We start from the raw sequence: 113,417 nt of genomic DNA, 5'->3' as shown, positions 1-113,417 counted from the left end.
TTCGTGCATACAGAAGTGATCTAATCATGTTTTACCATGACTTCGCGGCTTATGAACTGAATATATTGTCCACTACGCGCATCCTGTGGTAGTAAATGGCACCTGTGGGTGCCATTACTACCTTCGTTTACTAAGGCCTTCATGAGCTTTTACTACCACTGCCAGTTTTACGTATGCTTCTTTTCCCCAACAGGAAATATCGTCCGGATAGCCTCGCTGTATTTGCTTTAATGTTTTGCTTTCTCTATTAGGTGCTACTAGAGCGTCGTTATTATTATCTCAGGGAAAAATTTTGACGCCCTAGTACTATACATGCCTCCTTGTTAGTAATCGACCCTACCTCGTTTCCAAGAGCCGAGAATATGCGCTCCTATCCTTTGCATCTGCATTGCACTCCTATCTGAACGCGGCGCCATGAGTGGGAAGCGTATCCGCGACACTTTTCTCAACCGCAAAACGCCGTGGCCGGTGAGTCACCGCAGGCGGTAGGAACACACGTAGAAGAAAAGGTAGCGTCACTTACTAACCAAACGCTATAGTAACGGCTTGTTGCAAAAGGCACTAGTTTCTTTAGTAACCATAGGTAGTACGGCGCTGTTAGTAGCATTTATTATCCCAAAACTTTGGTGCATATACGATTAACACAGGTATTAAGATTTTAACAAGATCTCAGTAATTGTACGTAGGAATGGCACCGGTATGGCATTGTACCCAAATAAGCTAGTACTGGTCCCTGTTTGGGTTACATGTGGCTCTTACACAGCCCACAAATAAGTAGGTCGCTTCTGTCGTAAAAGCATAAACGCCTACAAGGAAAAATAAGAGAGAATCGCATTGCCACGCTATTGAGTTATACACGGGGCGGTCGCATTTATGGTTTGACGGAATTTTTAAATGTCGTCGATGGCAGACAGCATAATTATTGTCCTTGAGTTGTACTATTTGAAGAGGCGGACATTATTAGCACGAAAAATCTAAACACGTTTTACCAACTAACAAAAATTCACTCATTTATAGGGGCCCTGAAACGATTTTGACGATATTGTACAAACGTGTCGAGTCGTTAGAGTAGGTCCTTATCATCATTAGTTGACGCATCTAAGTGCTCCGCCTAAGGCGTGTAAGGGCCCTATAACGTAAAACTATTCCAATAAATTTCTATTCCAATCTCCTGACGTCAAATTTGCGTAACCACCAACGCAAGCACCGGGCGGTCACCCGCTGGGTTGTCTGAACAGACCAATCAAACGCTCTGCTCGTTCATAGGAGGTCACTTTTGTTTGCTTGAAAAACAAATAACATTCCCTACACTGAGCGGCTTGTCGTTTCTAATTGGCTGAAAAGAGACGAGGAGAACGCTCAAGTGGAGAGGGATTCGATGAGGCCGAGCCACTGCACTGAAAGTCGATAACCGGATGAAGAAGGTGGTGCCGGCGTCTACGATTGGTCGGCTTTCCCTTACTTAGCTTGCGGTGGCTTGTCGAAAATTGCGACGGCACGCAACGGAAGCTAAAGAATGCCGCTAAAACGGACCCTCAGCAAAGAAGAGTTGGAAGAATGAGGGGGTAAACGTTCCGAAAGTACTCGAAAACGTTACACGGCCACGCCAGAAGTTTTATTATGCGCAAATACGCCCATGCTCTCCGGCAGGTGCGAATAGACAGCGTCTGAGTGATCGGCGGCAGCCATCTTCTGTTCCTTTCGGAACGGGGCAGCCTGCGGCTATTCCGAAAAAAATTCAGTTTTGTTCGGCATATTAATGCATCTTTATCGCGTACACGTCACTTTGACGCGGTGAGTTCTTGTGGTTTTGTGACGTCGCGTGACAGGCAGGTGAAGTGGGTGCAGCCCGAAAACTTTTTACCAATAGCTGAGGGCTAATGGCGAAAAGGGGTCGAATCAGAAATAACTGTTTTTCTTTTTCCTGTCAAATCATGCATAATCAGTGTGCACACATCATATCAGATGGGGAGGTATCGCGGTTTTCGTGACGTCGCGTGACAGACAGGTGAAGTGGGGGTGGTCGAAAAAAGTTTTTGACCAATCGTGGAGGGCTGATAGCAGAATTGGAATAGAAAAGTTTGGAATAGTTTTACGTTATAGCACCCTAATTTTATTTTATTATTATCATATCCAGGGCCCAATAGGTATTACAGAGGGGGTGGGTATATGTTTTACAAACAAAAAAACATTCAAGCCTATAAGGACAAGGATAAAACACAGTAAGAGCAGCAAAGTAAAAATAAGAGAAAACCACAAAATTCGACTCATTTTAAAAGATTATTTGTTACAACGGTCTTGAATGATTATGCATCGCCTAAGGTGGCGACAGAAGAGGGAAGGTGGTTCCACTGCGAACAGGTTCTCAGCATAAAAGAATGCAGGAACATGTCAGTGCGACAAAGAGGAACAGCAACCTTATTGCTGTGATCGACACGGGAGGATAAGTACACTGGCTGCGAAATGAGTTGCTGATTCAATGAACGGTGATGGAAAACTTTGTGGAATAAACAAAGGCGCGAGATGTTGCGCCGAGCTTGAAGGTTAGGAAGGTAAAGTGACGATTTCATCTGCGATACACTAGCGGTACGTGAATAGTTCGACATAGCAAAACGGGCTGATCGATTCTGGAGGGATTCTATGGATCGAATGAGAGTGGGGTGAGCCGGATCCCAAACTGCACACGCGTATTCGAGTTTCGGACGAACGAAAGTTTTGCAAAGCATTAATTTTAGGCGCTGTGGAGCTTGGAAAAAATTGCGTCGGAAATAACAGAGAGTGCGATTTGCTTTACCTATGAGGTAGTCAATGTGAGTATGCCATGACAAGTCACCAGATATGTAGACACCGAGATACTTGTAGGCAGACACGCGCCCCAGTCCGATGCCATTAATTCTGTATTCTGAAGACATTGAGGCATTAGTGCATCGCGAAAATGTCATGTACTTGCAGTTACTGATGTTAAGGGTCATTAACCATTTATTGCACCATTCAGATACCTTGTTTAGGTCAGATTGAAGGGCAAGTGTACACTTAGGGTTATTTATTTCGCGATGGATAACGCAGTCGTCTGCAAATAGCTTTATACTAGAGTTAATGTTATCTGGAAGATCATTTATATAGATCAGGAATAGTAGCGGACCTAAAACGGAACCTTGAGGGACGCCAGATTCAACAGAACAACGAGAGGATGCGTGATTGTTTGCGATAACATATTGGGTTCGGTTAGATAAAAAGCATTCGATCCATTTGAGGATGTTCGCGTCAATTTTCAAAGTGCTGATTTTTAGTAGTGGATCAGGTACCTTGTACCTCATCACAAAAGTCAAGAAAAACACCATGATGAAAGGAGCCTCGGTCTAGAGCTGCTGCCATGGGATTAATAAATAACAGAAGCTGTGTTTTACAGAAATAGTTTTTCCGGAATTCATGTTGGCAGGAGGTAAAAAGTCATTTGATTCAAGATATGAGACTAGATTAGACTAAATTACCTGTTCTAAAAGGTTGCACTCCTAAAATTTATTATAAGGTTTTAAAAATGTGCGTCGCTGCCGATTGCAGCACATCGCTCGGCTGAACTTTAAGCCGCCCCTCCCATTCCCATTTGACGTCATTTACCCCAATTACGTTAGTAGAGCGAGCTATCCGATTGGCAGCCCAGGGCACGTCATCAATAATTTTTCGAAATTTATGGTTAACAAATGCTGTTCGTAATAGTTGGATTTTTAGTTAATTTGTTTCTATAAAAAGAAAGTAACAGAAAGAGAATGCAAAAGAACAATTTCTGACTACACTTAAGCACTTTCGGCACACAGCAAGCGTCGTCGGCTTGTGTTACAACCTGATACATTTTGACGAGAGCTCCGCGATCAGAGTCAGTCTCAGCCTTTTCACGAGCACCATGATTCGACTTGATTCGACTTTGTTGCGTTGTGCGCTGCAAACGTAGCGATTGGCAGTATGTCAAGCGGCGACATCGTGTTCCTCTGCAAGGCAGCAGACGAGCGGACTGGTTGCAGCGCATCGCACTGCCGCTATCCGACCGGCGCTAGGATATGCGCGTTCGCGGCCGTCACTTTACACCGGAGAATTACTACCGCAATAGCCTTTCGCGAGTTCGGTATTCGGGTAAACGCAAGCGCAAGGGCACAGGGCCTGGCCGTTTGACCGTGTCGTTCCACGGGATGAGCAGAAGCGCAAATGTGTGTGGCCTGCACGGTGCAGCCACCTGATGGCACAGAGCTCAACCGCACAAGTAGCAGTAACGAAATGTATTCTTCTTTCCTGCTGGCGTAAATTTTTCGCAGGTGTGTAATCATCAACACGTTGTTTTTGAAATTGTTTAAAGTGTTTTACACTTGCTTAGATCAACTTTAGAGTTTTGTTTGGCCGGGTCAGCTCTACCCCAACAGGTGGCTGGACCGTGCAGACCGATGAGGCCGCTCACGTACGTCTACGCTAAAGTTCCTTCATCAGCTTGAATTTTTGCCTCCAGGCATGCGTCGAAACGCCCAGCTCGCCTGTGGTTACCGGAATACCAGACACGTTCGGCGCTGAGACAAAATGCTCGCAACGCACGCCGCTTCGATAGCTCTCGCTTCGGGTCGACTGTCAAGCAGCCGCCGGAGAGGTTGGAGAGGCTTCGCTCGCTCGCTCCTAGAGAACCGGAAGTCGACGACACGACGTACCATCATGACGCAAAGCCAGTGAAGACGGAGCTTAGCCCCGATCACTCGGCGAACGAGTTGAGGAGAAAATGCATGGCCATGGAGGAGGGTAACTTGTGATCATCCGTAGCTCTCTTAACATGAGACGCTTCACACAAGTTGTGGTGCGAATGATTAACTTTAGCTGTACCCTAGGCATCTACAAAATTTGTCCGGACCGTTTCAGGGGCCCTTTAATTAATTTACGGCACAGAATGCAATTTACGATCGTAGCCGGTTAGTTTGCAAGACCTATCCACTTGAAGTTAATTTCCAAGAGGACGCCAGTTTCGATATATCTCTCGAAGTGTGGGACAAAATACATGGGCATTCCAGTTACCTTAGTTCTTCAAGACATGAAAAAGCGTTTTGTTAGAAAAGTGGAACGGTACGTTTCGGCGGCGACTTTGATGGCGCCTATCTCTACGCTGGTGCCATTCTGGAAATTAATTCCAAGTGGATACGCCTAGCAAACTCAGCGGCTACAATTTGTAAATTTATATATGTGCCGTAAAGTAATTAATTAAGAATTTCATTACTGAAATTTCCTTAAGTAGTTGAACGTGTGTTTCGATTTCTCGTGCTAGTAATGTCAGCCTCTTCGAACAATACAGCTCAAGGCCACTGTAAAAAAATTACGTAATACTTAAAAATGAGCACCCGTACACTACGTGACATATGTTTGACAAGGACCTCATGGTTATAGTATATAGTATAGTGTACTGGTATAGTATACCGGGTGTCCCAGCCAACGTTAGCCAAGCCATTTAAAGAAAGAATCGCTTTTAAAAAGAATGGTGCAAGATACAATCTTTACATCTACGGTGTTCGGTCGTCAGACCTCTGACGACCGAACAACGTAGGTCTTATGTATAATCGTGTCTTGCACTGTGTTTTTATACATCTTTTATTTATTTTAATGGCTTCGCTAACGTTAGCTGGGACACACGGTATAGCCGTACAAGTTAAGAGTACAGGTTGTACCAGTGAACACCAATGTGTTTGGATAACTACACAAAGTTAGCATAGATTCGTTTAACTTACCGTCTGTACATGCGTACTCTACGAGGGAACACGTATAAGAATCCAACTTATCTAAAGAAACTATAGTCATATGCAAATCTAATGTAAATGTCGCATTATGATTGTTACTACACAGCCTAATAAATCGCGGCTAAGAGGTGCTAGTTGCAAATACTGACTTGACCGTCGTGCGCCTGTGGATATCTTACGTTAGTAATTAGGTAGTAAAAGGCTAGGAACCGTCTGTGAAACGTAGTGACTGCGTCACTTAACTAAGTCTGACTTCTAAAAAAATAGTAAACAGCTAGTGAAAATGCAGTAATGACTGCGAAAGTTACTGGACTCGTTACTACCTATCTACTACCTTTTCGCCAAGTGTGTAGGTATCTGTGCACAAAATACGATGCCACTTTAATAAAAACATTCCTTGAATTTTATGCCGAAAGGACAATGCCGGCATGTAACTGCGGTACGTGACATATTTCAAAGTATTGCCTTTTGTCTGTCTGTCACATTAAGGAATTATTTACTATTGAGTTCCTAAAGAACGTTTCCCGTGAATAGAGTGATTCTGTGCTGTTCTAAAAATAGGCACTATAGATGAACATTAATTTAAGGTGAATTAATAAATAGATTATGAATTTTTACGTGCCAAAATCACGATCTGAAGCACGCCGTTCTGGGTCACCCTGGAATAATTTGGATCACCTATAGGGTTCTTTAACTTGCGCCTAAATGTAAGTACGCAGGTGTTTTCGCATTTCGCCCGAATCGACTCGCGGCCTCCGTGGCCGGGATGCGATACCGCGACCTCGTACTTAACAGCCCAACGCCATAGCCACTAAGCAACTACGGCGGTTAAAAAGGTGAATGAATAAATTACAGTTCTGCCATAACAAAACGACCACTCGTATCGTTGGCGTGCAGATTATTCAGTAGTCGATGGTTTCTGCATATTGTTTAGTGTGAATATCTACTTGATTCCGCATGAGCATGTAATTCTCTGTCTGGAAAGTCTAGCAAGTATCATGACGCGCCGCTACTTGAGAGAGGGCACGCTGATAGCCCTTACTGTGACCTCAGCAAAGCTTTTGAGGTACTGAGCCACGCACTCCTTGTTATCAAGCTTACGCACTTCGATGTTGAATCTTCAGTTGTCAATATCTTGCGTAGTTATGTTCTTTATAGATGATCTTCTTTTATCTTCTCTATGCATAGCCCGCGCAAGACGGGCTGTGCGGCGACGATGGCTACGATATGGCGCCAGAGTAGCGCGCGCCTTCTGTACGAAAACAAAGCACGCTACTCACAGCGTTCTCTTCCTAATATAAACTGTGTACCTATATAATCATATTACAAAACATTGACACGCGAAATGAAAACGTGTATAGAGATGCGCTCAAATATCGCATTATGGAGTATCGTATTCGTCGGTTAACGAATTTTTGTCCTTTTCGAGAACTAATAACAAAGCGTGATGCGTGTCAGCGGCATGCTCAATTCTAGTCGGTAGAGCGAGGAATCATTCCCATCTAATTATTGAAATAGTTGCACAGACGGGTCTCTCGGCAAGTTTTCTTCCTTTTATTTTTCTTTCGTTTTGCGTGTTTGTAGGAGGGTGTGTCGCAGAGTGTCTTCCAAGGCAGTCCACGCTCGAATATTTAGCAAACTGGTTGTTGGACCAACTGAGCATTTTTACCCGTGATAATAACCCTGCTGCATGGCTAAAGAAAGGCCAAAATAGAACGGCAAGGAGCATTTCAAGATATCATGTGGCGGACATTCAACGTGTCACCTCATTTACAGAACAAGCTGGGCTCGTGAGAAAGCACTGACGGGAGTGCGGCAATATCCCTATGCGATGTATATATAGTTCCCATGATCAGCTCACTCTGGACGTCAGGGTATCAGTGCGCACATGTAGAAAACGCAGCTTCGATTGTCGTCTGCAATAATGGAGTGCTTCTTCAGACTGTTTTCCGTGCGCACGACCGCATGCTTGTGCTTGTAAAGGTATGAGTAGGTAGGACTACCACGGTCATGTATGGGCACTTGGGCCCACAAACAATTTGCGAAATATACAGACGCCCCGTACGGGCACTGAGCACAGTCTTGTTCTAGCAACTGGTTGCTCATGTTGTTCAAAGCTGGTGCACATCATTTGTTAGCGAGAACTCTGTACTCACCTTTTACAGAACTGTTCAACAGTTTGAACGACGCACGTTTCGCCGTCCAAACTGTTCCAACACTTCTGTGAGAGTGGAGCGCAAAGTTATTGCTAATATATTTTACTAGTTGTTTAAGTCATTGCAAATGTGTGGAAAATGGATATTGAAGCTAAAATACTTTGGACCCCAGACTACCAGAATGAAGCATTGTTCCCATTCAATATGGCTTCACTTTACCGTAGTCAGACCCTGCACACCCCACTACTAGATCTGCATGGGTTGGGTGGTGGTAAAGGCTATTGCATGGCAACAATGCATTCGTTCTCGGCGTTCATGTGTCGGGTGTGGGAGCAGCACTGTGACATCAGGAATGTTTTTTAGTAATTTTCGGAAAGCCATCGCGCTCCCCTCCTTCCCTGGTTGTGTGACACGCGGTAGACACATACTGAGCACTTCTTTTATTTCGTAAACGAAGGAGTGATGACCTGAACCAAGGAGAGTGAAAAGCAGCATGAATAGAGCGAGTCGGCACGTATTTATGAATACGTGGCAATATCTTATTTTTGAAAATTGCCCAGTTCACATCGACACTCCTACGTAACGATTCCGATATTGACAGTTTTCAGTGAAAATTTCAGGTAGAGCAATAATGGCGCCATAACTTGCTCTGGCCTAATTACAAATTATTTTTCTTGAAGACATTCGTTGCTTCGACTGAAGGGAACAATTATAGTGTATCACATGGTGGTCACTTAACCCTTCTGAATAATGAACAGAAGGCACTAAGTCAGGATTATTAGGCATAAAATCCAAAGTACCTGTTACGATTTGTCTCACCCATTATGGGCTAGATAAGATGACTACTCGCTGTGGCTGTTGCCCCTTCTTGAATACCTCAAATAATATACATCTTAAAAGTCATAAAAATACACAGGACGACAGCAGTAGAGGAGAAGCTGACACAACATTGTTTCTTACAGCAATGTAAACTAATCTCTGACATAATAGACAAATTTTCTTTTTTTATTAGATGAAAAATACAACACCCTTTTCAGTGCAGGAGCCGGGGGACGAGGGGGAACACTGGCAGGTGACACCAAAAAACAAAATCCTTATTCCCTCTCCCCAAAGCCCATTATATACCTGGCGCTTTCCGTGGATTGTAGCACCACCTTATGACCATTTGCTGCAAGGCATGCATGTGGTCACCTCTACATCCCTCGTTTCCACATTTTTTGGGGCAGGTCCCTAGAATGCAAAACGATACAGAGTTCGGCAAGTTGGTACTGTAACATATTCTTGGGTTGTAGAGCGAAGTGACACAGACAGAGACTAGAAGCAGACAGGACGAGCGCTCGTCCTGTCTGCTTCTAGTCTCTGTCTATGTCACTTCGCGCTGCAATCCAAGAATAGGTCCCTAGAAGCTCAACCGTCGCTGTGGACTTTCATTATGCGACTACCGAAAGTCTGTGTCAACATTTCCTGCAGCGCTACTTTTGGCTGCGTTAAATCTTCTCGAGGTGCAGGCTGCATGATCTCGGGAGGGGCAGGTGGATAAGCTGCCAGTTGAGCTGGGGTCGCTCGCAATGAATAAAGTAGCAGGTGTCCACGATTACGCTGAAGGATGCCTCTGGAGGTGGGAACAAGTAGGACCGTGGACGCCGAGCCTGTGAGAGTACTTCGCCATTGCAGCATGTATCGGTGATCCATACGTAGCCTCTGGGACTCAGGAGGGCCAGTAGACTTGAAGCATGATGGCGATTGTAGGTCATCGCTTGTAGGCCATACCTTGTTCCACGAGTCATTTTCCCTGAAACTCGCGTGGCATGGTAATGATGGCACTAGTTCACTCGGCAGTCTCGGGAGACTGTAATTCCCTTCCTATCGGGACTTGAGCCGTTGAAATGTCGTTGGGACTGGGCGAGGTAGGGATCAGTGCCATTGAAGAGCACGTCCTTCACCGTGCACACCACGCTCTCTGCTTCACCATTGCTGGAGGAGTACCTCCTGCTGCTGGTCTCGTGACAGTAGCCGCATGACCGCGCAAACTCTGCGAATTGGTTTGATGCAAATTGCGGTCGGCGTTCGGTCTGGAAAATGTCTGCTATGCCAAAATGCGCAATGCAGCTCTTGATCGCAGAGATGACTGTTGGTGCGGTGGTGGACCCTAAAGAGACTACTTCGGGAAACCTGGAATAATAATCAGCAATCAGGATGTAATCGCGCCCAAAGTTGAAACAGATAGATGCCAATGTGCTGCCACGGCCTGTCGGGCATAACCGTTGGCAACATATGCTCAGAAAACTGAACTCGAGTCTCGGCGCATATGGCACACGGGGTCAACATGAGCTCAACATGCATGTTACAGCTGGGCCACCAAACAGACTATACCTGGCCCATTCTTGGCTGCTGTGCATGCATTCCCCGATGTCCTTCGTGTAAGCGGGCGAAACTGTCCTGGCGTAAAGCTGAAGAAATGACAAGTCGTCAGTCCAGCCAAATGATGCTGTCGTATATGCTCAATCTGTCCCTATCCTTCCGAAATTGAGCGATCTTCAGAGGCACCTTGTTTTTGTCTGGCCATCTTTTCATGCAGTACGTCATGACCACAGAGCTGACTCCATTTTGGGCTTGGTGTATGCAGACACCTTCTAGCCGTCTTGGTACAAGAGGCGGCCATTACTTGAACACTTCACTGACAAACAACTCCAGAGTGTCTACCCTAACCGTCACAAAGGCCTGACATAGGCAAGAGCTCGAGCCCTCGCCCCAGTCTTTGGCGAAGGCACATAGGACGCACCAGCCCTATACACCGACGTGGCCCGGTACCCATAGGCGGGCCCTGTGCATAGTCGTACAAGATAACACTCACTGTGGAGGCTTCGGCCTCGGTCATCCGTGCGGACAGTGGCGCGGTGCAGGAGGCCTCTGTCATCCTGGCCGTGATACACGCTTCAACCATACGGGAACCAGACCTATCAATCACAGCTGTCACTGATTCGAAAACCGCCAGCAGGACTTTGGCAAATTATTTGGCGACACCTTACACATACATCCTTACATCATTACAACCCACAGCGTTACACAGGGTGCGTATCGCCTGGACACTCATACACGCCTTTCTTCATTGTAAAGAATGAATGATTGAAGCTTGATTTCCCATTGAACAAAGCTGGAGAGTGAGGAAAAAGCCGCAAGGCGACAGCTTGAGAATGCGCTAAAGCAGTAGACCGAGAGCTCGCTAACTGGGCGCCATTGGAGGAGCAATCCAAACCAGATGACGCACCTACAGAATCACTGAACTGCACTTAAACGCTAACACATTACATACTTAGCAGGAGACACTTCTCACCACTATACCATTTCCATAAAAGAGAAGATTCCATCGCGTGGCGATAATTACAAACAAATTCATTCCCTTGTCTCTTTACCTTCACCTCCTCCACTCCACATAATATCCCTCTTACTATGGCCAGGGACGGTAGCGGCCAAGGAAGCTATGGAGCAGCTCTGGGAGCAAAGAATTTGGCGCATTGGAGCAGGTTTCGTGCAGGAATCGTTTCTTTTGAAGCAGAATATATGCGTTTTGGAGCATACTAGGTAAGGCTGAACATTAGTGAAGTACAGACAAATCAAGTAAAGATGTTCTGTATTTGACTTTGCAGAACACTATTAGGTTACGGTGAATCATTTCTGTGGAAGCACTCAAGGTGGAGAAACGTTCACTGAAGGAAAAAAAATGTCATACTCACGGCAAAGGAAACCCAGCTTCCTTCCTCGGAAATCACTATTAAAGGGACACTAAAGTGAAAAATGATTTCTTCTGCATCAGTAAATTACCGTTCTACAACACCAAAACCACCACTCTTACAACGATAAGACGTTCGGTAAGCCAGAAAAAGCGCAAGAACGAAATACGGGTGGCGACGCCTACTTAAGTTCCCGCACCTGGGGGCCACTGTGACGTCTTGGATTTTGATGGCATCTTCTAGGGCCTATTAATTATATATATATCGGTACAGATTGGGTACATTGGGTTCTAAAGGAACCGAATATTAAACATGGCAAGTTTCGGGAACCTTTATTTCGCCAACGCGGCCGAAATGCGAAAACATACTTTGGAATCCCTGACGTCACGCTGACGTACCGGCGCTGGGGTTTCGGCGCGAAATTCAAATACTGATACTTGGACCTTCATTTTCTGATCTAATAATTAAACAATTTTTAAATGAATACCTGCAGGGTTCTCACACAATGCTTCATTACTCTAAGCTGATTAGTGTGCCTTTAAGTTACATGCCGGACATGGCAACTGAATGTGGCCAAAAAAAAAAACGAAGGGATTTACGCGAACAGTCCCCACTGCACGTCGCTAGGCTTTTGTTAATACAAGCAACTAATATTTAAGCTTAATTAGCTAACATTTATTACCTCACTCAATGGACGAAGATATTCGATAAGGCAAATCCTAGGTTGGCTTTATATCCAATTATCGCTTACGTTTCGACATCTTCCATAGATTTTTCACTGAGATCTTGCCGATTAAGTAAGTTCATAAAGTTAGCTAATCAGTATTTCTTGTTCATTGTACGCGAATACATCTGACTGTGACAACCATGAACGATACCCATCAACATACAGTGAACGCTGTTCGCGTAATATCCTCAGTTATTCTTTTTTTTTTTCAATTCTTGGTGACACTTTATTGCCATAGAAGATTACCACAGAATAAATGCGAATGTATTTTGTTGGTCATTGCATGTTTCACAGTATTCCACATGGCTTGTCGAGAAGAAAATGAAACTGTGACATTTATGAAGGAAATAAATGAAAAAAAAAGTGTTTAGTGGTTTTCCTACCAGCTTCACCGACCAATAGTTTGCACAAGCTCGAATATTAGAGCTCCCTTAGAGTAATTTTAAAATGCTGACCGTTGTTTTGAATAACAAACTTCCGGAATGGGTCTGTGCAAGTCGCGTCCTGAACACGATTGCCACTAACGCAATTTCTGTCGTTCGAGTATTCTTCGACCTTTTACGACCGTCATTTGGCCATAGACTTGAACCTGTTTTATATCTTCGGTTTTGCAGAATATAGAGTACCCTGAGTGAAAATTTGAGTGACGAGTACAGTTGACGTTGCATATTTTGGTGAAGAAGTTTCGAAAAAGCAAGCAGCTCGTTTGTCAGCATGCCGCACTATGATGCTGTGGTGCAGGGGCGAAATGTATTTTAGCGTTACACGCATGGTGTTAGCCTTAATCGGTGCAGATTTACCAACAGGGAGCGCAAACAATCCCTATGTAACGACAGATCACATGACCTATTCCCTCAGCTAAAACTGCGGCGTTCTTTCCCGAATGCCCCATTTAAAGAGAGCCAGTTCAAATCATCTTTAGTTGGTCCTAATATTACGCAAACGTGTAAGACATATTTAAAGCGTTCGTAATGCGTTGTATCCAAAGGAGTTTCGTTTTCCTGCGGCCAAGTTACAAGGCGCCTCCAAACACACCCACACTTCAATGACGCCGACGTTGTAACGGATTGATTTAGCTCGGCTTGTGGGGCTAAATGCTAGGCAACACACGGCTGTACGGTTTGTCACTGAACACGAACATCCCGCAAAATTTCCCGACTTCATTCGAAGTTAATGTTTACGTGCACGCAAATTCGCGCAGCTCAGTGTTCTGCGCAAGCTGGAACAACTGGCGCAGCACTTCCATCCCTGTGTGGCCTACATTGTATCACTGCACATGAGAATGCCCGCACCCTCTGGGCTACCATCACATTCCTTTATCCTCACCTTTCTCCCGAGATACTGCACTGACCAGCTCAGACCGGCCGGAGCAGCGAAGGTTTATACAGCGGGCACGCGGTGCGGCGCGAGATGACACGCCTTCCTCGTATAAAGTGGAAGTGCCCCATGGCCCTTCCACTTTATACGAGGAAGTCGTGTCATCCCAAAAGGAATAAACCTTTGTCTCTCTCTCTCTCTCTCTGTGCCTCCTCGCGCACTATTCAGGAACACTGATGGGACGGCAGGCGCATGTGGCTAAGTCGTTTTTCAACGTCGCTCCTCATTCTTTTCTTCTTACCTGCGTTCTCCCCTTACCTTTTACTCCAATGTGAAGTAGCTGGCCTGAGACATGATACTCCGGCCAAGCTCTTCGCTTTACCTCTCATTAAGAATTCGCCTCTGTTTCTCTTTCCATACAAATGTACCGGTGACTCAACAAATAATAAAAGTCATCAAGCGCTTAATTCATGTGAAATCGAGGTTTTCATCCCCCTTCTCCCCTACTTTTGGTGAGTCTGCTATTTCAGTGTCTCAGTAAAATGAAAGGACATTGGAGCCATATTCAACTCGGCCAATCTCTAAAGTGCTGCAATAAAAACTGGGCCCATACTGGAGACAGTATAGCCTGCAGTCGTATAAGTTGCGTTGCGTGGTCACGCGGTGCTCTCAATTGGTGTGCTGATGTGGTAGAGTCACCCACTTCATAGATGTGCAACACGTTGTCCATGTTTCGCCATTTAGTGCACTGCATTATATCGAATGACCTGCTATTGCTGTATCAGCAGTGTTCAACGAAATTGTACAACCGATTTCCAAGAAGGAAACATTGACAATCACTATGAGTGGTTGCTATTGGAATTTTTATTTCTTTCGTACGGGTATTTCGTTAAAAAAAATTCACACAATTCTTTTGTTTTTTCTCAGTTGTGTTTTATTCTGCCAGCCACCTTGCGCTAGTTTCCGGCCAACTGCAGTCTTGGTTTTCAGAACCTGGTGGCTCTTCAACACGGCGGCCTATACCCAGGCGGCTACCAGAAAAGTAATCAGAGAGGAAAAGAAAAGCAGACAAATGTTATTTAGCTAATAAGAAAACAGATTGAATGAACGCTTGCGACGAACAAGACAGAGCGATAAATTGTACTGAAGCCGTTCACGATGATAGATGTAAGCGAATAACTGAGCCTTTCTACAAATCAATTTGTCTTCCATAATAAATGATGCGCTTGAGGACTAATTTAGGTATTTAGGTAGCGTTTGTTACTTCATTGCGTAATTCCGTGGAAGACAGAACGTTTAGCCAGAAGATCTGCAGCAGCCGATTCATTTTATCTGTGTGGTCTACAGCGGACGGCCTGGGCGGAGAAAGTGACTGCCATCTTCCTCTCCCGCACATGTCACATGGGAAGAGGGTGGCGAGAGAAGAGGTGCTACACACACAGTTTCACCATAGCGTCTACACGACGCCACAGTGCTATCTATGATGGGACAGCACGTACAGCGACTAACGCACCCCTTTGAGCAGTGCTCCGTAAGCAATTGTCCAAAATAGCGCCTCTCTGTTTCCACAATATACATGTATATATCTCGCACCCCTCAAGTCGGCTGCGCAAGAGCACACACATTTTGCATAGCCGGTGATAGACCATCCACCACCGGACACGAAAATGGGCGACAGCTAGGGGCAAAGAAAGCCATTCAAGCGCATAATTCACTTCTTGGTGCGATTATCAATCTTCGACTACTTCACGCAATTTTGCTATGCGACCCTTTTGGTATGTAACCGTCTTCACAGACCGCTTCTCTAAAAAGAAAAAAAAAACTCCTTTGCTAGGCGGCATCGGACCCACGTCTCACGGGTACCTGAAGCATAGCAGCCCCCGTTTAACGAATTCCACCGCGAATTCACTGGATAGGTACTGCTCTTCATTGACCCAATTTCTCGCCATCTTGGGTCACTGGATGTGTGCCACTGGATATGTGGACAGCTCACGGCGTGGTACCGTTTTACAACGACAACTGTGTACCCGCAGCTTTGAAACGAAAATATTCATGAAGCGTGGCGGGCTGCCTTGTGACTAAGCTAAACACAGCGACCATAAATGCAGCGGGTCCTCACCGTGAGCGTCACGTACGGGTCTTGCAAAGTGATTGCAACGCGTTTAATTAGGTCGTCGTGCCGCCATCGTCGTATTTTTTTCGAGCGTTAGGACTAATGAAAATTTTCAATCGCACTTCCACCATTACGAGGAACGATTTGCCATTTCTGTTGTCCACCCCGCTGCATGATCTATCTGTACTCGGTTACCTGCTCCCTGATTCTTCCAAATTACAGCTTAAAGATTAATATGGAAAGCCGGATAACAAGGGTGACCATTATGGCCATCACAGCAATGAGACCTACCTGGGTTGGTGACGTCCTCAATAATGCAGGCGGCGGACGCGCTGCAGCTCTTCGGGATCTTTGATGCCCTGGACCACATCTCGGTGGCGATCTCATAGCGCCTGACCATCTGTGAAGATGTCAAGTCTGATAGGGGATAAAGAAGTGCGGTGCAACAGATATTTGGCGAGGAAGCAAAAAAGGCTTAGCATTTATTTGTACATTCGACATCGCTAATGAGGTGCATTCGACAATACGTGGACCATCGCCTCGTAGCGCACAGTCAGAACTACGGTGCGCGTCAAAGCACAGGCAGTGTAACGCCGCAAACCCTCTAGTGCGTGATGCCATGTTGAAACGAAGGTCCAGGGACAAACTGTCGTGCACAACACGTACATTGACAACGAACTCGGTCTTCCCGCGACATCAGTTAGGTCAGTTCGCTGTGTCCGCCTGTCCTCGCGGATCAACTGGCAGGTTTATCGTAGTGTTCGTGCTCCTCGAACGGTGTTCTACCGACACGCGGTGGCGATGTGTCGGTCTGACACAGTACGCCGGGAAGCTGCTGTTTTGCCTCAGAAACGGGCGCTTCTCAACGCTGGTCTGATGGGAAGCTCCGCCAGTGGCGTTGCGGGCGTCGCCCATTGACAGTGCTCGATGCGATACCGGCGAAAAAAACATTGCGAGTTTGTCAGCTTGACGTCTGCTGTGCGTTCCACCAGTGTATGCACCACGGTATGTTGGTGGGTCTGTGGATTGTGGAGCGTACGTTGCGCGCCCGTGTTTCCTCTGCGAAAATGATCGAGGAGCGCCAAACGCACAGCGCTCTCACCCGTGGACATTTTTTTTTAAACCTCCACGCGGGACGCGCACTCGGTTCTGTGCACGGCGGCTTCAATGGTGCCAGAGAAAACGCGCTTCCAGTTGCGATAATATTGCCATCGCGAAAATACATGCTTTTCTAGCCCTGTATAGCATCTGCACTCGCGACAATGACGTAACGATCTATAGTCCAGTATTCTGTAGCCATCTTCGTTTTCGTAACCATTCTGAACGCGAACTCCCGTTCAACAAATCCGAACACCGCGCACCACCATCACCGAGATTTTAGCGTGTCCTCTTGCGCCAATTATTAAGTACATGACACGTTAGGAACAGACCTATGGGGCGTCTTTAGCGCCTGGCAGTTAGTCGGTGCGGATAGCCTTGCGCGCGCTGCAGGCGACTACGGGCAGTGGCGCCTGCGCACGCATCTCGGAAGCAACGGAAAGCGAGAGGCGCCCGCAGTATAGCGCCCCCCAGCAGTCATCCGCAGCGGGGCTCTCAGCGTAGCCGCCCTTTCATCATTCCCCTAGCAAAGACAGCTCTTCGCTCTATTGAATGTCGGCCAATTAAGTGTGGTCGACATGGCATCGTCGCCGGTGTCCCACCGCCAGTATCGTCGTCATACCATTCGTTGTCACTATAGATTAATGTGCAGCGCATTGCAGGAGTTAAACACAAATGCTGATCTGGGGCAGTCGGAAAAATGAGTGCGTTCGCAGTAAATGATTTGAACTCGCTCAACCAGTTCTTCGGGGGGAAACAGGGCAGCACTCTGCCAAGTGAAACAAAATAGAACAGCCTGACTCGCAAGTGGCGCAAATGACGCTTCTTGTCGCCATGCCAAAGTCCATGCATAACACGCGCCTTATAAATGAGCGACGCCTTAAAATGGCAGTCAGTGCAGGCTTCTCTGCATAGTGCATCTTAATGCGAAAAATCTAACTTTGGCGAAAGCGGAAGATAATTCTCGACAAGTGAGGTCGGTGCTATATTCTAGAAATGCCATTATTTAGCAATCGCATATTAAACTTCTTCAATGTACTTCCGTCAACCCATCACACCATGTGTATGGCGTTGCGTCATGCTCCACGGTGCACATTTCTACATCTTTGCATCGCAGCTGCCCATGACATCTTTAGAATACCGCAGCAAATTATCGCGTTACCGACTTTTTCATCAAGTATACTAGCCGCCTGATTTATGTAAGCATCCAATGCTTCCCCGCAACACATTTTCCACAGACTAGAACGCAGTTATCAAGTCGGTGTTCCATCATTGTCAGGCTAATTTCTCTTCCAACTCTTACCTACCATGCACGTCAAACGAATGCAATCGCCTCCACGAATCAGTTGCACCTATTCTAGACGAACATGCAGTCTTGGATGTCATACCTAGCCATGAATAGTAGGGAAATAATCGTCTTTATATATTTTATGTTGTATTTGTAGCCTTCTGTTCATTATCGAACTTTCTTTCTCTCATATCAGATATTGAACAAGCAGCAACTGCAAAATGATTTTACTCCTTACTTCATAATACCCTCTCCTGCCTCTAATTTAATTTTACATAGAGGGTACCTGTAATAAATAAATAAATAAATAAATAAATAAATAAATAAATAAATAAATGCCCCGTGGTTGCTTAGTGGCCATGTGGCGTTGAGGTGACGAGCTTCAAGTGGCGGTTTGAATTCTGGCCATGGCGCCCGCATTTCAATGCGGGCCAAAAACGGTCATTTCCCAATTTCACGTACACCTTATGGGGCACCATGTGGGCAAAATGAGTCTGAAGTTCCTCACTACGGTCTGCCCCATAATAGGATGTTGGTTTATGGCACTTGACACCCCTGAATTCAAGAGAACTCCCAAGCCGTGCGTTGCAGCATGGCACGACAAATAAATAAGTGACTATACTGCTGCTTTTTGTATCGTACATAGAGACGATCCCACGGGCTCAAACGCGGACACCTGTGAATGTTTGTAGGGGGCCTATTAGGATATTCACACACACTGGTTGGCAACACTGCGCGCGATCTCAACAGACCCGTTGGCCGATCTTACCAGTGACACCCCCTATGGTGTAGATGCAACCTTCAAGAACGACGGCAGCGAAGTTGCTCATGGCCTCAGGCATGCCGGCTAACTGTGAGAACCTCGCTGTCCTCACGTCGAACTTCTCCACTGAAAAACGGTGAATGAAAAGTGCCAATAAGAACGAGTCAGAATGCTTGGCTCGGCTTCAGGGTCGAGAAAAATAAGAATAAATTGACATAGCGGAAAGACGGTACAGCGCAGAGCTCGAGTTTCTTTACGCCCTTTGCGATAATCAGAATTACAAAATTTATGCAGGTCCCCTGCATTGCTGGAACCGGCGCAAGATAACTTTCGCATCTATTCCGCCGATGCGGCCTACCGGAGTGCCGGTGCTCCATGCCACCACTCCTCCTCCTCCCTCAGCGCACGAGGTGTCTCCACTTTAAGGCCCAACAACAAGGAACAAGTTCCCGACGATTTTCGGCGTTAAGCGGCGGACGTCTGCCGGCTGCCATGCTGTACTAGACATTTCGTGCGTCGACGATGTGATCTGGCATGGGCAGACTTGGGCGTCAAGCGAGCGTCGCCCCCCTCGTCACATTAGAGAGTGTGAGCTTAGCGAGCCAGCGTAGACACCACCGCGCAAGTTGTACCGCGCATGCGCGCTGGCGTCTACGCTGACCCGCTGAGCTGTAACTCTCGATTGTTCGTTCTTGCTTATGCCGGCCGATGCAAAATCTTTGGGAAACGTGATCCTTGCGGTTGAGGCGGCTTAATTACGTCATCGCATGCACCAACCAATCGTCACCGCTACGCGTCCTCTCCTCGCTCTGACGTATTACTGGCGTCAACCAACGGCCGAACGAAACTCTCGTTTCTCTCGCCTCCTTCCTCTGGCGCAGCCCTTTTCCCCCATTGTCACTGCTCGCAACCTCCCCTCCTTCACCGCCGACCACAACAACTGAACCCGCAGGAGAGCCCTAACCTTCGTTTCCGTTGCGTTTCAAATTAAATCAGCAGTCCCAACTGAAATCGTCAGTTGACGCTTATCTGTTGTACCGAGATCCGTCTGTGATATGGCGCAGTTTATTAAAAAGGCACATTCAGGCTCCTATCATACATATATTCACTTCCGGTCTCAAAATTGCTTCGTGCACCTAATAGGACAGTTAAATGAACACCAAAATCCAGCTATATCGAAAAATTAGGCCTCTCTAAAAAGCAATTCACCATTCGTAGTGCGAGCCCAACTTTCGTAATCGAGGAAATAGCAACAAAGGAATATCGAAGTGGCGCAATCTATTTTTTACTCTGGTACACCTCATGTGACGCCAGCGCTGGCTGATTCCCTTAGAGTGGCAAAGGAGTGAGGTCATATGGGGATTACGTCACTTGAAGCGGGCGATTCAAACCGAGGAGCAGCAAGGGACCAAACGTGGCTATTTTCTATGCAAGAAAGTCGCATATCGGCACACAAAAAGCTATGATAGACTTCTAGAGAAATGATCTATCGGTATAATTCGGCCTAATCGGTTGACCTATATTCGAAGATCCAGCTTTTGCGACAGTTAAAAAGTGACACTCTTAACAGCAAGAGGACGATCGTTAAACTAGACATGACTCAAATAGATAATAGGGGTGGTGACGCCATCTGGATCTTCACGCAATACTTAATTCTGTAAATACTAATTGAATGGAGAAAAGACAAAAAGCATCAGTATCCCGTTATAGAGGTCCTGCAGCACATATATTAAAAGGTGAGAGACTTGCCCGATAATAAAGCCTATCAAACTTAGTCATAACGTTTAATCAAGCCCGGCCTATAGCCGTCGTGTTTATTAATTAGTCAGAATGTACGGCCAAAATACGCAGTGATTACGTCCCTAAAGGAAAACGCAAACAATCTTTCTAGACAATTGTGTGCGCTCAGCAGAATGCCGCGGGAGTAATTTGTGGCTCGGTTTGTTTATGAGGGCATAATATAGGCGACTGGACGGGTTCATTAAACATATTCCCAAAAGTGTTTCAGAGCACCTTTATTATGGTCGGCGAAAAAATACCGGAGACGTGGGGATTGGCCGGAAAAGACCCGGAAATTTTACCGCCCCTGTTTCTCGTCTTAACTTAAATAAAAATAAATGTGTCCTAATCTTGTTCTAAATGATAATATGATGGAAAAATAACGGTATGCCAAACATTCATATCGATGGGAGTAAAATTAGCGGTAGGCAATAACATTAAAACAACGAACCTCATGCAATGTAGCCGCACCATGCCGAATGACCGCGAAAGTGGGTGCATTTTGCCCAGAGCAAATTTTCAATAACATCGATGCTGCGTTGACACATGACGAAGACGATGCTTAGCGCGGTAACGATTTACAACAAATAAAAGCATACTGGAAGAGCGAGTCTGGGTGCCGTCAAAACCGCCCATGATGTACAGCGTCTCGTTGTCGGCGACCACCATCAGGCCACGACGGGGCGAGGAGATGGATTGCAGCCGCGTCCAAACATCGGTCGATGGGTCGTAGCACTCGACGGTGTCGAGAATAGCGCGACCCGTGTAGCCTCCAACGCTGCAGGCGAGAGTATGGTAATGGTAATTATCATCATCGTCGTAGTTAAGCATACACTATGATTAGAAATCTCCCCTTACGGATCTCTATCTCTTCTATGCGTGAATATTGAGGATACTACTCCTTTAAAGGTGAGTGAGGAAAGGACACCACGCCCCATTAAAGGGTCCCTAAAACGGTTCGGGCAAATTTCGTAGACGTGTAAGGTACTTCGCCCGTTGTTTTTTTTTTTTGGCGCCTTCGTTGTAATCATGCATAACCAACTCGCCCACCAGCACGGGCTTGGTACAGCTACAGTAAAACCATCGCGCCACAATTTAAGCGAAGCGTCTCATATTAAGATAGCTACGCACGATTACAAGTTAGCCTGCTCCCTAGCCATGTGTTTCCTCCTCAACTCGTTCGCCGAGTGATCGGGGCTAGGCTCCGCCTTCACTGGCTCTGCGTCATGATGCGACGCCTTGTCGTCTGCTTCCGGTTGTCCTGGAGGAACCGCGCGAAGCCTCTCCAGCCTCTCCGCGAGCCGCCTGGCCGTTGATCCCCAGCGAGAGCTATCCAAACAGCGTGCGTTGCGAGTGTTCTGTCGCAGTGTAGAGCGTGTCCGGTATTCCAATAACCACAGACGAGCTGGGCGTTTTGTTAAATCCCCTCTACACTACTACCGCTGTGATGAACGAACTTTAGCGTAGACGCAGTAGACGTACGTCAGCGGCCTTATCAGCCTGCACGGCCAAGCCACTTGATGGCACAGAGCTTAAGAAGCCAGACACAGCACTGGTATTAGTGTAACCAAGTATAAAACATGTTAAACATCTCAGAAGACAGTGTGTTCGTGGTTATGCTCCTGTCGAACATGTACACCAGCAGCAACGTAGAATGCACTTGGTTACTGCTATAGTGTAGTAGTACACTTCAGTTACTGCTACATTAGCTCTGTTGGTTGAACTCTCTGGCACCAGGTGAACGTGAATGGCAGGGTGCATGCCGTTCACGTTTGCGCCTCGGCACATTTCGTAACACGCCCATTCCGACACGCTAACCTCTATAGCAGTAGTAAACCTCCGGCGTGATGTGACAGCCGCAAACGCGTAGACGCTGGCGTTGATCGGATACTGACAGCCCCATGCGTCGCAGCCACTCCGCTCGCATGTGTCCTTGCAGAGGAGCACTGCGCCGCACCTTGACATGTTGGCGTTCGCTAGATTTGCAGGCCACAACGTAGCAAGGGCGATCCATGGGGCTCTCGAAAAGAAAGGGAGAGACAAACACTCATCGCACAGATCGTGTCAAAGCAAGCCCAAGCGTAGTAACACAAGCAGACAACACTTGCTGTGTGCCGGAGGTGCATGAGTGTCGTGATAGAATGTCGTTATGTATTATCTTTCTGTTATGTTTATTGCGACAGTAACTACATAGACACTCCAGCCGCATTGTATGCCGTCGTCGTCGGCGTCGCCGTAATGTTCCGTATAAAGTCCAAGGGCGATAACACCGCCGCCGCTCGTCGTATGCGTACGTGCGAGGGAAAGCAGGCGAGGGAGGAGGGAATCCGATGATCGTGGCTCAATCTGGCGAGCACGAATGAAGAAAGCGGAGAGAACAAGTAGCAACTGCACACTTCGCGACCGGGCGCGGCATTTAGGGCCTGTTTACGCTCGAGCCGCCTATCGCCGCAAGCCGCACCGCACGCGGGCGGTTCGTGAAAAGCGGGCGGTCGTCGCGATAGGCCACAAAGTTGCATTTACGCTGAAACCGCATGGTGCCGTGCGGTTCGCATGCGCCCTCTGGTTGTCCAAAACAGGCAACCAGCGACTGGCAACATGCAACAGCGAGTTGTCAGCCTCGTGTGCTGGCGACCAACTAAACTTCACGCATTGCCAGGATTTTGTTATTACGTTTGCTCTTTTATTAGTTATTGTTTTTATCAATTAGCTCTAACGGTTCACATGTGCCGGCATCCGCACTCCGATTTGGGGATGCGACGCCTGCTGAAAGCTGGCAACCGTTCGGCCGTGTGCAGAGCAAAGCTGTTCGAAGTCGGCAACTATCGCAAACAGCAGACGACACTGGCATATTTTTGTCGATGTAGGTTGAAGCTTCCACGTCATGGCGAAATATTGCACTGTCACGTTCTGTGCTGCATGTGTAGCGTTGACGTGGTGACCTACCTTTGGAACACTGTGCAGTCATCTTACCTGCGCCGCTTCTTTGTTTGTTTATTGCTACTGCATAATGTTGCGACAACCTACATCACTATGTACTCGGTTGTATCCGACGCGATGGCGCATTTTTTGTAGCTGTGCTAGCGAAAGCTTGTGTTGTGTACAAGCGACGCACCACCGCTCCTCAGCTGGACGAAGCACCAGCGCGGAAGAAACAGGAAGGGACCCCGCCCTGAGTCGAGTTCCAAGAATTCTCGTCACCCCCATCATCTCGGCCACCGGACAGGGACCAAGAGTTTGCCCCCTTGAACACATGCGGCTCTCGTCTGCGTCTTTTGTAGGAAATAAACTCAGTCTGTTTTCTGCCGCCAACCGATGTGGATTCCTTTCACGGACGGGCCCAGACCCTGTACGTAACAGCTTGCAAGAACGCGCCTACACGAACACACAGGTGTATCTAAGCCAATGACCAAGGGATCTGTCGCAGCAACAGCGTAGCCCGCTGAAGCGCAGCAGCGTTATCTATTGTCATAATCTTATACAGATGGCTTTATTATCGCGGAATACAGCTGTGTTGATTGACAAGTCACTTCATCACACGTACACGAAACGTAACATCGATGCATTAGAAAGAATTCGGCGAAAAGCTGTACGCTTTATATTTTCTTAATACCATCCAACTGACTCACCCTCAAAGTTAATGAAAATGAATAATATACAAACATTAAAATTGCGAAGGAAAATTCAAAGGATGAAGTTCCTCTATCTGCTTCAGAATAATCAGCTATCTATTAATCATCAGCAATACATACAACCACTAACAGGGCGATTAACAAGGCACCGGCATGCCAAGTCATTAACTCCGTATTTTGCCAGGACCAACACCTTTAAATATTCCTTGTTTCCTCGCCCAATAACCGAATGGAATAACTTGCCCATATCACTTCTTATTAAGACTGAAAGCATTGAATGCGTTCACACCTGAACATGCGACAGCTGAAAAATGTTGTTTGCTTTTATATCTTGCTTTGTTGCAGTGTTTCTGAAATTGTTATTTTTTGTTTTCCTGCAATCATTCCAATGTAAATAATTCTTATTTCAGTTTTGCTACTCACATACCCTTGCATTTCCTTTTTTCCTGTACTTCTGCCCCTCCTGCAAGGGCCACTACAAGGCCTGCAGTATTTTCTAAATAAATAAATAAATAAATGCGCCCATTGGGATGGAACGACTGAAAACTCGAGGGAGCGGCGCCGCTGCAATCGGAAGCGCTGCACATACTTAAAATGTTATAATATATTATACGCTTTTCTCGGACCGCTCAAATGCGTCACCTAATTATTATAAGGACCTACCCTAACGACTCAGTACGTTTGTACGCAATCGTCAAAATCGTTTCTTGGTCCCTTTCAGCCAAATTCCAAGTAAATGTAGTAAAGAAGAATTGCCCGAAGCCGTAAAGAGAACAGCCACGGAGATAATTAACAGCCCGTTCCTTAGCAGATAGCATGCAGGCACCTCTAGCGGTGCGCCGTGCAAGTACGTGATAACCCGCATAGGACGTCAATTCTAGAAGTGAGAAAACGTACATGCTAGTAACATGACGGCTTAAGAAATAAAAAAAATAAACAAGCTGAGGAATAAAAATAATCAGAGGACCAAGGAGAATTTAATTCCGAATATCACTTCAATTTCAAAGCACCGACACCCCAGCAACCTTCCAGCCATCGCTTAGCCCCCACACCGAACTTATTTATGTTCCCCTGGCTACCCTCGAAACCCAAATCCTTGAGCAGGCTAACTGCCCCCACATTTACCGCTAGATCTTTACTGTGACAGTTTAAAACAACATGATCAGCGTGTGCGGCACTTTCACACGCTGTGCGCGAAACGGAGAAGGAATGACGACAATAAACTGAAGGAGAGATAGGCGAAATTCTAGGTAGCACTTTATATAGAAAAACCGAATTAGGTTGAGTGATTTCACGCTACGCAGATGTAACAATCATCATCGCAACAGTCGTCCATTGGTGTAGTCGATTAAGAAATTTGAAACGAGAGCCGTTCGATAGCATAGGCAAGTGTCACACAACTTGCACCGAGTCATAAATTGATCATTCAATTCAGTGATTCTATGAGTGAGTCTTCACTCCCCACAAAGTGATTGTGAAGAAAGGGAATTCGAAAACGACCTCACATGTATATGCGTCCTGCAGCTATGGCGGCGCTGGCGTCACTGCGGACGTCGTTCATGCTGGCCACCATGGACCACTGGTTTCTCTCCACGTCGTACCGCTCCACCGTGTCGGTACAGTTCCGGCCGTCGGAACCTCCCATGGCGTAAATGTGACCCTGGGAAGACATGACAGCCCGTGAAACGACTGCCAACAGCTGGGAAATCTCCCACGAGCTCAACATGCTAATAATAGCTGATGAAGCTAAAGAATTGCTAGAAAGCCGTGAGACTAGCAAGTACACCGATAATCAAAAGCCCCTTAGCAGATGACAGGCACCCCTAAGGGTCAGTCGCGAAACTACAAAATAAGCCGGATGTGACGTAGCATACACTACGCGAGGGAAGTAGAGAGAAGCCCCGATGGTTCACTTGAGGCACAGTCTGGGTTCTACGTCACTTCTGGCGAGCCGCAGCTGGGGGCGCTGTTTACAGTTTCAGTATGAAAGACACGTTTTTGATGCATCCCTTCATATTTCGCCTATATAATATCGGACTGCGCCTTTCCTGCCTTCTCTGTAACTAATACATCATCACTAGAACTAATTTTCATCCAAATTTTTTGCGACAATTGGCATTCGGGCAGTTACGCTGTAATAGCTCAATTGATGCGTAGTTAGCCCAGCTTCAAGCAATTTTTCCTGAAGGAAATGAAGGCTCCCTGCAGTGGACAGTGGGCTGGTGCGTAGAGGGAAGTGCAGATGCTCAAAGAAGGGAAAGAAATAGGGGCGTTGTAGTTCCGTTGGTACATCCAAGGAATGGTGCTGTCAAAACTAAAGGAAGCCTTCTTTTCTTTCATGCGACAGCAGTGTAACATTCGCAATGAGTTCCCTAAAAGCCCTGCTAGTTTTGCGTCTAGTGGCAGCTTGTTCGATATTTTACCGCCTGTCCCGCCACACCATTGTATGCTTGCGAAATTTCACAGTGCGATCTTCCTCACCAGCGTAATCATCATGAGTTGATCTTTATGTCCACCGCAGCACAAAGGCCTCTCTTGCCAATTACCGCTTTCTAGAGCTATAGCCTATTCCAAGATGCGCCTGCAAATTTCCTCCCTCCATCGCACCTCCTTATTCTATGGCGTCCTCAACTGCGCTTACCTTGGCACCCATTGTATAACTCTAATATTAAGCTAATAATGTAATAGTGTAATAATATCTAATGATGTAACTGTATAATAATGTAATAATGTTTAATAATGTAACTCAGCCTCACGCATTACATGGCGGGCCAAGCTCCATATTTTTCCTTTCAGTGTCGACTGGAATGTCGGTTCCCCTGTATGCTCTGTAATCCACACCACCATCTTCTTGTCTCTGAACGTTACACCTGGAATTTTCTTTTCGGGTATAGAGGTAAGCTCCCGGTCATGATTTAGTAATGCCTGCCGTCCCTTTTAGGCAATCGACCAAGGTAAACGAACAGTGAAGAGGTAAGAGTGAGTGCCGTAAGTGCGCCCTATTCTTTTTCGGCAAAGGAGCACTTCGCTATACCGTGATGTTTCCTCCGATATCCAATGTCCTAATTTGGGTCTGATCAAGTGCAGTTTATTGGATATCTAAGTATTCCACTGTTTCTGCCAGTTAATTTTCAGCTTGTGACGCAAGTATGGTTTAAGATCTGTTGCTGGGATGGGTATGTTTGTGTCCGTGTCGCTAAAGGCTACTGAGGTAGCTTTCTCGTCAGCAGCTCCATTGCCTTTTATGCCACAGTGGCCAGGTACCTAGCATAGGATAATCACTTGTTTAGCATAGGGCAATTTCAACCGTATCTTGCTGAGATATTCCCCGTTGAATCTCACTCCGCATTCTTTCCAATATCCCCTTCCGTCACGGCATCCACATTTGTGGACGTGACCTACGTTCGCCATTTCTGTGCAATGGCACGTAGCAAGGAATAGAGCACAAACATTAAGCTTAAGGCAAATTGAGCATACTGATAACCTAAGTTGCTTCCATTTTGCTTCTGAATGGTATGTGTCGTTACAGAGTACCGCTTTGGTGGAGGCACTACCATGTTTTACGCGATGCTTGACGTGGTGCATGTCGTTACCAACATTGAAACACATTTTTTTCTTACATGAAATGCTTGAGGCCAATGAATAACTTGTGCCTGTAATGCGAACGGGGGCTTTAATTATTTTTATGAAGAAACGTAGCATGACTGACTTGACAATATACAAAATATTTAGTTACTCGGCAATTATAATTATTCATCATAAAATGCTCAATGAGTCATTCTACCACTTGGTTTGCTTTCAGTGGAGTCTCGAGCTCCACCTGTGTTTCACACATGTATCGACAGTCAATCATATTTCGTGACTGAAGGGGATATATTACCTTGAACAGGTTAACATAGTAAACAGTGGATAGCGTTAGAGAGATTATCTCTGATTGCCTGACGTCGATCTCAATAAGTATTTTTCCGCTTTTATTTAGAATTTAGGGCCAGGAAGGATTAGTGCAGGATGCCTTTTGCGCCAGTAGGGGCACGTTTCAAGACTTAGACGATCCCAGGTCCAAAGTAACAACGTCGTGGACCCGCTGTGATTGCTTAGTGGCTATGGTGTTGGGCTGCTAAGCACCAGGTCACGGAATCGAATCCCGGCCATGGCGGCCGCATTTCGATGGGGGCGAAATGCGAAAACACCCTTGTACTTAGATTTAGGTGCACGTTATAGAACCCCAAGTGTTCCGAATTTCCAGAGTCCCCCACTACGGCGTGCCTCATAATCAGAAAGCGGTTTTGGCACGTTAAACTCCATAATCTAATCTAACAACGTCGTGGCTTTTACGCCGGGTGACAGCTGAGGGCGCGGGGTTTCGCGGTTCGTTAGCGTCAATGTAAGATTGGTAGCAGCATTTTAAGTGCAAGACTCGAAAAACCGAAAATGGTAGTAAATACAGTAATCACTCAGTATAAGAAATATTATTCCAAGTACCACTTTCTCGTTCTCTTTTTCCTTTGCTTCTCACAGCGCTGAATGCAATTGTTGCATGCAATGTGTACAGTTCCCAAAAAAGCTCGCGCCGACCGTATTGTTTGGCTAGCTTTGCGGCAATAGTAATGTGGTCGCCCTTCGTCAACCGTGCTTGCCTGGAGAGCTACAACGCTCACGTAGCAGCGTTCATACGCCATGCTAGCCTTGGCGCTCCATCGGGCCTGAGCCACGTCGAAGCAGTCGACCGTGCGGTAGCACACGCGGCCGTCGGTGCCACCCACGATGTAGATGCACTTGTTGACCACGGCCACGCCATGGCACGCCCTGCGGTGGAAGTTGACGAAAAGCTTTTCTTTAAATGCGATGTACGCCCCAGCAACTTTGCGTAATGTAGCCATCTGGCCTCGAAGCTTTATCGACGTTATCCCTAGGTACTGCTGCAGCGTACTTGCATGCATTTTCTAGCGGTATGACCACAAAACTGCACACCCGGAAAATAAGGAAAATAAGTTTTAGCCGTGCATGAAAGCTATAACATCACTGAATGCGAATATCAAAGCGCTTAGTCAAGGCCGCGCTTCCTCAACAATACGAAGCCGCATCACTTGCTTCCATCATTTTGCACTCGGAAGCTGGTACCTGCGAAATATTTGTGCTCGTGTACTTCCGAGCTAGTGGTGACCACTTCTGGCACGCTGCCTCTCTTTTCAGACTGTGCGAAACATCTCATTGAAAAAATCTACCCTTTTTTCTGCATGCTGACAGCCACTTGCAACAATCTAGCTTGTTGAGGGGGCCACATTACCTGGCCGTAGCGTTCTGGTTGTCCATCACGCGCCACTTGGCAGCACGACAGTCGTAGGTCAGCATGTCGTTGGTCGCGCCCGTTGTCCAGCCGCCGAAGAGGAAGAGAATGTCCTTTGGCAAGCGAGGCTTCAGCCACAACCGCCTGTTCAGGTCGACACGTGCAACATATCCAACCACCATGCAAGGTTCATCGCCGGCGAACGCGCCAAAAGGCATGGAGGGCTGGGTGAGCGTCTGCGGGGAAAAGGTTACGCATGTGTCCGGTAAAGATGACCTGCCGTCCATAAATCTTGGAAAGCAGAGAAATGATACAAAGCACGTAACAGGACGAATGAAAGAGAGCATGAACTTGTCCGTCTACGTGTACAGGGTTACCGAGGATGTAGACGAGATCAGCCCCGTTAATAGCGCCTTCGTCTGGCGCCGAGTTCAGCCGGCCACTACGCAGCTATTCTTCCTGCGACCAATCAGATTCTGCTTATGTGGCTGCTGCGTAGCGCCACGTTGTGGTTGGACAAAAAGTCACAAGACATCCGTATGAGCATTGTTACTGCATTACACGCCTGCTATACGTCGTCATTCTGATGAGCTTTCTACGTATGCGGACAAGTTCAAACTATTTTGCGAAGCAACGCTGTTCTTGGAAAGCTTTATTGCGTTAAGGTACATTTTGTAGTTTACAGAATATGGGAACACCGGATATTGCACGGCAACAGAACACAAAACTTATATATACAACAAAACCGCCAGAAACTGTCAGGCTGTTGTAAACGACGAGATACATAAATTGATGATTACGCTGCTGCCGGCGCCTTAACTACAGAAAATGAGCTGCAGTTATAATATTGGTGTTGTGTGCTCTAATTGCATTCTATATGACGCGGTGGTGCTGTCAACGCTGCTGTTCGCATTACGCAGTAACTGTAGGGCAGGAGCATTGTCGTAGCACGAGATCTCGCGAGATCGCAAGGACCTGAGCTTCGGCATACCACTACAGTGTATAAGCACTAATAGAGCACGACAATATTGCTGGCGCAGCATGCGCCAACATGTCTAACAGCGCATGCGTTATTTCCTTCTCACTACGAGAGAAAGCTGCAGTAGATTTCGATGCCATCGAAAGCCCGACCGGCCGCTCACGGCACGGTCACATATAGGCTGGAATGAAGTAGGCAGGCAGCGGCGCGCCGCGGCCGACTGAACCAAGGAAGATAAAAAAAACTGCTAGAATCGAAGCTGCCGCAGCTTCTTACCAGGAAAGGTGGAGCCAATGCTTGTCCCTCCTTCACCTGAAATAGAGCCTTGCCGGGCGATGTCCGCTTACAGATTAAGTCATTTGGTTCGGCTATGGTGATGCTATAGGCCAATTAGAAAATAAAAGCTGGTTGTTTCTAACGAAACTAGTAATTTCTACGGAATATTGATGACGTTCTCCTCAATACAATATGCCATGATATCCTGATTTGACTCTATATATACCAGTAATACTGAGATAAACGTAGATAATCTGTCTGGTAAAATAAGCTATGGCTAACGAAGGAAGTTGATTAACTCGTGGGAAGTGTGCGAAAAGTGCTTCATCATTTTCATCGTTTTTTTATTGTTCTCTTCACCTTCGGGACATACATTCCACTCCAGCAATTCTTTAACCTCCTTGCAATGAACGGTCGTGCCTCTGAGGCGGCACTTGGCGAATCCTAATTGTTTCCCCAACAGCGACAGACAATTTCCTGCAATTGATGCAATTGATTCGCACTTCACGTATAGAAAAATTAAGACCCAATTCCAACCTTCTACTGCACTGCTGGCGATAAAGTGAAAATAAGTGCATCAAATTCAGGCGCAGCGTCTCACAGTGCTTGTACTAGTACTCAAATATGGCCCTCGAGATGAAGTTAGTGCACACCACTTGTGGCGGATTTCACGTGTAGTAGACACCATCATATTAAGTGGCACTCATACTGTGTACGCATGTGTGCGAGAAAAAGCGAAGTTTCATTAATTTCAATCATTCGTTTCACACACATTTCTGATGTCTCAACTCAGAGCATACGCATGTCTAGGGTGCCTCGATAGCAGCGCCACTTTTCAGGGTACAGACACCCTTTTACCCATGGAGGAAGGAAAAAGATAGTAGAGAACATGACGTCACGCAGCCAGCCTTGGCAAGCGAACGCTCCTTGACGCCAGTCCCTTTGCTTAGTGCATTGCTTAGTGTCGGCCCAACACCTGACCTCTTGCATCGAGATCACTGAGCAACAATCGAGATTTGCCGAGACGCTTGGGGCCCGATAGCTGGTTGTTTATACCATGAGCAGGTTTTTAAAGCGAAGCTTTCTTTGCCTCTTCCTTCGCCTTTCCCAGTGCTGGTGCTGCTGCTGTGGCTGCTGCTGTTGCGCACACCGCGTCGGGGGTGGTTCAGAGCGTGTACATATATGACAGGCGCGAGTAAGTGAGGAAAGGCGACGGGAGGAACTCGTTTTCACCCCACCGCGTCAAATGTGCGCAATGCCCTCTGGAGCTCCCTGGCCGTCGCTACATTAGCCGCTTGACAGCTGTAACTATCTGTGACTCCCCTCAGAAGCATTGCAGATACAGCGGCGTTTCCCTTTCTACTAACGTGCAAGGCCAGAGAGCACGCAGATAGAACTGTAGAGAGGAGAAAAAGAGAAGAAGGAGCGGGAGGGAGAAGAGGCAGTTATCATATAAGAGAAGGGGTGAGATGACGTGAGAAGGCATGGAAACACCACTTTTATACGACAGCGGTTGTGGGGAAACAGGATAAACTTAAGCTCAAGGTGCGGTACAGTACGCTGCTGCTACTTCTGAAAAATAAGCGCCATGCAAATATGTCAATCGGACAAATTACGCAGGGCGTGCAAGCAGAGCCGCATTAATTAAAGCACACCGCAGGGTCCAGGTGACACTACGGAAGCGGTCGACCGTCAAATCAACACTTCTGCGCCCTCCACAGTAGCTTTGGGACTATGCCCTTGCTAGAGGTCGTGGATTTGACCCCAATCGCGGCAGCCGCATTTCGACGGGCGAAATAGGAAACACACGTGCACTTAGATTTTGGGACACGTTAAGGAACATCAGAGTGTCAAAATTAATCCGGAGCCCGCCACTACGGCTTGCCTCCTAATCCGAGTGTGGTTTAGGCATGAACAGCCCCATAATCCAATTCAAGTTTAATACTTCTCGACAATGCCATATCACAAGTCAGGAAATGACAACGCTCAACCCTCTCAGTGGTTATAAAATATGGCGCACAACAACGCCTCAAGCAACCACCTCTCCTTGTGTGTTCTGTTTACTGAGCAGACAAAGTTCAGTGGTGCACGCAAAGTGACGTTTAACATCAACTCACCACTCTAATGTTAGCCTAAACGGTGAAGAAATTAAGCTTTAGCCGTCAGCATCGCCACTAATTAGCGTCAATCAAAGCATCCAGCACGGAAAGCATCGCTTACACCGATTCCCACAGTGCGTGGGATCTGCATATTTTTTATCGAAACGCGCTCGGCCGGCAGCTGCTCGGCTGCTCTACCTGTATATCTGGTCACACTTTGCCTGTATATCTGGCCACGTGCAGGAACGACACTCCTGGCTTCCATCGGGTTGCGCGAGGCTCCCTCATAATTTTTTCCTCACTGCATGCTTTGAAACACACTGCGCCACCTATCGGAAGCGCCGGCGCCATATTGGTTCTCTCTGGTGCGGTCGTGTACTGCGGTTGCTGCTTGCCGGATGAGTTGCTTCAGCTTTCGTACACGCTCCGAGGTGGCACCGCAAAGATGAGAACCGATATGGCGTCGGTGGAGACCACGTCTTCCCTCTGAAAGCCTCGCTTCGTGTTAAGGCGCATTAACGCTCGTCGCGATCAGTGCGCGTGCCCTGTAGACACGTGCCGTCAGTAATAAAGCAAGCCCCCAGCTGCAGTGCACAGAAAAAGCAACTAACCCGTTCAATCACTTTCAGCACCTTCACGCTGTCTCCATCACTCTGTACTTGTGGGTGAGTGGCAACCTTCTCGAAGTCTCTGCAGAAAGACGTGAACTCTGCTGTAGAAAGTGAAGCGGGCACGAAATGACACAACAAAGCAGGCAACTCAAGGTTAGCTACTACATATTTTGTGTGGTGTTCCCACGTGAAGGGTCATCGAAACCACCTTTTCTGACGTAATTTCACGGCGCGCTGCCTTCGAACACGTAACAGTACAAGAAACTTCATCAGACCGGCGACTAGGCCTCGAGCGATGGCTGCATTTGTAGCAGGACTTTGCTAATTGCTGTCGTCATCGAGATGGGGCCATCATAGAGTTTCGTACAATGATTACAAGAGGGAACGATGGTGCTGGTGTCTACGGGAGCTGCAATCGGGGCGGTTCAGCCAGTTTGGGAATGATGGGTAGTAATATGGATTTCCCTAACTTCGTCCTTCTCGTTTTAAATGGCGTTGTATCTTTGTAAATTCGTGATTCGCCTACAAAGTACTGTGTAATAAATAATTTAATAAACATTAAATAAAATTGTCCGAAGGCAGGACTCAAACACAGGACCTCCAGCACAGAAGCCCTATATTGAAATCATTGCGCCAAGAACGTCCGTATGCGTGGACAAGCGACATAGAGCGCACTTACGAATTGCTCGCAGGAAAGCCAGCGCGTTGAGACGCTTTGTGCATATTTGTGCTTTGTCGATCGATGTCACTACCTCGACAGGCTGAACCACAGCGATTGGTAGCAGTTGTGCGTTTTCGTAGCCTTCTGCATCTAGGAAAGTAAAAATTGCTCTGAAATGCAGGAAAATTAAGGCAGATAACACACAATAAACAAAACCGGAAGAACGTCGGAATCCACGAGCACAAAGATCAGAAAGATGGGTGTACTACCCATCAGTCCCATGGCGGCTGAGTGATTGCAACGCCAGAGTTCTCTCTAGTAAATATTGCAGGGAAATCTTTTCGGCCCACGGCGCCAAGCAATCTCAGAGGCCATTCTTGTTCGCGAACTGCTCCCTATTTACCGGTAGATGACATCAAACGTGAACCACTTCAGAACAGTAAGCGGGAAGACCAATGCTACAGCTGCTTACTACACCAGAAGTTGATAATTTCACGAATCCGTGAACACGGTTGCTGTAGGTAAAGCATCGTCAGCATGGTGCTTGATAAAGCAACGGGCGCAAAGAAGGTATTCGGCTTCAGGTGTGCCACAACTAAGTATACGTATGACAGCCCGCATTAGCAAATACGACGTCGAATTGCACGTCGAAGCCTGTGTTGTCTTCCCTTCTATCGTTGTCAGTGCTTTATGATGGGAATCCTAGTTTCTTGCAATATGCAACCGAAGGCCTCAGGCGAACAGTATTATATATCGGTCCTTGCGCTACACTGCAGCCAACGCACAGACGAAAACGTGTATGCAGCCTTGCGTACATGAATGGGACAACAGTTTGTCGCGTTTTTTAGCGCATTCACGTACTGCGACACCACATACACGTAACATATCGATGATGGCACAGCGGTGGCAACGCATCACGTCCCGTTCGCCGCAGTGCTTTCAAATGCAACACGCGAGGCAGAGGCGTCTCGAAGGAGGCCGTGTCTATTCACCGTAACAACGACAACGCTCATTCATCATCATCATCATCACTAGCAGCTGCTGCCTATTTTTTTATTCCCACTGCAGGACGAAGTCGATCTCTAATTACCCCTGTCTTGCATGAGCTGATTACAAGTTACGTCTCCAATAATTTCATCACCCCACCTAGTTTCACCACGTCCTCTCCTGCGCTTTCCTTTCCTTGGTACCTATTCTGTAACTGTCTCCCTCTAATTCTCCACCGATTATCTACCTTATCCATTACATGCCCTGCCCAGCTCCACCTTTTCGTCTTAATGTCAGCTGGAATATCATCTATCCCCGTTTGCTCTCTCATCCTGTCTTCCTGTTACTTACCGTTGCGCCTAACATTTTTGTTCAATCACTCTTTCCACCGTCCTTAACTTGTTCTCGAGCTCATTTGTTAAACTTCAAGTTTTTGCCACACATGTTAGCAGCGGTAGAATGCAATGATTGTAGACTTTTATTTTCAATGACAGCGGTAAGCTGCCAGTTAGGATTTCGTAATGCCAGCCGTCCAGTTTCTGTTGCTACGTTTTCTGAAAAAGATGTTCATTATTCTCAGCTTATTCCTTTCCGCGAATTCTACCATCATCTCTCCTCTAGCGTTTCTAGAATCGGCGCCTAAGTTGGCAACTGCCTGTTTATACGCCTGCTTTTTCCACACATTTGCATTGAAGTCATCCATTACTACTGTATACCGAGTTTGCACTTTTCTCATCGCTAATTCAACACCTTCATAAAACTGATCTACTTCCTCATCGCCGTGACTGGATGTTGGAGCGTAGGCTTGTAATACCTTTAATCTATACCTCTTATAAGTTTGATTACGACTACTGCTACCCTCGCGTTAATGCTGTAGAATTCGTCAATGTTACCCGTTATGTCCTTATGGATTAGGAATGCTACCCGTATCGCTTCTTATCAGGGAGACCTCTATAGCAGAGGACATGGCCGTTATTTAGTAATGTGTAAACCTCAGCAGTTCTTCTAATCTTACTAAGGCCGATAATATCCCAAACAATGTCTTATAGTTCCTCAAAGAGTCCTGCTAAGCTAGCCTCACTCGAGAGGGTTCGGGTGTTAAACGTTGCACGGGTCAGTTTCCATTCACGGCCTGTGCGGACCCAGAGATTCTTAGCACCCTTTGCTGCTTTACAGGCCTGACCGCCGCCTTGATCGGGTGCTCCGCAGCTGCTGCGACGGAGGGCCATTGGTTAATGGCGAAACAAGAAATGGTGAAGCAACAAATGAAATTGATTTGGTACTTTCTACCGATCCCAGCATAGTGCAGGATGTATAAGTGATAGGTAGGGTAAAGGCGAAGTGATCATAGGTTAGTGAGGGCTAGGATTCACCTCAATTTGAACAGAGAAAAAGTAAAATTGGTCAAGAAAAAACAGGTCAACTTAAAGGCAGTAAGGGTAAAAGCAGACAAATCTAGGTTGGTACTTACAAACAAATATGCAGCCTTAGAACAGAGAGACGATGATGATGACATAGAGGTAATGAATGAAACCGTAACGAGACTGGATTCAGAGGCAGCAGTTGAAAGGGGAGGCAAGGCACCAAGGCAACCAGTAGGCAAGCTCTCCCAAGTAACAAAGGAGCCAATAAAGAAAGGACAAAGAATGAAAGTGTCCAACTCAAGAGATAAGATAGAATTCGCGGAACTGTCAAAACTGATCAACAAAATGAAAATAGGTGATATTCGAAATTATAACGTGAGAAAGGCTGAACAAGCCGTAAACAATGCACGCAGCCTGAAATCAGTGACAAGGAAACTTGGCATAGGACAAACCAAGATGTATGTACTGAAAGATAAGCAGGGTAATATCATCAGCAACCTCGAAGGTATAATAGAAGCAGCGGAAGAATTCTATACTGACCTATACAGTACCCAGAGGACTCAGGAGTACTCTATTCGAAACAATAATGAACAGTATACAGAAACTCCTCCTATGATTAACGGCGAGGTCAAGAGTGCCTTCCAAGGCATGAAACGCGGCAGGATAGGATGGAATAACAGTCGATTTATTCAAAGATAGAGGAGACATACTGCTCGGAAAACTGGCCGCTCTTTATACGAAGTGTCTATTGACTGCAAGGGTCCCAGAAAACTGGAAGAATGCAAACATTATACTAATCCACAAAAAGGGAGACGTTAAAGAATTGAAAAATTATCTTGCCATCTTGAAGAGTTCAAGATGGCAAGTCAGCCTCTAGAGTCCGTGAAGGAGTACGTGTACTTAGGTCAACTAATCACAGGGAACCCTGACCATGAGAAGGAAATTCACACAAGAATAAAAATGGGTTGGATCGCATACGGCAGATATCGTGAGCTCCTGACTGGGAGATTACCGTCATCATTGAAAAGGAAAGTATACAATCAGTGCATTTTACCGGTGCTGACATATGGGGTAGAGACTTGGAGACTGAAAAAGAAGCTTGAGAACAAGTTAAGGACCGCGCAAAGAGCGATGGAACGAAGTATGCTAAGCATAACTTTAAGAGACAGAAAGAGAGCGGTTTCGATCAGAGAGCAAACGTGTATAGACGATATTCTAATAGACATTAAGAGAAACAAATGGCACTGGGCAGGTCCTGTGATGCGCAGATTAGATAACCGTTGGAACATTAGTGTGACAGAATGGGTACCAAGAGAACGGAAGCGCAGTACAGGACGGCACAAGACTAGGTGGTGCGACGAAATTAGGAAATTTGCTGGTGCTAGTTGGAATCGGTTGGTGCAGGACAGGGGTAACTGAAGATCGCAGGGAGAGGCCTTCGTCCTGGAGTGGACATAAAATAGGAGGAGGATGATGATGAATGCCAGCCGTATGCACTCCAACCCATTTTATTATTCTTTAAATTCCTTCTCATGATCAGGGTCCCCCGTGAGTAAGTGACCTCGGTAAACGTACTCCTTCACGCACTCTAGAGGCTGACTGGCGATACTGAGATTTTTTCCTTGCCAGGCTAATGATCATTATCATTACTTTCTGCATGTTAATCTAAAACCCCACTATTGCACTTTCTCGATTAAGGTCCTCAGTCATTTGCTGTAATTTGTCCCCAGTGTTGCTGAAGAGGACAATATCATCTGCAAACCAAAGGTGCTTAGATATTCGCCTTTGAACCTCACTCCTATGCCTTCCCATTCCAATACCTTGAATACTTTTTCTAAGCATGCAGTGAGTAGCACTGCAGAGATTGTTTATTTCTTCCCAAAGGAACAATTCAGAGTTTATTAAATATTCATCTAACATAAGCATTCATTACACTGATTCACTCACCCGCAGCGCCGTCAAGTGGCTTGTTCCTCGTTCCCGCACTACCTATTTTTTGCAGTCTCCTAGATTCACACTGCCGTCCCTACTTAATAAATACGAAGAGAAAGAAGCCAACTTTTCTATGTTTACAAAAAAAAAAAAATGCGTGAGTTTTTTCTAACTCTTGTCTAATGTATTTTATAATATACTGTCCGAACATGATCAAGAATGTTTCTTTACTCTTTGTATCGCGTGTATCGTTTTCGTCTTTTTATGATATGTGTTCACGTGAACATCGAATATTTCAGCTACAATGTACAACCGTCCTGGAGTGAACTTTTATATTGACCTCATTTGTTCTATTGTTCCATTGTTGTATATGCACAAGCTCTTTTTAACTTATTTTTTCTAAGCTGCATTTTTAATTCTATTCTTGTAAATTTGCTTTTGAGAGTATGAATTTTAATACCGCTCTCGCGTATGTGGACCTTTAGGCGTTTTCAAGTGGTGTTATTACCGCTTTTCGCCTAACGATCATTGGAAGATTTGATTGATAGATTGATTGTTTCTTCTTGCCTGACGCTTTTCTTGATAGGTAGCGTTCTTCTACGGAGAACCATGCCAGTGGCGCAAGCTTTGCAGCTATTTCTCAAGATATTCACGTGTGTCTCGTGTACTCGTTCATTACGCAATGCCTCTACGACTGCTGGCATCTCTCATGAAACAAATCACTTTTCATTATTGTTAATCATTGGGCCACAGTAATTTCCAATAATTTTGTTTATAGCCGCGTCTTGATGAGTCGGACTGTATGGCATCGCATTAAGTCTACGTGCAGCGCTCGTGAACTTCCGCGTGATGGCCGACGGACGACGCATGTCCAGCGACAGCGCGCGTCGACGATGCACGGAGGTGAGCATTGAAGACAGCCGACACTTCTTCTTTCGTGCCCTTTCGAAGCCGTTAACCACTGACATCGGTAAAGTCCGCTTGCGTTGCCCTCGTCTTGAACTCATCTGAACGCCAGGGACGGAGTAGAACGTGTCTCCTTTGAAAGCCCAGCATCTCACGAATACTCTACAGGGTGTACACTACAGGGCGAACACTTTCAAAAAACCCTAAAGGTAGGGTTTTCGAGCAAAAATAGGAACTCTCTTAAGGAGCAAGCTTTCAGGTTCGGCGGACGTCAGAAATTATGAAAAACATGCGAATTACATAGTTAACTACTAAAATTGCATAACGAAATTTTTAATTAGCCACGTTTGGCGGTTATTGTCAATGGCGAGTTCGTAGCCACGAAGACGACGATGCCGCATCAGTTCTTAAAGCAAAGAAAGAGCTATTCTAAGGCCCTGCAGCCCGCGAAAATAAAGTATTTTTTCCCGCATGAAAGCCAAACGCGGCGAACATGGTACGCCGGAAATCTAGTGCAAACGCAACGTCCGCTGATGACGCTTTGCGGTGACTACGGCGCTCAATTCGAAATGTCTGTGGTGATTCCCCAGGCTAAGGAGCCTCAACGCTCAGCTTAGACCACGGCTGGCGTTATCTTTTCTTTCGTTGGTAGGCGCAAGAAAGACGCTATTCATCGCCCACTACACGGTCCCCCGTTTTCGGAGTCCTGGTAGGCGTTTCCGGCAGGCTTGCTTCTGTTTTTTCTGTCTCGACCACTTCTGACGTGACTACCTGAAGAGCTAGATGTGAGGCATCACCATCCGTTCATTTATTCGTTAGGTACATGTGCTGTTCGTTTATAATCGCTGAGTGTTTGGAAGCGCATGAGACGAAGGAAAGGTTCGTTTGCGGAACAAGGAGGATTTTCGCGGCAGAGGCTGCATGCTGTTAGTTCTTGTGGCTTGTAGCGCCAGTTTTACAAGCACGTTGACGTTTCCCTTTAAAGTGCTTGTTTTCGGGATGCGCGTGCGACATAGCCATTGCATTATCACTGGTGCGACCTCGCCCATTTGAGGATCAAGGTTTCAACGCCGCAGCGCTAAAGGGAAGCTGAAACTGTTTTCAATTTCCATGAATTGCTGGAATTGGGAAGAACAGACCTAATAATTTACGGTTCCGAAATTTTTTCTTCGTTTTGTTAATATAAGGGGCGGAAATCGCTTCCTAAATCACCCCCGCGGACACGCCCCCATCGCTTCCCGGAGCGCCGGGTGAGGTGGTTGCCAGAGGAGAAAATCGGCGAGAGTGACGTCATTCGCGGGGACCGAGCTGCCGGACCGGCGTGCTGGCATGCCTCTTTCCGTCCTGCTCTTTACTGAATGACGCTACGAGAGATCTGCCGCCGCCGCCGCTCACGTTTGTTTTCTTTTGCGATTTTTGTAAACTGTTCTTTCCTTCTGTGCTGCGTGAGTGCCTACAGCCAAGGGCGCCCAACATGCCCTCGTTCTGTGCAGCATTCGGCTGCGCGAACACAGGCGGGCGAGACGATGTGGTGTTTCACAGGTTCCCGAAGGACAAGAAGCTTGCAGCGCAGTGGGTCCGTGCGGTGAGGAGAGATAAGTTCGTGCCGACGAAATCAACTGTGCTGTGCTCGGACCATTTCCGCGATAGCCGATAGCCGGATAGCCTTAAGACAAATGCGGAAACGCGTTGTTGCTAGCGTTTCTATACTCCGTTTCATACATCAGGTGCAACGCTGTGGAGGCTTGAGATACTTCTTGCAGTGGCTGCGTTCGCACTTAGAAAAAGTTCGGTGTTTCTTGACCCGACTTTTGAGAAAATTTTCCATATATAAGCTCAGTTCTGAATGAAAAAAAAAGAATTTACCCATAGAAACCATCCGTGTACTTATACGGCTGCTAACACATTCTTTTAAATCAATTTTCTTTTCGGCATTTTTTAATTGCAGCCCGTCGTGGCAGCTTCACGTGCATGCTCGCGCGAGCAAACGCCGCTGGCACGCTGCGAAGCATAGACGGAAACGCGCGCAGTAATAAATTTCGGTGACCGGACTTCGTGCGTAGCTTCCACAGCGTTGCACCTGAGGTATGAAATGGAGTATAGGCTTGCCTAGTGACATTCGACGTTCGGTTGCAGTTATCGTGTTTACCACACGGCGGTGCTAAACCGCCTAATATCTTTATGTCAACACTAGCATGGAGCACGCATACCGATTCTGGATCGAGCCACAGTCGCAAAGTCGTCGAACCATAGTATGACTATTGCACATATAATACCTCTGGCCGTCTCTGGATGTGTATGATAAGCAACTTCCATGACTGTACCTCGCAGCATTGCATGTGCGCGCTTTGAAACGTGGCACTTATGTTCGCGATCGTGTATCAACACTCAAAAAACCACGGGACTTTAGACAAGCAGCGGCAAGGTGCTTGACATCGCGGAATTGCACCCGTGTTTACAATCTAATGAGAAGTTAGTGCTTGGGCATTCTTCCAGCAGCAAGTTCCCAGTGACACTTTAGCGCATTTTTTCTCCTGTCATTGGAACGTGCAGCTACATGAAAAAAAAGAAACATACGTACCAGCTAAGATTTCCAACGCGCGAGAAGGTGCACACATCGCTCTCGCTGTTGGCACACTCAACATCGTCGTTGCCGCCATCGTTTTCCGTATCGGCTGTCGTTTCGAACATGTACGGCGAAAATACAAGCTGACCGAGACAGCGAGAACGTTGCATAATGCTTACAACTCAGCTATGAAGCCAGAACAGAACAGCGTGCTACGCCGCTACGCTCTGAAACGGCGGCGCCGACCGGCGACTGCCACGAATGACGTCACAGCGGCCCCGACCAATCACGGACAACAGCGGCGTTCGCGTGATGCCCTGAGGCGCTGGTGCGCGTTTTCTTGAAAAAACAGCCGCTTGCGTTTGTTTCCGCCCTTTTTGAACCAGATATTCGTGTTCAGGGGACTCAAAACTGTAGAATGCCGCAGAGAACTCATTTTTTTCGAAAAGTGTTTCAGCTTCCCTTCAATACTGTGCAAATGGCCGCGCCAGCGCAACTCCAGTACTCCGTTGCTGAGAAAGTGGACATTATGCTGGCTTATCTTAGCGCGCAAAAGGACGCGGAGCTGGCATCGATGCTGTATGCTGCCCAACATCCTGGCTGTCATGTGCCAGCTCGCCCCACATTCGTATCGATATTTAATCAGTTTAGGACCGCTGGATCAGTCCATGAACAGAAAAGAGAGCGATCAGCCAGTGCAAACGATGATTTTGACACCGATGTGCTGGCATACGTCGCTGTCAGGCAGGAAGCAAGCGCCAGGGAAATTGCCAGCGCATATGGAGCGAGCCCAGCTTCAGTTTGGAGGTCACTTTCAAGACACAGCTACCACCAATATCATGTGTGTCTTCGCCAAGAGCTGAGACCAAGCGACTTTCAGAAACGGCTCGATTTTTGAAACTGGTGCCTTATTCAATGCGACGAAGATCCGGAATTTCTCAATAGAACGCATTGGACCGACGAACCCCAATTTTGCAGGGATTCAAACGTCAAATTGCAAAACGCGCAGTATTGGTGCGATCAGAATCCCCACTGGCTTCGTGAGCATAAGCACCAGGTAAGGTGGTCAGCAAACGTATGGTGTAGCATTTATAAAGGCCGTATTGTTGGTCCTTATTTCATCGGTGGAAACCTTACTGGAAAGAAGTACCAAGAGTGCGTTTTAGAGGGCGTCGTCTCCGAATTTGCGTCAGAGTTACCACTGGCTGCGCTGAAAAAAAAATGCGGTTCCAGCACGAGAGAGTCCCACCGCATTTTGTTCACCGTCTCGTAAATTCGTTGACGAGTCCTTCCCAACCAGTGAATTGGGCGTGGCGGAAACACGTCCTGGCCGCCTAGATCATCCGATTTGTCATCATTGGACTTCGTTCTCTGGGGATATGTTAAAAAGGAGGTTTTCAAGACGGAACCAACCAACATCGAGGATACGAAGCAACGTGTCAGAGTCTCCTTCGACAACATTCCCAGACGGATGCTTTTATCTGCTATGAAAGAGCGCCTTCGTCTGTGCATCGCAATGGAGGGAAAGTAATTTGAGCACATCATGTAAATATTCTATGTTGTCGTCCAAAATGATATTACTATCATGGAGTGCCCGAATAGGCCTACAACCAAATGAAAGATTGAAATAAACCATTTTTGTTCATTGATGTTTCTTACATGACTCAAAACTGCTAAACACAGTATGAAGTCAAGATTTCCTAATCCTAGGCAAGCACTTACAACAAATGGGACGGGAGCTGGTACGAAACAACGTCGCCCTGCAATGACAAGAAGTTCTCAGCTACGGATCCCTCGTTTATTTTAGCTGTCAAGCGCATACCACTTAAAGATAACTCCTGATAGTTGCATGTCACGATACCAGCACCACTAAAGAAACTGCGCTGTCGCAAAAGCGTGGCTTCAACAAAGCTAGCGTAATGTGAATGGAAATTAAAGGATTGCTTCCGGAGGCAACTGCACTGGCAGAGCTCCAGGCCAGTGCCGAACAGCACCTTAAAATCGACAGCCGCGTAGTTGGCGATGACTAGCCTCTGCCTTCCGCCGAGTGAGTAAGCGAAAGATAACGCTTGCTGCTCCCTATGCTTAGCATCGACGCTTCCTAGCTAGGGAAAATAGCACGTACATTTCGAATTAGCCGTCACAGTCATTGCAATACGTCACCAGCGTACGTTGCGTTTGCTCAAGACTTCCGGCGCTCCTCAATCGCAGAGTTTCGTCTTTCAGCGGAAAAAAACGCCAGGCTTTCTAGCGCTGCAGGGCTTTAGAAAACGAGTTTTTCTTTGTTTTAAAAACTGATATGACATCGTCTTCTCCGGGGCTACAAACTCATGATTGACAATGACCACCAAATATCGCTAATTAAGAAGTTTATTAATGAAGTTTAATTAATCAGCTAACTAATTAGCCCTCCCTTGATACCTCCTGGTGTCCACCGCAGCTAGCAGTTTCCTTTTGAAGAGTGTTTTTTTTTCTCGAAGAGCCTATTTTAAAGAATATTTGGAAGTGTTCGCTCAAACACCTTGCGTAAAAAATTAATATTTGATTGCGTCTCGTAGGACTAGAAGTACAACCAGGATTGCTTTTAATCAACAGCTGTCCTTGCCATGCTTTAGCAAACTACCCCCCCCCCCTCTCCTCCGCCTACTTTCGTTTCATTTTTGTTTTCTTTCCACTGAGTTTGCCGCAAACACTGATGCGACAACCATAATATAGAGGCCGTGTTGCTTTGCACATTATCGCGCTGACGAGACGGTCATCTCAGGAATCGCCCATCGTTTGTGCGCAGGCGCGAGTACAAGCGAACGCGAGACAGAAAATCTGGGGGCTTTTGCTCCTTGAATATCTTACTTTGCCTATGTACTATGGAGGAGAAGCTTCTTCGATCGTTTTGTATGCGCTTGTTCCTAAGCGTGCTGCCATTGCAGTATAAGGTCGTGTGTGTGTGTGTGTTGTAGCCGTGCGTCGTCCACAAATTTTCCTCTTGTTCCTTGGATGTTGCTGGTGAGTTGCGTTTTTTGTCCCAAGCGTAACGTAAGAAATCATGTGATTATCGTCAGGGGATCATTGAACCTGTGAGATTGACGACGAATCGGATACCTTTAACGCTCTGTATAAAGGGGCGTCGAACGTACGTGAATCAAAGAAGCTAAACGTTCGTTGGAAAGACTTTCTCGCACCTGTGGCGCTCTACCTTCAAAATAGCATCAATTGTTTTCCCGGGGGAGCAGTAGGCGCCGTAGTTGAGTCGGGCCTGCTCTCCTGGAGCAGCATCTTCGCTCGTGCAAGGCTTTTCGTATGCTACTCTCTGAGACTTCTCAAAGGCCTTTTTAATGGTCCCTTTTCAGGCAAATAAACGTCTTTCTGCAAAAATACGTGCATAAATTGGTAGGTAGTTGCATACGAGAAAGTCTGGCACGAGCGAAGATATTGCTGCAGGAGAGCAAGCCCCGTATGGCTCACCCGAGAAAATCGGATGTTATTTTCAAGGCCGAGCGCCGTAAGGTGCGTGAAACGTATAATCCGGCATGACAGACTCAGCGCGAGCGCCGCAGACCCGAGAAAATGAGTCTGATGTACCTTTAGACAAAATGTTAATGTTATCTAAACCGCCTTCAATGTCACAGATTCAATGATCCGCGCACGACTATCGGGTAATTTCCTATGTTACCGTCGCCACTAAAACGCAACAAACTCACTAGGAACATCCCCGGAGCAAGAGGAAAACTTGCGGACGACACACGGCCTTCACGCCCACACACAACCTCACACTGACCCTAATGCCAGCACGCCTATGGACAAACGCATACCGAGCGATCTAATCAACTTCTCCTCCGTAGTACCTAGTCGAAGTCAGATATTCAAGGAGCAGAAGTCCCCAGATTTTCTCTCTCGCACCTGCTTGTACTCGCGCCTGCGCACAAACGTCGGGCGATTCCTGAAATGAGTCTTGAGATGGCGGCGGCGGTAGCAAAACCCAGCTTCGCAGTGGGTTTTTTTTCGGAGGCCAGGCCACCCAGTTGATTGCATTCGCCATCGGATGGTGCTACCGGCATTATCAGTCACGATGTTTCTCTTTATTTTTTTGGTCAGTACATCAAAAGTGATTCCGGTCGTGGTATACCTTATCGGTGCATGAGTATAAAGCAGATCATGTCCTTGGGATTTTAATACTGTGAGGAAAAGAGCAACTGGTCGTTTGAGCAAGAATGTCATTATACATGCTTCAAGGAGTTCAGCTAAGTCCCTTTAAGGGGATGGGCAACCCCCGTTACCGCGTGGCTCCTTCTCTTGCTCGATGCGCCACATTTATTTTGTCCAGAAATTATCGTTGCGATGTTTATGTTTCATTTTGTCGCACTAACCTGCATTTCCAATATTTAGCTCCCCCAACCTGCAGGGACTGGAACCATCTTCTCAATTCTAGCATTAATGCCAAAGAGTTAAAGGGACACTTAAGCGAAACAATAAATCAGTTTAGACTAATGAAGCATTGTTTGAGAACCCTGCAGGCAGTCATTTAAAAAAATAGTTTGATTATTAGATGAGGAAATGAAGGTCCAAGTATCAGTATGTGAATTTCGCGCCGAAACCCCGTCGCCGCTACGTCAGTGTGACGTCAAGGATTTCAAAGTATGTTTTCGCACTTGGGCCGCGTTGGCTGAGTAAAGGTTCCCGAAACTTGCCATGTTTAATATTTGGTTCCTTTATAAAAAAATGTAGTCAACCTGTACCGCTATATATAATTAGTAGGCCCTATAGAAGATGCCATCAAAATCCAAGACGCCACAGTCACCAGGTGCGGGAACTTAAGTAGGCGTCGCCACCCGTATTTCGTTCTTGCGCTTTTTCTGGCTTACCAAACGTCTTATCGTTGTAAGAGTGGTGTTTTTGGTGTTGTAGAAAGGTAATTTACTGACGTAAATTGTGTCCCTTTAAAGACACCCTGCACTAACAATTTCATTTAACCTTATACTATATTCTCGTTGTCAATCTAAAGGGGTGGAGACATCAAAATTTTCGTTCATGCGTTTGTTGATTCAAACGTTGCGTCATGCATCAGGGAGCACGATACACAGCGGGATTCATATATATCCGATAAATAATTTAATAATAGCATTATTATACCGAGCGATTTCGGTTTCGGTTTCTGGGCTCCGGGGGATGCTATGACGTCACAGAGGAGGAAACGCAACATGGCTTGGTCACGTGGCCCACAAAAAATAGTGACGTAAAACTATGCTGCGTCGTCTGCTCGCGCATACGCGTGCTCTGCCAGCAGAGGTCAACCACTGGCGATTCGAAGTACATGTCGCGATTATTATAATTATTGCGAAGAGCGACAACAACGGTAAGAAAATATTGCGGCTTGTGAAAGTCGGTGATTCATTCCGAAGCGCCGTAAGCTTTAGCTTTGAAGTGAACCGGAAAAGGCCTAGCGACGATATCGGCGGCGCCGAACGATCAGAGGCGGTGAAGCTGCCGTCGATGCCAGAGTGACCACTCCTCGGTCGCTGATTGGCCGCTTCGCCGTACGGCTGCCGCATAAATGGGTCCCGGGCCCGTCCTCTCTACGGCAAGGAAATCTCGCTGTTCGCGAGCAAAACCGCCGTCGCACGGGGGCCCGCGAACGGCAAACGGCGTGCGGCGAGTTTCCGTGCCGGTAACGTGGACGGGCCGGTAACGTGGAAAGGCCAAGCGAAGGAGAGTCCGCTCCGAGCTGCCGAGCTACGCGACTATGCGAGGAGAGAAGCAGACAACGCGAACGCCGCGTATCCTGGTCCCTTTCGGAGTCGGCCGGCTAGTGTTACACTCAAACGTGTAAAGGCCCGTCCGCAGGGCAACTCGCCGCACGCAGTTTGCCGTTCGCGGGCCGGCGTGCGGCGTTCGTGTTGTCCACTTCTCTCCTCTTGTGTCCGTGTCTGCACGCCTTACCCCTTCTTTGCATTAAGAAAGGATTTCTATATGCCTGTAGCTCGGTCGTAGTGGAGGCTATGCTCGGTTGCTCGGCTCAGCAGGCTCCGTAATCGGCATTTCATCGCTACTCATCATACATCACGTTGTTGTGCTGGTGTGCAATGACGTCAATATTTTCGTTCCTCCTCTGTGACGTAGTAACTGCCGCGCTAGCGATGGGTCTCGACTACGAGAAGGAGTTTTTAATGACTCTTTGGAGCTCAATTAAAATTATTTTGAAATGTTTGCAGCGTCCAATACCTCGTACTAGGTGTCCTTGCATACGGAAGCAGCCTACAACATGCTTTTTATAGCCTCAAAATTTGGGGTCTCAACCCCTCTAAGGATGCAATACAAGCGCTTCCCGCTAAACCGCTTTGTGCCTTTATGCACCAAGATAAATTCCGCGGAGCGTCATGATTGATAATGTAATGAAGTTATAAGCGCTAAAACGTTGAGTGCAGTCGTGTGGCTTATGACGTCGTGAGGGTGCGCTCACGTCAAGGGGCAGGATCCGAAGCGCACGAGCGGCAAGAACTCGGCGAGGTAGGCCTTTCTCTTGTTTGGGTCGCTGGAGATCCACTTGAGTATGGCAGCGAACGTGTCTTCCACTTCACTGGCGACGCGCAGGCGGTCGTCTGCGAGGACGGTACGCATCTCGTCCGGCCTCAGATCCTGGAACTGAGGACTGCTCCTCCACACCTGCGTCACGCATACAGACAACCTCATTCGCTGTTTACAAACGAAGGCTCCGGAGGATTTCCAATTCCGTCCCTTTATGTCGCCAAGAACAGCAGGTTTAGCCAACCGACACGCGTAACCTCGCTATTGTGCATTATGGACTTTTAAGTACATACACTCACCGCCGCCTTTAAATAAAATGGCGATGCCTGCAGTAAATGAAAGAGAAATAGTTAATTCTTCTTTTATGTAGAGTTGCCAAGCGCTAATGCGATGTTCTTTTTTCTTCTTTTTTCTTTTTCTTTTTTTTTTTTTTTTTGATGCTGCGGAAAAAATGTCTTGCTCCGATGCGCTACTCGTTTATGCGAATTCACTTAGGTCAACTTTCTCCACTTAGGATTCCCACGGTTGGCGCATCCCAGACCAGCTGCAACGAACTTTGATTTGGGTAAATTGGTTACAAGCGAGTGGTAACCTACTCCTGAGACAATCCCGGCAAGTATGAGGGCCTAGTAATTGTGTCATTTTCTTATTAGCAGCCTTTAAATTGCACGTAAACACGTAATGCGCAGCACGTCCCCAGCGAGACTTTTCAGCGCGCTGTGCGTAGTGTCCAATATCGCAGGTCATGCCGGGTAGCCGCGCCTTTCAAATGATTTGCACTTTCGGCGAGTGGTTATGACGGAGTTTTTTTGACACGATAGCGTTTTATAAGGGGCCTCACCAAAAAAATCTGTCTATTGTACGTACCTCGCGCAATCATCATCACGGAGATCCACGAGACGGCAATACCTTGCCGTTTTGTGCCTACCTAATGCTTAGGAATGTAGGCATAAACGGGTAGAAAGGTCTGCTCTTTTTAACGAATCATCCCCTTGGTGACGTATATTTCTTGCGATGAAGATATTCAAGTACATTTTCTTTTATTACTGAGTAATTTTATGGAAAATGATTGTGGCTGCTGGCCTGTAAGGGTAGTAAAGATGTTAGTGAAAATGATAGAAGGCTTTTCTAGCCCCTAATAAAGGTCGGGCTTCGAAGTGTCTGGCGGCAGACTACGGGCAGCGGCGCACTGCGTTTCCGGCGCTGTTTCTAGGGAAATCCCTGACAACTGCGACAACCGTTACCGCTCGGTGGCACCGCGGCGGCTCACATTGTGTGTATTGGTGCCTAGCAAGCATTGAAGGGATTGATAGAACCGGAGTCATTGCAAGCATAGATAACATAAACTATAGCGATAAGTATTTTAAATAGGAAATGTATGCTCGAGGTCACATGAGCAAAAGTCTAGGCCGTGATAAATGTACTAGAAGCTGAGTGGATCGAGCAGGCTAGGCGACTATTTCGCGAAGCCCCGTTTCAAAGGGGATGCCGATGAATATAATCATCGCCGTTTTCGCACGTCTGCTGTTTTCCGTGTGCGCGCATGCCGTGCACGTTTGGACGGCCGCGAGCACGTGACCGCACCCGAGCTCTGACGGCGATGTTTCGCCAGGTACGCACTCACCGTCGCGTCGGATGCACCTGTGACGCCTGGTAGCTTGTGGGGTGCTGTTTACACGGCGCAAAAACACAGGTCTTCCGTGCTTGCTACGTTGTTCTCTGCTTCGCTCTTTGAGTGAGTATTTATCTCAAAACTGGCGCAAGGTACAAAACTTCTGACAGCTTCATTGCTACAATTATAACATGTCCTGCGGGCACTACTTAAGATTAATGAAATGATGTGATCTCATGGACGATTCTCACGCGTATTCTGACACCAACCACTGCCAAAGAACTTTGCAGATAAAATTTTCTGTCAAATTCCCGACTTCTCTTAATCGGATGGCCGTCGTAGAGGCGCACGTAATGTGGTCGAAGCCCGTGAAGCACGTCGCTCTTGTTACCTCGTTGAAGTTGCGAACCAGGCAGCGCAAGGCTTCTTGCGCGAGATGCAAGTAAGCCCAGCTGGCTGCCAGTTGGAAAGTTCCGATGCAGTTCTGCGGGTCCAGGTCCTTCTCGAGGGTGCTAAGGCAGTGATCCAGTATCCAGAATACCTGCGTCGTAAAAGTGCGAACACTGTGCTGAAGTTACGGTGCGCGGCTATGTGTAACCGGGGGACACGGTCCTCCTGCACAGTGCATCTCCCCGGCAAACTAGGGAACGATTGCTTACCGTGTAGGAAATCCAGGCACGTAACGTCATGTGCTATGGTTGTACAATGTATCGCTCCCATCAAGTGCCATGCCTGCCAAGTCCACCAAATTTATCTAAAAATAAATAAATTTGGGCTCCTTCTGTGATTTTACAAATGTAGCGTCAATTTTTACGAAGAACGCACTCTGTTCACGAAAAAGTTATAGTGGTGTTGAAGAATGGGACGAGCAATATTGACCATAAGAAAATTCATGCAAGTATGAAGCTGCTCTAGTGCCTGCGCCGCTGTTTTGTCCTAATTCAGGGCGTTAAACATCGGGCTATTTGCTTCGATAATCGTTCTCCGACAACTTTCTAATCCAGGCTAAATCGGCAAAAGCAAGATCTCTGAAAAAGTCACTGTGATCCAAAAACGCTACATTGCTTCCGGTTCTCTGTTGTGCGTAGCTATGGGCTCCTTGTGTGCAGTGTCTAGACGTGACTAATAGTAAGCAGAGCGCGTACGCATCTCACAAAACGTGTGCGATCAAGGCAGACAAGAACGAAATCGTGCGCTGCTCCGTTATCCCACACCTATCGATTTGTAATGTCCGTGAGTGTTTTTACGAATTTTAAAGTACATAGGTATAGCCGGCATGCAAATGTTCCCATATAAAGCTTCACTGATAATGACAATATAATAGCAGCCCCCCCCCCGCCCCCAGCAACGGCGGGAGGCGGCTTGCTGCAGGAGGAACGTGGCACCCGTAACGCTGTTGCGGTGGTTTCCCGATGGAAGGCTTGGCGGCTGATATAAATACTTGCCTCTCCATATGCATGGTCTTCACAGTTTGTTTAACTTTGAAGACCATGCATATGGTAAGGCAAGTATTTATATCAGCCGCCAGGCCTCCCACTTTAAGTTCAATACTATATTTCAGTAAAAAGGCTATGCTAGATACGTAATAGGTGCTTGCATGAGCGGTTTATGCACTTTGGAATGCTTCTCTTTTGAAATATTGCTAATCAAATTTTAGTCAATTTTGCATTCAGAGACGTCAATTGGGACAAAACGTTGAGTCCCCACTGTGACGTAGCTTGCAGCGTCTGGCAAGTCGTTTGCAAATTGGCCGAAGTTGATAACAGGTGCGCTCTTGCTCTCAGCTGGCGAAAACAAGCACCTACTGACTTTTTTCCTTTCCCTCACGCGCGCAGCAGAACAGAGCCCTAGTCAGACGCGCGCGTCGGAACGCGTCCGCACGCGCCGCGCCGCGTCTGCGAGCGTTCGATGTCAAGCACAGAGGCACCGTCGCACGTTGATGCCTGGCAGCGTCGTGACCAAGCAATGCTAAATTTTTCGCCGGCATTGGAAGCTGCGATTTGCGTCACCCGGGTGACGTGACCTCACGGGAAAATCGTGAGCCAACGTGAATTCTGGAACAACACTGGATGAAACGCTATAAGTGCGCTAATGGTTTGTAAAAATTGAAATATGAATTTCAAGTTAAAATTATTCTGTATGATTGCCATTTTAACACATCGCTAAACGTGGCCGCTGAACTACATTGAACGTGGCGTCCTATCAACACTGCACGGTCGCGACTACAAGCGCGGCGAGGCGCGGCAACTCGTGCATCGTGCGGCTGCGTGCCGCGCTCCTCCGCCGGGCGCAACACGGCGCGACGCCGAGCGCAGGGCGGCGCGTGCTGACGCGTTGCATCGCGTGCGTCTAGTGGGGCTTACTCGTCAGGCTGAGAACATGGTAAAAGTTTTGCTTGATCGTTTAGCGACCCAACACTTTTATCCACGCCCTTGAATGCGAAGTTAGCTAAGTGGCAAATCTTACGATAAATATTTCGCAACAGAGTTGCTCCAGCAGAATCAAATAACTGCGACTATCTTACGGTTTCAAATATCAACATATACCGCAATTGTGATATAAAAAGGTAATTAAGAAGATTTTATTGCTTATGTGTTCGATGTCTAATTTTTTGCGTAAACTGTGTGCACCAAAGTGCATACGACATCTCTGCAAGGAGAAATTGAGTAGCTAGCATCACTTTTTTTTATTAGAACTACTTAACCCCTCAAGAACATCTATATCAAGCCCGTATATGTGCTTCAATGTGCTAGTCTGCGGGGCTCGGTAACCTAATAACTATATAATACATTTGCAGCGCTTAAGTGGAAACAGGACATCAGAAAGTGAAAATACAATCGGACAGGGGGATGCAGCGTCCTGTCTTTTCCTCTTTTTTTCTTCTTTTTTGGTTTTCCTGTTTCACATTGAGCGCTGGAAATGCACTAAATGTCGAAATTCGAGCTAGCCTAGTTCTCTGCCATGATTTACTATCTTTTCGCGCGACTAACAGAGAGTGACTGAGCGACTAAGTGATAAGCAGAACAAGGCAATGGCAAGGCGAGTAACTGGGTGAGGCAAGGCAACGGCAAAACAGCCCGATTGTGAAAGACGCCCCGTGGAAATGCAACCATCGAGTTGTGCACATTTCAACGAGCGTCCTCCACCTTACGAGATGTCTGACCGGCGATTGTAAACAGGGCACACCTCTTCCTTCATTCCCTACTGTTTGCTGGGCTAACGGAAACTCTCTTCGGCGCACCATCTTCTCAAAATCAAGTTTCGAGAGACCCCTTCACCAGCACTGCAACCCCTGACTGACCCTGTGCTTTTGGGCCAGCTCGAGAAACTTGGCGACGTTGTGGGGGCCGATGCGCTCATCCAGCGGAGTGTCGTAGGCGAAGTCGACAAGCAGCTCCATCATATCGCGCTCCAGGTCTTCCATCATCACCCGAACCGATGGAGGCTGCTTGTTTTCCTGTTTCTCTTCGGGACTCATGCGTTCCCTGGCGACAGTGAATAGTGCGTTGCATCCCGAGTACCTGCACGCGGAAGAACCGACAGCGATGACACAGTGATTTAGCTTAGGGTGCTGCACACAATCAACAAAGATAGTTCTGGCAACTCCGCTTTTTTTTTTTACAAATGTGTAAATTCTTCCCCTACACTACCTTCCCTATTCGAATGTTTGTGGGCTCTCGCCGATGATGTCGTTTGCGGGTTCATGCTCCAACAACTCGGGTTTAAGGGCTGCTGCTGATCAGTGAAAAATCTCTTCGACACTTTTCGTACTTTAAGGTCATGAAGAGCATGCGCTAATCCAACTTCAGATTGCCTTTCTGACAAGAAAGTGTGAGAAAAGCAGAAGTGTACGCAAGACTGATCCCCATTGTCATTACAACTTATTCTGTCTGAAGTGAATGAAACAGGTTTGACAGTTACTATCTCCCTCTTTTTTTAAGGCTATTTAATGAGAGTAACCGTGAGTAACCGTAAACGCACGATCCGCGTAGCTCACTGAGTATTTCCGAGTAGACCTGTTCACATGAATTGGACAACGTTTCCGACGAGTTGCTTCGCCCGACAAAAATCAGTCGTTAGTTAGTCAAGTAGGTCATGGCGGCTCGTAGTGTCCTCCAAAATTTCCCCGGTAAGCTATTATGAGCTTTATATGGTCTAAAGGAGGTAACGACATCCTGTCTTGCTGCGAAGCCTGCGTAAGAATCCTTGCCATGCTTTGTATACTGATAAATGTGCTGCGTTAAGAGGACGCTTTAGCTCGGGTGCTCCTATCTAAATAGATGTAAAAGCAGAATTCGTTTTTGTCGGCAACCCCTGCACAAAACTTGACGAGGTTTGTTGAATTTAAAAGAAAATCTTTAAATCTAGTGACTGTTGGTTTAAAATTTTTGATTTAGGTTGTCAATTTTTTACAAAGTATTGGCAAAATCGCAAATTTCCAGAAAACGATACTATCAAGTTTACAACTTTGCAACTCGGCAATGAAAAATGATATAACTATTCTGTGAATTGCATCTCATAGTACATCTAAAGCGGACAAAATTGATATGTTACACATGAATCTCAAAAAATTTAATAAAGTACGAATAGACCTTTTGCAAAACTCTTGTACACAACGTAACAAATTATCATAATATATAAATTCGCACATAAAATTTGTGCACTTGAATAATCTAATGGATGTCGTTTATAGAACCGCGACATCTGTTGTTGACGAAGAGCTATTAATTTGTAAACTTCGTGCTTCTATCTTTTTCGAACTTTCAAATTTTTCAAAATTCTTTCAGTAAGATACAGGCCCTAAATCGAAATTCCGCCTCCAACAGTCTGTATAGTTTAACTTTTTCTCTCCAAATGCGGCAAATTTTATTAAATGTGGTCCAGCGGTTATCTCAGAAAAGCGTTTTTGCGCTTTACATGTATTTCAATAGGCCGCGTCGGAGTTGGGCCCGAGCTAAAGCTTCCTCTTAAAGCAAATTCGTGGTCGTGTAATATGACACTTTAGTCTTTCACGCAAATATTTGAATAGAAATCCTTCCCTCTAGCAATAGCAGTGTTTCGCGGTGAAAACAAAAATATGAATAATGAAAATTTGCATAGAAATTTTACAAGCCATCTTCCGCCCTACGCAAGATCTCTTCATTGCATGACATAGTGTTTTACGCAGAGACTGGCTTATGGCATTGAGCTTTTATTGGAATATGCGTCGTTACATTCATTTGGTAACAGGAGACATGGAAAGCGCAATTTCTTGTTAGTGATTGTTAGTTCCTTACAGCTCTAGCAGCCGCGCTGAATCTTTTACGTTAAAGAAGTACTCGATGATGTGACTGAGGTTTTTACCTCAATAAAATGCCTAGCTGTGCAACATTTGTGCTGGGCTGTTCCTTTCGACTTACTTTTGTGAGAAAAAATACAGTTTTAGTTTAGCGTATGCGACTTATAGCGTACGATATACGCTATAGTGTAGCGTACGCTAAGCAGCGCACGTTTATTACAGTTTTAGTTGGCTGGCGAGATCTTTGGATCTCAGAGGCCATATGCCGTCGTTGCGGCTATTTCCCGATTGTAGCGATAGGCGGCGAAGACATCTCAAATGTTTCTTGAATGTTTCATCTCGAATGTAGGGAAGTCAAAAAGAGTACACAAAATTAAATGACGAACAGATAGCGCAAATAGCGGCCGGCATAGAGGAAGCAATAGAAAAACATCTCATGGAAAAGTGGGATTATAATCAGAACTACTCATTAGTACAAAAATAGAGGAAGTAAAATGAGTAAACCACCGGAGAGGAAAGAAGCCACGAAGTTGGTGGAATAGGAAATTAGGGAGGCCATCGAACAACGACTGTTGGCATCACGGGAACACAGAAGCAAAAAGGGCGCAGTTATCTGAAGAGGAAATAGGCCAAAAATGGCAGTCTTATAGACAAAAGAAACAACAAGTGCAGGTCCTCGTCCAGGTTAAAATAATGCAGTCCTCTGATCGCTGACTGGCTGCAGTTCGCGATGCAACTAATAAAAGGAGGTCAAGAAAATTCTGGGACCATATAAGTTGGCTGGGTAAAGCTAATCACAGAAAGCAGGAACAGATTCACGATGCCGAAGGAAATTGTTTAGAGGGATATGACGCTGTGAACTACATCGGTTCAGTTATAGCAGAGTCATTTAGGAAAGACGATAGGGTAATCGCCCCAAATGAGGGAGCAACACAGGATAGCATAATAGAAAACAGCTTAGAACTGGCCAATCTTAACTGGAAAAAAGCGGAAGCAAATGTTCCAAAATGCACGTCCACGGGGATAGACGAAATTCCAATCAAGTTAAATAATGAACTTGGCCCAAGAAGCAAGGAAATGCTGATAAAAGCATTGGAGGCAGTCATAACAAATAAGCAAATTCCGCACAGCTGGAAACAGAGCAAAATGAATTTGATTTATAAAGGGAAAGGCGATAAGACGGACATAAAATCCTTCCGACAAATTACGATAACATCAGTTATATACAGCCTGGCGATGCAGGCGGTGAAATTAAAAATGCAGTCATGGGTAGAAAGTAATACAATACTCGGAGAACTTCAGAACGGGTTGAGAAGTGGTAGGCGCTTAGTGGTAGGCGCGTAGCCTGTTCGTGCTTACCCAGTGCATAGAAATAGCTAAGGCGGAAAATAGACCTCTGTATTTAGCCTTCCTGGACATAAGCGGGGCATACGACAACGGGAACAGGGAACTCCGGTGGAACATATTAAAAGCTGAAGGTATCGGTCATGAGGTAATTGATTTCCTACAGAAAATATATCGACAAAATAATGTTGAAATAACATGGGAAGGAATTAAGAGTACGACAACTGTCGAGGTACACAAAGGACTAAGGCAAGGTTCTCCTCTATCCCCGCTACTGTTCATGCTTTATATGATAAATATCGAAAGAAGGCTACAAGGAAGCAATCTAGGGTATAATCTGTCGTACATATTAGGCGGAATGGTTGTTGAGCAACGACTACCGGGTTTAATGCATGCGAACGATATTATACTGTTAGCAGATAGCCAGGAAGATTTGGAAACTCTGGTTAATTGTTGTGGAGACGAAGGAGACAGTCTAGGTTTGAGCTTTAGCGGAGCTAAGTCCGGTGGGATGTTTTTCAACGATACAACTGATCAGGAGCTTACAATACAAGGCCATGAAATACCCGAGTGGCCGAATACAAATATCACGGTGTATCGATAAACAAAGGGCAGATGTACATGGAAAAGCACGAACAGTTTCTCATAGCAAAAGGGCGAAGAGATGCCGTTATAACGAAACATAGGGCATTGTGGGGGTACAACAGGTAAAGTACTGAGAGGTATTTGGAAAGGAATAATGGTGCCGGGGCTTACTTCCGGGAGTGCGGTCCTGTGCTTAAAGACAGAAGTTTGGTCGAGACTAGAAGTAAATCAGAGAACTGTTGGAAGATTAGCACTAGGTGCCCACGGGAAAACCACACACGAGGCCGTACAGGGTGTTGATATGGGCTGTGCATCGTTCGAAGCACGGGAAGCTCAGAGTAAAATCTTATACGATAAACCCCTGAGGAAATTGGACGATAACAGGTGGGCAGCTGCGGTATTTAAATACCTCTACAGAAAGAGCATTAACCCACAATGCCGGAAAAGAACTAGGAAGCTAACCAGTAAGTATGCCAGACACGAGGACGGTGAAAGACAGAGCATTAAACGACAGGTTAGATACGCCGAAGGTAAAAATTGGATAAATTCAATGGGAAAGAAGCATAGTGTTGAACTATATCATAATGGAAACAGAAGATCGGGAAGGAAGCGGTTTACGATAACTCAAGAGGCAGTAGCCTACTCTTTGAAGCTAGGTCAGGATGTCTTAGAACGCGGAGCTATAAAAAGAAATTTAACGAAGAAGAAGACACATGTACTGTGTGTGGTAAATCTGTAAAAACAATGAAACACCTCATACTAAAATGTGATGGTCTCAAGCCCGATGTCGATGCGGGCACAGTCACGCTTCCTGAGGCCCTAGGGTTTAGAGATAACAATAGTCATGTAAATAAATATGCGCTGGAAATTAGCAAAAAGCGATTGGAAGATTGGTGGCTCAAAAGCAGAGAGTTGACATAAGGTTAAAAGTGTAGGAAGAAGTATTTAAAGAACATGGCGAATTTTACTAACTTGCAACACAGTTAAACAAACATAAAAAGCTGAGCATGGTGGCAACTGCCATCACCCCGTTTCAAAGAGGACGCTCCTACCTGCCATCCATCCCATCCATCCATTTCTTTCGTTAGGCTTCGACTCGTTCGAAAGGAGAAGCGAGCTCGAAAACACCACAAGGTTAGCCATAATGCTCTGTCGTCGAAGCTGCCTGAGACTAAGCGAAAGCCGTTTACACAATCATTTGCTACGAACGAAATGCATTTTACAAAAGCAACTCCAAATTTAATTCGAAGCGGGCAGCCGAGACGCCCCCATGTTTCACACAAGCTCCGCAAACCACGCAAAGACGCTAACGCTAAATCTGAGAAATAGCGTGCGTACGCTATACGCTATGGGTTCTTTAGCATTCTGCGCATGCGCAGTGACGACCCGCTATATTATAGCGTATGCAATGGTATAGCGTACGCTATACTAAAACTGTCTAATATCGGAATGGTTTTTGGGAGAACATTTCTTTCGCCCAACTAATGTGTTTAGTCTACTGTGCTAACTCATAATACGTATTCTGCATCAGTGCCCTTCGGAGTTTACCCCTTTGAGCGCTGGTTGACACACAAAGCCAGCGAGTAAAATCCCAGTCTATCAAGTCGGGCGACGCAGCCGACGCTACGTGTGCACGCAAATGTGAAAGTATCACCGTTAATGAATGCGGTCGCAAGTCAACCACCGTGACAATTCTGAAGCACTTCGTTTTCATTCGATGCCCGGTCAAGCAACATGAGCAACAACACGAACGCTACAAGAATGCACGCATCAAATCTAAGGGGTCCACTTGTTCTGTTTTTGTTCGGGACTCATGCGCTCCCTGGCGACAGTGAAGAGTGCGTTGGAGGCGGAGTACCTGCACGCGAAGGACCGACAGCGACAACATAGTGATTTAGCTTATAAGGTGGCGGCATGAATTTAGATGGGGTTATCTGTGGACTTGTCCATGCCGTGCCCATTGCACTTCAGAGTGACCAAAAGGAGTACTGTGGTTTGTTCCATTGTGGTTACTAAAGGCTACTCATAGTAAGATAATTATTACTCATATAAAAAGGAGTAACTGCCAGATCCGCTTTAGTCGTATGAGGTCTACACTAAAAAAATTTACATCACTTAGGGATTATCTTGTCCTCTAGCAGTTATCATCGTGATCCTTGCGCACGCTTTCCTTATTTACCGCTGTTGGCTCCCTGTATCATATACACTTCTGTCAGAGGGGATATGTCATGGTACGAATATCGTTAAACGATTCTTCTCTCACCTGACTCTTCTCTCGCCGTCACTTGAAGATGTGTCCACTGGGTTGCTTGCTCTCCCACACCGAGATGCTAAAGCTAGCTTGAACCCCCCCCCCCCCAAAAAAAAAAAAAAAGTTTCTCACCAAGCTCTTCCTTTAATGCATGAACTCGACAAATTCGGGTTTATTTTTCTTTTCGCACCAAAATTTGGCTGCCGGGCTCTTGCACACGTATCAAAATGAGGTTAGTGGGCGATAAACCACAAGACTTGCTTGTAAAAACTCACGTAAACATATTCGCGCCTCGTTGGCAGTCGGTGAGAAAACAGTACATGGCGGCGAGTTGCGATCTCCCCCTAAGCTAAGATCTCAAAATAGCCCAGCGCTAGCCCGACGCGAAATGGCCCATGAACCGACCAAATTCGTGATAAGTAAGGTTTCTGTCGGGCCAAAATACGCGGTTGTCGCATTCAAGGAAACGGAAGTGGGTTCGGCCAAGAGAGCGTCGTCGTGGCAGGTTGGGTCCGTCAGGTTGCGAGGCTTAGGTTGACTTGCTCGACCCGCTTGGCGTGACGACTTGCGTGAACCAGACCTCCTCGCGTCTTGAGCTCGACGCGAGCGGGTCGAGTTCGCGGAAACGGGGCGGCTAGCGAATAGGGATGACTTAGACGGACCCGCCGGCCGACAATACCCGCAGCTTTCGGGTTCACGCGTGAATGACGCCGCGGCCACTGAGGATTTGAACTCCGCTACTACAAGTTATCAGCAACACTGAACAGCACCTGGATAATGTACTCGCACAGGCGCTGCAGTTGCCAAAGTTTGCAGCGCGTTCGCAAGCACGCATGTATGGGCAACACTACTACGAGAGAAAAGTATCGCCAAAAACGACACTCACTTGGCAACCATAATGGATCGGTGCGCCCAGACCTCGACCCCGCCGGCCACGCGGAAGACGACATCGCAGTCCTGCCGCGAATTCCTCAGATCGCGCAGTGCGGCCGGCACGGCCTTGGCCGCGGCGGCCGCCGTGGAATCAAGCTGCCGGCCATCGTCGTTGAAGAGCTGGGCAGCCTCGAAGCATACGGTGATAAATTTCCCGTCTCCCGTCTCGGTGGTAGTGTCATCGGCATCCATGGCGTTCATAACTGCTTCAGCGTCAGCCTAAATCCGTGAGTTAACCCGAAGAGAAGCAGTGCGCTAGGTAGGGCAACCAGGTGGGCTTCACTTAAAGATGTCTTCCGACTGGCACTGCCACATCAGCGGGGAGGTGAAAGAATGGAGCACGCGGGTTGACTGCACGTTCGCTCGTGGGCTACGCGTGGCTCGAACAGCACGTGCAATAGCGCCGCCGGATATTTGTTGTTGTTGTTTTTGCCTATTACTTGTGCGGCTCCTGCCCACGGCTGGGGATTGGCCAAAAAAAATGGGCGGATTATTCCAAATTATTATGGAGCACAAATTTCCTAATATCTATGGAATTAGCATTGAATAGCGTAGAATGCGCTGCGTGGCTCGTAGTTTGTTGCTGCTTTCCTCGTCTTCGTTCTTGTTGCTGTTATTGCTACGGTGGCCTGATGATGAAAAGTAGCGGTCTTAATGCCAGCATTCCGTGGCTACGTCTGTTTCTCGTCACCTGTTGCACTTGTGCTCTTTGAGATTCCTGTCATCAACACCAAGACGGTAAAGAAAGGTAGTTGTGCAGCCCAACGTACGGGAAAACTGTAACCGCTGGGTGAGTTAAGGTCGTAGAGGCGACGCTGAAGTACTTGGACGCTATAATGCTGCACGTTTTTCCCCCCCCCCCTACTTTTGTCTTGTTTCATTTCGTGCCACATTACCCCAGTGACACATATAGGACATGCGCGAGCTGCGTGCCCGTTGAAGCGTTGGCCTTTTCCAATTTCGTCGCTCATGGATACCTGAGACCACACTGTAAAAAATTTCCGTCATTATACGGAGAATTGCAGGTAAAAATACGGAAAGTATGTCATATTTCAAAAATACAGCGAAAGCTCCAGTTAATATAAGGAAAGCGCTCTCCTTTTTAAGCTTTACAGACATTTCCCTGTAATCATACAGCGGCTACACACTGTTTTGCACGAAACAGACAGAATTCCGTATTTTTTTTATGCGAACATCCGTATTATTGCGAGAAAACTTAAGCTGTCTGAATGAGCGCTCGTACTCACAAAGTTTCAGCTAGCAATATTTTATTGAACACGCGAACTGTGCGCATAATGAAGGTACGTACAAAATGTGAGAGCTAGTCTTTTACCAAAAGCTGCAGTAACAGATCGTACAAATATACATACGCATCTTCTATTCCGGTCGCAGTTTGCCGCGCATACGGGCCTTGTAACGTGGATCATATGCACAAATATATGCGTGTTCTTGCAATGTTCTCAAATAAAGCGCTTTGTAGTTAATAATACAGCATATATGTTTAAGTGAACGAAGAGCCGGGCGCATACGTGCATACGTAAACAAACTTGCGGCACTCAGGTGCTGGTGCACTGCGAATGACATTGGTGCTCTATACGCCAAAAATTGTGCGCACTATAAATCAGTACCGAAACGCAGGGAGTGGTATAATGACCGTAACTGCGTTTACATTTAGCAACAAATGGTCTCGAAGGGAACTGGCGGCCTGTAGATCCAAGTACAACGGTCGGAGGAAATTTTCGAATGCGGGAAGCAATTAACCCAAGTGTGAAAAGGGTTTTGCTGAACTGCAACGTAGTTGGTTTAACTCATTTCCGTAATATTTCCAATATATCTCGTCTCTGTCAATAACTGCCCATTCATTGAGACAAATCGATTACGCATAATCTTCACTGTTCATGCGTTAATTCTTGCGGTAAGATGTAATCGCAAACATTTGGCGCTTCATCTTGAAACAAGACCGTAAGCGCGCTCGTTCTTGTACGGCAGAATAAAGAACGCGAACATGCAACGACTTGTGAGCAAACTACTGGAAGGTGACTGAAGATGAAGGACCTATTACCGTGCTAGTGCTGTGTGTACTGCCAAAAAGAAGGAAAAAATACGGAAAGAAAGAACGCCCAGTGCCGAGATGTAACGATTGAAGCTTTATTTCTGTTTGACCCAGAATGCAACACCATTAGTTCCATGTCTTTTATACATGGGTAAATGTTATGACACAACTCATTATTTACCCGTTCATTACATGCACGAACCAGCCTAAATTAGCACTATACTAGAGCTTATTAACGCATCGCAGTTCACTGCTTTGCACTTCATTGCAGCACAGGGGTTTGCTATCCGCAGTAGCGAACGGTTTGGTTGACCTCCCTGCATTTCTGCTTCTTGCATTCTTTCTACCTTTGTATAGAACGCACTAACTTGTGGGTGAGAAAGCGTTGTCCTCTTTTAGAATTCGATTATTTGTCAAGCAATTATTTTGCTGTTCCAGTAACTAGAGCACAAATGCGAAAACGAAACCGTTTCTGTTCTGTTCTGCGCGCTCACAGAGTGCGGCACCAGGGGGCAGCGCGCGCTACGCTTCCGTTAGGAGTGGTAGACGAAGCTGCGCGTGTGTAGTCAGTCGTCATTTATCGTGTCATGTTGTAAAAATTGTTAATTTGCCGTAAATATCTCTTGATTTGTACTCAAGAGTGGAGTAAGAACCCAAGGAAGAGATGTTGACGTACCGGGAGCGACGAACTGAAACGATGGATGGTTGCGCTGCTTGGCTCTTGGCACGTTCGAATTGGCAAAGTTCCGAATTTGTCGCTGTGTGATGTACGCTTGTGCGCTCGCCATTTGCCGTCATCGCGCGGGGATGTTTGCGCTGAATGTTGTTCACTTCGTGTACAAAACTCTGCACGCTGCGGCATCGAACAAGTTGTCCTGTGTTTGGGTGCACGTATGCGCTTGAACACGCGATAGCCTGCTTGCTCTCGACGAGTGTTCGTCTACGCGCGCTTGTAACTTGCTCATGAGGTAAGCCCATTGTAATCTTATCTGGTTTGCGCAACGTAGGTGTTAAATGATGTGTGGTAAGCCGGTGTCTCGAGCAGAAATATTGTTTCAGAAGACCACTATGCAACGTCTTAGGGCAAAAATGACGCATGAATGGGGAAAAGGATCACCCTATCTTTCAGATCGATTCCAGTGGTAGCGCGATCGGCTCGCTCGCAATGTCCGTGTGGCACTTTCAACCTCTTGCTCACTCGCGTTAAAAGCGTAGAATAAAACTGCGTTCAATTGCGCACTTGCATTGACGCTTGTATTGGCTTGAGAGCATACTGTATCCGATACAAGAACTTCTGTTAGAATACGGAAATAAACGTTCGAGGCAATAGCAGTGGCTCACTACGTGTGATCATTACTTTCTTGCTTGGGTGCACGTTTTAATTGTAGTGACCAAACGAAAGTTCTTCGCTCTGGCTGCTCTGCTGTGTTTCCTTGTTGCAACTTGCGGCGCAGCAAGACGTTGCTTCGAATGTTGTCTGGGCAGTCAAGGCAATCCTGTCAGTAAGCAAGCAGTAAACGGTGTATCAGTGCGAAAAAATTTGGACATACAAGAGGAGCGAATGGTATCGTCATAGACTATTTTACGAATAATTCAGTTGTATTACTAAAGCTGAGAGTGGATATGCGTGAAAGTCAGATTGTATTGACACTCAGCAGGAATAAGGTAACTTATCGTTACTAATTAATCTTTTCTTTTAGTGAAAGGCAAGTTGCTGTTGTTCTGCTGGAGCTGAGAAGAGGTCTGCTGCCTGCAATGGGTCCATCTCTGTCAAGTTATCGCAGTACTGCAGCTCTCAAAGTGAGTGGGCTTTTCTTTTTTCTTATCTATTTGCTACCTGAATCATGACCATCTACTTAGCTGTGTAGGTGATCACTGTTAGTGACATAGGAGTGTTGGTGGACAAGCACTCCTTCATTATTGCAACGCATATGACAGAGTGTAGCTGTGGCAGTATGCGAAGGTGTTAATATATCAGCCAAATTAGGTTCTCTGAGTTAATATATTGATGTCATTGGATTGTGGTCTAGCAGGCAAAAATGCTAAACAAGGAGAAGTAATCTTAATTTGCACTCGGTAAGATGTGCAAGCAATTCCGGCTGTTATACATGAAATGGGACATTTGTAGATGTCTTCTACAATGCTGCAGTCCTAAATAGCTTCAGAGTTAAGTGGTACCACTATAATTTCTCTGTAAAGCATGCAGCACGGTTTAGCATTGGGGGAGGCTGGCATCAACAGACATCTACTTACTGTGAAGTTCAAATGAGGTGTTACTGTTAGGGTGATTATATATAATTTTGTGCTTTAGTTCTAATCTTTTGTGAGGCAGACGTTGTTTAACCACTTGGTTAACCAATAGTGATGTAAATCTTATGTATACAAGTATCACCCATTCATTTCTACCATTTGGACAATGGCAGAAATGCATGGGTTATCTTGTACATATAGACATTACATCACGATTGTTTAACCAAGTGGTGCCCCTGCATACTAAAATTTACAGGGCTATTATTAAGTAATGTCAACTTTTGTTGTAACACTAAGGCAACACCTTTTATATTATTACAGATTACCACCATTGGTGTACCATCATAATGTGATATTTGCACTAAATGTATTTGACTTTGTCTATAAAATCCTGCACAGTGGTGCGTCATAAAAGCTTATCATGTTAAACATGTCATGCAGCTTACCAATTTGCATGAATATAATGCAAGATTTTTTTTATATAGTTTCTTGCCTCGGGGAATGCACTTCACGTTATATTCTTGTTTGCAACAAGTCTATAATGCAGTTTTCTCTCCTTATATTTTGTGGCACTTCAAACTGCAGCAAGCTAAACCAATGGGCAGCAATACTGGAATTGCTACTGCATGTGGAGCTGTCTTCAAACCCACACTAGGAATACATAATTACTTTGTTTAGCGCAAAACAACGGACACAAGAAAGACGACCATCACAAGGCGCTACTCTCAACTGACATCACTCTATTGCGTCACTCCTTTATACGCGGCAGAATCTAGAAGAACATGCGCAATGAGCACCATGTGCAGGAACCATCAACATCCAATCACAAGAGCGCACTCATGCGACAGAATCGAAAAAACCATATTGAGCACTGTACAAGATTAAAGAAAGCACACTGATGCACTGTGACGCCAATGACTGTATGAAGAAAGCTTCCGCTAGCTCTCGGGCGGTGGTATCACGGCTCTTTTTCAAAATCGTAGTATCACTAAACATGGCGAACATGAGCGATCCATACCAACAGGCACAGGTTCCCATTTGGCTCAACATTGTAAAATATGGAAGTGCAAAGCCATGTTTCGTGATACTACGATTTTGAAAAAGTGCTGTAGTACCACTGCCCGAGAGTTGACGGCAGCTTTCTTCATGCAGTCATTGGGGTCACACTGCATTAGTTTGCCTTCTTTAACATTGTACAGTGCTGAATATGGTTTTTTGGATTCCATCGCATGAGTGCGCTCTTGTGATCGGATGTTGGCGATTCCTGCACATGGTGCTCACAGCGCATGTTCTAGATTCTGCTGTCTATAAAGGAGTGACGCAACAAAGTGATGTCAGTTGAGAGTAGCGCCTTGTGATGGGGGGGGGGGGTCGTCTTTCTTGTGTCCATCGTTTTGTGCTAAACAAAGTATTTATAGATTCGCACCAACTAGCCTGCCAACGCCTTGTGCTGAACACAAGGAAATGCGGCTTTGCCTTTGACTGTGTTGCGGGCACTTCTGAAGTACCGTCTGTCCAATAACCTTGGTGGCATGGAAGTGCTGTCCACTTCTATGTGTTGCCTTCTGTTTCATTCTGGCATCACATCATATTATAATCATAATTTGTATGTTCTTTTTCTAAGAGACCTGTATTCCTATCCTTGTGTTATATTTGCTGTCACTTTATTTATGTGCAAATGACCAGTGCTCCAAGTTCCATTTTATCGCAAAGTAAACTACTGATACCTAAACATTTCTGTATATCAGAAAACCAAAGCCGAACTGCCGAACAGTACCAAGCAGCAGCCTTAGTGCAGTCTCAAGTAGTCAGATTTTATTGGTCATGCAGAGGCGCACAGCATACCTCTTTATTACTTGCTGAACGATTAAGCTGTGTGAAAACTGAATATTTATGTAGCTTCAACCACATGCTATTGGCCATTGCTCCTGCCCCCAGCAGATGTGGAAGATTATCACGGCATTTCTTTTTCTAACTCTTTTTGCTTATTGCAGTGGGATTACTGCATGTGTAAGTAGGAAACGGATCATATAGGCAATCAAGAGCCAACGATGCGTAAACTTGGAACATTGGTTGTACAATTTGACGACGCAGAATAAGTAGAAATACACCATAAACGATTGACAATTAAATTTTACTTGACACAGGGCTAGAGCATACAGTAAGCATACCGTATGCTCATACGGGGTCACATAAATTGAAATTTTCGTGTAGCTTTCCAGTGTATTCTTCTATTGTTGCATTCTGTCAGAGGGATGGTAATGTTTCACATGTCTAGCAACTCGACTGTAGACTGTCTATATACAGTAGTAAAAATGTGCAAACTATTTTTTAATGATTCATAGAATGTGTAGAAAAATAAAGCCATACAATCAACGCAGTGATGTGACTTTCTGTGCACATGTTGCAGGTTCAAAAATGTAAGGTAGAAGCTGTTGCCAAGGTTCTGACCAGAAAGGAAAGCCAGTATAAAAGGGTCCACACCACTGATCTCTACTACAGGGGATGGACAGCACATCGAGCGCCCTCGACTGAAGCCAACCTTGTCCCGGAAGTTGGTGCTTCACAACTTTGCAGCAGCACTTCGTCTGCACGGGTGTGTGGCACTTCTTCCCCTAAAATGCCTGCCTGATGTGCCATAAACTACCCAAACAGGCCAGAGCAGTGTTTCAAGGTGTCCAGAATTTTGCCATTGCATTGTCCACAGTGTGGCTAACATAAATGGCCTGCAATGGAAACACTGGTATATGAGGAAAAATTTGATGTAAGAGAACACTATCGTATACAGGTTCAGATTGGCATAAAAACGCTTACCAGACATGCAGACAACACCTCCTAAAATGTCATCATCATCATCAGCCTGGTTACGCCCACTGCAGGGCAAAGGCCTCTCCCATACTTCTCCAACAACCCCGGTCATGTACTAATTGTGGCCATGCCGTCCCTGCAAACTTCTTAATCTCGTCCGCCCACCTAACTTTCTGCCAACTCCCTGCTACGCTTCCCTTCCCTTGGGATCCAGTCCGTAACCCTTAATGACCATTGGTTATCTTCCCTCCTCATTACATGTCCTGCCCATGCCCATTTCTTTTTCTTGATTTCAACTAAGATGTCATTAACTCGCGTTTGTTCCCTCACCCAATCTGCTCTTTTCTTATCCCTTAACGTCACACCTATCATTCTTCTTTCCATAGCTCGTTGCGTCATCCTCAATTTGAGTAGAACCCTTTTCGTAAGCCTCCAGGTTTCTGCCCCGTAGGTGAGTACTGGTAAGACACAGCTATTATACACTTTTTTTTTAGGGATAATGGCAACCTGCTTTTCATGATCTGAGAATGCCTACCAAACGCACCCCAGCCCTTTCTTATTCTTCTGATTATTTCCGTCTCATGATCCAAATCCGCCGTCACTACCTGCCCTAAGTAGATGTATTGCCTTATGACTTCCAGTGCCTCGCTGCCTATTGTAAATTGCTGTTCTCTTCTGAGACTGTTAAACATTACTTTAGTTTTCTGCAGATTAATTTTTAGACCCACTCTTCTGCTTTGCCTCTCCAGGTCAGTGAGCATGCATTGCAATTGGTCCCCTGAGTTATTAAGCAAAGCAATATCATCAGCGAATCGCAAGTTACTAAGGTATTCTCCATTAACTTTTATCCCCAATCCTTCCCAATCCAGGTCTCTGAATACCTCCTGTAAACACGCTGTGAATAGCATTGGAGAGATCGTATCTCCCTGCCTGACGCCTTTCTTTATAGGGATTCTGTTGCTTTCTTTATGGAGGACTACGGTGGCTGTGGAGCCGCTATAGATATGTTTCAGTATTTTTACATATGGCTCGTCTACACCCTGATTCCGTAATGCCTCCATGACTGCTGAGGTTTCGACAGAATCAAACGCTTTCTTGTAATCAATGAAAGCTATATATAAGGGTTGGTTATATTCCGCACATTTCTCTATCACCTGATTGATAGTGTGAATATGATCTATTGTTGAGTAGCCGTTACGGAATCCTGCCTGGTCCTTTGCTTGACAGAAGTCTAAGGTGTTCCTGATTCTATTTGCGATTACCTTAGTAAATAGTTTGTAGGCAACGGACAGTAAGCTGATCGGTCTATAATTTTGCAAGTCTTTGGCGTCCCCTTTCTTATGGATTAGGATTATGTTAGCGTTCTTCCAAGATTCCGGTACACTCGAGGTCATGAGGCATTGCGTATACAGGGTGGCCAGTTTCGCTAGAACAATCTGCCCACCATCCTTCAACAAATCTGCTGTTTCCTGATCCTCCCAAGCTGCCTTCCCCCTTTGCATATCTCCCAAGGCTTTCTTTACTTCTTCCGGCATTACCTTTGGGATTTCGAATTCCTCTAGACTATTCTCTCTTCCATTATTGTCGTGCGTGCCACTGGTACTATATAAATCTCTATAGAACTCCTCAGCCACTTGGACTATCTCATCCATATTAGTAATGATATTGCCGGCTTTGTCTCTTAACGCATACATCTTATTCTTGCCAATTTCTAGTTTCTTCTCCACTGTAGGCTTCCTCCGTTCCTGAGAGCATGCTCAATTCTATCCATATTATACTTCCTTATGTCAGCTGTCTTACGCTTGTTGATTAACTTCGAAAGTTCTGCCAGTTCTATTCTAGCTGTAGGGTTAGAGGCTTTCATACATTGGCATTTCTTGATGAGATCTTTCGTCTCCTGCGATAGTTTACTGGTATCCTGCCTAATGGAGTTACCACCGACTTCCATTGCACACTCCTTAATGATGCCCGCAAGATTGTCGTTCATTGCTTCAACACTAAGGTCCTCTTCCTGAGTTAAAGCCGAATACTTGTTCTGTAGCTTGATCTGGAATTCCTCTGTTTTCCCTCTTACCGCTAACTCATTGATCGGCTTCTTATGTACCAGTTTCTTCCGTTCCCTCCTCAGGTCTAGGCTAATTCGAGTTCTTACCATCCTGTGGTCACTGCAGCGCACCTTGTCGAGTACATCCACATCTTGTGGATGTACTCGACATCCACAAGATGTGGATGTCGGCGCAGAGTATGAAGTCTATTTCATTTCTAGTCTCGCCGTTCGGGCTCCTCCACGTCCACTTTCAGCTATCCCGCTTGCGGAAGAAGGTATTCATTATCCTCATATTATGCTGTTCCGCAAACTGTATAACTCTCCCTTGCTATTCCTAGTGCCTATGCCATATTCCCCCACTGCCTTGTCTCCAGCCTGCTTCTTGCCTACCTTGGCATTAAAGTCGCCCATTAGTATAGTGTATTTAGTTTTCACTCTACCCATCGCCGATTCCATGTCTTCATAGAAGCTTTCGACTTCCTGGTCATCATGACTGGATGTAGGGGCGTAGACCTGTAAAATCTTCATTTTGTACCTCTTATTAAGTTTCACAACAAGACCTGCCACCCTCTCGTTAATGCTATAGAATTCCTGTATGTTACCAGCTATATTATGAATCAGGAATCCGACTCCTAGTTCTCTCTGCTAAGCCCCGGTAGCACAGGACGTGCCCGCTTTTTAGCACTGTATATGTTTCTTTTGGCCTCCTAACTGCACTGAGCCCTATTATATCCCATTTACTGCCCTCTAATTCCTCCAATAGCACTGCTAGAGTCGCCTCACTAGATAACGTTCTAGCGTTAAACGTTGCCAGGTTCATATTCCAATGGCGGCCTGTCCGGAGCCAGTGATTCTTAGCACCCTCTGCTGCGTCGCAGGTCTGACCGCCGCCGTGGTCAGTTGCTGCGCTGCTGCTGGGGACTGAGGGCCGGGGTTTGATTGTTGTGTTCATATATGAGGTTGTGGCCAAGTACTGCACCAGGGTGGCCAATCCTGCTCTGGTGAGGGACTGCGTGAAATGTGAAAAACCACAAAGAAAATTTTTTACGGCAGCAATATCTGATCGCATGTACTAGTTAGTCCACCATACACTCTGCTTCCAGGACAAGCGACTGCACTATACCGCATTTCCACTGGCTTCACCTGCATCCGGTGCGGCGTGCTGCATCCAGCAAAACTTATTAGAAATCAGTGGTGCACAGTGTTTTCTGTCCCCTGTCTCGACGCCAACTGAACACATGGTAAACTGTTTCCAAACCAGAAAAACAGAGGGAAAGGGCTCTGAACACATTGCATTTTAAAGTGGCTGGTACTGGGTAACGCAAGTACTGTGGCATAGTATATTTGCACCAGGCAACCTAGGAGCCCAAAAAGGCTGGTTACTTGGAAATGGCCAATGTATTGTTAGCATGTTGAAGTTCTTTTTTTATTCTCGTCGCTTATTTAGCTAGTAGAGACAGCTTTCACAACTGGCGAAGAAGCCTTGGAAGCATGAAACACTTCACAAAACCAGCTTCAATATATCATGTGTCTGCATCACATAATTTCATGGCTGCATGAGTGAACCCTCTGGTTAACATGTAAGAGTCTTCATGATGTTTGCCATGCATTATCCACTTTATCTACAGGTCAACCCTATCTTGAGACTTAAGCTGATGTTGCGTTTAGAGAAATTATGGCCGAGAGCCAGCGTTTGAGAATGCCGACTGAGCTCGACAGATTAAACGCCAGAACAAGCCGTTGAGAATTTCATGTCGAGAATCTTCAAAGGCCAGTTCATTTAGTGGTGTTAATATTCTGCTCAAACTTGTTGAGCGTTACATTGATATGGTGCCCAAACATTGCGGTAACAATTTCACTTGGAGTACATAGCAAAGGTGTACTCCACGTAAGCTGGTGGCATTTTTCTGCATTTTCAAAAACTGGTTTCTTGTTCAGTTGCGATTTTCAAATTCTGCATTGTTTATTAGGTGTTGTCCTGTTTTATTTTCCTGCAGCTTCTTAGTTAAGCATCTGAATAGTGAACACAGCTTGACCTTTTGCTTGATTTTCTAGATTACACGCCCTTGATGCAAAACAATTTTACTTCAAAACTGCTTGTACCTTACTGAAAGAATCACTTGAAACAGCCATAGCCATCAATAACACGCAAGAGATGATTATGAAAATTGTAATATTGTTTTTTGATCTACAGGGTGTCCTAACTATCGTGCGCCAAGATTTATAAATATGTAGATGTGATGTAACTAGACAGAACGAAGGTAATGTTTGCCGTCGCTTGGAGATACTCAGATTATTTTTTGCATTCTGCCTAACTACATAATTTTGATTTAGTTAATAAATATCTCAAATAATTAAATGAAAAGTGTCAATGAAAAGTTGTAGAGCAATATGAAAACCTCCCGATACACTTTTCTGTTAGTCATTGTGTGCTACGTAAAAGTGTTTTTCCAAGAAAGAAGCCTGCGAATACACGTAAAGTGTCTTGAATGGCCAGTCACGTGGCAATTTTGTGGTGCAAAGCTGCGAATACAACTTAAATGGGTTCTCTTAACAAAAAGACTTAGCTCAGAAAATTATCCTTCTTTATGCAGCCTGTGGAGACAAGGTTTCTTAGACATGGCCATGGCCCTCAAGGAAGATGCCGAGTTCACATGCAGTTCCTCCAGTGACCGTGAAAAGGTCCCCTGGGGCACAAATCTAACTTGGCACCCGCACCTTCCTCCTGCAGCATTTCTGTCTACTTAGCTAACCAGGTGGGTCAAAGAGGGCATAGGGAAAAAGATCAACAGCTTCAAACTTAGAACTTGCTCAAGCTCAATGCATTTTTAGTGTGAAGTTTTTCCCTTATAATTTATCAAAAAACGGGTAATAAGTATATGATATGGTCTTCATACAGACACTTCTTTCCCGCAGAGAATTAGCAGTCGAAAAAGCATCTTACGAAGGCTTGAATATTGGTCAGGATGATGTGGCATAGATATGATGATGATTGTGAATGTTTCTGGTGAAGGTAGTGGTAGTAGAGTGAATAATCAGAGTTTATATGTAGATTAAAAGACATTTCATTCCAATGCCAGAATTTTAAATTATCCCACATAATTCTTGTTTGATAGTCTGTGTACATGGAGTGACAGTGCTTCTTGACACTTGCTTCTTGCTGACATCATTCTTATGTTGCATGATTCACCTGTTTAAATTCCGTTTCTCCCATACAAGCAACTTTACATTCATCATAAGAAACCTTGTAGATGAGTTCCAGAAACTTGCTGATCAGATTAGAGGGCTTCGTGCACCCCAGGCTTAGATATGCATTCAGGAGCCTTGTATCTTGCAAATGTTAGAAATACTCCTGCTAAGCATGTTCTTGGTGTCATATACAAGGTAATTTGCGAATACGAATTTGCCTAAATTGGAAAAACATGTCAAGCGATATCGCTGACAATGCACATTCCAACTGAACTAAATACAAATAAATATAGCACCAAATGCAAGAATCATTGGCATGATGCCATTCTTTCAGTGGAATAAAATCTGTCCTGCGTTGTAAATCTGGAATCCTTGATAATTCAGACTTAGTTACTAAATACCTCAAGAGGGTTGTGACGTGAAATATACATGTATTTATTCCTCATTTTTTTACTTTAAGACCCGATAATGCTTAAACAGAGAACTCAGTTCACAGTACTTAATACTTTATATTGCTCCAGAAATCAGTTTCTATGCCGATCGCAGCATCCGACACTAACAAATTTTGACAGCAAATGTGAGACAGAAGGCACATAACACTAAGGGTGGTGCTATTCACCTTGATTGTTTGGACACGAAGCCCATAATGTACATCTTATGGCCTGACGTGTCATTACCTTTAAACAACAAAAAGGTAGGGGGTTTGCATTTTGCAAAACTGCATGGAGGTTTTTACTGTGTGTAGTTAAAATTAGAAACCTTCACAGCTGATACCAAATGCATTATCCACAGCTTTAGGCTATACAGGTGCACTACACAGAACACTCTTTACTTCGTCACGGCCCAGGTGCCGATTCAGATTCTTCAAAGCTGTTTCATTGTATGGGATGCCACATCGCACTTCACTTATTTGCAGAATATTGCATTCCAATTGTGTCATATGAGATAAATCCATTAGAGAGCTTTAACTTTCCCTAAATGTATTACAGCTGTGTACTGGTTAACTGGCAGCAGCTTGCAGTGCTTGTGGAAAAACAGTTGTAACTGCCATATTATATGTAACTGCTAGTGCACAGGCATCGGCAACAGCAATGGTTAAGGTACACTTGTTTCTTCTACTCTGAGGTTTGCATCCTAAACCAGAAAATAGTTTTTTTCCTCTTCCTCTTCTGCCACATTGGAATGTGAAATGGGGTGTAATTTGTAGGGTATACTCTTGCATAAACTTCATAAGCATTTCTCCTTGTCTGTGCCACAGATCATTGTTGCTACGACAGTAAAAGCAGGGTGCCTGTTTACAGCACCCGTAGAGAACAGTCTGTGAATCTTTAACGAACAGTAAGGATAATGAATAATCGAATAATTTTTAGTAATTTTCAACAAATGTAGCACTCCGTCTTCCACTGTGGTGTTTTTCAACCTCTAATGGGCACAAGCTTTGACTGCAGGATGTAATCTTGTGTGAAAGAGTGCACTTGTGCGCATAACACCTCATCGGCAACATTCTGCTGCACAGAATGTCATGAGCTTTCACTATCTCACAAAACGGCTGCTCCTTTGTTAGTTGGAATGTAGCATTAATGTAAAGCACATTTGATGTTCTAACAAAATGAATTGTGCCCTTTTATCCCCTAATTCTCCTCACTTGATGTCTAGTGTTATAATAGCATGGTTGACACCATGAGAGTCAGTGTGGTGTGTAATTGTGTGTATGGTGGGGTGGGGGTTTTACAATAACTTCAGCAACTTTTCCAGATGACTTGAATCAGTATTATGGAACGCTGTTTTTTTTCACTCACTTTTACCAAGTTTCACTTTGGTTGTGGCAACAAGTATAATGTAGTTTGCTAGCGCTCATGCCAACATATATAATGTGCAGGCATCTGTGTTGAAAAATAAAGACCAGCTAATGGTTTGCCAGGAGCTAAGGTCCATTTAGACAATTAAATTTTCAGCTTACACCTGTGGAAATAACTGGTGAATGAAAGCCCACCCAGGAGAACTGCCCATAATATTTTCTTTCATTATAATAAGGCTGAAGCTTTGAACAGCATTTGAACTGACATGTTTAAAAAATGACCCATTTCCTTGTTCAAGTAAGACAAAGGTTCCACAGGAAGACAGACACTTAAGCCGTCAACAGCAGCATGAATATAAACAGTGCCCGATATTTCGCAATCTTGCACCTGGTTATCATATTGTCCATCCCATTTTTTTCCACAGGCTGTTCTTTACTGTTTTATGATCATACCCAGTTTAATTTTAATGTCCCTATTTTTAATATTTGGTCAATACATCTTTTCTTCATCGGCTTTCAACAAAATATGCATTCATAAGGTGCCTTCATTTACCATTTACACTGATCTTAACCAGATGCATCTTAATACAAAATTTATTTTCCTTAATTCTTCGTTGCCTTTTTCCAAATGTGCAAACTGTTTACCTTAATATCTATTTTGACTTTTGGGAAGATTATATTAATGACTGCTTACATGTGTACATCGTTTTCTGTTTTGGTCACCCCTACTCTTTGCAAGAACTGACAGCAGTGCTCATACCTGCTCCATTACAATCACCACTGCTAAGCACACCCTTCCTGCCTTTATTTTAACACTTTGGCCACTCTTGACCTATTATATGCACCAGCTTCTTCTCCCCCGATGAGGCTAGAGGGCAGTGAGCTATGCACAAACAAAAAAACACAGCCAAGGAAAACATTTGCTACCCTGATGACAAGCACCTATGTCGAAATGTTGGCTACAACAACATCCCTTGTTCCAACAATGTTGGTCTACGTACATGTTTTTCTAACACAGAAGTTACTGCTTTGTTGTGTTCTGTGATTAATTTTTTTTTCCGCTTTCTTTAGGATGGAAATTCACGAATACTATTTGTTTCTCCTAACAGCAGCCAGTTTATCCTTGCGAGGCATTTGGGGTCAAGAACAACTTTCACCAGCAAAAAGTGCAAAACGAGTGATTGAAGAAAATAAAGTTGCTTCTGTGATCTAAGAACTTGAGAACTGAAATTTTGTACCTTTTTGTATATATGCTATGCAATGCATTCGTATCACGAAGTGCAAAGTGTTTTATTTCTGCAGCCACGTCATTGCGTTGGCAAGACAATTTTCTCAATGGTGACCTGCTGCTTCGGCTATGAGCTGCCTTCATGACATTTCGATTAAAGGAGGTATACTATTGTGGACAAAAGTACCCTGGAAGTGCGAGCGTCGACCAAATTGCATCTCTGTTCAAGAGCGCTGAAAACTGTGGGTCACGTAGGCACATTCCAAACGCAGATGTTAGCATGGCTGATCCTCGGCAAATAGCGCACCACTAAAATTCGGTTGACTCGTGCGCCCTGGGCAATTTTGTCCCCGATGGTACATTCTCCAAACAATGGATATGCTCTGCAAGACGAAATACGGGAAGCACCTGTACTTTGACGTATATAGTACCAATTCAGCCTACGGAGTCTTTCGTTTTCTGAATACGGCAAGCACCTGTATTTTAACGGTTATAGTAAAGATTCAGAATACAGTCTCGTTTTCTAGGTACAGAAGCACTCGTATCTTGTATTACGGTCTCGCTGTTACAGTTGTCCGTTCTATGTAAATGACCGTTCTTTGTTTACGGAAAAGTGTCCGGTCACAAATTACCAGCAGATTTTCTGTAAAGTAAGGCTAATTTTTTTTACTGGGCACATTGGTTAAAAAGGATCAGCCTGGCGGTTTCCCACTTGCACTCCCCCCTCATCCACTTTTTAATGGATGACCATGCCCAACGACAATATGCCACATGTTGCTTCACGCGTTGTGTTGGCTTCTCCTGATAATGAGGATGATACCCTTCAGTTATGGCACGTACCCACGAAGGCCTACAGTCCGACGGCAGATTGCAGTCTAGGAGAAATGTACGAGAAACTAAAAATTGGGCGAAATGAAAGGCACTGGAAAAGAAGACTAGTGTCAGCATTGTAAAAGTACTATTAATGAAACAAAGACGAAACATCATTAAAGAATCTGAATAATAAAATTATTTTAGTGAAAAGAATACTCTTATGTCCAGTCGTGGGCGGAGCCACCAACTTGATCGGGGAGCCTTAGGTTCCCCCCGATCAAGTTCCACAGGACACTCTAATAAAGTTCTTGTCACTGTCAAAAGAATACTGGACAAAGGTAAAAGTGAAGAACATAGACAAAAAAAAACGAAAATATTTTGGTTCAAGTAAAGAAATAGTGTGTGCAGCAAATATTCCTAAGGCGTTATGCTGGTGTTTAAAACATAAATGATAGTACTACAGGGAAATTCAACTCTAGTGAAATACAATGAAGTGGTCTATGGATTTAGATTTTTTTACATGTGTGGCATGGAGGGGATACCGCAGGACACGCTCTGCGTACTAAAAAAAAGCAGTTTCTCCTGAAAGGCGAAACATCGATTGCGGTAGAAAGTAAGTGGACAGCTATGCGATATAAGGATTGTATTTTATCGGCCGCATAAAGTTGTAAACATAGGCATACTAAATAAATTACCAACCATGGTGACGCGCGCACAGGCACACATGAACACACCTCATTCGATGACCGCAGAACTCGCTGTCCAAGCGCTGCAATGTGGGAACGCGGCAGCAGTAACGAGCGAACTGACCTTCGTGCTGTGGCTGGACGCAGCATGAAATCAGTGAGAACTAGGCATGGGAAAGGCCAAGATGTATGCACTGACAGATAAGTAGGGCAATATTAGCAATTTCGAAGATATTTTAAAAGCAGAGGAATTCCATACCGACCTGTACAGTACCCAGAGCTGCCATGCTACATCCATTCCAAGTAGTAATGAACAGGATACAGAGGCTACTTCTCTAATTGTTTATGAAGTTAGAAGGGCTTTGCAATACATTAACCGATAAAAAGCGGCAGGATGAGATGGAATAACGGTCGATTTATTCATAGATGGTGGAGATATCATGCTTGAAAAGTTTTTGGCATTTTATACGAAATGCCTCACGACTTCGAAGGTTCCAGACAACTGGAAGAATGCCAACATTATACTAATCCACAAGAAGGGAGACGTTAAAGCATCGAAAAATTATAGGCCCAATACCTTAATTTCACTATTGTATAATATATTGACCAATATAATTTCTAATACTGTAGAATAAGAGCAACACTCGACTTCAGTCGACCAAGACAACAGGCTGGATTCAGGAAGGGATACTCTACAATGGATTACACTCATGTCCTCAATCGGGTAATAGAGAAATTTGCAAATACAATCAACCTCTCTATGTAGCTTTCATAGATTATGAAAAGGCATTTGATTCAGTAGAGATACCAGTAGTCGTAGAGGCATTACGTTATCAAAGAGTACAGGAGGCATACGTGAGTATCTTGGGAAAATATCTACAAAGATTCCATAGCTACCTTGATTCTCCACAAAAAAGTTTAATGATCCCTATAAAGAAAGGAGACAATCTCTCCAATGCTATTCACTGCATACTTGCAAGAATTATTCAAGCTATTAAACTGGGAAGGCTTAGGAGTGAGGTTCACCGAGAAATATCTCGGCAACCTTCGGTTTGCAGATCAGATTGTCCTGTTCAGTAACACTGGGGACAAATTGCACCGAAGATTGAGGACCTTAACAGAGAAAGTGTAAGAGTCGGGTTGACGAATATTTTTTTTATTTACTCATACTGTTGGCCTGTCGGCCATTACGGGGCGGGTCAAAAGCAGCACTTCAATTAGTACAATACTTGAATATTCCAATATCACATATAACACAAAAAGGAAACAGGTCCATAGCAGTATTTCGGCAATTAGTACAGTACATGAATAGGCAAACATAAGCGAACAAAAAAGATACATAAGCGAAATATTCTGCTCATACTCCGATCAATAATACAGGACTGTAAGTGCAGTGTTAACAAACGAGCTCATACACACACACCTCGCCAAAAAAAAAAAATCGGTGAGCACGTGCGTGCATATTTCAATGTAGCTTTAAGTTCTCAAATTTTTCTGCACTGGTGCTTTCTCGCGTCAACATCGGTAATTCATTCCATTCTTTAATGGTTCTTGGGAAGAAGGAAAATGCATCAGCGTTAATGTGCATCTGAGGTATTTGAAAAGCATTATATTTGCTTTTCGGTAGCGTTCTGCTTTGTCGCGCTATCAAATACTGTTCACTATTGATGTTGAATGTGTTTTTAGTAAGAAGTAAGGAAGGAAGGAATAACTTTATTGAAAGGGGTTGGGATGAAAGCTTATGAGCTCGATGGGTGGGGCCCCAAGTCCAGGGCTCCACTGGCTGCTGCCGCCTGTCTGACGTGACCCAAAAGGGCAAGCTGCACCTCCGGGTCAGAGCTGGCGAGTTGTGCCCCCACTGCTCCAAAGCGTTCGATAATTGAAATTTACCAAAAAAGGCATTTAAATGTGGTGGTCTATTTTGGTAGCTCCACGAAATGTGATATAGCGATGGCGAGCCGCCACACCACGGACAGGTGTGCCCATGCAGCGTTGGAAAAATTTTGTTTAATCTTTGTAGGTTTGGAAAGACCCCTGTTTGAATCCTGCGAAGGTCTATGTCGTCCTCCCCTTCTAATGACTTGTGGGGGGGCGCTGTATTTTTGTCGCGTGCCGCGCTGGTGAGCAAGCACTTCGCGAGGGGCCATTCGGGATAGGTCGTTGTCCTCCTCGCTTGACTCCTCCTGGAATGTTTGGAGTGATTGACAGTGTGTCGAGGCTCTGCTCGGTTCGTGAGCCCTCGAGCGAAAGCGTCCGCACTCTCGTTTCCCTCCAGGCCTGTGTGTCCCGGACACCAGATCAACTTGTATCCGTTTGTCAATATCCCGCCTAGGAAATTTTTAACTTTTATCGGGAGGCGGCCGTTCAAAAAGAAATGGCACGCATCCTGCGAGTCGGAGATAATAATCGTGTGTGGTTCCTCCCTCCGTTCTTGCTATTTGATCGCCAGGGCAATGGCAAAGCATTCCGCCTTGGCGATCGAGGACGTGTACAGGGAGGCAATCCTCAACATTCTCCTGTCGCTGCCACTTACTGTTGCTACGGCCCGTCTCCAGTTGTACCTGGAAGCGTCCACATACAAAACATTTGTTCTGTAGGTGTTTACAGAGCCATCTTACTCTCTCTTCTCTCAGCTTTCTGTTTTGGTTTGTGTCCATATTCTTGGGCAGGGGAGTGACCGAGATCTTACATCGGACGGGATCCGGGATTGCCACCGGTATCTCATCCAGGTTCGGTGGGTACGGAGGGAAGCCCACCCTAGCGACTATCTCTCTCCCCGCTCTCGCCTGGCTTAGACGACTTCTCTGCGCGGTCAGTACCGCCGTCTTTAGCTCGGAGTAGGTATTATGTATTGCTAGCTCTAATAGTTTTTGGGCTGGTGTGCCTATCGGTAGCCCTAGGGCCACTTTGTAGGCGCTCCTAATAATAGACTCGATGTTTGCTTCTTCACTTTTGTTTAGTGTGTGGAAAGGTAGACTCACCACAAGGGCCTGCACTAATCCAATTGTATCCGCCTCCTTCATTCCTTTTTTGTGATACGTTATTCTTTGTATCATTCTGGCAACTTGTTTCGTCCCTGATTTTAACACGTTTATAGTGGGGTCTGCTCTTCCGTTACTCTGAACCCAGTAACCTAGAATTCCTGCAACGGTTACCTCATTTATATTGGCTCCTTCAATTTGTATGTCTATGTTTCCATTACTTTTGTATCTTTTTTCATGTACCCTGATAATTTCGCGTTTACCTGGGGCGCAACTGAGCCCGCTGGCCCTGGCGAAATTTTCAACTGCTGTTGCAGCCTTTTGGAAGCCAGACATCCGCGCGTTGCCCATAAAGTGATATCATCCGCATATAAGGTGTATCTCAACTACAGTACGTCATCCAGGGCCCGCGCGAGTCCTCTCATGGCGATATTAAAGAGCAGAGGAGAGATGACGGTTCTTTGTTTGGCATCTGAAAAGGTTCCGACGTGACTTGTGCTACGCTTATTGTAGCATTCCTCCCTGTTAAGAAAGCCTTTATGTAATTGAAGGTGTTTTCACAACATCCGGTGTTGTTTAATTCGGATAGGATGGCCTTATGCGAGATGTTGTCGAACGCTCCTTTTAGGTCAAGGGCTAGTATTAAATGCTCTCCTCCTTTGGGTACGAAGCTCAGGACATCCTCTTGCAATAGGAGGAATGCGTCCTGAGTGGAGAGGCCACGGCGGAAACCGAGCATAGTGGCTGGGAATAGGCCCTTCTCATCTATGAAGTTTTGAAGGCGAGTGTGAATATCCCGTTCAAAAAGCTTCCCCATGCACGACGTCAAAGATATGGTTCTAATTGCCTGCAGGGATGGTTCTTCCGGATTTCGGTATCATTATAATTTTGGCTTTTTTCCGGTCATCGGGGATCTTTCCTTTTTGCAAATAGTGTTCGTTAAACTTGTTTGTCACTGCGTCTACGCCCTTATCGCTTGGGGTTCCTAATCATTGTGTTTGTAATTTGGTCTGCACCAGGGGTAGTATTTCTTTTGGCCACCTGAGATGCCGCAAAGACCCTTGGTTATTGGGGCGTCGAGGCTCCCGCTTTCTACACCAGTGTAGTTTATTGGACTCCTGGTAGTATTGGCGTCTTCTCCGACGTATCTGTCTTTAAGGGCTTGTATTAATTCCTGATCTGTACCCGGAAACTAGTCCGTGATTCTCTGTAATGTTCTGCTCATCGCCGATTTTGATTTTTCTGGGTCGAGCATGTTCCTCAGGATGACCCAAGTTTTTGCAGTGCTCAGAGTGTCCTGTAGCGAACTGCAGAACTGGATCCATCACTCGGTTGCAATTTTGATAGCGTATTGATTCGCCTCTTCTGCTAGAGCAGCGATTCTGCGGAGGAGGTTCCTGTTCAATCGCTGGTTTTTCCACCTCTTCAGCAGACTGCACCTGCTCTGCCACAGGTGGAGCAGGTGCCTGCCTACTGCAGACGTCTCTGGTGTTCTTGCGATGCGCTTAGATGTTTGTGTGACAATCGTATATGTTGACCAGTCCCTCATCGATTTCGGTACGGAGTCGGGTGGGGGACCATGTCGTCGGAACCTTGCCTAGTCAGTGATCACCACGTCCCCTATGACCCTGTATAGTTTGGGGGTCGAGAGGGAAATGCTGGTTATGTAGTGATCACTGCTTAGGTCCTCTTCGAAGTATGTCCACTTGGTGTCCTTAATATTTCGTGTAAAGGTGATGTCTGGGAACGTGTCTCTACTTACGCTGTTACCCATCCTCGTAGGCGTGGTGTGGAGCGTAGTTAGGCTCAACCCTAGTTTGTATACGGCCTGTTCGATACGCGTTCCCTTGGGAGAATCCCACGGAAAGCCCCAAGTGGTGTTGGGTGCGTTAAAACCTCCCAACACCACGAGTCTGTCTTTGGCCCCAGCAATTGTGACTGCCTCCGTAAGGAGTTCTGCAAAGTCATATTTTATATCTTTAGGAGGACTGTATAGATTTACTATCACAGTCCTTGTCCTGCCTCTCTTCAGAGAAAGGAGGCTAATTATTTGATGATTTATCTCTAGACTTTCTATATGTTCTACACTTGCTGCAATACTCTTGCTTACCAGTGCGGCTAAGCGGGGATAATTGAGATCTTGGAGACAGTAATATCTCTGTAGTTTGACCACCTTTCGGCCAACTTCCTGCAGGCATATTACGTCTGGCTGAATCGGAGCCGAGTTTATGTAATTTTGGAGTGCTGCTGCGCGCTTGTGAAAAGTGCGACAGTTCCACTGCCAAATCTCTAATTGTTCTGCACTTTTGGTATTATTTTTGGCCATGCTACATGGGCGTATCCACGTCGTCGCGGCCCGCTTTTGGTGGTTTTTCACTAACCGAGGTGGAGAGGGAGCGTTTATTTATTGCCCTCTGCAATCCTCCCACGGCTTCGTTAAGGTACTGCCTCTGAATTCTCAGTTCGTCTCCGACAAAAGCTTAAATTCGCCTAAAAGTTTATATTGAAATTTGCTATACCTTCCCTGTTTTCCTGAACCTGCACTTGCTGTATTAGTTCGCTGCTTTGCGACGGGGTACCGAATGTGTCTTCGCCCATCCCTTCGCTCTTTTCTGTTTTCTCCTCGTGGGTAGGGCGTTTTTGCGCTTCTTTCTTACCCTCGTTGGGGTTGCCTACCGACCCTGAGTTTTGCAATGTTTTAATGGCATTTTCGAATTTTTTCTCGATTGATGAGATTGATACTCTTTGCGTTCCGCGGCCATTTAATTTCTTATGTTAACCTTTCATTCTCTTCTATAATTTTCCTGTACTGATGCTTATCAGTTATTGGAGCACTGGGAGACACTACCCTCACCCAGCTCACCTGGTTGGTTGTCCGGCCGGCGGCTGCTGCTTCTTCCTCTGCTTTCCCGCCCTCGGGCGAGCTCTTCTCACGGCTGCTACAAGATGTGTTCTTCAGGCTGGGTTTCCCGGGGGTTCTCTTGGGTCTATAATAATTAATTTAATTATGGGGTTTTACGTGCCAAAACCACTTTCTGATTATGAGGCACGCCGTTGTGGATGACTCCGGAAATTTCGACCACCTGGGGTTCTTTAACGTGCACCTAAATCGAAGTACTCGGGTGTTTTCGCATTTCGCCCCCATCGAAATGCGGCCGCCGTGGCCGGGATTCGATCCCGCGACCTTGTGCTCAGCAGCCTAACACCATAGCCACTGAGCAACCACGGCGGGTTTGGGTCTATAGGCTTCATTTGGTGTTGCGGCTCCTTGATCTTGATCGCGATCTCGACGGCGATCTGGATCGCTGCTGGCTCTGTTGCGTCACTTCATCTCGCTCCGAGCTAAACCAGCGATGACGTTTTTGCCGGTGTTGCGCGAGTTGAGGGAATGCCTCTCCGAGCTGGTCCATTCTGTTTTTCTTCGAGGATGCTCCACACGCGATATTCGGGGAGGCACGTTTTTCAGTTTCTTTCTACACGATTTGTCTCCCGTCGCGTGCTCCTCATCGCATATGGCGCAGTTCGGGGCACATTCGTGTCCTTGGTTCGGATTAGAGGCCCCGCACTTGTAGCACACGTTGGCCTTCGGAGTCGAGCGCACGTCGGTGCGATGTCCTGTTGACCGAAAGATGTTGCAGACTTGTATGGTGGGCTTATAGGGGTAACAGATCGCCTCTGCACCCATGAAGTAGACGCACCTCGGTAGTACGCTGCCCGTAAAAGTTATTATTGCTGACTTTGAAGAGCCCAGCATCCTGGCTCTCTCCGTGTTCACCCCTTGACTCCGTATTCGTAGGCTGGCCATAAGTTCGGCCTGGGTGGTTCCGGGTGGTAGTCCGCGAACGATACCTCGTGAGACGTCCTCAGGTCGCCACGTACGCGTTAAAGGGGTGAATCTGTCCACTGATATTAAGCTGGCTGATCCCTCAGCCTGCTCACCACTTGTTCGTGTGGCGTGGATAATATTACGATGTTCGATCCGGGGTGCACCCGCACTAAAAAGCTGCCCCCTCCAAAACTGTTCCGGCAGGCCTCTATTACTGCCACAGAGAGCTCGGATCCGAGCAGATTCTTGACTATGAGGCCTTTGTGTGGTCTCAGAATAACCTTTATATCCTCCTTTGGGAGGGGCGGCGGGCCGCCGGCGTTTTCTGCGGCGGAAATCCCGCTTGGTTTAATTCTCTCTTCCTGCGGCGGCGGACGAGTTGCCCGGTGATTTTTCATTTTTCTTTTCCGTTCCATTTCTCGGGCTTTTTTTTTTCGCTGTTTTGATTTTTCTTTTTTTTTTTGTCTGCGTGAAAGAACGGTGTGCCAGCCGTCATCCGTCCACGCACGAGGCATACTCGCGTCAGCGTTCCTCTCGTTGTCTATAGAGACGCGTCGCTCAACGCCCTCGTTTCCTCATTCAATTCCGCTCGTTGCAAGACGCTACTCGCTTGGCTTGCATGGTTCTCCGACGCCCCACAGGGGCCGGAAAGCTCCTCGTCGACTTCCATATGGTCGAAAACTAGTTAGGCCTCTTTAGGCATGCTGTCGACCGCCGCCTTCCGCCGCGCAAGATCTTATATAGGCTCACTCGTTTCTTGCCAAATACGTGGGTTTTCTCGCCCAGAGGTCCAAATGTGAGGTAAATATTGCTCACCTTTGGCTTCTTACTTGGCGAGAGAATGTCCAAAAAGTCCGTTTAATGGTTGTTTTAAAGTCCATACACACACACTCGTCGCCGCACCCCGAACATGCGAGCGTCCCCGCACTGCGCCGCCGACCGAAGTCGTTGTTAGGGTTAGCTCCGTCTGTGCAACTCGTTTGTTCTTATGTTGATGGGTCCTCGTGAAGCGGGTCCAGGTCCCAGATTTTGGTGTCCTTCGAATTCTTTAAACTTCACGAAAGATAATATATACTTTTTAGGTGGGTTTAGGTGAAATTTCCGTATGAAATCGTTTCAAGAAGCGGAGCACGATGTGATCCAGTCGTCACTGCTCTGAGCCACCTGTCGTTCCCTCTTAGTAAGAAGAAAAAAGAACTTTAACCTAGCTATGCGCCTGCGTTCAGCGAACGTAGGCAAGTTCAGCAAACCGAGCATTTCGGAGTAACCTGATAGAATAAACCTTGCTGCTCGACGTTGAACTTTTTCCAGTGTGTCAATTAACCCTGACTGACAAGGGTCCCAGATTATGCTGGCACATTCTAGCGTGGGCCGAACGTACGTTAAATTACCTGTTAGTTTTACTGACTTTGAGGCTAACTGCAATTTCCGTTGCAAGAACCAAAACTTCTTTTCCGCAGTTTCGCATACTTTTATAACATAGTTTGACCGGCTTGAATTCACGGATATATGTATGCCTAAGTATTTCAACACGTCAACCGTGGAAAGCACTGAAGAATTCACTGTGTAATTAAATTCGAAAATATGATTGATTTTATTCGTTATGCGCAATACAAGAGCTTTACACTCATTTAGTTTCATTTTCCATTTGTCGCACCATTATTCTATAGACCTTTTCATCGGGCGAGCAGGAAAGGGCGCGCGGAGACAACACCCTCTAGAGAATTTAAAGGGACCCTGAAACGAATTTGACGATTTTCTACAAACGTACTGAGTCGTTAGAGTAGGTACTTCTGATCATTAATTGACACATCTAAGTGTTCCGCGTAAAGCGTGTAATTTATTATAAGGTTTTGAAAATGCCCATCGCTGCCGATCGCAGCACCCTGCTCGGCGGAATTTTAAGCCGATCCTACCCATATGACGGAAATCACTCATATGACGCCAGTGGGGCGAGCTATCCGATTGGCTGACCAGGGCGCGTGATCAATAATTTTTCCAACATTATGGTAAGCAAATGATGTTCGTAATAGTTGGAATGTTAGTTAATTTGTTTTTATAAAAGCAAAGTGACACAAACAGAATGCACAAGAACAATTTTTCAGTACACTTAAGCACTTCCGACACACAGCAAGTGTCATCTGCTTGTGTTACAACGTGCTCCGTCGTTGACGAAAGCTCCGCCGTCAGTGTCGGTCTGTCTTTTCGCAAGCGCTATGATTCGACTTTGTTGCGTTGTGGACTGAAAACGTAGCGATTGGCAATATGTCAAGCTGCGACATCGTGTGTCTCTGCAAGCCAGTAGACGAGCGGACTGGCTCCAGCGCATCGGACTGCCGCTATCCGATCGGCGCCAGAATTTGCGCGATTGCGGCCGCCACTTTACACCGGAAGATTACTAACGCAATAGCGTTTCGCGAGTCCGGTATTAGGGTAAACGCAAGCACAAGGGCACAGGGCCTGGCAGTGTCCCCTTGGCTGTCGTTTCAGGGATGAACAGATGCACAGATGTGAATGCTCTGCATGGTGCAGCCACCTGGTGGCATAGAGCTCAACCACACACAGTAGCAGTAACAAAATGTATTCTTCTTTGTTGCTGGTGTAAATGTTTCGCAGGAGCCTAACTGTCAACACGTTGTTTTTGCAAATGTTTAAAATGTTTTACACTTGGTTAGACCAATATTAGCTCTTTCTTTGGCTGGTTAAGCTCTGTACCGGGTGGCTGGACCGTGGAGACTGATCAGGCAGCTCACGTACGTCTACGCTAATGTTCCTTCATCAGCTTGAGTTTATGCCTCCACCGTTCCGTCGAAACGCTCATTTAGTGTGTGATTACCGGAATACCAGACACGTCCGGCGCTGCGACAGAATGCTCGCAACGCACGCTGCTTCCATAGCTCTCGCTTGGGGTCGACGGCCAAGCGGCCAGCGGAGAGGTTTCGCGCGGGTGGCGGCGGGCTCCAAAACAACCGGAAGTGGACGATGTGACGTCGCATCGTGGCGCAGAACCAGTGAAGGCGGAGCATAGCCCCGATCGCTCGGCGAACGAGTTGAGGAGGAAAAGCATGGCTAGGGAGGAGGGTAACTTGTAATCGCTTGTAGCTCCATTAATACGTAACGCTTCACTTAAATTGTGGTGCGAATGTTCTACTTAAGCTGCACCCTACGTGTCTACAAAATCTGTCCGAACCGTTTCGGGGGCCCTTTAAGGTCTTCTGGCTGTACCGTCTCCCCTTGAGCTACGTCACGCAAAAGAGGCCTACATCGAAGTTCTGTGCAGCGTGCTACGAAGCTACGAGCGGCGCACCTGTGTTCAAAATGAAGCGCGGAAGATATACAATGGTTAACCTCGACTATTCGGAGAACACCGAGGGGACGACGGCGGCGACAACAATTCGATCAGTTCCAAGAGCCCTGCCACTTCTTGAATATCTTCGGGGTTAAACAAGTCCTTGCATGCTCGGCCGTGCTGTTGCATGCTTCCTAACGCACATTTTTTCTAGACGTGACCAGTGCATGTAGTCTCAACACTTGTGCTTTGCTTGCGATTGGGTGTACCGGGAGTCTTTATTGCCCCGGAATGTGGAGTGTCATGCCAAGGTATGCCAAGATATGCCAAGAGAGCAATTACATGTACAAATCGGGGAAGAAAAAACATGTCTTCAAGTTTCCGCAAGATGAAAAAGCCCAAAGTGCCTGGATTAGGGCGATACCACGTGTAGACTTCGTTGTATCACCGCACTCTAGGGTAACATGTTAGGAACTTTTTTAAATAGTTACTTTCGAAAGATACGGGAAGGTTAGTTGCTCAATTACAGAAAGTGCCTTTCCAGAAAGTGATGATTCCTCAGAGTTCGACGCCTGCGAGGATGTACAAAAATGTGAATTTGTATTAAGGCACCTTTTGTGGTGTAGCACGAATACTTTATTGAAGAACTACTGCTGCAAGATGAATGACAAAATATTGGATGTGAGTGCTAAGACAAGGAAGAGAAAAGCTGAAACTCTGCGCAATAAGGCAGCTGTTTCCTTGTAAATAGCTGCACGAATGTTTTATATCCCGTTTCTAAACTAATTTGAGTTGTTGTAAATTAGTGGACTGCGGTAATTAGTGCGTCGAAAGCGAGATTATTCGTTTAAGCATACTGAAGATTGGAATAAGTACATGTGTCCCCAATAAGATTGTTCATACGCAATTGTGAAGCTAATCGAGTGCGTTACATTCATCATTGCGGCGCCATAAAAACGATAAGTACAAAAATACGGCACAAGTTGTTACGGATTCAATTTATTTGAAGTAATAGGTATGAAGTAGGGGGTATAATAAACAATAATAATAATTCACGGAAAACGTACACTACAAAGACGACAAAGCGCGACGCTGTAAAAAGCTGCTGGCATCAGTACCTGTACAAGATTTACAAAGCTGTTTTGTATCTGTGCCTCTAAATAAATGCTTTGTAAGGTGTCTGCTGCTCATTCCGCAGTTTCGACTGAAGAAAAAGTGTGGAGTGGTCAATGCAAGCATACTGCTGCTAGGTGAACCAAGCCGTGATCCCTTCATTCAACCCGTATGCCCAAGCGCGCCGCCGGCCTCTTCTCCGTGACGTCACTCGCCGAGCACTCAGGCCTTGTTGTCTAGGGGGTGTTGGCGGCGAGCCTTTCCTCCTCTCTGGCTTAGACGATCCGGCGCGGTGCTGCTTGCTGTCGCGTGCTGCGGAACGATTTCGAGATGTTTTAGGTCGTACTTTGTGAAATTTACGCAATGTTCGTTCATATAAGGTCGTCAGGGAAGCCTTTCGGTGCGTCGGTAACTACGTACGTGGTGTCTCTTGGGGGCGCAAACATGTGACGCGCGTAAGCTGCGGAGTATGTGCTGTGAACTGTTTTGAGTGTATCGGTTTTAATTCAACGAAGAGAACCGGTGTCGCCGTATTACCAGCATGAAATGGTAAATCTGCTCACTATCTGATCGCTTGGTAGGGACGAAAAAGTAAGAGCGCATGCGCGTCTACGGCCAACCTTAGGCAACTACGAAACATCTAAGCGGCAGGCGCTATGAAATATTTGTGATGCACCTGCATCTTTTTCACGCATTTCACATCTAATCAGTTGAAATCACTATATGTCTACGCTAGCCTCCTGCATGAGGCCGATGGCGCTGCTCAACACAGCGATCACTATGGTTGGGGAACGAGCACGATACATATATAAGCTGTGTGCTTCGGCATTGCCTTCTTGCTCTGTAAAGCCACAATATCCGAGTGGGATCGCATAAAAGGAATGCGATGGCTATTTTTGACGACAATATTTTCGTAAGACTTGTGAGTGCGTCGTAGAGAACGGAACGAACACAACCGAACAAACAATCGGTTATCATCTTATTTCTCGAAAAAAGAGAAAACGGGCTAACACCACAGTACGACTGGCATAGTCACACCGCACAACATTTATAGATCTATATAGGTTGATACCGCATGCTTAAACCATGCGCTGTTTAGAACAAAGATATCTATATATAATCCAGCACCTGCCACTGTTTAGGATGCTCGCGCAGAACGTTCGTAAACGGTCGCTTTGCTTGGCAAGTATAGTTCACACTGTAAGGTAAGCTGTTATTACTGACCAAAACTATTTTTCGCATGGGTGGAAATCTCATTTACCGAACCAAGTAATCACGCAGTGTAATCTGCAGCTAACAGTTTGAACGCTTGTCAAAGTATAACAGTACAGCCTCTATAGTAGCAGAACGGTACTCATGCTGTTACGATCGTCGCGTATGTTTCATTGCTCCTAAACCGCAGCTTAGAACTAGAGGATAATGCTGCAATAAGGTCACATTAGTGAATGAAACATTCAGAAATGCACAACTGATATCCGAGGCTGATTGTGGGCTCAAATATGCGCGCACACATCGCACTGCGTGCTCCGTCCGCCTCAACGCCAGCAGAAAGTCCGGCCATACTGACTTCAACCCTTTCAGTACGTCTCGCAGAACCGTATTCCACGTAGAAGACGCCACGTCATACTAAACAGACCGTACGAGCGCGAAAACAAACGCCAGAAACTACTGCTGAGCTTATACCTGCCATGCAAAACGGAGCGCACGCCCAAGCCAGCATGCCGACTGCACATAGATTGCGCCACTGCGTAGCAATATGGTGGCGGCCATGAAAAATCAGTGTATAGCCCTAAGAGCGTCACTGAGTGGACCGGCAAGTCGAGCTAGCGATCCAGATGGGCGGCCAGGCAGCGGACAAAAGCACTAAGCTGACGGCTGCACCATTGAAACAGGTGCCCTTTCCAGACCAACCGTGGCTGAAGCTGGGCATGGACATTGTCGGCCCATTTGAGAGAATGCCACATGATTGCAGATATGCAATCACGTTTGTCAATTACTATTCTAAGTGGCACGAAGTATACTTCTGCAGCGACGACGAGTACGACAGCACGCTGAAAATAGCACCAATCTCAAGGAACATGGACCCAAATCTCCATAAGGTCGCCTGGAGGCAAGGGCCGAATACCTCCAGAAAACTTACGCTCCCCAAAAGACAACGGTGGATGTGGACGCAGCCACATACACCACACAAAGGGGAACCAAGAATGCAGTAGCAACGATGGTCGACTCGGCACTACGAGAGAGAACCAGCGTTTTGCTACAAGACTGCACGTTAGTCGAGGCTGAAGAAGTGGCCGTTGCTCTAGCGGCAGCGGTGGCCTATCGGATCGGACAGTCGCTAACAATACTCTCAGACTCGCAAAGAGCCTGTCGCAACTACTTGTATGGCAGAATCAGTCACCGAGTACTCCGCACACTCTGCTCCGTAGACTGTGAAACGCAACAACAGGCACAGAACCACATGAAGCGATCGCACAAGATTGTATGGGTACCGGTACGCACGGGAGTGGCAGAGAACCAAGAGGCGCACAGGATAGCTCGAGATTACACTAATTACCGAGCATCCAACGTCGACAGCCTTGAGGAACCCATGCCTGTACCCCGAGAGTACACGGCCATTGCCGCACAAGTCCCTTAGCATGGAAGAAGCTGTCGCATGGAGGCAACTACAAACAGGGTCGTATGCTAACCTTAACGCGCTAAGTAAAATGCACTCCACTTATATAAGGACAAATGTCCATGGTGCAATGAGAAAGCCACATTACACCACATAACATGGGCATGTCAACAAACTGACGTAGTGCCAATCATATCACGCCCAAGTGCGGATCAATGGGAGGAATTTCTGTCCAACGACCGCTGCGAAGACCAGCTAGGTCTAGTGCAGCGTGCACGACGGACAGCGGAAGCCAGCGGAGCCCTGGACTGAGGGCAGCGGACCATTCTGATAGAGGATGGACGAAGCAACGGCTGAAGATCTCCGAAGACAGAATGAGGAAGACGCCCCTGAAGAATCCGCCCTAGCGGCAGAAGAACACAATTACTAGAGTTCAATAAAGTTTTCACTCACTTACTCTGGAGCAAATACCACAACCCGCACAGTAACAAGCTTCTTGGTGTCTGTGTTCGCACGCGAAGGCTACCCAGATGAAATTGTTTACGATAACGGACCACATTTTTCATCTAGCGAGTCCGAAGCTTTCCTGCAAGATCGCGGTATCCACTTGAGACATTCGTCCGTGTACTGCCCGCAGGCGAACGGTCAAATAGAGCGAGTTAACAAAGTTCTTAAAGACTTCGTTCAAGTGGCTACACTCGAGCAGCGTCCCTTGCGCCAGGCGGTAGCAGAATAATTGGGCGTTTACCGTTCAACATCGCATGCCACAACTGCAAGGGCCACAGTCCTTTGGGCCTTCTCCTGCACGGATGGTTGCCAAGAACTCGGCTGGATGTGGTCGGGCACCCGTCAGCCACACTCTTTGCTGACCCTGGTTTGGAGCTCCGCCATCTATGTGAGCGGGTGAAGCAAGAACAGCAGTATAGCAAACAATACACGGATGCTGAGAGGGCCGCAAGGGAAGCCAGAGTGGATGCCGGCGACCTCGTCAGTGTAAAAAAAAAAAAAAATTGCCGACCTGAAATTCAGTTGCCCAAGAAAAGTGATCTGCAAGAAGGGACCGTCCTCTTTCCGCGTTGATGACAGAAAAACGTGGAATGCCTCGAAGTTGTCAAAAATGACACGAGCATCTGCGGCCCTTCATATGCGACGCGAAAGAAACTGTTCGGCTACAGTGAAGGCTCGTCTCCGCCCACAAGTGAGTGAGCTATTCCGGAAGCGACCACCGGGACTTCAGCTGCTGCTGTAAAACAGTCGCCCATGCCACATGTCACTTGCAGTGAGTCAGAGCTTGTTCCAGTCGCCAGTGGTTATCCTAAAACAGCCGTGCCGTAACGTATAGGGCACGGCCACCAAGAAGTAGATGACCCCCAGATCGCTTTGGCTACCAAGGGCCCTATAACGTAAAACCATTCCGATATTTTTTTATTCCAATCTCCTGACGTCAAATTTGCGTAACCACCGACGCAAGCACCGGGCGGTCACCCGCAGGGTTGTCTCAACAGGCCAATCAAACGCTCTCCTCGTTCATAGGAGGTCACTTTTGTTTCCTTGAAAAATGAATAACATTGCCTACACTCAGCAGCTTGTCGTATATAATTGGCCGTCAAGAGGCGAAGAGAACGCTCAAGTGGAGAGGGACTCGATGGGGCAGAGCCATTGCACTAAATATCGATAACCGGATGAAGAGGGTGTTGCCAGTGTCTGCGATTGGTCCGCTTTCACTAACTTAGCTTGCGGTGGCTGGTCAAAAATCGCGGCGCCATGCAACGGAAGCTTAAAAATAACGCTAAAACCGATCCTAAGCAAAGAAAGTTGGCCGAATGAGGTCGTAAACGTGCCGAAAGGGCTCTAAAACGTTACACAGCCACGCAAGAAGCTTTGTTATACGCAAATAAACCCATGCTTTCTGGCAGGTGCGAGTAGCCAGCGCCTGAGCGATCGGCGGCAGCCATCTTTTATTCCTTTCGGAACGGGGCAGCCTGCGGCTATTCAGAAGAAAATTTAGTTTTGTTCGGCATATTAATGCATCTTTAACGCGTACGCGTCACTTTGACGCGGTAAGTTTTCGCGGTTTTGTGACGTCGCGTGACAGGCAGGTGAAGTGGGTGCGGCCCAAAAACTTTTGACCAATAGCCGGGGGCTAATGGTGAAAAGGCGTCAAATCAGAAATAACTGTATTTGTCTTTTTTCGGTCACATCATGCATAATCAGTGGGAACACATCATATCAGACTGGGAGGTATCGCGGTTTTCGTGACGTCGCGTGACAGACAGATGAAGTGGGGGTGGTCAAACAAGTTTTTGACCAATCGCGGAAGGCTGATAGCAGAAATGGAATAGAAAAGTTTGGAATAGTTTTACGTTATAGCGCCCCAAGTGTAGGTTTCGACGTTGTGCTGCTGTGCCTGTCAAACCTTTCGCGAGCGTTGCATTTCTTTGGAATTTTAAATGAGTTTGTTTTCCTTTTTTGTGTTTGTGTATAGGCTATGACTAAAGCACAAACACGTTGTTACTCTACATAGACATCACTGTAGATGAACTAACTCACTAACGCACTATACTGCTAATCCATATGGCTATGTTCCAGTAAGGAAGGAAATATGTTGTATATTTGATTTTGGTTTGGTGATCGCGGCCACTGGTGGTACTATTTTGTCGCCCAGTGTAGTATGCGTCTGTTTCAATAAAGGGAATTTTTGCTGCCGTGTCGTTTGCACGACAACTCTTCATTCGTCGGCGACACACGTCGCCGCTATAGGAACCATACAAGAAAGCAAGGTTTATTCGAAAGGGTCAAATCGTGCGTATATGCAACCCACATCGCCAGAGCCCCCTGAACACCCTTTCGCTAGGCACATACCTTTCTGAAGTAATCCACCCGAACCACCCAGGAATAAACCGCGCAACGGTTTCTGCAATAATAAAGTTCCTCCTCCTCCTCCTCCACCCGTGCCCGTACCAGAGCCAATGTGCGCTTTTACTGCCTGCTTGTAAGTTTTCTGCCTGGTCTGTACCTACAACCATACTAGTCCTTACGAAAGAAGAGAAAGCGAGAGAATTGCCGCTAAATCCTCTTTCATTTCTTTGCTGACTCGCTGCATAAACTTTTAAGACTGACGTCGCAGCTGGTTATGGCAATCACAGATCCTGAAGCACGGTATACAGCTTCTTTTTGTGTTCCACTCCCATCGGAATGCGGCCGATGCAGCCACTTGGGCCGGGAACGGATCCCGCTATCTTGGGCTCAGGAGCCAAATGCCGTAGGTACTGAGCCAATGCGGCTGGTTGGCAGCGTGCGACAAACGACCACTTCATTTGCATTGTGCGCACAGTATTAGTTTTTTTTCTGTTTTTTCGATATCATTTTCGATTAGTATTAGCGTTGCAGATTCTGCAGCTTCACAAAAAAGGTGTTCGAGTGGTGAACGTATGCAACCGTAGCAGTAAGTGAACTTGCTAATGCCGCGGTGGCCAATGCTAATTGCAATAAATTGTATGGTGAAATATAGAACGGTGCAGATGCATAATCGTGCAGATAAGTTGTGGAAAGACTTACAGTGCTCAGCGATTGAAACGCGATACTCGGACCGCGTGGCGGCAAGCGCTTCTTAGGACACCGATGAGCTGCGAGTGATCGCGGAGGGGGCCGAATGCAGTCACAATGCTTCATAAGTATTCTCGATTTCATATAATACAAAAATACATAAGCTCAATGGCCTTAGCACCCACCAGTGGCGCAAAAAGTGCCGGCAGCCACGCGCTCAGAGTATCGCGTTTCACTCACTGAGCACTGTACATATACAGGGTGTCACAGCTAACTTTAGCCAGAGTTTAAATATGTTCGAATGCCACGTAGCTGGTGAGAGCCAAGGTAAGGTTGTTTGCCGTCGCTAGGACATACTCAAATTTTTTTCATTCTACCTAATTCGGCAATTAGTCCTAAATAATTAATCAGCTCGAATATTATAATTACATGAAAAGTGTCAATGAGAAAATTTTAGAGTGACATGAAAAACTCTCGATACAGCTTTCTGTTGCTCAATACGTGCTACACAAAACGTGTTTTGCCGAGCGTGAAAGAAGCCCGCGAATACACGCGAAGTGCCCGCGAAGTGTTCTGTTAATGCTCTCTGGAGATATTGAGTGTAACCCTGGCCCCAGAACCAATGCAGCACGTACAGGTTCTGACAGTGTCAACATCGCAGAAATTTTTGAAGTCGTTAAAGGCTTGGAAATGAGCCGGGCGAGGCTTCTAGGAAATAGAAGTTGTTAAAGAACAGCAAAATGTGCTGAGCACGTCACTGTAAGCCATTGTTAGCAGGGTGAATCTTCTGGAAAACGATACGCATTCTCACAAACAGATTGACGCGCGCAGTGCAGCCTGCGCTCTGGGCACTCTTGACACCCTTCGTCATGATATGGCGAAGCTTAGGGCATCATTTAATAACGAGAGCAACAGATCCAGAAGAAACAACCTCATTATTTTTGGCCTGGATGATTCATCCGATGAGACATGCTCTGAATCGGAGGGAAAAGTGCTGTCTTTCATCCAAACGCAACTGGGTGAACAGATTACTCCGGAAAGTACAGAGCGTGTTCACCGGCTTGGTAAATCCCACGAAAGCCAAAACGGACCTGTCATTATTAGGTTTGTTAATTTCAAGGATAAGGAACATCTCCTATCTCGTGGTATCAGGCTTAAGCGTACTAACTTTGCGATCCGTGAGGATTCCAGAGCTGACATCAGGCTTGCGCGATCTAAACTTGTAAGTTATGCAAAAACATTGAATGGCTCTTTCAAACTTCGATACGATAAGCTACTCGTAGATGAGAAGTGCTACGTATATGATGGTACTCAGGATACTGTTGTTGAATTGAAAAAGTAGCAAAAGGGGTGGTGCCGGAGTAATCAGTCATTAAAGCAATGTGTTCGCGTGGGACGTTGCGGTCATCCAATTTCAGAGCTTACCATTTTGGTCGTGAACTGCAGAAGCGTAAAAAACAAAACCGATGAATTTGCTACCCTGACCTCTTCAGTCAAACTTCACGTGATTATGGGTACAAAGTCTTCGCTCGACGGATCTGTTGGTAGTTGCGTAGTATTTCTGCCTGGTTTTTACGTCCACCGTTCCAATCGCAATGCGCATGGCTATGGATTCTTTCTACTTGTTGATTCGTGCTTGCAATCGTCTGCCGTTTTAATCCTAACTGATTGCCTCGAGTCAGTTCGGTGCAATATCCGATTTAAAACTGGGCAGTTTTTGGCAGTTGGTTCCTTTTACCGTTCCCCCGCTTCCACATCGCATGAGACCTTCATATCCTTCTCCGAGTTTCTCTCTACAATAAATAATGACTGTGTTATTGGCGTTGATTTCAATATGCCTGACGTGAAGTGGTTTGACAATAACCCTGTCCTTGTTAATTCATCCGCTCTGCCTATAGCATTCGGCGAGGCACTAGTCATCAATGATATTTATCAGTTTGTCGCTTAACCTACTAGGTGTGATCCGAATAGCTCTTCTGTCTTAGATCTACTTTTTTCAAACGAGCCATTGCTTGTGTCTGATAACGCCGTAATTCCCGGTATTAGCGACCATGACTGCATTGTAGCGCATGTTCAGATCGTCCCCTTCTCATGTGCACATGATCACTCAAGGAGGGTATATATTTTTTAGAAAGCCAATTATGTTTAACCATCCAATGCGCTTGCCATATTTCTGCAGGAATTGAGACACTTAGCTCAGTCCGCAGATTTCAATACCCTACGGGATACATTTCGCTCCACACTTAAGCAATTGGTTGACACACATGTTCCATGTAAACATTTGTGTGCAAAACATGTAGTGATAAGCCCTGGGTTTGATGAAGCGATTGATTAATAAGAGACATCGTCTCCTGAATGCTTATAGAAAGCAGCGTAAACTTTGTCTATTTGTAATGTTAAAGTCTCTTGGAAAAGATAAAGTAAAAAAACAAGGTTGCTAAGGAAAAATACTTCTTAGCATCGTCTCCAAAGTTACAAAATAGCCTGAAGAAATGTGGAAGTGGAAGTCAAAAACAACTAGCAAAGAATCAGTTGACATCCCGAGCTTAAACAACGGCAGTGTGCTTCTTACTGATGACCTCGATAAAGCTTTAGAATAAAAACAGGAACGGCGCAACACAGGAGGACCGAGTAAAGAGCGCAGGACAGAACGCTCTCTCCTGCGCTCTTTACTAGCTCGTCCTGTGTTGCGCTGTTCCTATTTTTATTGTAAAGATGAACCAACCAGCCTCATTGAACACATTGCTATGGATAAAGCTTCTTGCTTCAATCTCTATTTGCAGTATTCTTTCACAATTCCTTGTCATAATGAATTAACGCGTATTCCCGACAATGTGTTTGAACCAATGCCGGAAATGGTCGTGACACACGGTGGTATGCTTACGTTACTTACCAACTTAAATGCTTCTTCTGCATGTGGTCCTGATAGTACACCTTCTTATGTGCTAAAGACTTGTTCTGACATAATCGCCCACTGCCTGGTTATAATGTTTCAGATAAAAATCGATAAGTACTTCTTGTTTACCCAAGGAGTGGAAAGTCGCAAACGTGGTACCGATCCATAAAAATGGCCCAAAAAATATTATCTCCAACTACAGGCCAAGTTCTCTAACGAGTATGTGTAGTAAAACACTGGAGCACATAGTGTACAGTGCCGTAATAAAACATCTGGAAAACAATAATTTTTTACCGAATATTAGCATGGTTTTAGGTCTGGTCGTTCTTGTTCGACTCCGCTCCTAGAATTCAGCCACTATATTCTTCATTCATTCGAGCTCGGTGTACAGACTGAGTGCATATTCCTCGATTTTAAAAAGGTATTTGATTCTGTTCCCCATTTTTTGCTGTTACATAAGCTATCATCCCTCGATATCTCTCTTTCATTGCTTGATTGGATTAAGTGTTATCTACAAGAACGCACGCAACGTGCTGTAATTAGTGGCTCGCAATCTGATTATATTGTTTTTGCTTCGGGAGTTCCCCAGCGATCTATTTTGGGGCCATTGCTGTTTCTGGTATGCATCAATAATATTGCTCAAGTTGTGTCATGCAAAGTGCGTCTGTATGCGGATTATTGTGTAAATTATCACTGCATTAGGACTACCACTGACCACGAGCAGTTGCAATGCAATTTGGACTGCATAACGCGCTGGTGTGTTAGGTGGGAAATGTCTTTAAACCCCAGTAAGTGTCAGTACGTCTTTCTTACGCGTAAACGCGATCCATACCTGTTTTATTATACATTAGACAATGTCCAGCTATCGTGAGTAACTGAGTATAAATAGCTTGGTGTTTATTTCTCATCGAATTAAATTTGAACTAAGGACGTTGAATATGTTACGGCGAAATCCTGTAAAATGCTAAATTTTGTTAAACGCAACTTCCTGTTAGCTTCTCCCAAAACTAAAGAACTGCTTTACTTCTTGAACGTAAGACCCATATTAGAGTATATCGGTGTGACCTGGGACCCGCAAACCAAAAGTCGGTCTAATATAAATATAAACCTAATATGTATGATATAATATAAACCTAATTATATGATATGTTATAAACCGCGCAGCCCGTTTTGTCTGTAGTAATTATTAATTTACTTCTAGTATTCCTGCAGTTAAGGATAGCTTGGGGTGGGAATTATGAGATTGAAAACATGAGATTAGAAATGCTTTTAAAAATTTCTTTCGACATGCTTCCAATAAATAAATAAACTTACCTTTTACCTCCTCATGTCTTAGCTCACTGAAGTGACCAATCTTTAAAAATAAGAGCAATTACTTGTAGAACATACGTCTTCCAGCACTCGTCTTTCCTACACACGATATCCTAGTGGAATCAGCTACAGCAGGAAATTGCTGATTGTCGCACTGAAGTATCGCTCAAAGCATTACTGTTGAATTTATAGCGGCGTGAATCTTTCTGTTGTTGTGTTCTTTGTTTGATCAGTTATGTATTTTACCCGAGCATATGTAACCCTGTGTATTTCCCCCTGCAATAAGGCCTTCGGGCGCGGCATGTACGTTAAATAAATAAATAAATAAATAAATAAATAAATAAAAAAAATAAAAAACTAACTTTGGGACTTTGCATAGCTGAACTTCGAATTTCCTTTGGACTTTGTTGCTTTTGACTTTCTTTCTTTGTTGTTTCGTTACTTCTTCATGAGGTGTACGTTTGTTTTTCGCTCTCCTTTTATGTTCGTAGCATAGGACGATGCTATTTGAGAGGGGATACTGACACATGTACCTGCTTATCAGGTGACCGCGTTCTATTGTCTGACAAATGTTACCGCTCAGCGCAGGACACGCGTGCATGTATCGGACGCTTCTGGAATGTTATCGATGGTTCTATCCGCTGTATGTTGTCGCCAAACCTCAATTGTGTAATCTAATTGCATGTATGTGCGACGCGAGTGGTGTAGAACTTTCTAGAAGGCACGCGGGCACCCGCGATTACTCTGGAACTTTCGATGACTGATGTATAAAGGCCGACGCGCTTGACCTGCTGATCATGTTTCCACGATCGCCGACTTTGTTCGCCGCTATTGCTGGGCTGTGAGTGTAACTTGCTTTCGTGGGCACAACTTCGCCCAATAAAAAGTTAGTTTTGTCATTCGGGTTTACCGCTGTATTATTGACCGTCACTACTACGTGACACTAGCATAATTGAATGAACGAACACAGTGTTTAACAACATGATGCTGGCTCTATGCTCTAAGGGGCAATACGCATTGATGGGAGCAAAGGAGAGAGGTGGCACACAGTGGCATCAGCCACCGATCCCGATTGTCTACCAGAGCTCCTCTAAAAGAAACGGACGACGCCGGTTCCGCGGCCGAATGCGCAGAACGCCTGAAAGTGCCTCACGCGTTCAGTCGCTGTCAGATCCAATCATCGAGGTGTGCCACCAAAGCACGGTGCTTGGAACACTAATAAGTTAATGCACTGTACGCCCATAGCACGTGATAAATGAAAGGGGGCGTCCGTTTTCCGTGCTTTGCAGGTAAGGTCAGGTGAAGGTGGGGGTGTGTTTGATTCGGAGGCACTGCGTTTGTTACGGTATCATCGCCGGCGGGACAAGACGCGCGAAATTAACGCTGCCCCCCCCCTCCCCCCAGTTCTGACCTTGTACGCTAGAACTTGGCGTGCTCTTAATAGCAGAAGTGAGAGCGGTCCCGGGTCATTCAGTGTTTGCCGTGCCAGCCGGTCACAACTGTTACGCTTTTGTAGCAACGTTGAAGCGGCCTTCAGATGAGAGATCCATGGTTGGCGGGAGGCTGATATGGTGGTCGCAACGGCGGGTGGTAGCTAGTACCTCGTTCACCGCATTTTGTCCCTCTCGTTCCCCGAGATCTCGCAATATCCGGGTGCGCAGTGTACACATCTAGTAATGTCATTGTCAGTTAGTGACCACTGGCATTCTTGTTCGATGAAGTGAGTAGGAGGGCTCAAAACTGCATTACTGATCTTAGCATCCTCACCACCCGTTGGCTGTCTGTGCAAACATGAAGCGTAGAAGTTGCAGGTAGGTAGGCGTTGGCCACAAGCCGTTCGAGTTTGTGAAAGCGCGCAGCCGTCCACTTGAAGGCGTTTACACGGTATCTGGCCCTAGATGTGAGCAGAGCCTGGACAAGGAGATATGGCATTGCTTGTGTATACTTGCTCCTTCCATTCTCTGTGGGATCAAGTAGGGCATCTTGCGCCCTGTTGGAGTAAGCTGGCTTATCTATGTCGTTGCGATTCGTTGCGATTCGGCAACAGGTAGCAGCCATGACATCAGTCTACCTCAAACACAACAGCTGAGAATATACACGGATAAGTTTACGTGTATTGCATTGACGCGCAAATCCGTGATGCCATACCCAGTCTACGTTAACGAACAGACTGTCAATTATGAATAATCAATTTCCAGGTGTCATAATCAATAGGTGCCTTTCGTGGAACCCCTTTCCACATGCCTTAAGAGACTGTTGTCTGTTGTGCATGTCTTGTAACTCATGTATGGTAAATCATGGAGAACATCCGTGTGCCCCATGTTACAGCTATACAGGGATATACAATTAAACCTCGACATAACGGACTTCAATATAACGAAATTCAATATAACAAAGTATTTAACTTTTCATAGCCTCTTATCCATAGAACACCATGTATTTAGAACCTCAATATGACGAAGTGTGTTTGTATGCGATTTCAATATAACGAAATTTCACTGCCATCTCAAAGGAATGCCGAGACAATAAATGAAAACTTCCACGGACGCAGATGGTCAAATGATTCAACTACAAACGGCTGCTCGAAGCACACCTATCAAATCGCGCGCCGCGCCACAAGAGCGACCGCTAAAGTGGAGCCGCATCATGTTCCATGTAATAAAGTCAAGTGCGATAAGATCCTTTCGCGCCCCGCGCACTGTGTGCTTTAGGTGCGAGAGAGTGTGGGAGGGTGAGACAAGAAAGATGGCGGCTTCGCGAGTGCCGCGCTCCCGCGCGAGCAAAGGCAAAGAGGAGGAGGGAAACGGGCTAGCGCTAACTCGATCAAGCGCGTGCGAGGGAGTGAGTTGGCGCGCGTCGCGGCCGTGGCTGCGCATGGCTGTAAGCGTGGCTGAGCGCATACGCAGCCGTGCGCCGTGCGTTAGCGGTAATCTGCCTCGTGTGCAAAGAGTGGGCGTGCCGAGAGGGCGTGGCACCTTGTAAGCTGTCTTCCAGCGCGTTTAGTATTAGATGTCGCGTAATCTCGAGTTTCGGTGACCCCTTGGGGCGACAGTCAGACGAAGCATTGGTTCCCCGCTGCCGGTGCCGCTATCAGCCGCGGAGGCCGAGTGCACGTGAAAGCGTGGCTGGCTTTGTTTAATTGGTACCCCCGTTGTGAAGATATTAGCGACGCACGTTGCATGAAACAGTACCATTCGTCTCCGGCTCCCAAATATATTAAAAGGAATTTTTTTCTGATTCAAGTTTGCTTTTTTTCGATTGCCCAATATTTTAGAAAATTCTGCGGCCCCTTTCCATGAAAGAAAAATCGATCGACGACTGCACTTATTTGCATTAAAGGACGAATTTCAATACAACGAAATTTCAATATAATGAACCAAATTGGCCATTTTACCGACTTCGTTATATCGAGGTTTACCTCTATTTCCAGGATTATTGCGTTACTGCTTGCCAGTGCCTGTCCAATGTGTACAAATACAATGTTCGCTCATTGGAGGCTTTACAGCACCAGGCACTGCGCACTTGTGTGCGACTACCTTAAAGTGCTTCCACTTTTGCAGCACTCGCGCGTGCACGGCAAAGCTAATCCAATCCCATCATAAATCGCTGCTGATTGTCTCAAGGTGCGCAGTCGACATATCGCCGACATTCTTGGTCTCAACTTGGAGCTCCTGCCCTCTCAAAGACAACGAGCGACATTTTCCGAAGTTATCGCCACTCATCAAGACCGTATTTTGTGGGGATATACACCAGCAGCGAGACCTTCATCTCCACAAGTCGCAGGTGCGCCTCACTATTCTGGGGATAACTAAAAAGGTTGGTAACCTAATAACAGTGTTTAAACAAGCGATGCTGCTGCTACTAAACAAGACATATAGGGACCGAATGCAAATCTATATTGATGGGCCGGTCTTGTCCGTAAGCTGAATAGGTGTCTTTGTCACTCCGGCTATGTTAGTCAAAATGAAATTTCAATTTTCGCATAAACAACATTTACGATGACAGGGCTTGCTGCCCTGTGTGCTGCTATACAGGTCCTACGAGAGCGACCACGAAAATGGGTCATATGTTGCAACTCAACAGCAGCTCGGCTTCAGAGTTTGCTGTGTGCATGCCACAGGACTCGCGAGCAATTAGTAGTACATGAGATAAGAAATGATCACCAATGAGCTCATGAAAAAAGACACGAGAAATTTCAGTTGCTTCCAGGACATACCGGTATTACTGGAAATATATTCTCCGACGAGGCAGCCCCGTCCGCCCATGGAGGAAGCCGAGCGGTTTCGAAGCCACTATCAAGAAACGATGCTGCAAGGAGACTTTAATTCCTGGCTCTGACTATCACGCACACTTACTGGTCGTCTCCTAGTTACCAGAAGGTGTCGCGTACATAAACTTGATTCTTCGTTAAAGCTGCTGCTGCCATCACAAGGTTCCCGTTCCAATGTATCGTTGTTATGCCGTCTCGGGTTTGCATTCACAAAAGCATACTACTCACTCCTCATCGAAATGTATGGCGTGTGACTCCTGGGGAGTAAAAGGAAATACTGAATACGTCCTGTGCTTTTGTCTTCTTACAATGACCAGTGTCGCGCACACCGGACAGACTAAGAGCGTTTTCAGAGAGCAAGATTCTTGGACCGTATCTGTCGCTGTTGGAGAAAGCAACGAATGCTCTGTTAGAGTATTTTAGGTCGACAGGTCTCTGCGACCATTTGTAGACAGTGTGCAACTTCTAGTGTGCGCGCTACCAGTGTGCTCTCTCTGCCCTTTTTCTCTCTTTTCGCCGCTTTATTCCCTCTCCCCCAATGTAGGGTAGCAAATTGGACATGCGTGTGGTCAAGTCCCTGCCTTTCCTTGTCTCTCGTTCTTTTCTCGCGAATAAATAATTTTCATTAATTTATTCATTGGTAAATGGTCGCTTCCCCATGTCGTCGATTCTACGTTCCATTGCCTTATGAGCCCTGGAGTGGCTAGTGTCAGATCGGGCGTTGTGTCCTGTTGTCGCGCGTGTAGCCCTATGCGGGTTGGTGTTTCTGGTGTGTTGCATATGTGCAGAGTTGACATTTCTATTGCATCGTGCAGTATACGTCCTCTCGGGTCAGCTTTGGCGTAGCCCCATGTTTGGTGCTTGGCGTTAAAATCGCCCCCCACTAGAATGGGAAGGCCTCCGGCTTGTGCCTGCACCTTAATGAGCCATTGGTAGGAGTCATTCCGGTGCTTGCCCGTTAGGGGTCTGTAGTACGTGGAGACTGCAACCATTGGCCGGTGCTTTTTGACTGGAAAAAATTTAGAATGGCTACCGGGGACTCTTTTGCGGACTTTGAACAATTCAGCGCTATGGTAGCGGAGGCACGGCCGGAGGCCAGGGAAACTATCCCATGCGATGACACTGCAACTCACATGGATATGCACCTTGCAAATCTATGGCGGAAGGTCAACCGCCTCACACAGCAATACCGGTATAAAGGAAAGCGTCACAAAGATCTAATGCGCCTTAAACATCAATACCGACTCATCAAGGAATACCAACAACAACTCGCAGCAGACACGTGGCACAATACGTGCGCGAAGCTTGGCCGGGAACCCGGCCTAAAAAGGCTATGGCAGATTTTAAGGAGCCTGCTTGGGAGCAAAAAAGGCGCACCTCCTCTCGCGGAGCTCTTTTTGCGAGATGAGCCTGCCGTGCTGGAGGACCGCGTCATCCACACTTTCTTCCCACATGCTGCCGAGGCGCCTCCTGAACCGCTGCCTTCTGCAACGATAAACAACGCGAAAGAGGAGCTAGACACGCCCTTTACGCTGGGTGAACTCGTAGCAGCCCTTGCACAAGGCAAAACGAAATCAGCTCCCGGGCACGATGGAGTGACTTGGCAAGAACTTCGAAACCTCAGCAATGAAGCTCAAGAACAGCTCTTAACAATTATCAATGAATCCTGGGAATCCGGACTAATGCCAGATTCACTAAAACTATCTCTCATCTACCCCATACCGAAGCCGGGCAAAGACCACACGAAACCAGCTAACCTACGCCCCATAGCTCTAACGTCAACTGTCTGCAAATTGATAGAAAGAATGCTACACACAAGAATGCAGCACTACATCGAATATGTGCAACCGGATTTGCATCCTGCGCAGGCAGGTTTTCGGCCGAACATGGGCACACATGACTGCCTCTGGTTGCTCCGCAGAGTGATCAACCGTAAGTCTCGCAAACAGATGCCTGACTATATTCTTGCAGTCGATATGCGTAAAGCATTCGATAACGTGAAACAAGAGGCCATCTTACAGGAACTGGCAACCAGGTACCCTAGCCAAAGAACATACAATTGGATACGTAGCTTCCTCCAAAGCAGATCAATCCAGCTCCATGGCAAGGCACCGGGATGGAGTCCGAAGACCTATTACTTGGATAGGGGAGTGCCCCAGGGCTCCATCCTCGGACCTATGCTATTTAATCTGGCCATGACACGTGTGGCAGAAAGTCTTGAGCGAGACATTTCAGCCCGTTTTACTATTTACGCCGACGATATAACAATATGGACGGAAGCGGCGGATTATTCCGACATACAGAGCATGCAAACTGAGCTGCAAGCAGCGATCCTGAGCCTTAGCAACACTTTAGATAACCTCGGACTGCAACTCTCGCCAGAGAAGACAGAATTGATCACCGTAGACGGAAAGAAAGCAACTAATGTAAACAAGCAGATCACTTTACACATCGGCCAAAGCGATATTACGTCGGCCAATGGACAAATTAGGATTCTTGGAGCACAGATTGCTAGCTGCAACAGCCCCCAGCTATAGATTCGCACACTAAAGCAAAAATGGAGACCGCTGTTGCACATGGTTAGACGAATATCGAGCAAGTATGGCGGAGCGCGTCAGAAAGCGTGCCAAACGCTTGCAAAAGCGGTCGCGGTTGGAAGGATTCTTTACGGGGCACCCTTGTACGAATTCTCTGAACGAGACCTCGGCGACATCGAAAAGTTACACAGGGCCACCCTCCGTACGATCACTGGGCTACCAAAGCACACGAGGAACGAGGACCTGCTCAAGCTCGTAGCGATTCCACCCATACGGGACATAATCAGTGAAGCACGAATTCGAATGCGATCCCGGTTGGAAAACACGACCCAAGGAAAACAGATCATGGCATCGGATAAACAAGTCCATGCGAAGCCAGAGCCCGCGGAAGCGACCATAACGCCACCAGGGGGAGCACCACTGGGCATACGGAGGCAACAACGCCCTATCGCCAGACGAAACGCGGAAGCTAGAAAAATATTTGAAAAGAGATTGGGATTAAGCACGCCGCAGCACACCACTGACATCTACACGGACGCTGCAATCACAAACGACATAGCAAGCATGGCCTGGGTTAGCACATCTGCACCCCAACACAATGGCTATCACACATGTCAGCTTCCTGGGGGTGCAACCTTGCACGCTGAGCTCTTAGCTATATGGGGAGCGGTCAACACCATTCCCATTGACATGGGAGACATTGTAGAGCAGAGTGTGCGAAATAATTATCGGATCCTTACTGATTCGTACGAAGCAGTGGCCGAATTAACGGGGCCTACGACAGATGATGCGGTGGCCAACGACACCAGAAAAAAGCTAAAGAGAATACAGGACAATGGGACAAATGTTGAAATCCTATGGACACCGGGGCACACCGGCACGGATGGGGGAAACGCAGCCGCTCATGCAGCTGCCGCGCAAGCGGGTGGGCTTGATTACGCGTACAGCTCCCCACACTCCATTTCCTCGCCAAACCCCGTGGACCAAAATCCATACCTAAAGATATTGGCTGCAGGCTCTCCTAGCAGAACACTGATGCATTACATTCGTACTAAAATAAAAGCAGACAGTAAACGGAGATTATTAGAAGCTACACCAGTACATTTGTTTGACGACAAGGGCGGGCTTACCCGCACGGAAGAGGTTTTCTTGAATAAGGTTATGGCCAACGCTGCATACACACCACACATACTTGAGAAATGGCACCGACCCAGACAAGCTACGATTCCGAAGACTTACACCCGATGTACACATTGCCAGGAGTCATGCAGAGCAGACTTGCAACACCTCATTTGGAGCTGTGCAGCTTTTTCACAAGGGAGATCCAACATTCAGCATCTACTACACGGAGACATTAGAACACTAGGAATTACAATACAAACTAACCCTGAAACACAGAAAGCCATTGCGACATATGGCAGACAAAGTGGCCTGTTTCGAGTAGTGTAGAGGGGGTCGATCAGCCCATGTGAGAGCGGCGGAACTGAACATGGACCTGAGCCTGCATAAAGCGGAAGATCCCAGTCTGAGATGAAGAAGTGTTTCAGCCAACAGTCTGGGTACCCACATTCCCTTCCCTCCTAATCCCCATCAGCGGCCTAGAGCCGTCCCCTTCCTTAAAATAAAGGCTTTATTCATTCATTCATTCATTGAGTCGTTGACTTTATTCCCTTGACGCTTCAAGCCATACATTATTTTTTCGTTGTCAACAAGAGCGACGAAGCAAGCTAATTCCCTGCAAACTAAATTCCTTTTTTTTTCTTTACTTCTCTTCTTCTACAGTTGAACATGAATGGCCCAAAGGGTATTGCGCTCTTTTTTCCTTGTTTGCAGGCCCACACAAGTCTCTTAAGTAGCCGTATTTCCAGCGACTTAGTTCTTCCTTGCTCTGCTATGCAGCTGCAAGACACCCTACAGCCGGAAGATAGTCTTCAGACCTGCACATGGGTTCGCGGCTGCTCTTGGTTGCTCACTAGATTGTCATTGAGTCCCCGCACGGTTTAACACTGGAACCAAGGAGCTTCTGTAGGCAACTCTACACAGAGAGCAGGGAGCTATGCAATGGATTCGCTGTCGCGGGTCCTTGGGGTCGGCACAAGGGCAGGGCCTGCTCCTTCCGAGTCGGCCCCTCAGGCAGCGGCCCTCTCCGGGACCTGACTTCGTCACGACCACATCCCTCGTCGCCAAACTCCCTGCCAGGAGGAGCGCCACTCTGAGGCCTGTGCCGAGCACTGCGCTGGTGAGCACGCAGTCCCGCCAACTGACTGTAGGCACGCTGACACACCAGGCATTTGTACGGTCGCTCACCTATTGGAAATGAAAATGGTAGCAGTGTTAATTCCCAAATTCAAAGTATTGCAGTGCTAAACACTTGCCCAATACTGTGTGCATGTTTTAAATTACGCTATAAATTTTATTGAAACAAATTTAATCACTGTCACAAATATTAGTGTGTGTTTAAAAAAATTCTTTACACTAAAACGACCAATATTTTAGCAGTCACTTTAGTTTAACGTTAATAGAGAGACATTGGGAATGTAAAGTGCACTACGGACGAGACACCGAAGTAGAAGATAACAGGACAAACCCAGACTCACAACTGGTTTACTGCAGCCGCACAATGCTGCCTCTTCTAACAATGCGCATGCGCAAGCGCAATCATAACCGCGTGATCGTAGAATACTCCCTCTCCAAGCACCCTATCTACACCAAAAATCAAGCTCTTTCTTGAAAAGATACCCTGATGGCACAGTGCCGCACCTATCTGGGCCATGTCTTGCTATCGAAAAAGCGTCCAAGATTTCACGAGCCCTTTGGTCCTCTGCTCGCACTAACACCTTCGTTCTGTCAGAAGTCAGCTTGCACTTCTACACACATGACCTACAATGCACTGGCAGGTGCTTTCCGCTGCCATCTTTTAATGAGTTAGAGTGTTGCATTGAACGCTTATTAATACATCTTCCGGTTTGCCCCACATACACCAATCGACGGGTCAGCGGAAACTCGTACACCACCTCTGTTCTACATGGTACATATGTGCATCTGTGTTTATGCCACATCCATCTCTCTCGGCTTATTCTACGTTAGAAAAGGCGCATAAACGTGACGACTTGCAAGGTGCGGCAAAAATCACATCAACACCGAATTTTTCGCCACCCTATTATCCCATCTGACACCATGGACGAAGGAAAATACTAGGAGGGAGCGTCACGTGACAATTTTGAAGCCTATAGTCATAAAAAGTTTAAAGGAATTAGATGATGGGAAATAGGCCCTCACGTGATAGGCAAGCGGTAGCTTTAGTCGGCTCGCTTTGGTGGCGTCTGCTGCGGGGGTTTTGGAAAATGCACACATAATCGGCGTGGCAAACGCACGCCTAGGTTGAATGAATTCAAGTGTGGTGAAGCATTCAGACCGGGATACATAGCGCAAAAATTACACAGGGACAAGCAGAACACAGGACGAGCGCTAACTTTCAACAATTGATTTATTGCAGCTGGTGAGTATATATATACTCACTGGGACGCCACTACAATAGAACACACTGAAGGGAAGGGGGAAAAGACAGTCATGTGACGATTATGCCCAAAAATTAAAGCTCTTTCCTTGATAAAAATGTAGACGGCGTGCTAACGCACTCGTCACCTGCTCTGGCTATCTCAGCTGCTTCCACAATTTCCCTCGTAATCTCTCGTAAATTTCCCTCGAGATAGCCAGAGCAGGTGACGAGTGCGTTAGCACGCCGTCTATATTTTTATCAAGGAAAGAGCTTGAATTTTTGGGCATAATCGTCACATGACTGTCTTTTCCCCCTTCCCTTCAGTGTGTTCTATTGTAGTGGCGTCCCAGTGAGTATATATATACTCACCAGCTGCAATAAATCAATTGTTGAAAGTTAGCGCTCGTCTTGTGTTCTGCTTGTCCTTGTGTAATTTTTGCGCTATGTATCCCGGTCTGAATGCATCCTACCAACACGCCCAAACTTCTTCCCTGCTAAAGTGGTGAAGCAGTCGAGTCTGTGTTATGCCAGTCAGGTAACGCACCGAACCACCACGCGGCTCGCCGCTTAAGCAAGCAGCAGACAGGCGCCAATGCTGTAGCGAATGAATGTGTCGGGCAATTAACCGGCATTGTGCCCAAAAACCTGCGACAGCCACCTCAACGACGACTAGTCGCGTTTCGGGGCGGCTTGAGGGAAACGAAGAAACGTGTGAGGGGCAACCAAGCCGCCCTTCCGACGGCGATTCGTCGCGTTTGGGGGCATCTTCTGGGAAACAATATGATGTCTTTCGCCCCTGCAAACATGCACAGGCGCTCAAGCGAGCGTCCAGGGTCCGCAGCGACTGCTTTTCCGTGTGAAAAAAATTCGTCCCAGCTTGTACCCAGTGATGGACTCGCGAGCCGGGTACCCCAACCATATTTGAGGCCTTGCCGGCCCACTGCTGTGGCAGATGGTGCCAGTCGACGCTGTCGCTCTGCTCAATGCCTTCTGCCTCTCAACAGATCGGCGAGAACTAATAGGTACGGCTGAAGAGCGTAAGGACGTCGCACCACCCAATCTTACAAAATAGTGCACGTATATCTCAAGGAAAGGCGGTGACTTTGTCGTTTAGAGTGCAAGGTAATGCTATTTATTTCTTTCACAACGAAAGACGCACAACAGAACCTGTTACTAAGCAAGCACGCAACAAATAACTATCACGCGAAAGGTATCGCCTCATCCTATATAGTTGCTAGATAGCAAAACAAAAATTAGCAAGAAAATACGCACCGGAGTTTCAGGTACACAACAGCTGATTTGACGAAACAAGAGACCACGCTCGGGCCGGCATACTCTGGACGGGTTTCGAGGTGAGAGTGCCGAATAACTGCAGTGGTGAGCGCAAGTGATGCTTTGAAAATTATGTCGCTATGGGTCTTGCTCCTGAGTCTTTCTCCCACGTTTCAAAGCAACGCATCTGTAGCAAAGAACGACGCCCGCGGTAGCAGAAACACACGCGTTATACTTCCTACATACTTCCATGCCTTTGACGGCTGGCGCCGCTAAGCCACTAATCGTTACCACGTACCAAACAAACACGAATGGTTCGGCAACAATATCGGCCTATTCCTACCCAAACAGCACGGCTCACAAGACCCCAGCGAGTGGGAGGGGCAGCTTCAGAAAAGGTTTGCTTGTCGAGGCTGGCAGAGTCACGTGAAGCTCCCTCCTAGTTTTTTTCTTCCTCCGTGTGCGAAACCTTCTGGACATGTAGCATTACCTCAAACTTTTGCCTCTCTCTCTTTTCTTCTTTTTCAACCCCATAGCCGGCGGTATGGTGGCATATGGCCTTTAACAGCGACTAAGCTATGGCTTGGAGTAGGGCCTGCGGAAAACCTGCATTACAAAGACATTTCACCTGGGATGAGAAATTATCTTGGACCTTATGGTGAGATGACTTGGCAAGAGATGACCTCAAGCATGACACCGTAAAGCCCCTCTTGACCAGCTTTGAGTGACATGAATCAAACGGCGGAAGTGCCTTATTTGATGAGACCAGTACGACCTTGGTCCTTATCATCACAGAGCACCTTGATGTCTAAAAACTTCAAAGAAGAATTCTCTGGCAATTCAAAAATAAAATTCTACTTGGTGGCTGCGGATTTGAAGGACTGAAGAATGTATTTCGCTACTTCTTCAAGGTCATCGTGAGAGTTAGTATTTAACCGGATTAAAAACTCGTCCACGTATCTAAAGACACAAAATATGCAGCCGTCAGTAAGCACCCGCGACAACAAGCAATCTAATTCGGCTAAAAAGATCTCAGTGAGTACCGGTGCAACACTTTATCGAATACATATACCTCGTTTTTATACATACAAATTATCCTGAAATCTCACGAAGGACTCAAGAAATACATTCTGGAGTCTTTCAAGTCCGCAGCCACCAAGTTGAATTTTGCCTTTGAATTGCCCGAGAATGCTTTGCAGTTTTTAGACATAAGGCTGTTCTTCGTTGATAAGGGCCTCCTGTGTTGTTCGTACTCGCCTAGTTCAAATAAGGCACTTCTGCCGTTTGATTCATGTCACTCAAGCTGGTCAAGAGGGGCTTCCGGTGTGTGTGAGGGATGAGGTCATCTCTTGCCAAGTAATATCACCATAAGGTGCAAGCTAGTTTCTCCTCCTAGCTGAAACGTCTTCGTAATGCATATTTTCCGCAGGCCCTACTCCAGGCCATAGCTGAGCCGCTGTTGAAGGCCATATGCCTCCATATCGCCGGCACTGGGGTTGGAAAACCAGAAAAGATAGAGAGGCGAAAGTTTGAGGTAATGCCATATGTCCATAAGGTTTTGGGTGGGATGAAGAAGGTGGCCGAAAAATTAGGTGTTGATGTGATTTTTGCAGCACCCTGCAAGTTGCCACGCTTATGCACCCTTTCTAACGTACATAAAATCTAGACAAATGTACTGATATGTCCATAAGGTTTCGGGTGGGATGAAGAGGGTGGCCGGAAAATTCGGTGTTGATGTGATTTTTGCAGCACCCTGCAAGTTGTCACGCTTATGCACCCTTTCTAACATGCATAAAATCAAGAGAAATGGATGTGGCATAAAGCAAAGATGCACGTATGTACCACGTAGAACGTAGGTGGTGTATGAGTTTCCGCTGACCCGTGGAATGTTCTATGGGGGGCAAACCAGAAGATGTATTAATAAGCTTTGAATTGAGCATTCTAGCGCATTAAAAGATGGCAGCGGAAAGTACCTACCAGTGCATTGGAGGTCATGTGTGAAGAAGTGCAAGCCGATTTTTAATAGAACGAAGGCGCTAGGGTGAGCAAAGGACCAAAGGGCTCGTGAAATCTTGGAAGCTTCCTTGATAGCAAAACATGGCCCAGATATGTGCGTCAGCGAACCGTCGGTGTAGCTTTTCAAGAAAGAGCTTTATTTTATTTAATTTTTGTGTAGATAGGGGATTTGTGAGGGAGTGTTCTATGGTAATGTGGATATGATTGGGCTTGCGCATGCGCGTTGTTCGAAGAGGCAGCATTGTGTGGTTTCAATAAACGAGTTGTTAATCTGCGTTTGTCCTGTCTTCTTCTACTTCGGTGTCTCGTCCCAAGCGCAGTTTAAGTTCCCAAATTATGTCTAACCAACTAGTCTCCCAACACACTCTAATTAATAGAGAAAATTTTATTTAGGAATCGCAGAGGTCAGCATGAAGTTGACTACTCTAGTCCACTACTTTCCGTCGGGATAAAGGAAATTTAACGAACAGAAAGAGGGTTATTGAACAGTGGTGACGATGTGAACAGAAAGGTGTGAATATATAATCTTTCAGTGAGCTTTCACAGCCTCTACTGAAACCCCGTGGTTTGCAGAAATGCAAATGATGTATAAATTGCTCTGCAACTCAATTTGTGGTCTGCAAGGCCAAGGTCGCCGAAATATTTCTTCAGTAAGCGGCCAATTGCCGATGCATGTGCCGACTGGAGTGAGAGAATGAGCTGACGTTTTCCCTTCATGGGGAAAACAGACAGGGCCTATTGGACTCTTTCTGATATGCCACAACACAGTTGGGAGGGCCGGCATGTGCAAGTGGAGGAATGTAATGTTCGGTAACTGTA

The 113,417-nt window shown here is 46.2% G+C and overlaps 2 protein-coding genes across 3 annotated transcripts; one reads left to right on the top strand and one right to left on the bottom strand.

The window, feature by feature from the left end:
- Nucleotides 1-14,594: 14,594 nt before the first annotated feature.
- LOC142568538 (kelch-like protein 10) lies at nt 14,595-60,919 on the bottom strand. The gene is made up of 12 exons (XM_075678448.1): nt 60,507-60,919; nt 53,464-53,683; nt 50,554-50,703; nt 48,486-48,688; nt 33,616-33,694; nt 29,651-29,886; nt 29,001-29,169; nt 25,869-26,023; nt 21,331-21,509; nt 18,959-19,078; nt 16,095-16,220; nt 14,595-14,721 (listed from the first exon to the last, which is right to left on the bottom strand). Exons 1-12 carry the CDS (start codon nt 60,752-60,754, stop codon nt 14,708-14,710), a joined length of 1,899 nt encoding a protein of 632 aa, XP_075534563.1. The 5' UTR covers nt 60,755-60,919; the 3' UTR covers nt 14,595-14,707.
- A 2,233-nt stretch (nt 60,920-63,152) lies between these two features.
- On the top strand, nt 63,153-75,892 carry LOC142568504 (uncharacterized). Of its 2 annotated transcripts, none has more exons than XM_075678414.1 (5): nt 63,153-63,574; nt 64,307-64,406; nt 67,267-67,452; nt 72,306-72,467; nt 75,808-75,892. In XM_075678414.1, the coding sequence occupies exons 1-4, from the start codon at nt 63,570-63,572 to the stop codon at nt 72,381-72,383; spliced, it is 369 nt and encodes a 122-aa protein (XP_075534529.1). In that variant the 5' UTR covers nt 63,153-63,569; the 3' UTR covers nt 72,384-72,467; nt 75,808-75,892. The 2 variants fall into 2 exon arrangements, with proteins under 2 accessions (XP_075534529.1, XP_075534530.1); XM_075678415.1 differs by having other exon boundaries at nt 75,811-75,883.
- Nucleotides 75,893-113,417: the final 37,525 nt, after the last annotated feature.

This window comes from Dermacentor variabilis, unplaced genomic scaffold (genome assembly GCF_050947875.1).
Source record: "Dermacentor variabilis isolate Ectoservices unplaced genomic scaffold, ASM5094787v1 scaffold_20, whole genome shotgun sequence".
NCBI lineage: Eukaryota > Metazoa > Arthropoda > Arachnida > Ixodida > Ixodidae > Dermacentor > Dermacentor variabilis.
The sequence above is the reverse complement of the archived record's forward strand: the minus strand, read 5'-3'. Positions and strand labels throughout refer to the sequence as shown.

What these genes read in the sequence shown, in the direction of transcription:
- LOC142568538 (XM_075678448.1), bottom strand. Translation starts at nt 60,754, where the DNA reads ATGAACGCCATGGATGCCGATGACACTACCACCGAGACGGGAGACGGG. An exon ending in CGATCCATTATGGTTGCCAA is followed by an intron (nt 53,684 to 60,506) that starts GTGAGTGTCGTT and finishes TTCCGCGTGCAG; the next exon opens with GTACTCGGGATGCAACGCAC. An exon ending in GCTGCAGGACGCATATACAT is followed by an intron (nt 21,510 to 25,868) that starts GTGAGGTCGTTT and finishes TCTCGCCTGCAG; the next exon opens with CGTTGGAGGCTACACGGGTC.
- LOC142568504 (XM_075678414.1), top strand. An exon ending in GCAGTACTGCAGCTCTCAAA is followed by an intron (nt 64,407 to 67,266) that starts GTGAGTGGGCTT and finishes CACATGTTGCAG; the next exon opens with GTTCAAAAATGTAAGGTAGA. An exon ending in GCAGCACTTCGTCTGCACGG is followed by an intron (nt 67,453 to 72,305) that starts GTGTGTGGCACT and finishes TTCTTTATGCAG; the next exon opens with CCTGTGGAGACAAGGTTTCT.